General features: G+C 40.4%; 5 protein-coding genes across 10 annotated transcripts; 2 read left to right on the top strand and 3 right to left on the bottom strand.

The window, feature by feature from the left end:
• Positions 1 to 33,859: 33,859 nt before the first annotated feature.
• Positions 33,860 to 39,378, bottom strand: LOC129733299 (uncharacterized). Its single transcript, XM_055695069.1, has 2 exons — positions 33,965 to 39,378; positions 33,860 to 33,884 (listed from the first exon to the last, which is right to left on the bottom strand). The coding sequence occupies exons 1-2, from the start codon at positions 39,376 to 39,378 to the stop codon at positions 33,860 to 33,862; spliced, it is 5,439 nt and encodes a 1,812-aa protein (XP_055551044.1).
• Positions 39,379 to 55,073: 15,695 nt separating this feature from the next.
• Positions 55,074 to 134,786, top strand: LOC129727731 (myosin-VIIa). 6 transcript variants are annotated; one of them, XM_055685839.1, is made up of 11 exons: positions 55,074 to 55,170; positions 56,589 to 56,889; positions 110,902 to 110,948; positions 126,909 to 127,169; positions 127,228 to 131,357; positions 131,426 to 131,689; positions 131,751 to 131,890; positions 131,949 to 133,167; positions 133,226 to 133,372; positions 133,435 to 133,555; positions 133,618 to 134,786. In XM_055685839.1, exons 3-11 carry the CDS (start codon positions 110,931 to 110,933, stop codon positions 133,822 to 133,824), a joined length of 6,507 nt encoding a protein of 2,168 aa, XP_055541814.1. In that variant the 5' UTR covers positions 55,074 to 55,170; positions 56,589 to 56,889; positions 110,902 to 110,930; the 3' UTR covers positions 133,825 to 134,786. The 6 variants fall into 6 exon arrangements, with proteins under 6 accessions (XP_055541814.1, XP_055541812.1, XP_055541815.1 ...); XM_055685837.1 differs by having other exon boundaries at positions 55,077 to 55,170; positions 56,349 to 56,889; XM_055685840.1 differs by lacking the exon at positions 55,074 to 55,170 and adding an exon at positions 55,191 to 55,412.
• Positions 85,761 to 91,862, bottom strand: LOC129733298 (uncharacterized). Its single transcript, XM_055695067.1, has 5 exons — positions 91,743 to 91,862; positions 87,035 to 87,295; positions 86,720 to 86,954; positions 85,832 to 86,652; positions 85,761 to 85,790 (listed from the first exon to the last, which is right to left on the bottom strand). The coding sequence occupies exons 1-5, from the start codon at positions 91,860 to 91,862 to the stop codon at positions 85,761 to 85,763; spliced, it is 1,467 nt and encodes a 488-aa protein (XP_055551042.1).
• LOC129727732 (uncharacterized) lies at positions 122,982 to 124,199 on the top strand. Its single transcript, XM_055685842.1, has 2 exons — positions 122,982 to 123,155; positions 123,220 to 124,199. The coding sequence occupies exons 1-2, from the start codon at positions 123,031 to 123,033 to the stop codon at positions 124,103 to 124,105; spliced, it is 1,011 nt and encodes a 336-aa protein (XP_055541817.1). The 5' UTR covers positions 122,982 to 123,030; the 3' UTR covers positions 124,106 to 124,199.
• On the bottom strand, positions 124,599 to 126,879 carry LOC129727733 (uncharacterized). Its single transcript, XM_055685843.1, has 3 exons — positions 126,249 to 126,879; positions 125,920 to 126,178; positions 124,599 to 125,858 (listed from the first exon to the last, which is right to left on the bottom strand). Exons 1-3 carry the CDS (start codon positions 126,381 to 126,383, stop codon positions 125,683 to 125,685), a joined length of 570 nt encoding a protein of 189 aa, XP_055541818.1. The 5' UTR covers positions 126,384 to 126,879; the 3' UTR covers positions 124,599 to 125,682.
• Positions 134,787 to 135,757: the final 971 nt, after the last annotated feature.

Genomic DNA, 135,757 nt, shown 5'->3' with positions numbered 1-135,757 from the left:
CCTCGCCCCAGGCTTTACCCAGACGGAGCCCAGGGCAGCTATACTGTTTATTTTCGGCCAAAGGCAGGACCGAAATCGAAAAAGTTGAACCTCTTGCAGATTTCTAAAGACCTGACGAAGGAGTACAAGGGCGTGACCGAAATTTCCAAGGTCCGGCCTAACAAGCTCCGTGTCGTGGTCGGTAACCTGAAAGAGGCCAACGATATAGCTTGCTCTGAGCTCTTCACACGCGAGTATCGCGTTTACATACCCGCACGAGACGTGGAGATCGACGGTGTCATAACCGATTCGAGTCTGTCCGTCGAGTGTATACTACAAAGTGCCAAAGGGTGCTTTAAGAACAAAACGTGTCCCGAAGTAAAGGTGCTCGACTGCAAGCAATTGCGGTCAGCATCGATCATCGGTGGCAAAACAGTATACACTCCGTCAGACTCGTTTCGAGTTACGTTCGCCGGGTCTGCACTACCAAGCCACGTCTCGATCCACCGGGTTCGTCTCCCTGTGAGGCTCTACGTGCCCCGCGTCATGAACTGCCTGAATTGCAAGCAGTTAGGCCATACAGCCGCCTACTGCTGCAATAAGGCACGTTGTGGCAAGTGTGGGGAGTCTCATGCGGAAGATTCTTGCAGTGTTAACGCTGAAAAGTGTATTCACTGCGGAGAAAATCTGCATGAGCTCTCGACATGTGCGGTGTACATGCAGCGCAGGGATAAAATAAAACGGTCTCTCAAAGAGCGTTCAAAGCGTTCCTACGCTGACATGCTGAAGAAGACCGTTACCACTTCTCCCGTTACTTCGAACCCCTTCGATCTGTTGCCCTCTGAGGAAACCGATTCTGACGATTCACCAGCGGGAGCATCTTACGCCAATCCTGGGGAGTCTAGAAAGAGGAAAAGTGTTTCCTCCCCTAAACTTCCCAGAAAAGGTCCTAAGATTTCTCAAAGTGAAATGAAGGTTACAAACAAACCAAACAGTGCTGCGGAAAAACCGAAGCAAACTCCTCCTGGGCTGGCAAATTTAAAGTCCCAGAAGGAGTTCCCAGCACTGCCAGGAACATCTAAAACCCCAGTTGCTCCTTTTACACTCCCAGTTGATGAAACAAACTCTGGATTAGTGAAATTTTCTGACATTGTGGACTGGATTTTTGAAACTTTCAATGTACCCGATCCAATTAAAATTTTTCTTACAGCATTCCTCCCAACAGTTAGATCATTTTTGAAGCAGTTGACTGCCCAATGGCCTCTCCTTGCAGCGATTGTATCCTTCGATGCCTAATTCAACTGCGTATATGAAGGATTCTATCTCTGTCTTACAGTGGAATTGTAGAAGTATTTTACCAAAAATTGATTCGTTTAAAGTTTTGATAAATAAAAACAAATGCGATGCATTTTCCCTTTGTGAAACTTGGCTTACTTCAAATATTGATCTCAACTTCCATGATTTCAATATTATTCGCCTTGATCGAGACACCCCATATGGAGGAGTACTTTTAGGGATTAAAAAGTGCTATTCTTTCTATCGTATTAACCTCCCCTCGATTCCAGGCATCGAAGTTGTCGCATGTCAAATGACAATACAAGGTAAAGAGCTTTGTATTGCCTCAATATATATTCCCCCCAGAGCACAGGTTGGGCAACGGCTGCTCTTTGATTTAATAGAACTTCTTCCCTCGCCACGTTTGATTTTGGGAGACTTCAACTCTCATGGCGTGGCTTGGGGTTCCCCATACAATGATAACCGCTCCTCTTTAATCTATAACCTTTGCGATGACTTCGACATGACTATTTTAAACAACGGTGAAATGACACGTATCCCGAAACCTCCAGCGCGCCCAAGCGCTTTGGATCTATCCTTATGTTCGACGTCGCTACGGTTGGATTGCACATGGAAGGTAATCCTCGATCCTCACGGTAGCGACCATCTGCCTATTCTTATTTCAATTACTAACGGGTTAACTCGCATGCGACCAATTGACATTCCGTATGACCTCACACGAAATGTCGATTGGAAGTTATACGAGGAAATGATTTCAAAAGCGGTCGAGTCGATTCAACATCATTCACCACTTGAAGAATACAACCTCCTCGCGGGCTTGATTCTCGACGCCGCGTTGCAAGCCCAAACGAAGAAATATCCCGGCGTAACGATCAAAGAACGGCCTCCCACTCCGTGGTGGGACCAAGAGTGCTCCGATGTCTACACGCAAAGATCCGACGCGTTTAAGGCCTACCAGACGGGAGGTATACCTGGCGACTATTTACGGTATTCGGAGCTTGATACCAAGCTTAAAAGCTTGGCTAAAGCAAAGAAACGTGGATATTGGCGTCGGTTCGTGAACGAGACGTCGAGGGAGACATCGATGAGCACTCTTTGGAACACAGCCCGAAGAATGCGGAATCGCGTAACGGTCAACGAAAGCGAGGAGTCTTCAAGTAGGTGGATATTTGATTTTGCCAGGAAAGTATGTCCGGACTCTGTTCCTGAGCAAAATATTGTTCGCGATGCGTCTCCGGGCCACGACGCGATAGAATCACCTTTTACGATGGCAGAACTTTCAGTTGCCCTCCTGTCCTGTAACAATAACGCGCCTGGATTAGATAGAATCAAATTCAACTTGTTGAAGAATCTACCCGGCAATGCCAAGAGGCGCTTGTTGAACTTGTTCAATAAGTTCCTGGAGCAAAACATTGTACCGCAGGATTGGAGGCAAGTGAAGGTGATCGCCATCCAAAAACCAGGGAAACCAGCTTCTGATCACAACTCTTATAGGCCGATTGCAATGCTATCCTGTATCCGGAAATTGATGGAAAAAATGATACTCCGTCGTTTAGACCACTGGGTCGAATCAAATGGTCTACTATCAGAAACTCAATTTGGCTTCCGCCGTGCCAAAGGGACGAATGATTGTCTTGCGTTGCTTTCAACAGATATTCAGCTGGCGTATGCTCGTAAAGAACAAATGGCGTCTGCGTTCTTGGACATTAAGGGGGCTTTTGATTCCGTTTCTATTGACATTCTTTCGGGTAAACTTCACCGACAAGGATTTTCTCCAATTTTAAACAATTTTTTGCACAACTTGTTGTCCGAAAAGCACATGCATTTTACGCATGGCGATTTGGCAACTTTTCGCATTAGCTACATGGGTCTTCCCCAGGGCTCATGTTTAAGCCCCCTTCTTTACAACTTTTATGTAAATGACATCGACGAATGTCTGGCAAATTCATGCACGATAAGACAACTTGCAGACGACAGTGTAATCTCTGTTACAGGAGCCAAAGCTGCCGATTTGCAAGGACCATTGCAAGATACCTTGGACAATTTGTCTGCTTGGGCTTTACAGCTAGGTATCGAATTCTCTCCGGAGAAGACTGAGATAGTAGTTTTTTCTAGGAAGCATGAACCTGCTCAGCTTCAAACACAATTAATGGGTAAAACGATTTCTCAGGTTTTGGTACACAAATATCTTGGTGTCTGGTTCGACTCTAAAGGCACCTGGGGTTGTCACGTGAGGTATCTGATGAAAAAATGTCAACAAAGAGTGAATTTTCTTCGTACAATAACCGGACAATGGTGGGGAGCCCATCCAGGAGACCTTATAAGGCTTTACCAAACAACGATATTGTCTGTTATTGAATACGGGTGTTTCTGCTTCCGCTCCGCAGCAAACACACATTTGATCAAACTGGAGCGAATACAATATCGTTGTTTGCGTATCGCCTTAGGTTGCATGCAGTCGACCCATACGATGAGTTTGGAGGTTTTAGCTGGAGTACTACCATTGAAAAACCGCTTCTGGAGCCTGTCTTCTCGTATTCTAATCAAATGTGAGGTCTTGAACCGTCCCGTGATTGAAAATTTTGAAAGGTTAATCGAACTTAATTCTCAAACCCGTTTTATGACATTGTATTTCAATCACATGTCCCAAAATATTAACCCTTCTTCGAATATTCCAAATCGTGTCGACTTATCAAATACTTCTGATTCTACTGTGTTTTTCGATACATCCATGATAGAAGAAACTCGTGGAATCCCGGATCATTTACGCGTGCAGCAGATCCCTAAAATTTTTTCCAATAAATATCGAAACATCAACTGCGACAATATGTACTACACTGACGGATCACTTCTTGATGGGTCCACTGGCTTCGGTATCTTCAATAACAATTTAACCGTCTCCCATAAGCTCGATAATCCTGCTTCTGTTTACGTCGCAGAATTAGCTGCAATTCAGTACACCCTAGGGATTATCGAAAAAATGCCCACGGACCATTATTTCATCTTTACGGACAGTCTCAGTTCCATTGAGGCTCTCCGATCGATGAAAGATGTTAAGCACTCTCCGTATTTCCTGGGGAAAATACGGGAACATCTGAGTGCTTTATCCGAAAAATCTACTCAGATTACCTTAGCGTGGGTCCCTTCTCACTGCTCGATACCGGGTAATGAGAAAGCGGACTTTTTGGCTAAGGTGGGCGCAACAAACGGTGATATTTATGAAAGACCAATTGCCTTTAATGAATTTTTCGCACTTGTACGTCAGAATACGATCATCAGTTGGCAAAATGCTTGGACCAGAGGGGAATTGGGAAGGTGGTTACATTCCATAATCCCCAAAGTATCGACGAACCCGTGGTTCAAGGGGTTGGATGTAGGTCGGGATTTCATTTGCGTGATGTCCCGGCTTATGTCCAATCACTATAGATTTGACGCGCTCCTCCGTCGTGTTGGGCTCGGGGAAAGTGGTATCTGTGCCTGTGGTGAAGGTTATCACGACATAGAGCATGTGGTTTGGTCATGCCCTGTACACCGTGACGCCAGGTCTAAATTAATAGCTTCCTTGCAGGCCGAGGGTAGACAGCCGGCTGTTCCTGTTCGTGATGTCTTGGCGAGCCGTGACCTATCCTACATGTCCCTTATATACGTTTTCCTGAAATCCATCCACGCCCCAGTCTAGTCCCGTTCCCCTCCGTCTACACCCAACAAAACGACAAGAACACGTTTGAACCTTAAGCACAAAACCAGCAACCAGACCCCGCACAACAGAACCAGGACCCAAGGACTACGAGCCTCTGTCCCAACTCAAGACATCGTGGCTCAGCAGAACGAATCCATACATGCCATTCGACGATTATCAGACGACCATTGAACAACAAAACACTGATTGGAAATCCCATGCTAGTTTTAAGTTAGACTTAATCTCAGCTCGTAGTCGGCAGCGAGGATAAAAAATTTGCTTTAGTTTTTAAGTCATCAGATATAATTGGCGCCGTTAAACATTAAATTGTATTTGTGCCGTGTCAAATAAATGTTATGTGAAGAAAAAAAAAAAAAAACATTTTGGAGCCATGAATGCGTTTTTCTTTTCATACACGACGTTTTTCTTTTCATACATGACACGTTAATGATTTCATTGTCATACACTTTCAGTTGTGATCGTCATTGAAAAGGCCAAAAAAGAAAATGATCCCAAATTAATCTCAGAATGGCCAAAATCGCCTTCAAAAGGCCAGAAAAGGCCAAAAAAGAAAATGATCCAAAATTAAGCTCAGAATGGCCGAAATCTCCTTTTAAAGGCCAAAAACGAAAATGATCCCAAATTAAGCTCAGAATGGCCAAAATCGCCTTCTAAAGGCCAGAAAAGGCCAAAAAAAAAATAATCCCAAATTAAGCTCTGAATGGCCGAAATCGCCTTCTAAAGGCCAGAAAAGGCAAAAAAGAAAATGATCCCAAATTGAGCTCAGAATGGCCAAAATCGCCTTCTAAAGGCCAGAAAAGAAAATGATCCAAAATTAAGCTCAGAATGGCCGAAATCGCCTTTTAAAGGCCAAAAACGAAAATGATCCCAAATTAAGCTAAGAATGGCCAAAATCGCCTTCTAAAGGCCAGAAAAGGCCAAAAAAAAATAATCCCAAATTAAGCTCTGAATGGCCGAAATCGCCTTCTAAAGGCCAGAAAAGGCAAAAAAGAAAATGATCCCAAATTGAGCTCAGAATGGCCAAAATCGCCTTCTAAAGGCCAGAAAAGAAAATGATCCTAAATTAAGCTCAGAATGGCCAAAATCGCCTTCTAAAGGCCAGAAAGGAACAAAAAAGAAAATGATCCCAAATTAAGCTCAGAATGGCCACAATCGCCTTCTAAAGGCCAGACGGCCAAAATAGAAAATGATCCCATATTAAGCTCAGATTGGCCAAAATCGCCTTCTAAAGGCCAAAAAAGAAAATGATCCCAAATTAAGCTCAGAATGGCCACAATCGCCTTCTAAAGGCCAGACGGCCAAAATAGAAAATGATCCCATATTAAGCTCAGATTGGCCAAAATCGCCTTCTAAAGGCCAAAAAAGAAAATGATCCCAAATTAAGCTCAGAATGGCCAAAATCGCCTTCAAAAGGCCAGAAAAGGCCAAAAAAGAAAATGATCCCAAATTAAGCTCAGAATGGCCGAAATCGCCTTTTAAAGGCCAAAAACGAAAATGATCCCAAATTAAGCTCAGAATGGCCAAAATCGCCTTCTAAAGGCCAGAAAAGGCCAAAAAAAAAATAATCCCAAATTAAGCTCTGAATGGCCGAAATCGCCTTCTAAAGGCCAGAAAAGGCAAAAAAGAAAATGATCCCAAATTGAGCTCAGAATGGCCAAAATCGCCTTCTAAAGGCCAGAAAAGAAAATGATCCTAAAATTAAGCTCAGAATGGCCAAAATCGCCTTCTAAAGGCCAGAAAGGAACAAAAAAGAAAATGATCCCAAATTAAGCTCAGAATGGCCACAATCGCCTTCTAAAGGCCAGACGGCCAAAATAGAAAATGATCCCATATTAAGCTCAGATTGGCCAAAATCGCCTTCTAAAGGCCAAAAAAGAAAATGATCCCAAATTAAGCTCAGAATGGCCAAAATCGCCTTCTAAAGGCCAAAAAAGCAAATGATCCCAGATTAAGCACAGAATGGCCGAAATCGCCTTCTAAAGGCCAGAAAAGGCCAAAAAAGAAAATGATCCCAAATTAAGCTCAGAATGGCCGAAATCGCCTTCTAAAGGCCAAAAAAGAAAATGATCCCAAATTAAGCTCAGAATGGCCAAAATCGCCTTCTAAAGGCCAGAAAAGGCCAAAAATGAAAATGATCCCAAATTAAGCTCAGAATGGCCAAAATCGCCTTCTAAAGGCCAGAAAAGGCCAAAAAAGAAAATGATCCCAAATTAAGCTCAGAATGGCCAAAATCGCCTTCTAAAGGCCAGAAAAGGCCAAAAAAGAAAATGATCCCAAATTAAGCTCAGAATGGCCGAAATCGCCTTCTAAAGGCCAAAAAAGAAAATGATCCCAAATTAAGCTCAGAATGGCCAAAATCGCCTTCTAAAGGCCAGAAAAAGCCAAAAAAGAAAATGATCCCAAATTAAGCTCAGAATGGCCAAAATCGCCTTCTAAAGGCCAGAAAAGGCCAAAAAAGAAAATGATCCCAAATTAAGCTCAGAATGGCCGAAATCGCCTTCTAAAGGCCAGAAAAGGCAAAAAAGAAAATGATCCCAAATTAAGCTCAGAATGGCCGAAATCGCCTTCTAAAGGCCAAAAACGAAAATGATCCCAAATTAAGCTCAGAATGGCCAAAATCGCCTTCTAAAGGCCAGAAAAGGCCAAAAAAGAAAATGATCCCAAATTAAGCTCAGAATGGCCAAAATCGCCTTCTAAAGGCCAAAAAAGAAAATAATCCAAAATTAAGCTCAGATTGGCCGAAATCGCCTCCTAAAGGCCAGAAAAGGCCAAAAAAGAAAATGATCCCAAATTAAGCTCAGAATGGCCGAAATCGCCTTCTAAAGGCCAAAAACGAAAATGATCCCAAATTAAGCTCAGAATGGCCAAAATCGCCTTCTAAAGGCCAGAAAAGGCCAAAAAAGAAAATGATCCCAAATTAAGCTCAGAATGGCCGAAATCGCCTTCTAAAGGCCAGAAAAGGCAAAAAAGAAAATGATCCCAAATTAAGCTCAGAATGGCCGAAATCGCCTTCTAAAGGCCAGAAAAGGCCACAAAAGAAAATGATCCCAAATTAAGCTCAGAATGGCCAAAATCGCCTTCTAAAGGCCAGAAAAGGCCAAAAAAGAAAATGATCCCAAATTAAGCTCAGAATGACCAAAATCGCCTTCTAAAGGCCAGAAAAGGCCAAAAAAGAAAATGATCCCAAATTAAGCTCAGAATGGCCAAAATCGCCTTCTAAAGGCCAGAAAAGGCCAAAAAAGAAAATGATCCCAAATTAAGCTCAGAATGGCCAAAATCGCCTTCTAAAGGCCAAAAAAGAAAATAATCCAAAATTAAGCTCAGATTGGCCGAAATCGCCTCCTAAAGGCCAGAAAAGGCCAAAAAAGAAAATGATCCCAAATTAAGCTCAGAATGGCCGAAATCGCCTTCTAAAGGCCAGAAAAGGCAAAAAAGAAAATGATCCCAAATTAAGCTCAGAATGGCCGAAATCGCCTTCTAAAGGCCAGAAAAGGCCACAAAAGAAAATGATCCCAAATTAAGCTCAGAATGGCCAAAATCGCCTTCTAAAGGCCAGAAAAGGCCAAAAAAGAAAATGATCCCAAATTAAGCTCAGAATGACCAAAATCGCCTTCTAAAGGCCAGAAAAGGCCAAAAAAGAAAATGATCCCAAATTAAGCTCAGATTGGCCGAAATCGCCTTCTAAAGGCCAGAAAATGCCAAAAAAGAAAATGATCCCAAATTAAGCTCAGAATGGCCGAAATCGCCTTCTAAAGGCCAGAAAAGGCCAAAAAAGAAAATGATCCCAAATTAAGCTCAGAATGGCCGAAATCGCCTTCTAAAGGCCAGAAAAGGCCAAAAAAGAAAATGATCCCAAATTAAGCTCAGAATGGCCAAAATCGCCTTCTAAAGGCCAGAAAAGGCCAAAAAAGAAAATGATCCCAAATTAAGCTCAGAATGACCAAAATCGCCTTCTAAAGGCCAGAAAATGCCAAAAATGAAAATGATCCCAAATTAAGCTCAGAATGGCCAAAATCGCCTTCTAAAGGCCAGAAAAGACCAAAAAAGAAAATGATCCCAAATTAAGCTCAGAATGGCCAAAATCGCCTTCTAAAGGCCAGAAAAGGCCAAAAAAGAAAATGATCCCAAATTAAGCTCAGAATGGCCGAAATTGCTTTCTGAAGGCCAGAAAAGGCCAAAAAAGAAAATGATCCCAAATTAAGCTCAGAATGGCCGAAATCGCCTTCTAAAGGCCAGAAAAGGCCAAAAATGAAAATGATCCCAAATTAAGCTCAGAATGGCCAAAATCGCCTTCTAAAGGCCAGAAAAGGCCAAAAAAGAAAATGATCCCAAATTAAGCTCAGAATGGCCAAAATCGCCTTCTAAAGGCCAGAAAAGGCCAAAAATGAAAATGATCCCAAATTAAGCTCAGAATGGCCAAAATCGCCTTCTAAAGGCCAGAAAAGGCCAAAAAAGAAAATGATCCCAAATTAAGCTCAGAATGGCCGAAATCGCCTTCTAAAGGCCAAAAACGAAAATGATCTCAAATTAAGCTCAGAATGGCCGAAATCGCCTTCTAAAGGCCAGAAAAGGCCACAAAAGAAAATGATCCCAAATTAAGCTCAGAATGGCCAAAATCGCCTTCTAAAGGCCAGAAAAGGCCAAAAAAGAAAATGATCCCAAATTAAGCTCAGAATGACCAAAATCGCCTTCTAAAGGCCAGAAAAGGCCAAAAAAGAAAATGATCCCAAATTAAGCTCAGATTGGCCGAAATCGCCTTCTAAAGGCCAGAAAATGCCAAAAAAGAAAATGATCCCAAATTAAGCTCAGAATGGCCGAAATCGCCTTCTAAAGGCCAGAAAAGGCCAAAAAAGAAAATGATCCCAAATTAAGCTCAGAATGGCCGAAATCGCCTTCTAAAGGCCAGAAAAGGCCAAAAAAGAAAATGATCCCAAATTAAGCTCAGAATGGCCAAAATCGCCTTCTAAAGGCCAGAAAAGGCCAAAAAAGAAAATGATCCCAAATTAAGCTCAGAATGACCAAAATCGCCTTCTAAAGGCCAGAAAATGCCAAAAATGAAAATGATCCCAAATTAAGCTCAGAATGGCCAAAATCGCCTTCTAAAGGCCAGAAAAGACCAAAAAAGAAAATGATCCCAAATTAAGCTCAGAATGGCCAAAATCGCCTTCTAAAGGCCAGAAAAGGCCAAAAAAGAAAATGATCCCAAATTAAGCTCAGAATGGCCGAAATTGCTTTCTGAAGGCCAGAAAAGGCCAAAAAAGAAAATGATCCCAAATTAAGCTCAGAATGGCCGAAATCGCCTTCTAAAGGCCAAAAAAGAAAATGATCCCAAATTAAGCTCAGAATGGCCGAAATCGCCTTCTAAAGGCCAGAAAAGGCCAAAAATGAAAATGATCCCAAATTAAGCTCAGAATGGCCAAAATCGCCTTCTAAAGGCCAGAAAAGGCCAAAAAAGAAAATGATCCCAAATTAAGCTCAGAATGGCCAAAATCGCCTTCTAAAGGCCAGAAAAGGCCAAAAATGAAAATGATCCCAAATTAAGCTCAGAATGGCCAAAATCGCCTTCTAAAGGCCAGAAAAGGCCAAAAAAGAAAATGATCCCAAATTAAGCTCAGAATGGCCGAAATCGCCTTCTAAAGGCCAAAAACGAAAATGATCTCAAATTAAGCTCAGAATGGCCGAAATCGCCTTCTAAAGGCCAGAAAATGCCAAAAATGAAAATGATCCCAAATTAAGCTCAGAATGGCCAAAATCGCCTTCTAAAGGCCAGAAAAGGCCAAAAAAGAAAATGATCCCAAATTAAGCTCAGATTGACCAAAATCGCCTTCTAAAGGCCAGAAAAGGCCAAAAAAGAAAATGATCCCAAATTAAGCAAAGAATGGCCAAAATCGCCTTCTAAAGGCCAGAAAAGGCAAAAAAGAAACTGATCCCAAATTAAGCTCAGAATGGCCGAAATCGCCTTCTAAAGCCAAAAACGAAAATGATCCCAAATTAAGCTCAGAATGACCAAAATCGCCTTCTAAAGGCCAGAAAAGGCCAAAAAAGAAAATGATCCAAAATTAAGCTCAGATTGGCCGAAATCGCCTTCTAAAGGCCAGAAAAGGCCAAAAAAGAAAATGATCCCAAATTAAGCTCAGAATGGCCGAAATCGCCTTCTGAAGGCCAGAAAAGGCCAAAAAAGAAAATGATCCCAAATTAAGCTAAGAATGGCCAAAATCGCCTTCTAAAGGCCAGAAAAGGCCAAAAAAGAAAATGATCCCAAATTAAGCTCAGAATGACCAAAATCGCCTTCTAAAGGCCAGAAAAGGCCAAAAAAGAAAATGATCCCAAATTAAGCTCAGAATGGCCAAAATCGCCTTCTAAAGGCCAGAAAAGGCAAAAAAGAAAATGATCCCAAATTAAGCTCAGAATGGCCGAAATCGCCTTCTAAAGCCAAAAACGAAAATGATCCCAAATTAAGCTCAGAATGGCCAAAATCGCCTTCTAAAGGCCAGAAAAGGCCAAAAAAGAAAATGATCCCAAATTAAGCTCAGAATGGCCAAAATCGCCTTCTAAAGGCCAGAAAAGGCCAAAAAAGAAAATGATCCAAAATTAAGCTCAGATTGGCCGAAATCGCCTTCTAAAGGCCAGAAAAGGCCAAAAAAGAAAATGATCCCAAATTAAGCTCAGAATGGCCAAAATCGCCTTCTAAAGGCCAGAAAAGGCAAAAAAGAAAATGATCCCAAATTAAGCTCAGAATGGCCGAAATCGCCTTCTAAAGGCCAAAAACGAAAATGATCCCAAATTAAGCTCAGAATGGCCAAAATCGCCTTCTAAAGGCCAGAAAAGGCCAAAAAAGAAAATGATCCCAAATTAAGCTCAGAATGGCCAAAATCGCCTTCTAAAGGCCAGAAAAGGCCAAAAAAGAAAATGATCCCAAATTAAGCTCAGAATGGCCAAAATCGCCTTCTAAAGGCCAGAAAAGGCCAAAAAAGAAAAAGATCCCAAATTAAGCTCAGAATGGCCGAAATCGCCTTCTAAAGGCCAAAAACGAAAATGATCCCAAATCAAGCTCAGAATGGCCGAAATCGCCTTCTAAAGGCCAGAAAAGGCCAAAAATGAAAATGATCCCAAATTAAGCTCAGAATGGCCAAAATCGCCTTCTAAAGGCCAGAAAAGGCCAAAAAAGAAAATGATCCCAAATTAAGCTCAGAATGGCCAAAATCGCCTTCTAAAGGCCAGAAAAGGCCAAAAAAGAAAATGATCCCAAATTAAGCTCAGAATGGCCGAAATCGCCTTCTAAAGGCCAAAAAAGAAAATGATCCCAAATTAAGCTCAGAATGGCCGAAATCGCCTTCTAAAGGCCAAAAAAGAAAATGATCCAAAATTAAGCTCAGAATGGCCAAAATCGCCTTCTAAAGGCCAGAAAAGGCCAAAAAAGAAAATGATCCCAAATTAAGCTCAGAATGGCCAAAATCGCCTTCTAAAGGCCAGAAAAGGCCAAAAAAGAAAATGAGGGAAATGTTACTTTTGCTCATTTCATTTAAAGAAAATGGCGGCTGCAGCGCATGGGGTGTTAAAGAAGTTTACGGGAGATACTGCTCCAAGTGAAACACAGAACAACGTGATTGGTAGTCAAGTTGTTAAAAACTATAGGCATAGCCAAAAGGGGAGGAAAGGTCCGTTCATTGTTCGCGTAAATTTGTCCTTGAAACTTCTTAGCTAGTTTTACCGCTTAGCAATGAAATAATGATGATAACTAGAGCATTACAAAATTGTCTAAGATTTTATCTATCCAACAACATATGGTAATTGTTATCCATCATGTGAATATGATATTGTTATCGTGTGACGGAACATTTGCCAGTTCAATTTCCAATTTTACAGAATGCATCCCAGCATAGAAAACAAACACGTAGTTCCAAGTCAAAATTTTCTTTTTCGCGGTGTAGGGGACCAGTTATAGCAATACATAAAAGCTATGGCAACAAAAAACCTATATGGCTCTAAAAATAGTTGTAGTCATCAATACCATTTTGGCAAAAACCTTTTTCGCAAATAGGCCGAGATTCGAAAAAAGTACTAATAGCACAAAACGATATCCTTAGTCCATAGGAACGTCTGTGCAAAGTTTTAACCTGATCAAAAATGACAATTAAAAAAATAATAAAATAGGAACATTTTTATAAAATTACTGTCTAATTTATTCATTTCAGATGTAGTTCTTTTATCGAGTTTAATGAAATTTTTATTGATATTTTTCATTGGGATTTTTTTCATCTTTCCTCAAGAGTCGTTTTTTTCCTGTGAGTTTTTCATCAAACTTAGCTGAGCTTAGTTCTGACTATACATAACAATGGTTTCTTCTACTGCGTGATGGGTCCGAGCCACACAAGATGCACAATGAATCCACTGGAAGAACGACTGTCGGTTTTCCTTCTTACTGTGCATCATCCAATAACCCGAATTTTTGTAGACCAATAACGCGCGTATCTGATCACCTGATCAGCTTCCGTGATCTAGTCCACATACCGATTTTTCATCCGATGCTGTACAACCCGCCAACGAGACACTGGGATGCACTAACTCATGTACTATGGAAGTCTCCGACCCCCCTTCCCGCCGTAGTCGAGCCTTTCCTGCCTGCGTTATTCACGGCAAGTATAATTCTGTAACATCTGTTCCCACCGCTGATCCGTGCTGCACTTCCAGCCTTGGCAACCTGACGTCCCGTCGCCAGTGTTTACAAAACGAAGCCTTCCGGCTGATTCCCCTGGACTCCAGGTTTACTACCAGAACGTGCGTGGACTTCGGACCAAAATTGACGACTTTTTCTTGACGGCTACCGAATGTGACTACGATTTTATTGTTTTAACCGAGAGCTGGCTCGACAATCGTATTGACTCCGCACAACTTTTCGGGAGTTTATTCACTGTCTATCGATGCGATCGCAATCGTCACAACAGTTGTAAGACGCGTGGTGGTGGTGTCCTAATAGTTGTTTCTAAACGCTACTATAAGTGACACCATTGAACAACTCTGGATTAAAAAATGATGCCATAGAGTATTCAACTCTGCTATCAATTCTTCAACCGGTCGTATTGTTCCTCCACGAAGACCAATAAGAAAACCCGCCTGGTCCAATTTTCGGCTTCGTCATCTCAAGACGTAGCGCTCTGCGGCGGTGTTGCGAAACTATTGCAAAGCGCGCTGCCCGGCTTCGAAGCTGCGATTCAACCGAATCAGTAACTTATATAGAACATACAACCGCTACCTCTGCAAACTGTACACCTCCAGAATGCAGGGCAACCTCTGACGAAATCCGCGTTTATTTTGGTCATTCGTGAATTCTAAGCGCAAAGAAGAAGGGTTGCCAATGGATATGTTATTTGGCGATTGTCACGGCAGGACCCTGTTTGATAAATGCATTCTGTTTGCCCGTAGTTTTCAGCGCAACTTTCATGAGCATACTGCTTCCGATGCTCAAGTTGATACTGCTTTGAGTGGCTTTTCTAGAGATGTTTTTGATTTCAACCTACTTAAAATAATAAGTCGTCACGTCATCGCTGCCATAGATAAACTGAAATCATCCTAGTTGGCCCAGATGGAATTCCGTCGTGCGTTCTTAAACGTTGTGCCTCCGTCCTTATTCACCCGTTATGCCTGTTGTTCAACTTATCTATTCGGCAATGCGTATTTCCATCCAGTTGGATGCGCATGCTCTAAGGTGATGGAAATGATTGTTAACGACGCTCTTTTTGCCAGCTGCAAACAATACATCACGTCGGATCAACATGTTTTTTACCCGAAACGATCGATAACAACCAACTTAGTTGAGTTTTCATCGACTTGCTTGCGAAACATGAGTAACGGTGCCCAGATCGACGCAGTATACACTGATCTGAAAGCGGCGTTCGATCGAGTAGACCACAGAGTATTCCTAGCCAAACTCGAGAAAATTGGAGTTTCATCTGCTCTTGTGCAATGGTTCGGGTCTTATTTGATAAACCGAACACTTTGTGTGAAGATAGAAGTTCTGTTTTCTGCACAGTTCGCAAATGTCTGTGGAGTGCCACAAGGCAGTAATCTTGGACCGTTACTATTCATGTTGTTTATATCATACTTCTTCCGCATGGCTGTCGTAAATTGTACGCCGATGACGTGAAACTTTTTAAAATTATGAGAAACATTGCGGATTGCGCTGAGCTTTAGCGACTAGTGAATATTTTCAGCCAATGGTGTTCCAGGAACTTGCTCTCAGTAAGCATTCAGATAAGTAGTATCATCTCTTTCTATAGGATAAAGAAGCCAATCCTGTTTGAATACACTTTGTCCGGTCAGCTTCTATCAAGAGTGACACAGATTAGAGATCTGGGAGTAATTTTTGATAGCGCACTTTCTTTCAAATTACACTACAATGAAATTATCTGTAAAGCTAATCGACAGTCCGGATCTATGTTTAAGATAGCAAACGAGTTTCGCGGTACGTTTTGTCTTAGATCGCTGTATTTCTCTCTGGTGCGGTCTATCCTTGAATTCTGCTCTGTAGTATGGTGCCCATTCCACAGTTCCTGGATTGCTACAATTGAATCCGTGCAACGAAAATTTGTAAGATATGCTCTAAGATTCTTCCCTTGGTGCAACCCTTCCAATCTGCCAGCCTACACTGAACGCTATTGGCTTCTAGGAATGCGAACTCTTGAGCAGAGACGATCTGAGGCTCAAGCCACATTTATCGGTAAAATGCTTCTAGGCAATGATGGTGATCGGCGATAAACATTCGACCTTTTTCAGCGCGTGAGTCAATTTCATCTTTCAGTCAATTGTAACAAATATCGTAAATTCGGAGATTCGCTGAAATAATTTATTTTCACTCAGAGATTGAATTCCCAACAGCTCTACAAAACGATGATTCACTCCTCGCTGATGGAATCGAAGTGTCAAAATAAAAGAGAACAATCGCGAGACGATAATTATCGGAAGATAGAAAAGATTGCGGCCGGCTCGGACTGCCGAAACTACGGCGGCTTAGTGCCTCTTCGCCGCAAAAAAAATGTTGCTCAACCTAAATTCTTTAGGAATTTATTTACACTACATACGCAGAGTAAAAAATATCTGAGTTTAATATATAATTCTTTGTATGACGCTTTATGTTAATCATCAAGCGTGCGACATATTTTTCAGTAGAAATTCTGATGCGAAATGGTTGTTGCAAATCTGGGACACATAGTCACGATTATTGGATCTCATGCGATCATACAACATCGTATTCGACCTCTCGCTTATTCAGCCTCTCGTACATTTGGCCTCACGTCTATTCGACCTCGCGTCCATCATGACTCGTGTCTGTATGCCTAGCATACTATGCCTAACATCCATATGCCTAGCGTCCATATGCCTCGTGTCCCGCCCCCCTTTGAGGCACCCCTATATCATGTCTGATTAAGCTGAAATTTTGCACAGGTTATTATGTTGGGCAAATAAACGAAACGTACATGGTCGGTTCTTTAAATTTGATTTTTCCATACATCGTATCGCCATCCTAATCAACATCAGCACGTAAAGTGGTCTATACACGTGTATGTACGGGAAATATCACTTATCTTTATAAGCAAATGCATAAATAATGTATGATGAAGATAAAAAAAAATACCAGAAAAAAACTGACATTGCAATTCACACATGCGACATTTTCCTGCACTTTCAAAGCGGCCGTAAGATAGGGTGTCGAATATGTTTTACTGGGAATGAGGTCGAATATCAACGCAACCACTAACATAAAACACACTAGTTTCAGCAATGAAACTGATGAAAAAACACATGAAATGTAAACATTTACCAAGCAGACAATTCAACTCTGCTCTCAATAGCTCTGCTGCCAGTACTGCTGCCAGAGGTTCGAAAAATAATTCTACTGCATGACAACGCTTGCTCTCATACTGTCAATATCGTTAAAACTTATAAAAAAACGTTTTAGCGGAGTCCTACTTCACTAGCCACATTCCGCAGAAATTGCGCCGTCTGTGTATTACTTGTCCCATTCAATGACGCATGGTTTGGCTGATCAGCAGTGCTGTTCAGATAAAGACATTGAAAAATGGCTCGATTCGTGGCTAACCTTAAAAGATAAATACTTTCAACGTAACCCCAGAAAGATGGAACAAAGTTGTAGCTAGTGTGATGGGTGAAACTTGAAATAATTCATAGGTAACCATTTTGCAAACTTGAAGTTGCATTTTTAATTAGAAAAATCGCAAGGACCTAGTTTCGCAACCCCGAACAATCTAATTGAGATTTTATCTGCCAGATTCTTGAGTACGGTTCGCATCTACCCCAATGCCTTATAGAACGAAAAATAATTAACTTTAGAATACGTTTCTCTAAATACTCTATAGATACGTCAAAAGAAATATTTAGGTAAAGGAATTGTATAACTATTTCGTTGGGAAGCTCATAGCCTCAAGGTTACAGAGTCCACTTTGACAAGCAATTGGTCATGAACTCGAATTTTTGTAGAATCAGACCGTTCGGTGTCAGAGGCACTTTTACGCAGGGGTATATGTTTAGGCTGCCTCCCATCTCCACTTTAACCCTTTCCCCACGCAAATTGAGACTGAAATTACATGTAATCAATATGGCATTTTATAATTTACAGGAGTAATAGTAACGTTTCAAAAAGTAAACAAGCAAATTATTCGATGCATCATATTTTAATGGCATTTTAATAAAAATACGGATGGTGATATCAAGTAGTTAGTAAACAATTTTCGTAAAAGGAGTGAACCCATTCTATTGTCTACTCATCTTAAATTGAGCATGAGCATGAGCATGAGCATGATTGACCGCCCGCGGTTGCTACTCCGTTATTGCCAGATCAGCTGTAATTACACAAAGAACCAACAGATGATGTTTGGGACCAACATGGATCCTCAATGTGTAAAAACAGGTGATCTAAATCTTTATATTAGGCAATACCAGCGCCGGCCGCATCCGAATGCAGGTCAAAGAAGGAGTTTATATAGGAATATGTTGACGTGATACTCGCTTTATTGGAAGCCGAGAACACCTCTGCACTTCCACGAGAAATCACTGGGATGTTGGAGAAAGGGAAAGGTATACAGCAGGGTTCGTTTTGGTAAACGATGCGCTGATTTCGAATGTCGGGTTCTCCAGAACAAGTGTCGCGCCTACAAGTTTATTACATCCGCCACGATATTCATAATGTGATTCGAACTTATTTAGTTTGATAATGTAATACCGCAACAATAAAACGTACGCGAGGATACAGGACCTTTGACTAAACCGAGACAACTTTAAACTACCGTATATCTCCTCGTAAGGTGATGCTCTTTATACCTAAAACTATTGCGCGTTGTTGATCTATCTGTAGATAATACGACCTCATGGAAGGTATCGACGCGGAGGTTGAAATGATATTTATCGACTGAACGAAATCTACTTCGATTTGCGATGTAATAATTTAGATGCAACGCGCGAGCAGTCTCCGGCTTGACGTTGATGAAGATGAGAAAGATATGATGAAATATCTAGTTTCACTTCGCGAAATCACCACACGCCGGAAGTCCATATATCAGCAAAACTCTCCCGGGCTGAATACGCGTTTACACCGAAGCGTTACGAACAACCGCTTTAATCCCCCCGGCCGACACATACGCGCAGGAACTCGACGTTTACGTCGATTATCTCTTAACGATGTACGCCTAATACGCCTAATAAATATGAAAATTGGCAATGTTCCATGCATCCAAAGCCTCAACAATTTAAAAAAAAAAAACAAATATACATATTAGCCAGAATATATTTTTGAATTTGTTGACAAAGTGCCGAACTAGTCATAAATATAAGATTTTATGTAAAACAACTGGTCAAATAAAAGGCAAGAACAATCAAAAAATCAAAGCATATGATTCCTGGGAAACACATGTGGAGCAGCTGCTCGAAAAACACTCTCCTTATTGTATGCAATAACACCACACACTCCACACTTTCAAACCGTCGCCAAGACAGCGATAGAAAAAAAAACAAGAAAAAATAAACACTTTGGTGAATCTAAAAAGCAACGCAATAATATTCAATTTTTACAATTAAATTCACTTTTTTTTGTGGAACTTCACACTTTTCGCACTCAGCACATTGCAATAAAACACCTGTATATATGTTTAACAATTCTTAAAGTGTAAAATAACCGAAAATCACCAAATAATGTGATAATTTCAAAGCAGGAACCAGCTGGCCAATCTTGATCACGGCCTCGCACAACCATCCGCGAACTTTTTCAAAAATTAAAACAATTGTAAATTTAGAAAATAAACTCACTCCGCGATAACATCTATAACGCACATGCACAACTAAATTAAACAATTTTTCTTCGGATATAACATGCGAGCGAAAAATTTGTGCGTCCGATTTCGGTCATGGCTTGCTTCCTCTCTCTATTGTCTACTCATCTTAAATTGATTTGAAAAAGACAAATTTTGAGCATCATGCCGGGACTCATTTGAACAATGTTTAAGTTGCCTTGAAGTAAATAATTGAATGCGATATCAAAGTAACTTATCGTAATATTTCGATTACGTTATTGTAATTTTATCCTAGTGTGACTCATTAGTCGGTAAAAATTGTTAAATTCAGCTAAATTTGAAACCATTGCTTAATGTTTCATGAACAGAGAATACAGCAGTGTTTTCATAGCCCAACCAATTTCGTCACTTGCGGTTGCCTATCGTTTTTCACACCGCTCGGCAGGATCCCCCCCCAAAAACGGTTGCGCGCGTTCGCGATGGGGAGAGAACATCTATTAACTTGTTTGGCGGCGTGGTTTACGACGGGTATCGATTTCGCCCGTTCACGTCGTTAGGCTTCTGGTATCATGTCACCGTGTTTGTTGACCATCTGCAGAAGAAGTCGGAAACTGTATTCAAATGAAAATTTCAATGCGCGCGACGCACATTAATGCGATCGTTAGACACCTGAAGCGCGACAGTAGCCTGCTAGTTTTTGGCAATTTATTTCTATGATCTCACCGGTAGCTGTTTATTTCACTCGTAAATTATTATAAAAGAGTATTTTCCTTCGCAACAGTAAAAAAATATATTCAAAGTCTGCAATTTTCGCATCAACCTAGCCATAATGACAGTTGACTCACTTGTTTCAAATATGCAAATGGGGCAGGTCATACCACTTGTTTGTCAGTAATTCTTGATCCGGGTGTACTGATTTGTCAGCAGTCCAAAGATAAAATATGTGTTAATGTGTGATTGAACCAAAAACAACTAGAACGTCGAGCGTACTAATGAGGACATTATCCTAAACGGCGTACTGTAAACATGAGTCATCCAAATAAAATAACATTAACCTAGAATACGCGAATTCGAATAAAAAGTTATTTTTACTGTGGTTCAGTTCCTCAATATGTTGACGCCTGGCAATCCGATTTATGACCATCCGGCAAAAAATTAACCGGTTGGTTATGTTTGACGTAAACACTTCGCGCTTTAAGAGTACATAAATAAACATAACCTTGTAGAAAGTACAAAAACAAATCAATCGTTCATTCACCTTACGATGTAAGAATGACTAGTACTTGGCTATTTACAAAGAATTTTAAATTCATGTATCAACATTTGAGAAAAGTTACTAAAATTGCCAAAAAATGGAAAGTTAAGCGAACCCGACTCACCGCTTGCTATTTTTTTCAACTCTCCGTGTAACCCCAGAATCACGTCAAATCAATAAATGTCATTGAGAAACGTGATATACCGACGCATGGCCCGATAATCGCGAAACTGTCCACGGTATGGTGTTTATGGCGATTTGATGAGAACCGATTGGTGCGGATGAGTCATGCCAGCCCACCTGGCATCCGGCGGAGACTTACTGGCTGCGATGGAGATTCTTTCGCCTTTTTTAATGCGAAATTATTCTAGGTTTCAAATTGCTCAAAAGGCTTCGCCGAATGAGGTCCTTGAACCACATATACCGCTGCGACACGCTGGCTAACAAGTTGATGGTGGTGCCGGGTAATCGATACGCTATCTTTTCACGGATCATAGCAGACAACCAAGCGTCAAAATAAAAAACGCGTAACAATAAAAAGGAAAGATAGGCATTAGTGGTTGAAACTGAAATGAAAAGATTATTGTCATGTTTCGGACATAAGTGGTTTATGGGGGATTGATTGATTAGATGTCGTTGAGGACGAAGTAGTGTTGAGACAATTAAGTTTGGTCAATTTTCTCGATGACTCAACATATGATCAGTAGCGTGGGACAAAAAATAAATGTTAGCTCCCATGCACTTTTCGTGTTCCTTATGGGTCTCATAAAAACTGTGTAACTTTTCAGATCGATCGGTGAAACGCCCGATTTGCGCCCGATTTTTAAAGTTTTCATACGATTTTATATGGGAAAATTCACTTTTTCAATACTTATTCTATATAAATTCCCAGTTGGGTCCTAAAAATAAATCAATACATGATATTTGTAGGAAATTTTCCTGGGAAAAACTCTTCTGAAGACCGTAAGGCGCTACGACGCTTGTGGAAACAGCTATTCACCCCAAACTGATTGAATGTCTGACGAACGGCTCACAATTGAAATTTTCCAGCAACATTGCTACAGCGTGCTGCTATTGCAGACTTGCTTAAGTATGAGAAATAATTTCGCGTGGAATTAATTTTCAAAGTGTGATTTTTGCTCATAGTATTTTCGGGGAAGCCTCCAAGATAAATTTAAGCGATATCCTTTCTCATCACATGGTTGAATTTGCAACAGCAGCATGCTGCATCAGTATTGCTAGTAAAATTCAATGGTGAGCCGCTTGTCAGACATTCAATCAGTTTGGGGTGAATAGCTGTTTCTACAAGCATCGTAGCGCCTGACGGTCTTTAAAAGAGTTTTTCCCAGGAAAATTTCCTACAAATATCATGTATCGATTTATTTTTAGGACCCAACTGGGAATTTATAGAGAATGAGTTTTGAAAAAGTGAATTTTCCCATATAAAATCGTATGGAAACTTTAAAAATCGGGCGCAAATCGGGCGTTTCACCGATCGATCTGAGAAGTTACACAGTTGTTATGGGACTCATAAGGAACACGAAAAGTGCATTGGAGCGAAAAAATAACACCATCGCTTTTTCCCATATAACCGTGTCCCAGTCTAATGATCAGCTTACTAGATGAATCCATTATTGTACAATTATACAGGGAGTAACCGCGAAAGTGATATATGCATGTGAGTGCCCCCCGATACGAACTATGCATATATCCGCCTTATCGGCTATGTTTGCTTTAATTGCGACGTATAGGGAACCTGTATATTAGAGAAATGACAAGACACTCACCGTTAAGGCAACTGTCAACATCAAAACGGGCGAGCTGTATAATTTTGCATTGCCGTTATCCGTTTTGATGTTGACAGTTGCCTTAACGGTAAGTGTCTTGTCATTTCTCTAATATACAGGTTCCCTAGCGACGTATGTTGATAATTGATAAGTTATCTATATGTTGTTGATATGTATGTTGATATGTTGATAATTTATCTATAAGCTTTTTCGGAAGAAAATTTTGAATACATTCAGGTTGAGAATAAGTGTTCGAAATTCGATGCAGTACGCTATATCACTTTCACAGCGACACTATACTGCCTATAATCGCATATCGGCTGTGATTTTGCAGACCACATATCCTTGCCAGTGTCGCGCCACTGCGAGTAATGGTGACAAATTCCTAGCAGCTTAGAAACTTATTTTCTAATAGTCCTAAATCTCAGGTCCTAAATAGCTTTAGGACCCAAATACAAAATGTGAATATGAAGTTGCAGCCATCCAAGAAGTGCAGTCACCGAAGACGAGTGAACGTGAGTTCCGAGCGGTAGATCCTATAGTGGAAACCACAAAAACTACAGAGGCTGCGACAGAGGTAAACGAAGTGTCGATTTCGTGATACAATGAAAACAGATCAAGCGGGTCATAGGTGGAGGCCCGTTGGTGACCGTTTTGGGTGTCCAGAAACAAGGGTAGATTCTACAACAAACGACAAACCCGATGTCGTGAAGGAGGAGTTCTATGGGCTTCTCGATAAAATATATAAAAAGCGTTCAAAACATGATATAAAGATCTTCAATGGGGACTCAAACGTATAGTTTGGATAAGAATAGTTTTTCCGTCCGATACCAACACAGCCGCTGCCAGTGATAAGAATGTCCTGAAGTTGGTGAATTTCGCCGCAGCCAGAAGAAAATCCTGTGGCACATATTTTGCACGGAAAGATATCCGGAAACTGCCATGGCAATACCTTAATGGCGATACCTGCTCTGCCGCTCATGGCAAGTCCGTCCCAATTGCATTTTCTTCAATTTTGAGTTTATTTATGGAATCAATTCCTTTTTATGTCTACTTCCGATAAAACAAATATATTTGAATACTTCGTTCTGAGGAACTATGAAAAAAATAGCAAGTCGGTTTGTCCCATAGCAAAAGTGATCGCTATCGGTCCCATTGAAAAAATCTTCGCAATTCAACCCCACAGCCAATAATGATTATGAAACCTAAATTAATCCACCTATCGGTCAGACTCAGCTTTTCTCATTCAAACTTATTATTTGTAAAAATAGATTTACATAAATGCTTAAATCCAAAAAGGTATATTCACTCTTTGGGTTCTAAAATATTGATGTTGTAATTAAAGTATAAAATATGAAATTTGACGTAATGTTAGTGCTTCAGAAATAGCGAAATATAAGAAATGACTCTTAATTTCGAACAATTTAATCACGAGCGATACCGGGAACGTTCAAATAGTACGATACCACATTTAAATCATGTTGAGGCCATTTATATTGATCAAAGCAGCTATAGTATTGAATAGTCTTTGAATTTCTTTTCTTTACAAAACTTTTGAACAGTATATCAATTTTTTATGAAGTTTGTTATTTGTAAGTTTGAGAGATGACTCGTTTGTATGACACTAGTTATGTTCAAATAAGTCGTGTAATTCTTGAGATAATAGACTTTCGTTGTTTTACAAATTAAAACAAACGGTTGCTTAAGTTTGATTACAATCAAATGAACAGGGAACGTATGGGAAGCCAAACTTTGAAACCAAGTGTTCAATCATAATTCATCAGTTAACCCTTAACTATCCCGTTCATTCGATATCAATATTGTTCAAATCTGTTGTGTAGTTTCTAAGATAATGAAGTTTAGTGATTTGTTTATGATTGATATGTTTCTTTTCATAGCTGGATTTCACATTTTTAAACATAACAGGAAAAGTAATAATCCGTTCGAAACAAGACTTTCCTTATGACACTGATTTTATGAAAATCGGTCCAGCCATCTCAGAGAAACATGAGTGAGATTAAACAGTCTCTAGAACACGTTTCTTTCTGTAACTTCTGAACCATATATTCAATCTTCATAAAATTCAAAAGTTGAGGGTTTTTAGGTAGCCCGCTCATTTGGAACCAATTTTGTTCAAATCGGTTGTGTAGTTTTTGAGATATTGATGTTTCGTGATTTTTACATTTTGATACATAACCTCTAAACTAGAAATCAGATTACAATAAAATTCAATAGAGTCTTATAGGGCAACTAGACCTTTCATTTGCAATTGATTTCATTGAAATCGATTCAGCCATCTCTGAGAAAATCGAGTGAGATTGGGAGAGCGTTACACCCACACACACATACAGAAAATGCTCAGCTCGTCGAACTGAGTCGAGTGGTATACGACATTCGGCCCTTTTGAGCACTTTTATACCTTTAGTTTTTGCAGTGATTGCTATACCTTCTAGGAGAAAGGCAAAAAGTGAAATGATAGAAATGACTTTTAATTTCAACTTCAATCCCGAGTAAGGCCGCAAACATTGAAATAGTACAATATTAAATTTGAATGATGTTGAGGCCACATATTTTGATCGTAGCTATAGTTTTAAACAGTCTGCGGATTTCGTTTCTTTCTATAACTTTCAAATCACATGTTTAAACATTATGAAATTCATTGTTTAAGGGTTTGAAAGCCCATTTATTTGAATTCGACTATGTTCATAGCTTCTGAGATATAAGGGCGTTTTTCACATTCTGACGCAGCGCCAAAACTAAAAGTTTGATTACAATGAAATTCAATAGCAACCTAAGCGGCAAATAGACCCTTCATTTGACACCAAGATAGAAAGAATAGGTCAGACCATCTCTGAGAAAAGTGAGTGCGAAAGAAAGGTGCACATACACACGTAGACACCCACACACAAACATATACACCTATACATGCATATATGCAGAAAATGCTCGATTCGTCGAACTGAGTTGAGTAGTATATGACATTCGGCCATTTCAATCATTTTTCTACCTTTTAATTAGCCAGTGATCGTTAGGAGAAAGTCAATATATTTACTTTCATTATGTGATTTCACATTTTTATGAACAACGGACACAGTTGCAATCCGATTGTAATGAAATTCAATAGCAACCTATGGGGCAACTAGACCTTTCATTTGACACTAATTTTGTGAAAATCGGTTCAGCCATCACTGAGAAAAATGAGTGAGTTTAAACAACCTCAGGGTAACTTTTCTTTACATAACTTTTGAACCATATGTTCAATCATAACGAAATTCAAAAGTTAAGGATTCTGGAGACAGCCCAATCATTTGAAACCAGTTTTATTGAAATCGGCTGTGTGGTTTCTGAGATATTGGTGTTTCGTGATTTTTACATTTTGATACATAGCCTCTAAACTAAAAATCCGATTACAATGAAATTCAATAGCAACCTATGGCGCAACTAGACCTTTCATTTGCAATTAATTATATGGAAATCGGTCCAGCCATCTCTGAGAAAAGTGAGTGAGAAAAAAAAGTTGCACATACACACACACACACATACACACATACATACATACATACAGAAAATGCTCAGTTCGTCGAAAGGGGTCGAGTGGTATATGACATTCGGCCATTGGGACCACTTTTATACCTTCGGTTTTTCCAGTGATTGCTATACCTTTCTAGGAGAAAGGCGAAAATGTAATATTTACTACAACTTATGGTCTTCAGGTTTAGAATTGGATGTATGAAGTGATATTCAATAGGAGGTTTGATTAAATTTCATGCGTTCTACATCGTGGGGCTCTAGCTGATAGTACTATGTTTTTTCAAGACAAAGTTTCCACCAGTAGCTTCTTTCAGCTGTTGTTTGTTGACAGTAAACGCTTTAGGTGTGTCACTGTATTATCAGTTAAAGCATTATTTAGTAAATACTACTTTTCGTATTTTATCCGTATTTTATGTAAAGACGTGGGTGAGAATTGTTCAATTATTGTCGTGAATTTCGTTTTGATGAATTGGTCAGTCATATTAAATACTTCGGTACGCTACTTAGCTGTTTTTAATGGAGCAAACATTTTTCTAAGCTGTAGGTGTTCTTTCATATTTGCTTTCACTGCTACGTGGAAGCTGTCCGGAGTCACGAACGTGTGACTCCTCTCAGGAAAATTTAGAACAAGTTCCTACACCTAAACTGATTTTGAATTTATCAGTAGTAGGTATCAAATGTAAAACCAAAATCTAATTTTATTTTTAAACTTATTTAATGAAGCACGAGCGAAGGTCATTTATGAATTGACCAGCGATGGATTCATTCTAAACGCAAGCTATAGCACCGCCATCGATTTGCAGTAGTTCGTTTTTCATCACCGGTCGTAGCTGGCTATGGGACTGACTTGCTATCATTCTGGCTACGTACCGTAAAAGTAATCGCATGTGAGTCCCAGCTTATGATTTTCAACAAATTTTAATCAAATTTCGGTGTTTATGCAAGTGTTATGATGTAAAAGGGTTAGATTGTCATTTCAGTACTAAATTCTGTTGATGATCTTGATTGAAAAAGCATTTGAGTGCAAAATTTCACCTAAAGCGTTACGATTTTTAATTGCTGTTTTCTCATCAGCACCAAAACGCAAATGGGACGGACTTGTTATGAGCGGCAGTGCTCTCAGACCGACCATTAGTGTTAACGGATGACATTTCTCCGACGTCCTCGGTGTGCGATCCCTTCGAGACCCAAATGTCGACACAGACTCGCCGAGGAAAGGACGGCATTGCAGCCGAACTATTCAGAGTCGGGAGTGAGCAGCTTTTGCATTACCACAAAAAGAGACTCATTGATTCAAAAATGAAGGTGTTCCACCAAATATTTTAATTTGAACAAGTGTTCCTCCGAGTGAAGACGTGGAAGACTAACTAGCGACTGGTTTTTATTTTTGTCGAAAATACCCCACCATGATTTGGGAGCTCCAGCGTTAGATTAATCACGATATTTATCGATCGAACAAACCTACTCCGATTCGCGGCGTGATTATATAATAATAAGTTCGAATACACTTGAAAAATCTAGATAAACATTTAAGAAGGGCCTATTTGCTTTTATCGTTTTTCCGGAGCGTCTTTTCATTTTGGTAATGGTTCATCTTTAGTAACTTTTCCAAGCGTGGTTTTCGTTACGAAGGCTAGAGTGATCTCTCCACTATCAACTCGTGCAAATAACGTGGCATAACAGGTGTTTAATAAGTTGTGGTGATTGAATGGAAGTGTTCGATCAAAAAATCGATCACAGCAGATAGGACCTTTTGAAATGTTTCTCTAGAAATGTTTTCGAGAAATGAAAATACAAGATAGTATTTCCTGTGTCAATTTTTATTGAGGCAATGTTTATTGAGAATTTTAACGACATTTTAACTAGGAGCCCCCCCCCCCCCTTTATACTACAGTGATGGCGAAAATAATAAATACACTTGCAATGTTGGATAATTTTCCATATTTGCGCACTGATTGCAATTGTTTTATGCTGTTGTGTTACATCATTACGATCTGCAGACACTCTTTTTAAAAGAGGAGAGGAAATATACCTAACTGGATTTTTCCAGAATCGGGGATTTGAAAAGTTTTTTGCGTGAGTTAGTGTTTAGTGTTTTAGGTGGCGAAAAAAATAAATAAGCTATCAGAACATATATACAAAACATTTCAAATAAACATTATTTCTCTACATAACGTTAGAAAAGTGACTTTTAACGTTACCAAACTCAATTTCAATACACTAAGGTCGCTTTCAACGCGTTTTTTTACGCGAGTTAAACACTTGGGTGTTGTTCGGATTTTTTAAAAAAGCTACTGACACATTTCACTGCTCAATTAAGACTGACTTTATTAATTCTAACGATTACATTTGTGCCCGCCGTTCGATTCACGTTGGTCAGAATATGAACCGCTGACTCCGCATCGCTCGGTGGTGGCTCCGATCGTTCGATTGTCGTCAACCTGCTCGTCGATGGCATTGTCTGAATTGTCAGCAAATTCCTTTGGTAGCTCGGTTGTTAACTCGCGGATTCCGGAATTTACGCAGATTCTGAAATTTACGCGTTTTTTTTTTAATTTTTTTCTACGCAGATTCCGGAATTCACGCTTTTTTTTTACGCGAGTTCCGGAAATTACGCGGATTCCGGAATTTACGCGTTTTTTTGCGCAGTTTCTTTTTACGCGGCACGTAACTCCCGCGTAAAAAGCGATTTTAGTGTATTTTGTGGCATGTCCTTTGTTTCGTAAGATCATATTCAATCTTCGTGGTTTTCACGAGTAGAAACTGGAATACCATACCACGCTGCCTGTACGACGTTCCATAAATCTGTTTTAATCTTTGGATACCTAGACCTTCACTATCTTCTATAGATTTTCTAAAGGATTGGAAGGTACCCGGGAAACTCTTCTCTACCTCAAAAGCTACACATTTTGGCAAGAGCTGAATTTTCTAAAAAGTTCTTAGATTAGGGTGCAACTAAATGGCACATCGTGTTTTGGTTGGATGAGTCGAAATTTGAACTTTTCGGTCCAAATGGTCAGCAGCTGGTGAGAAGACGGGCAAATACTGCCTTCAACGCACAATTCACCAAGAAAGCAGTAAAATTTGGAAGTGACCACAAAAGGGTATGGTTCATTTCTCTGGAACCAATTCATTTTATAGCATAGACGATGAATACTAACGACTATGTAGATATTTTACGTAGTGTGATGCCAAAGAAAACATGTCTCTTAGTTGGATCTTTATACAGGATAACGATCCTAAAAATACAGCACTGAAAACATGAAAGTGATTTTTAAACGAAAATGTAAAATTATTGGATTGGCCAGCACAGATTCAAATCCTTTAGAAAATCTATGGAAGATTTCAAAGGTCTAGATTGCAACGCATTATCCAAAGAATAAAACAGACTTATAGAACGCCGTACGGGCAGCGTATTCCAGCTTCTACTCGTGAAAACCTGGTGGTAAACATACCACGAAGATTGGATGTGATCTTACGAAACAAAGGACATGCAACAAAAAACTGAAAGTGAGTTTTGTAACGTTAAAAGCCACTATTCTAACGATATGTAGAGAAATAAAGCTTATTTGGAATGTTTCGTATATACTAAAGTCGCTTTTTACGCGGGGGATACATGCATCAGTGGTGGGCACCATTCCGCTAATACGCTAATTCGCTAATTAGCGACGCTAAAATTCAGTTAGCGATTTAGCGATTTCGTTAATTTTTGAGCTGGTTAGCGAAACTGTTATCGTCGCTAAAATTTTGGCCTTCGAAACGCTAATCGCTAATTCGCTAAATTCTGTAGAGAAGCGACAATAGAAATATTTAGAAAACCTAAATTAATCCACCTTAGCGGTCAGACCCAGCCTTTCTCATTCAAACTTTTATTTGTAAAAATAGGTTTACATGAACGCTTCAAACCAATAAATGTATATTCACTCTTTGGGTTCTAAAATATTGATGTTGTAATCTATACATATAAAAATGCAGTCCGGTCTGTCTGATCCATATAGGCTCGAATACAAGGTTGTTAATCGATAATTTATTGTAAACGTCGATAACGATACCTGTTATTGTTTATTTTTCTGATGAGACGCGAAACATAAACAAATATGGAAAAGTGACTTCCTGTTGCCTAGTGATGTTTCGTCTCCAACCCTCCGAAGTGAAAAAAAAAAACGTTTCCTCACCGAGAACGTCTAGTGACTATCGTCATCGCCGATATCGTTAATGTTTGAAGACGTTATCGTCATCGTAAATAACGATACCATACGTTATCGGTAACGGCGATGACGACTATCGGCGATAATCTATCGTATTAACGACCTTGCTCGAAAACTAACATAACAAACAAACATAAAACAAAAATTTCTACACAACTCAAGAACAAACCAAGCAAATGAAACCGAATTTGGCATGTGGATTTTTAAGGGGTAACAAATATGTCCATAATAGTTGGATTAAACACCAATTTCTGCACATCTCGCGAACTAATCAACTAAATGGAACCATATTTGGCAGGTGAATGTTTTTAGTGGTAGCAAATATGTTCCATAATCGACCTCAGGGGGATTGTAAGATGGATTGTAAGATTTGGGATTGTAAGATGGCAACTTCTGGTTTCTGGAAAACAGCCTGAAATGGACGATTCCTATTAAATATGAGTATCTCTGAAACCAGATAGATGCAGAAGATAAAAAATGATCACAGATACAGTCCTGAATTTTAAGATGGTGACTTCCGGTGTCTGGCAAACAGCCGGAAATGACCAAATACCATTCAATATTAATGTTTTCGGAACCAGAATTACGCCCAGATGGCAGAAATTGATTTCACAGGCAATTTTAAAGTCCAAAATGACAACTTTCGGCTTCTGAAAAACAGCCTAAAGTGACCAAATACCACCCAATAGGAGTATCTCCGGAGCCAGAATGTTGCAAGAAGCTAAAAATTGACCTCAGACACCATTATGAATTGTAGGATGGCAACTTCTGGTTTCTGGAAAACAGCCAAAAATGGCCGATTTCCGTCTAACATGAGTATCTCCTGATCTAAAATGATACACAGCAGCTGTAATCGACCACAGACCCCATTTTGGATTATAGGTTGGCGACTTCCGGTTCCTGGGAAACAGCCGAAAATGATCAAATAACACCCAAAATGGGTATTTCTTCAACCAGAATGACACTCAGAGGCTAGAAATTATTTTAAATACCATTTTGAAATCCAAGATGGCGACTTCCGGTTTGTTAAAAAACAGCCTAAAATAACCAAATACCATCCAATATGAGTATCTCCGGAACCAGAATGATCAACGAGCTAACAATTGACCTCAGACACTATTTTGAATTGCTAAATGGCAACTTCTAGGTCGAAAATTTCCGAATGATACTCAATATTGATATTTCCGTAATCGGGATGATGCATAGAAACCAAATATTAACCCTGGACACCATTTTGAATCTGAAGACGACCACTTTAAGTTTTTGGTATTTCCGGTGTCAGATTGATGCCAGAAAATCTGCTGAAAATGACCGAATACCACCCAATATGAATATATTCAGAATTGAGGCGATGTCCACAAGCCAAAAGTCGAGGATGTTGTCATTTCGATTAAAACCAATCATTTCAAACGATTTGTTATTTGACTTTGATCATATCCTATGGCCGATTCGTCGTGCATTTGCAGTTTTTAAACACTTCGCAAGGAATTGATGAATTTGGAACGTTCAATTAGTACGATACCACATTTAATTTATGTTGTTGCCACATTTATCGATCAAAGCAGGTAAAGTTTTGAATAGTCTTTGAATTTCTTTTCTTTCCATAACTTTTGAGCCACATATCAAATTGCTATGAAGTTTTTTATTTGTGATTTTGAGACAGTTCAATGTTCAAATGTCAGTCATGTTCATTGACAGTCATTGAATTGACAGTCATGTTCAAATGAGTCATATAATCTTTGAGATAATAGACTTTCGTTGTTTTGTTAACAATTTAATACATAACGGTTGCTTAAGTTTGATTGCAATCGAATGAAATGGGAACGTATAGGGCAGCCAAACTTTGGAACCACGTGTTTAATCATAATTCTTCAGTTAACCCTCAAATATCCCGCTCATCAGATAATAGTATTGATCAAATCGGTTGTGTAGTTTCTGAGATAATGAAGTTTCGTGATTTTCACATTTCGGTACATTACAGATGAAGTTACAGTTTGATTACAGTAAAATTCAATAGGGTTTTATGAGGCAGCTAGACCTTTCATTTGACACTAATTTTGTGGGAATCGGGTCAGCCATCTCTGAGAAAAGTGAGTGACTTTAAGTAGTCTTGTAAATATTTTACTTTTCATAGCTGGATTTCACATTTTTAAACATAACAGTCAAAGTAATAGTCCAATTGCAAAACAAATCAATAGGGTCTTATGGGGCAACTAGACCTTCCATTTGAAACTAGTTTTATGAAAATCAGTCCAGCCATCTCAGAGAAACATGAGTGAGATTAAACAGTCTTCAGAACACGTTTCTTTTCTTAACTTTTGAACCACAAGTTCAATCTTTATAAAATTCGAAACTTAAGGGTTTTTCAGGTAGCCTATTCTTTTGAGACCAATTTTGTTCAAATCGGTTGTGTATTTTTTGAGATAATGATGTTTCATGATTTTTACATTTTGATACATAACCTGTAAACTAAAAATCCGATTACAATAAAATTCTTATGGGACAACAAGACCTTTCATTTGCAATTAATTTCATGAAAATCGGACCAGCCATCTCTGAGAAAAGTGAGTGAGAATAAAAATCTGCACATACACACACACATACATACAGAAAATGCTCAGCTCGTCGAGCTGAGTCCAGTGATATATGCCATTCGGCCCTTTGAAGCACTTTTATACTTTCGGTTTTGCAAGTGATTACTATACCTGTCTAGGAGAAAGGCAAAACTGTGAATTGCTGATGGCGTACGTGAATTGATTCCAAAGATGAACATACTTTACTGCGAAAGTTACTGTTTGGAACAAGAAACCAGCCGTGAATCCACTTTTAGTTCTAAGTAGATCAAAGCTACAATTTTATTAATAATTTTAGTAACTTAACAAACAAAAATATTTTACAAACTCACATTTAGTTTCTTCCTTCCTCCTGCGGATTTCTTCACCTTATCTTTCCCTAGCCGACTCTCTGTCTCAAATCAACTCCAGATTTTCTATATTTTAAATTTTAAGATTTCAATGTTTTATTTTTCTTTAGGTTAACGTTTTAGCTATCGACTTACTTTTACTCGTCAATCCTTCAAATTCTCCCCCGCAAGGTTTTTAACTCGGTTTGTCCTGTCGTGCTGTTTTATGTAACGTTATTTCAGTATTATATTTTAATTTGTTTTAATTTTAATACCTGATTAAGTCCCACTTAATTTTCGCAACTAACACCGATCCGAAATCCAAGAACTTGTAGAAAAACTTTTTTTTCAACTTTATTTGACTTTCACCTTTTAACCTCTAACTATTACCTTCCTTCGTGATTAAGCAATTTTATCTAATTGACGTTTTTGATTGCCATCTCACTTGCTATCTGTCTGATCCCGTGACGCTTCGCTACCAACCTTGATCCCGTGACGCTTCGCTACCAACCCGTGACGCTATCATCCCTGTGGTAAACCCTACGGGTGGTCCAACGGTGTTGTCCCGAACATCCCCCGGCCCGTAACTCTGGTCCGGTCTATATCCGGCCCAGTGTTGCTGTCACTAATTTCCAACACCGCCAATGTTGTGGTTCCTCTTTTTATCAATCCCGTCTTGGTGCGAACCCACGCTTGTCGAATCCTTCCATCACTCGAGACAATTGGCTCCTCTACAATCCCCCTAACCCATGATTTCCTTGCGTTTCCGTCGGTAACATATACCAAATCTCCTGCCTTGAGAGGTCGTGATTCTTCGAACCATTTCGTTCTCTGGTTTACTGATGGGATATATTCTTTTATCCAACGTGTCCACATTTTGTCCGCTATTTGTTGCGTTCGTTTATATGAGTCGCGCAGAGCTTCTGCTGGACGCGGGGAAGGGGGAACGCTACATGGTTCGTTGGGTGAAACCCCTCGCAAAAAATGATTCGGTGTCAACGCATACGTTTCTCCAGATTGTTGCGACACATACGTGAGCGGGCGGGAGTTTATTATATCCTCTGCCTCAACGATACTGGTCTGCAAAATTTCGTCCGTGAGCCGCTTCCTTTCGTTAAGTACCGTCAACGCCTCCTTGACCGAACGCACCAGCCGCTCCCAAACACCACCCATATGTGGGGTCGCGGGTGGATTGAACGACCATCTGGTTTGTGCGTTCGTTAGCTCCTCTGCGCAATCTTTTGCGACATCATGAATGGTCTTTACCACTTCCTTACTAGCTCCTCGCAGATTTGTCCCGTTGTCCGAAAAGAACTCGGTTGGTGGACCTCGTCTACCCATAAATCGCCTAATCGCCATCAAGCAAGACTGGGTCGTCAGCCCATACGTGACTTCCACGTGTACAGCCCGCATCACTAGGCAAGTGAACAACGCGATCCATCTTTTTTCCACGTGGCGATTTACTGTCACCTCGAATGGACCCAGATAGTCGACGCCGACGTGGCTAAACGGCCGAAGATACGGCGTAAGTCTCTGCACCGGTAGCGGTGCCATTCTGGGACATTGTGGTTTGTTTCGCTGAACTTTACACCACATGCATGACGAAGACACTCTTCGGACCAATGCATCAACCTTCGGTATTAAATATTTTTGCTTCAACTCATTTTTTACCGTTTCACGGTATCCATGGCCAAATTTTGAGTGATAATGATGGGCCAGCAATTTCGTTACTGCATTTTCAGCCGGCAAAATGATTGGGAACCGCAAATCAAATGGTAGATATTCCGCTCGTTCTGTTCGTCCCTCCATTCGGACCACATTGGTTTCATCCAAAAACGGCGATAACTTATATAGACAGCTCGATTTTTCCAGGAAAAGCCACTCGGTGACTGGGCGGTCTTTGTTATGCATTAGCACCTTTAATTCAGGTCCGTATGAGTCCGCCTGTGCCATTCTAAGCAAATGCGATTCAGCTCTCTTGTACTCTTCTTGCTGGAAAGGAACACGTACACTCAAAACGCTTGCCATCCGTTCCAATATTTTCTTCTGACGATCTGTGGCTCTTAAAGTTTCGATCGGCTGCTTTCTCACCTTTCGTCTACAATTAGACGCAAATCTAATCACTGAAGCAACGGTTCTCACCAGCACGGTCCATTTCGAGAATCTTAAAGGATCTATGATCTGGCCTGGCAAATATATGTCATGTAACAAAAGATGAACGCGTAGTTCCTCCGTAGTATTCGCTGGTGGCATGCATTTTCGTGGCCACTTTTCTTCCGATTGATACAAAAATGCGGGCCCTCGAACCCACGAGCTGTTTGAGCTTAAATCCAACTCATTTCCCAACTTTGTCAATTGATCCGCTATATTAAGCTTTGTCGGTACCCAATACCAATCGGTCAGCTTGGTTAAGCTGAGTATTTCTCCAATCCGAAATCCGACATATTGCTTATAGTTCCGCTGATCGGATCGAATCCAGGACAAAACTGTTTGCGCATCTGTCCAAATACATTGCTTGCCGATTGTGAGACTGTGATTTTCGCGTACTGTGCGTGTTAAACGTGCTCCCAGAACTGCTGCCTGGAGTTCCAATCGAGGAATAGATACCAGCTTCAAAGGTGCAACTTTAGCTCTACTCATTATTAGTGTGCACATAATTTCGCCTCGAACTACCGCACGTAAAAACGCCACGCATCCATAAGCCGTTTCGCTAGCATCCGTGAACACGTGGAGCTGGATATCATGTACCTCATCAGACCGCGCGTTTCCAAAGTAACTTCGGGAGATACGGAACGTCTCAATTTCTGGCAGCAGCTTTGCCCATTTAATCCATTTTCTGAAAGATTCCCTATCTATCTTCTCATCCCAATCACAGCCCATCCGCCATATATCTTGGAGTAACATCCGCCCAAGAACTGTAAACGGTGACAAGAGACCCAGTGGATCAAACAACGACATGACAAAGCTAAGAACCATTCTTTTTGTCGGGCATAATTCATCTTGAAGGATCTTGCGAAACTCTGCTCTCGACGAGGTGGAAAATAAAAATTGATCCTGAAGAGGTTCCCAAACTATTCCCAAAACACGCTCAAACTCTGTGTTTTTATTTTTGTTGAAATGCACTGCTGCATTCTCACTTCGCTCTCCCATTTCCTCCAAAATGGTGTTAGAATTCGACACCCAGTTTCTAATGTTGAATCCTCCCTCAGAATGAATAAATTTCACCGCCTTAGCCCGAGCGATCGCTTCAGCTACGGTGTCCGCACTATCATAATAGTCATCAACATAATGTCGATCGACAATAGCTGCTGCTGCTTCCGGAAATTGTTCTGCGAACCGCCCTGCGTTCACATTTTTGACGTATTGCGCTGAGCTCGGGGAGCACGTTGCGCCGAACGTGAGTACGTCCATCACGTACACTTGCAGCTCGTCATCGCTTGTCGAACGAAAAAGAAAACGTTGTGCAGATTTATCTTCATTTCTAACGCGAACCTGGTGATACATCTCCTCGATGTCTCCTCCAAACGCAACCGGCTTCTCTCTAAAGCGGCAAATTACTTTCGGGAGGGATACAAGCATGTCTGGCCCTTTGAGGAGCTGTGTATTCAATGACACTCCCCGTACGCACGCTGCAGCATCCCAAACTAGGCGTACCTTTCCCGGTTTTCGCGGATTAACTACCACATTTAGTGGCAAATACCAAACTGCTGACGATGGCGTTCCGGACAGTTCTTCCTTTGTGGCTTTGTGGGCATACCCTTTCGCCTGATAATCGTCTATCTGCTTGCATACGATGTTTTTTAACACCTCATCTTGCTCCAACCTTCTTTCAAGAGCCTTTGCCCTTCGCACAGCCATTGGATAGCTGTCTGGAAACCGTCGTTCGTCCTTTCGCCAAAGTAACCCCGTTACGAAACGATCTCCCACTTGTTTTGTAGTTTTTAGTTGTATCGCTTTTGCTCTTTGGTCTTCCAGTGATTCTGGAACAGCGAAGGTTGCAACTCCCGCCTCATCAAGGACATATTGCGCTCGCATCATATCGTGCAGTTCCTGATTGCTAACCGATTCTGTGACATGTAAATTGAGGAAAGTGGCCGCATTTTCCTTTTGCCTTTTTTCTGGCCCGTAGACCGTCCATCCCAGTCTAGACCGTACTGCGATTGGTTCACCAGGTTGACCAATCCTTGACTCCTGCGGCGCGAACAAATGCAGATTATCCAGCCCTATTAAGATGGCTGGCTCTTCTCCTACGTGGTCGGCTACTGGCAAACCTGCTAAATGCGGAAATCGTGTCGCTATTTCAGCAAACCGGAGACTCTGTTTCGGCAAAACCAGCTTGGAGACTGTGCGGACATTTTCTAAAGCAAACTTATCGCTCGATCCCTGTGCAGAGAGCATTAAAGTAATTCTGCGCGAATCGTTCTCATACCGCTTAATGTCTCCCGTCCAGGTGACGATCAATGGTTCTGGTGCACCTCTTACCTTCAACTGATTGGCTACTGATTGTTCTATCAGCGTACTAGAGGATCCTTCATCCAAGAAAGCCAATGTTTTGACAACTATATTTCCTGCGTAGAGGGTCACAGGAACCATCCGAAAAATCACTGATCGACGAAAATTTTCGTGTGCGTTACAGTTGACTTCCATTAGTCGAACCGATTCTTCCCTTCGATGCAGCAGCGTGTGGTGATTACCGTTGCACCCACCGACTGTACAGCGTAGCTTAAAATTGCATCGACTGGTTCCATGATTATTTAAACAGAGAACGCAGAGCTTCAGCCTTTCTACAGCCCTCATCCGGTCTGTCAGGTTCATTCGTTTGAATTCATCACAAAACCTGAGTTTATGGTCGGTTCGTTTGCAAATCCAACACGGCTTGCCACCACAATCCGTTTGTGGTTGAGCCAGTGCCTTCTGCGCCGCCCCATGCATATGCACGAATTCATTTTTCTTTGCACCCGCGCTCCTACTGAGTTTAACTGGTTGAGCTTGTGGTAAATCCATGCAGTCGGAAACCTCTGATACATCCGATACCACTTCAGTCATAAAGTCGGTGAACAACCTTAACGGAGTACCGTGTCGTCCCCGCTTATACCGGACCCAATCCAGTTTGTAGTTAGTCGGTAGTTTTTCTACCAATTCCTGCACTAACATGGGGTTGTTTAAATGATCCGTTAATTGAGCAGCTTCTAAATGATCGCAAAGTTGCTTAATATTGATTCCAAAATGGATAAATGTTTTCAAATTGTCCGAGTCAGGGGCTTGTGTTTTCCGTACTTTCAATAACAATGCCCTCAGCAACTTTTCCGGCCTTCCGAAAAGTTTACGAAGGTCTTCTACGACATCTGGGACCGAGTCCGGGAGCACTAATCTACTTCTAACCGCTTCTAACGCATCCCCTTGCAGGCTGTCCTGCAACCTTTTAAGGTTATCTAAATTTGTAAACCCGCACGCTCTTGTTGTATGTTCAAAACTACTAATGAACAAGGGCCAAACTTCAGGCTCCCCCCTAAATGTTGGCAAATGTTTCGACACCACCTGCCGTGCCGCTAACTGATCTTTCGTTACTCTCGACTGCCCCGGCCCGTCTTGCCTTCTGCTCTGGGATCTCGGATCACTCAGCTCAGAACCACTCTCAAGTGAATCATGTTCCAATTTATCATCTGGCCTATCCTTGTAACTCACCGTCGATCGCCTTTCTTCATCTTGGCGAATCGAATTTAAATCTTCATATTTATTTATTTCTTGTCTATCTACCCAACTTCTTATTCTATCTCTATTAGCTTTATCGGATCCCGCTTTCGATCCACCAGCTGCGCCTTCATTCATCAGCTGTTGTAGATGTGCAGCGCTGGCATTCATACGCTCCCGTAATAGATCCCTCTTTCTCAGAAACTCTTCTTCGGCTGCTAGCTGGCGGTCCATTAATTCCCGCTCCTGCATCAGCTGAAGATCTTGCAACTCTCTTTCTTGCTGTAGTTCCTGCTCACGCATTTCTCTTTCGCGTTGTATCTGTTTTCTCTTCCAGGCTCTCTCTAACTCCAATCGTTTCGCCCGAAGTATCATCTCTTTCTCCCATGCTCGCTCTTTATCTCTCTGCTCTTCTTCGAGTTGCAATAGTTCAGTGTCTAGAATAGAACTGGCACTGCGAGCAGATTCCGCATCGCTACGAGCACTACCAGTCTTCTTACCGGGTTTCCTATTTCCTTTCGGAACCTTCAGCTGGCTGTCGGACTTTTTACACTTGGGGCAGAACCAATCTACATCACGTATATCTTCACCGACACCAGCGCAGGAAAAATGCGCCCATAAGTTGCAATGATTACAGCTTACCATATGGTAGTCGTCCTCTTCCGGACCGTTGCACATCAAACAATAGGCAGGAGCCTCGTCCATACCTTTTAGAGAACCGGTTGCCATCCTTTGAGCTTATTCCTGATAAATCTTTGATTTTGTTTGGAACAAGAAACCAGCCGTGAATCCACTTTTAGTTCTAAGTAGATCAAAGCTACAATTTTATTAATAATTTTAGTAACTTAACAAACAAAAATATTTTACAAACTCACATTTAGTTTCTTCCTTCCTCCTGCGGATTTCTTCACCTTATCTTTCCCTAGCCGACTCTCTGTCTCAAATCAACTCCAGATTTTCTATATTTTAAATTTTAAGATTTCAATGTTTTATTTTTCTTTAGGTTAACGTTTTAGCTATCGACTTACTTTTACTCGTCAATCCTTCAAATTCTCCCCCGCAAGGTTTTTAACTCGGTTTGTCCTGTCGTGCTGTTTTATGTAACGTTATTTCAGTATTATATTTTAATTTGTTTTAATTTTAATACCTGATTAAGTCCCACTTAATTTTCGCAACTAACACCGATCCGAAATCCAAGAACTTGTAGAAAAACTTTTTTTTCAACTTTATTTGACTTTCACCTTTTAACCTCTAACTATTACCTTCCTTCGTGATTAAGCAATTTTATCTAATTGACGTTTTTGATTGCCATCTCACTTGCTATCTGTCTGATCCCGTGACGCTTCGCTACCAACCTTGATCCCGTGACGCTTCGCTACCAACCCGTGACGCTATCATCCCTGTGGTAAACCCTACGGGTGGTCCAACGGTGTTGTCCCGAACAGTTACTTTTGTCAGTTTTTTACCCTAGAATGGAGTTCCAGTTATCGTACAAGCCACAGGAGCATTTTGAAGAACAAGCACAAGGTCTAGATTGAATTTTTGGCACACCAAGAACTTTGGTAAATTGCAATGCGCTTGAAATTCTGACAACTTTGGTTCTCCTTTTTTGATTCAGATAATAATTGAATTTTTATGAAAACATTCCTAAGAGTATCTATTTTCAATGTAAGCTAAATAACTTTTGTTATTCTTGTTTTTACAAAATCAAATATGAATACCGTTTCGCGAACCTCCTATTGTAAATACTTAGCTTTGATAAGTAATTGTTTTCGTTTGTTTAACCAAAAAAATCAAAGTGGTCCAAATCTTACAAAACACGAGCAATAAATATAGCGATATGACTATTTACATATTAAAAAGTTAGCGATTAGCGATTAGCGAAAGTTCCGCTAATGTGGGTTTAGCTTTAGCGTTTAGCGATTATCGAGCTAAATTTTCCGGTTAGCTGCTTAGCGATTAGCGTCGCTAAATTTTCGATTAGCGGTACCCACCACTGGAAATCATGAAGACGCATTGAAAAGGACAGAAGAGCTAGTCACCTTTTCGACCGCCACCACTTCTGATTTTTTATTTGTGAATATTTTATAAAAATATATGAGGCAATACATGGGTGACGTTTACGGTTTGTACGTTTGTTGTTGTTATTTTTTTGCAACCTTGAACTCAAAACAGAACCGAACACAAAATCCTAATCAAGAGTGGTATTTTATTGTTGTGTTAAGGATGACTATTCTCGCGATACTGGAGCAACCGAATTTAGTATTTGTTTTTTGCGCTTCCCAGATCGGGGTTCTATCCAGATAGCGACCGTTTGAACATACCAATGGCTGTCAAAAGTTGTGAACAAACTGAAATCAGCTGATCGCAACTGTCTCGTGGATTTTCTTATCATCGTGAGCTTGAGCTTGATTGATCACCACCGGTTTCCCCTTCGTTACTGATCAGGATCGATTTGAGTTGTAAATCGAATTTAGTGATTCCTGCTTGGGATTTAGCTTTTCGATGTGCATCTCCAATAACCCCTGCATGCTGATCAGTACCGACGCCTGCCGGTCCAGAACGTAGATCAAAGGAAGGAAGGAAAGGGGTGTTAGTTCGATACTTGTTGTTACTAGAGGCCGGATATACTCCTGCACACTCCACAAGCACCACGGGTATAGGAATTTTGTGTTAGTCGTCTGTCGCGTTTCTTCTCTACATACGATAAAACTCTTGGCGGTATTAATGGGCCCTCGTCCACTAAGATATTTTTCGCGAACCTATCTTCTATGTATCTAAGACGTTTTGTTTCATTGATTGTAGGAGTACGACGGGAATAACGAGCTTTGTACTAATAGAGGAACTGACCGACCCTTCCAATTTTGAACCCGACGTGCACGCACTTTCCCGAGGTTAGTGGTGCGATCTTCGATATATGAACTCACGAAAGCGCGCAGGTGCCAACATGTTTGAAACCTCATCATATTTGCAGTGACGGGATACAAGCGAATCGTGGAAGTTAAGTAATTTCGGTTACCTTACGTATCGTACGACTCTACGCGTTTCTGCTCATGAACACCTTAATTTACCCATTCACGAATCAATGAGTAGCTTTATTTCGTAAGACGTTAAACTTTATTCGGAAACTGTAAGCCGACCGCAATTTTAGAGAATATAAGATCTACAACGCGTTTTTCTCTTGTAATATAATTTGGAATGAGCTAAGTATCCTAATGAATTCAAAAACTGGCAAATTTACATGCATCCAAAGCCCTTAAAATTCAAAAACAAAAAATTGTATTGATTTAAACATTATTGGATAAAAAAAAAATCAAGTGTATCAACATTTGTCCAAAAGCTAGGAAAATCATAAAAATAATAGGGTTAAATATGGTTGAATGACCGTAACCGATCAGAACTCTTCATGACAGACGAAGCACTTAGATATTTGTCGCGTGTGAATGATAGATGATCAAACTCTATTGTAAAACTATCAATTCGATCTTGTGAAAGTTAGCGTGTTCAAAGATTTATATTAGCATATGAATATAGTAAAACCTACGACACGCTGAACCGCATCCGAGCCAATCTCCGCTTTTCAACCACATCAAGAAGTTCAATTTACTACCCCATGAAAACTAAAAAAATCTGTATTATTTCCAGAAAATCTGCAATCTGCATGCAGATATCTGTATGAAAAATACGCAAGAAATCTGTATAAAAGCAGACAAATCTATATATGTGGCATCACTGGTCACAACTGAAATGATCTGCTATAATTTAGAACCAAACTGCATCGCCCGAAGGCAAACAAAGCCACCAATAGCTGTCAAACGCAAGTGCGCGACGTCACCGTGCGATGGTCTATTTGCTGAACACACATTCTCATGTCAGCCTACTGCAACTTGCAAGTTGATGCAACGTAAAAAAAATCATGAACACATGAACGCGCTACCCAACACACACAGCAAGTGATCGAGAGAGAAAGAATCAGAAAATCGGCATCTTCGAAGGTGCCTCTGCGGTCGTAAGCAGCACAAAAGGCAGAAAAAAAAACAAATTCTCTCTCGCTCACATGCCGTTCAAATCGAATGGAAGAAAAGCTGTGTGCGTTAACATAGGTAGTCACAATTTCACTCTGATCCCGTTTCAAACACGACGTGAAATATCACCAAAACCAATACTTAGCTTCTGTTTCCTGTCTCTCCAGTTGCATTTTGCGAGCCAGCAGCAGGAACCACAAATGCGAGAAAGCTTTGCACTTCGCTGCGCGCAAAGCTCAGCGGAAGATAAAAAAAACACACAAACCCAATCGATGTCAGTGGAGAGGACGTGTTGAACCTCATTCCTTCTTTACGGTTTCCACTCTCTTTTCACTAACACTACCGTTCACTTGGTAAAAATCAAAACGTACACGAATGGCGAACTATATCTTCTGTGCCAATTTACACTGCATAATCACTTCCATTTTTGATCTTCTAATTTTCACTCCACTCTAACTAATTTGTATCTTACACACGCGACACTCGATATACTTGAAAATTTACAACCTTTCATGACCTCTAGTGCAAAAATACACGTGAATTTTATTAGAAATTTACGGACCGATTCAATGTACGTTTGTTTTATTGGCCATGTTGCCAGTCCTCCTCTCGTGGATTTTCTTATCATCGTGGAGTTAAACCAAGTGGCCTTTTTTAATGACAAAACAGGTGACATGTACATTTTATCTGTTCTACATGCAAAGTGAATATAATTATCATTTGAAAAAAGTGTAACTCGAATGGGTAGATTTCAAATTGTGAGTATGGAAGATTTATCATAAATCTATTCTTTTTATTTTAGGAATTTTAAAATTAAAAAAAAATATATCGCATTATTAGTTCACGCCATGAAAAAAAGTGTGGAAACAAGGAATTTACGTGAGAAAGTTTCTCACGACTTTAAAAAAGCAATTATGGTCGGGATACAACCATATACTAAACACATACGTAACATTGACGATTATTTGCTGGTACACACTTTTCAAACTGTTCAGCAAAAAAAAATCTTTAAAATTAAAATCCTTTAAGGAGCACTGGAAATATATGCAACAATATTTAAACACGCAGGAAAAAGCATGCAGGTATATTGTTCACATAAAGTACTCAAAGTTCATCCACTTTTGTCGTACTTGACACAAGCTTGTCGCACATTACTCGATGGTTTGTCGTTTTGCAGTTTGCGACAACGTAACGGAGTTCGCAACTTCAGGAACCGAATTCTTGACCTTATTTACACTTCTGATTCTGTTACTACTGTCAGCACTGCTGAAGAGGCTTTCGAATCCGTTGTTCGCCCAGATCCTGATCATCCGGCTCTTTCGCTAATCGTTAAGTTTCCTCCTGCAGTTGCTCATTACGACGACGATGTCGGTTCGGAATTGGATTTTCGGAAAACTGATTTCGATGCCCTAAATAGATTGCTCTCCCAGATTGATTGGTCGGACATATACTCAAGTGTGAATGTTGATGCAGCTGTTAGTGCCTTCGCAGCCAAATTGCATAGCTGCTTTTCTGAGGTGGTGCCTCCGTTCAGACCTCAAAAAAAAACCACCTTGGTCCAATGCGCGATTGAGAAATCTGAAGCGACACCGTTCGAAAATGCTCAAACTATACTGTCGACAGAAAAACCAATTTTCAAAACATCAATTTGAGGAAGCGAGCCGTGTATACCGATGCTACAATCGACTGCTCTACAGGCGACATGTAAATCGAACAGAAAACAATTTACGCAGGAATCCGAAACAGTTCTGGTCATTTGTAAACACGAAGCGGAAGGATTATGGTCTACCTACATGTATGAAGCTGGGAGATTTGACCGCTTCTACAGCTGATGAAAAGTGCGAACTTTTCGCATCACATTTCAGAGATGTTTTCAACTCTGCTACAACACGCCTTGATCCTGATACTAGTAACGCCACTTCTAATGTTCCTGTAGATGCTGTTGACTTCGATGTTTTCACTATCAATGCTGATAGGGTTGTAACGGCCTTAGCGAAGTTAAAGTCTGCATCCATTGCTGGGCAGACGGCATTCCATCATGCGTGCTAAAAAAGTGCGCTAGTGTTCTAGTTGAACCTCTGCGAGCAATTTTCAATCTTTCCTTGCAAAGTCGAACGTTCCCTACAATCTGAAAAAGCTTATGCATGACGCCAGTATACAAAAAAAGGAGACAAAACGGATATTACCAATTATCGTGGGATAACTTCATTGTCTGCTGGATCGAAATGCTTTGAGGTCATTCTTAACAAAGCGATTCTTGAAGCATGTAAATGCTATATCACGCCATCTCAACATGGATTTTTCCCCAAGCGTTCTGTTAAATCAAACCTATGTGAGTTTACCTCCTTCTGCATAAACAATATGGACAGTGGTGCGCAAATTGACACGATATATACGAACATTAAAGCTGCTTTTGACACGGCAGATCATGAAATATTGGATGCCAAATTTCGACGTCTCGGCTTCTCGGGTATGTGACTGGTTGAAATCCTACTTGACAAACCGAAAGCTATACGTAAAGATAGGATCGGCTGAATCGACAACGTTCAGTTCGCAGTGTGGTGTTCCTCAAGGTAGTAATCTGGGACCAGTTTTATTCGCTCTTTTTTTCAACGATGTCTCCCTGGCTCTACCGAGCGGATGTGTGCTGATCTATGCGGATGATTTGAAAATTTACCTCGCCGTTCGCAAGTTGGACGACTGTTACTATCTACAAGACATGCTCAACAGCTTTACCAAAAGGTGCCAACTAAACCATCTTGTGAATAGCATAACGAAATGCTGTGTAATATCATATCGGCGAGTAAAAAATCCTGTTCTGTTCAATTACTCCATCGACGGAATAATTTTGAATCGAGTCGAGCAAATCAAGGACTTAGGTGTTCTGTTGGATTATCAACTTACCTTCAAAATGCACTATTCCTCAATAGTAGAGAAAGCCAACCGCCAACTCGGCTTCATTTCCAAAATTGCTGCTGACTTCACCGATCCACTATGCCTACGCGCATTGTACTGCTCTTTGGTTCGGTCCATTCTTGAATTCGCTTCTATTGTATGGTCGCCCTATGAGGAGGTGTGGATTGCCAGAATTGAGACAGTGCAGCATAAGTTTGTCCGATACGCGTTACGAAATCTTCCCTGGAGGCGCCCTCACGACTTGCCTTCCTATGAAGATCGATGTGCATTAATTGGCATCGAAACATTAGCCAATCGTCGGAACGCCAACCAAGCAGTTTTTGGAGCCTAAATTTTACAATCTGAGATCGACAGTCCCGTGTTGCTTAGTCAACTTCAAATTTACGCACCTCAACGCATTCTAAGGTCCAGGCAATGGCTACGACAATTATCTAGGAACACTGTATATGGCGACAACGACCCTATGATTAGTATAAGCCGACGATTCCAAGATGTTTACCATTTGTATGATTTCAACGTGTCAACAAAAACCTTCCATCGGCGTATTCGAGGCAGAATGTGCTATTTTATGTGTTTTACATTAGATCATTAAGACCATGTGTAGTCAGATGATTTTATACAAATAAACAACAATAAACAACAATTATTGAGGTTAAGAAAGTTCTAGTAATTCATTTGAAATTATTAGTTTTACAAGTTTTCTTCGATTATGGTTTTTTTGGGTATTTGACATTTGATGTTTAACCAAGCACAAATAGTCCTGAATTACGTACGAAATCAGCAATCAGCAATTTTTTCACATGATTTGACATTTTTTGTGAAAGTATGAAATTGAGTTAGTTAAGTCTAAAATAGAGAATTTTAAGTTTCATGTGTAAGAATATCGGTCACACGCTCACGGCAATTTAACAACAATGCACAGTGATTTTCGATGCAATTTGTGGTTTTAGAGTCAAAGTTTATTCTAAGCAGTTGTTTCTTATAGTTTTTTTTTTCTCTGTATGCCTCAAGGGCACTGGATACTGAAATGCCACTGCGACATTCTTGCTAATTGTGTTTTGTGGCGGGACCCGATTGCTGCGCACAGGTTACGGATTGCTCGTACTCTTTGATGGAGTAAAACTGTTTTGTTGTAAACCTGTACCCCAATTAGGTACAAATAAAATATAATAAGGGGATAAAAGCTCCACACATTGTATGGAGTTAAAAGGTAGCTTCCTAAGAAGTTGTACCTAGAGGAAGCAAGAGCTTCGCAAGAGCAAAGCAAATATTCTGAACTCTCTGGTTCAGATTTGCAGAATCGGCAGGTGTTGGTCAACACTACGCCGATTTTCTTTAAATGATAAAAAGTGGGACAGTTTCCGGTAAGAAGTCCCGTGATTATCCGTAGGTCACTACGATTTAGACTAAGTAGCTTTCTGGCGGTTCCAGGGTTCGGATAGATAAACTGTTTAGCTTGTCTACAACCCTGTGCCTGTTGCCGTTGGGATACTATTTCTAGCCTTTCCCAAGTTAGTAGTTCGCTTTTGATAGCGGAAATGGACGTACCCAGAAACGGCTCGGGGCCAATAAACCGCTGAGCCGATCCCTGTCTTGCTAGATGGTCAGCGTGTTCATTACCCTCGACTCCGCAGTGTCCGGGCACCCAAAACAGAAAAACTGAATTCTGTCGGGAAAGTTCCCGTAGAGTTTCAATTCATTCCCAAACAAGGTTGGAAGCGCATTTGACGGACTAAGGTGCTAGTAGTGCTGCTTGACTGTCCGAGAATATACCGATTTTCGCATGTCTGTAGTTGCGTTGCAGACATATTTTTGCGCAGATATATATGGCATATACCTCTGCTTGAAAAACGGTGGACCATTTTCCCAGGGAAAACGTTTCCCTGATACCGGGTCCGTATATACCAGATCCCGTTTTCAAGCCATCCGTATAAAAATTGACGATGCCAGGTGAAAGATTAGGCCCTCCATTGTCCCACATAGAGCAGTTTGTTGCCATCACTCTATACGGAATATCCATGTTGGTCCTAACGTCCATCCAGTCGGAGACTGTGGATAATAGCGGAGTTAGTTTGAACTCCCTAAGTATGCGAAGGTGGCCGATTTGGTCCCCTTCAAGAATTTCCTCCTTTGTAACCTTAGAGCGCCAAGCTCTGATTCCTTTTTCACATGAAGATGTAGAGGTAGTAGGCAAAGCATAGCTTCCATGGCTGCAGTTGGAGTTGTTCGCATAGCGCTGGTAACCGAAAGACATGCAAGTCTTTGAACTTTTTTGAGTTTGGCTTGCGCAGTCACTTCCTTCACCTTAGGCCACCACACTAGGGCAGCATAGGTGATTCTTGGTCGGGCAATGGTCTTGTAAGACCAGAGTGCCAAGTCTGGTTTCAGTCCCCAGGTCTTACCGAACAGATTTCTGCAGACCCAGATCGCTGAGATCGCTTTCTTAGCGGCATGATCCAGTTGTGCAGACCAGTTCAGTTTCTTGTCCGGAATAATTCCGAGCTATTTGACTTCATTGCTGAAGCCCAGTCTAACTCCATTCCGTATTTGAGGAGTGATGAAGATCTTTCTTCGTCTGCCGAATGAAATTAGGACTGTTTTTAAGGGGTTTATGTTTAGACCCTCCTGTAAACACCATGACATGGTGGTATTCAGAGCCGTTTGCATTCGGCTCGACAGAGTTGCGTCATCTTTACCTCTGACAATGAGGACGATGTCATCGGTGTATCCAATGACCTCGTAACCAAGCTGTAAAAGCTTGTTGAGAAGTGCGTCGACAACTAGTGACCATAACAAGGGCGAGAGAACTCCTCCTTGCGGGCACCCCTTGACCACTGACATTGTTACAGACGAATCTCCCAAGGTTGCTGTGATCACTCTGCTAGAGAGCATTGCGTGTATCCAGTTCCTTGAAGTTTGGTCGATTCCCTTATTAGAAAGAGCCGTATCGATTGATGCAAAGGACGTGTTATCGAAGGCCCCTTCAATATCAAGAAGGGCACATAGCGCCGTCTCCTGATAACTTAGGGACTTTTCAATCAACGTCACTAAGCTGTGAAGAGCAGTTTCTGTTGACTTGCCGCTTTGATAGGCATGTTGGTTCCTGTTCAGCGGGGAGTCTTTAAGAAACTCGTCACGGATATATTTATCCATTATTTTCTCCATCAACTTGAGAAGCGATGAAGTCAGACTTATGGGTCTGAAAGTTTTAGGTAGGGTTTTGTCCTTTCTTTCAACTTTGGGGATAAACACTACCTTCACCTTCAGCCAGTTATCCGGAATATGGCCCAGGATAAAGCTGGCTCTGAGTAGGTTGATGAGTTCGGACATGATAACTGCGGCCGATTTTTGTAGAAAGATGGGTAGTATGCCGTCTGGACCAGGAGACTTCATAGGGTCGAATGAGCTTAGAGCCCAACCTATTGAAGCTTCCGTGAACAGTCGACGGGCCAGCAAGATGGACTCCCGAGACGCCATATGTCTCGAATTGTACTGCCGCGACCCATCACTATTCAGTTCTTCGGTCTCTGTCGATCCAGGAAAGTGGGTGTTCATAAGAACCTCCAGCGTTTCCTTGGTAGTGACAGTAAGGCATCCGTCCTCTTTCCTCACTTGTCCTAAACCATTAGTATGGTCTTTGGACATCGCCTTTTGGAGCCGCGTAGCTTCCGGCAGAGTTCGGATTCTTTCACAGAAACTAACTCTGCATTTCCGTTTAGCCTTGCGTAGCTCGGCGTTGTACTTCGTGAGGGACGCCCTGTAGTCGTCCCAGTTAGACGTGACTTTTGCCCTGTTGAACAACCGCCTAGTTTCCCGACGAAGGTCACTAAGTTGATCATTCCACCAGGGTACGTCACAGCATACTGACCGCTGTGTTAGTGGACAGTTAGCGTCGAAAGCATCCATGATTCTGTTTTGTAGAACATTTGCTGCCGAATTCAGGTCAACTGAATTTCTGTAACTGAAAGTTCGTGAATCGATCTGAAAGTTCGTGAATCGATCAGGTGTTCCTAAAAGGATTCCCAATCTGTACTCTTAGGATTTCTGAACAGCTTTTTTTTTTTCAGATATTAAAAACAAAACAAACTAGGTTCATCGGAGACATGCCAATTTTTAATCCTTTCAGAAATAGTTAGTTCTTATAGTTAGTCCTTTATTTTTGTGTAAATGAAAATTAGGGTGGTGCTAAAATCGGCGAAATTAAAAAAGTAGCTGTATACATTCTAGGGCACAATTGTAGATTAACTAATTTCAAGAAACTTTGTGAAAAACACTTTTTTGTAGCTATTAAATTGACTGAAATTCTGCAAGATTTCCGAACCTGTCGTTAATGGCCAGAGACGTCCTGCGTGTTTCTGCGTCGAGTGTTCCACTAGAAAACAAATTTTCTTCGGGACGGGACGTCGTCACATCACGCAGAAACAGACTAAGCAGTTACTTTTACTAAAATATTGGCTCAAATCAATATTCCAAAACTAGGAAAATTGTTACTACACTCCAAATTTTTCAATTAGAAAAAATATAATAAAAAAATAGAAAAACAAATTGCAAAATTTAGTTTGTATTGTTCTGATTTAGTCAAACACTTTCCAACATGCATAAAAGTCTTCATGATAATTTTTTCACCAAAATAACAATCTCAAAAAAACTGGCAACTTTTGTTCCCGGACTTCGGACCGGACTCCGGACCGGAACCGGAACGAAGCCAATCGGACCGGACCCAAATCGGACCGGAACGAGCTAGTTCCGATTTTTTACCGGACCGGACCGGAACGCGGACCCAACGTTTTCGTTCCGATGTCGAACACCAGTTTTGACAGTGTATTTATTTTTTTCGGCACCTAAAAAACACAAACTCACGCAAAAAACTTTCGAAATCACCGACTCTGAAAAATTCCAGTTATATCTCCGTTCCCCTTTTAAATAGAATGCCTGGAGATCGTAATGACATAACAGCATAAAACAATTGAAATCAGTGTGCAAATATGGAAAGTTATCCAACACTGTAATTGTATTTATTATTTTCACCATCACTGTATATGACAAGCTTGAGACAATTCTCAAAAGAATCACACGCGGTAAACACAGCTGATTAACAAGATAGGCCTCCCGATGCGTAGAGGCACTCAAATGTGTGTATCACTTTCACGGTTACACTTGGAAGAAAAGTTTTTTCTACATTGGCGTCACTGAAAAAAAATCTATCGATATGTTCTAGAGGGGATTCAAAAATCGATAAAACGTTTAAAATGAAAGTGTCTTAAGAGTAGAAAAAAAATCTTGGTTGAATCTACCAACTGATGATTTAAAAATCTCAACCACAGCGTCAACGTCAACATCAACATCTTGCATGAGAATCAATCCTGCGTGTTGACCTTACAAAGCTACCTTTTTATTAGCCTTGAGAAAAGTATATTGGGTATATATCGAATACAATCATTCTGTGGGAAGTTCTAAGGAGCCTAGTAGACTTTTAGGAGGAATATTGACCCCATAGCCCCTCGTTGTTACGTAGTCGGAATAAATCCTCTCTCCATCCCGTTATGTATTTCAGAATCGTTAAATGCGGTTTTCTCGGAACAATATTTTATCAAACGGTGTGCAGGATTACCACTTTTTAATTTTATCAGATTGTCACCAATCTTTTTTGAGCTTTGTTGTTACACAATGAAAGAACGTAAGGCGTCGTACACAAATTACGTAACGCATGGAGGGGGGGATGGGGGTTAAGTCTGCGTTACTTATTGTTACATAGGGGGGAGGGGAGGTAGTTGAGATTGCAAATTTTGAGGGGGGGACAGGTTGTCCAGCGTTACGTAATTTTAGGGGGGGGGGGAGTCATATCGAACGTTCTTTATCGTTACATAGGGGGGAGGGGGTCTGAAATCTAGGTTTTTAGCGTTACGTAATTTGTTCGTTTTATTGTTTTGTTCTAGTCGATTTTCCCCCGTTTGAAAAATATATATTTTTATAAGCTATCGAAATCGATTTTTGATTTTTGTACCTTTTTTGACGTAGGACTACGTCTAACCGCACTATATCGAGATACATTCTGCGGAAACTAAAACCAAAGTGTAACGTTGGAATGAAAGATTTCAAACGGTGATACTGATGTAACCACATGATGGATTACAATAATCAATATGTCGTTGGATTGATAAAATGATGGACAATTTTGTGATTCTTCAGTTATCATTATCATTTAATTGTTTAACAGTGAAAATTGAATAAAAGTTTCAAGGTCGAATTTTCACGAACAATGTACCAATCACATGCGAGCACCCCTCGCACAGACTTCACGAATAGACACCAACTGGTTGCTGTGATATCCCGTATGGCAGTGGCATAAAAAAAATTGACAGAATCTCCCCGTCCCAATAGGTCAACTAACGTTTGCTTCTATGAGCCTAGACTATATTGATGTCTTGAAGGTGAAGCTTTTTCGGAAAGTTCGTAACCACCTCCACTATCAGACAGTTTCACGTTCTGCTGTCAGAATGTTATTAAAACTGATGTCTTGATGGAAAACATGCTGGCACAGGCAACAGTACTGCATCGAGCAATGTATGAATAGAGCACTGGTCACTCGTCGTCTATCAGTACAGTAGAACTCGATATCCATTTGTGTGCAGCCAAGCCAAGTTTAGACTACATTGCGGTTGTCGACGCACAATGGGGCGTGTTGGGTTAGCGCGTAGGTATCGTTTGGCGATCTGGAATACAATCGAATTGCCGTTTAAATTGTCTTCTTCTTGTTTCGTATATGTAGTAGCAAATATCAGAATTCAATATGATTATTCGCAAAATACGCTGCGCCACCGGGGACAGCAAAATTCTGTACGTGTCGGTAGAGGCAGATAGCAGGGTATATAAATAAGGTTCGTTGTACAGATAAAATGCGTTGTTTATTTTTAAACTCTACATTCTGTTTTTCTCATGTCCATTTTAAATTTTCTGTGAATAACATTTTTGTTCAAAAACTGTAATTATTCATCGTTATTTTTTCCACGAACTTGTAATTGCAGTAAAATTTTATTATGTGACATCTTTGCCGCTTGGTGATTAGAGAGTGAGCTATAACAACAAATATATATTGTTTAATTTCTACTAAATCGTACTCAATTTAGGTCTGTATAGAAGCTTGCCTTTTCGCGTATTGAAGAAAATTGACTGTATTAGAATGAAAGATATTCATCAATGTTGAAGAGAATATTTTTTCTTCTAAAATAGAGTGCTGCAAATAATCAAAATACAGACGCCGTTTGATTTTGCCAAACACGACATGGCAGAAATTGCCAAAAATGAACGGTTCTCTTTTCAAAACGTTTTTCATAGATATTTCCACCAATGAACTAGTTTTAGTTCCAAGCTCGATGAATTGAGGCTGATAACCTAGATACTTGATATTACTACCCGAGTAATTAGAGGCTTAGTATTGTCATGTTCCAGGAACCGTTCTACCAATTCCGGTCATTCGCTTTGGCAACATAAAGAACCAAAATACCTTTCTTTTGGAGGATGTTGAGCTTAAATTTGTTGAAATAATCAAGAAGACTAAGAAATGTGTTTAGACATAATCGCTCGTTTTGGCACATGTGTGCCAAAATCGAACCGTGCTAGAAGTAAAACGAGCTCAAATCAAACAGAGCCTCAAAGCGAAATATTAAACTATTGTAGTCCTACGTCAACTATGCGGTCGTATCACGGATACCACCCTCCCACTATTTTATATAAAAAACACAGGAGGGTTGTGTACAAAGCCACGACCGCGAAATTGAAGTGGAATACTTTTACAAGAAAGATAGCTTTGGAAATACACTCGATTATGTTGCAGTGTACAACGCAGCAAGCAATGCAAATCGAAGTAATTGCTACATATAGCAAAGAGTTAAAAATCATTTAGTTCGAATCAAACAACCGTTGAATAAAGACATACTTTTAAATGGTTCTTCAATATATTTTAAGTCCAGTCCGATTATTCCACTTTGTCAGCCAATAGATTAGGGTTATTAATTTAATGGTGTCAAGCGGTATAATTTTTCGTATACTTTTCGTATATTATTACATGTGTATGAAGGTCGAAACTCTGTTGTAATGTCAAACTTTAACCGTCTTCTTGAAAACGTTACATCCTTGTTAATTAAGTGTTATGAATTTTCTAAAACAGATTCAGCATCGTGAGCAGAACGTGCCAAACTTTTCTGTTTGAAATCGGATTTGTTTCGTATATACCGCTTGTTAACAACAGTATCAACAAATCGTTATAAACATCACACTGCTGTGCATTTGCAGCAGCATCAAACTTTAGTTGCAGTTTATTAAAAACAATTCATTATGCTCTACCAAAAATATTTAGTAGCCTTGAAAAAGGCCAATTGCTGCAATTGCATTTTCCATTCAATCATTGCATAAATGCTTCATGGTCAGATATACTCGCTGCAACTGCTACGCTATCCGTAGCCATACCACAGTTGTGGCCGCTATACGCTACCATTGGTAACGCTGCTTCTGCATCAGCAGGCCCAGCTGCTTTCGATGCTGAGATCCACTGCAACTAGTGCGCTATCCATTGCTGTACCCCAGCTGTGGCCGCTATTCGCTATCGCTGGTATCCACTGCACTGCTACTGCTGCTGCTAAGAAATGACTGCTGTTGTCGCTGTCTCGAACTATTATGAGCGGCTTCGGCTGAAACAGGCCAAATAGCATGTTTTCAATTGCAAGGTATATGATTCTGTCGACCGTGCTTGGGAAGCAATCATATAACGACCAGAGGTCGAATTTTTCGTTTTTACAAGGCTTGACTATTTTTAATAGTACAATAGTGTGAATAATAAAATTACAATTATCTTCATTTGGGAACAATCTTAGAAGATTTTCCAATCTATTGCGGTAATAATGAAGGAAATCCATCGAATACTAACCGATTTATTAGCATTTGAAATTGGACATATTTTTCCCTCTTTTCGGTTTTAGATTTTCATTTCACATCCCTATGTAGCCGAACTTCCTGAAAGAAGTATTCTACTTCAAAATCCGGGACCCTTTTACAAATAACCCTTCAATATGTAATTTATACTAAATTTGTGCTCGAGCGTGTAGACGTGCTCTTTTCTTAGTGATTTATAAAGGGTTCGCGATTCTGAGAATCAAAAATATATCCATATTTTTGATTATTAGAATTTTTTTTATTCTTTTGTGAATTATATTTTTTATGCTCGAGCGCATACCACAGTGTATTCATGCCAGATATGTAGACAAGTAAACCTTCATTGCCTGTGCTCAACAACAGACTGCGCTTTTCTGTGCTTTTCGCTCAGGTGTTCTAGCATGCAACAGGTGCGCAAACCTTGATGGCTGCCGGTATGCGTTCATACCTGGCCGGAAAGCTCACTGCCCCTCGCACGAATACTGCCATAGCGGTGAACTCACGCTGCTGTTGAACGTCTTTATCGCGTATTCGCCCCCGTTAGTTTAATCCAGCCGTTCGTAGACGCAGGTAGCCACAACCGGTCTGTCCGTCGGATAGTTGTTTCCCGTGTGCTTCCGCTCCGTTTGTTGCTTGACCTTTCACCGCAAAGGTAATCGTGGGAGTTATACCATTTCTATCGTGTATCGTTGAACAAACTTCCCGGAGGTTTCGGAAGTGTTTAATTTGGTCACTAAATTCTGGCTATTCACCGCATAATTAGGCCGGATGTGAATGACAAGTGGCACCGAAGCGTGAAGCAAAAAGAGCATTTCGTATTATTATTGTCTGGCTGAGTGAAGTTTTGAGCACGGGATAATAGATTGTGAGTTACAGTAACTGTGTAATCTACAGGTAAACACCTGCACTTAGCCAGAAAATATATGGTTGCACTGCTCGTCGTGTATACTTTTGCATGGCAATTATCGGGCTTCTGTTCCCGATCACTCAGGGGGTGTATGAATGTGTGGGAGTGTAGATATGTTGTTTTTCGAGTTCGAGAAAACTTGTGGGTTCAAGACAAGCTTTTTCTTCTATTTCCTATCTTCAAGTCACCACCACTGTGCTCTTAGGTGTTAGTGTATTCAGAGATACCTGCATCTCTGAGTTGCGCAGTGAGTTCCGGCAGCGGAGTACAGAATGCCGGTCTAGCCGTTCACAAGGTGTTTTATTATAGGAAACTGACGGTTTTTACGATAGTTACTCTTTATCTTTCACAAAAGACATAAAAAGGGTATGGAACTCAAATTAAATTAGTGAATAGTAAAATGAAGGTAACGATTGCACTGAGAAATAGATCATCAAATAACGTCATCTAAACCTGTGACGGTTTCTCAAGACAACGGTTACCACTATTTAAAACAATCATTGGGTGTATCATCTGCCAAAGCAAACCTGTCACATCTGAACCTGAAAGCTCTCAGCTTGAACCATACACCGATCAGAAAGCTCCACTCGAGTGTTACTAGTAGTGGTGTTTCCCCCGTCTGCCTCCCCCAGCCGAAAAGGCGATCCACTTTAGACTGTTGCCTGCTGTTGGGGCCTACGCTAGAGTTCAGTGGCTGCCAGTGCAACCAGTTCGAGTTTAACTTTGCTGCGTTGCGTACACGTAAGCCGTCAGCGCAAGTCTAGGCTTCCGATTGAGGTCGGCTCTCGTTGAAGAGGGAGCTTTTCAGTTAGTTGTTTTTCTGCTACACATATGCGAAGAAGGTTTTCCCGTACCGCTGCTGCGGCTGCAGTTCGTTATTGTTTGATTTTCATCCATTTTCTTTTTCTGGTTGAGTGAAAAAGTTGTTCCAGGTTCTGATGGCCGAACGAAAAGTGCTCCCTGGTGCGGAATTCTAATTAGAAAGTGGGTGCGGTGGACAGTTTATGCTGCTTTTTGGCATGGATATGAGATGAGTGATAGTGTGGTAGGCCATAGTGGAAGAAAGAAGAAATTTTATTCAAATTAGGAGAAAAATATTTCTACACATTTTTTTCTTGTTCGATGTGTGAGTGTATGTGAAATTAACGGCATTTTATCTTCAGAAAAAAAGTTTAGCAGTGCACTTCAAGAGGTGAAAAAGAATACGGAAAAGTTTGTGCTGAAGAAATCAAGATATCCTCTAATTATAGTAAGTTGTTGTAAATGTTCAGTGCATGTGATGCTTACAGAATTCGTCTGTACTTGAATCGAAATTAAGGGCTTAGCCAGAAAATAGGAGTACCACTACTACATTTCCCTGAGAAACCAATACGAGCTCGAGCAATATTTTGGATTGGTGATTCAGCAGAGATTTAATAATCAGAACGAAACTTCTGAGCTGTGCTCAATTCGACTACACAATCGGTAAGTTTTGAAGGAATACAATCAAGCGGTATTGCGCAACGTTGCTTTCGTGCATTTTGTGACTCGAATGAGTATTGAAAAAAAAATCATTTGTTCTTGCGCAAAGAGGAACGTCTTCGTTCCATTCCTGCAAACCAATTTAAACCACCCATTCGAACACAGCAGCAGCCTAGCCACATAGCTATCATATCGTTCACAGGAGGGCTTGTTCCATCGGCCATGCAGACCGAACCTCGCGACGAGGCAACGCGAGTCCAGAGCCCCAGCCAGACACATACGTGGAACATTCCTCTGTTATTATATTTTCCGCTCATCATTATTCGCTCGGTCAACGTCGGGACGGTAAGGAACATCGGGAAGCTCATTATTTCATACGCTACCTTGATTCTGCTGTTTCGTACCGGGTGCCGGAATAGAACACCGCGTAGGGCGTTGATGCGTGGCTATTTTGTCACCGTTTGTCGGAGTAATCCCCTCGTGAATATGAGTGTTTTTATTTTGACTGACGAAGACGTTTAATACCCTACCTGTTTCATCATATGCATTTTTAATAACAATGTCACGTGGTTCATGTTCATTTATGGTTCCCGGTAGAGTCTCTTTCCAATCGTCCGTCTGCGTTGTGTCTGCACTGTCACTTTTCTCGCAAAGCTTTTTGAAAGAAAGCCTTTGACGTTTGGTAAGTCCGTTTAACACACCAGACAAAGGAAGCTTTCTAGCTTCTAGCTTCGCTTACGAATACTTCCAGGCAACGCTCTAGTCTAGGATCTCCTACTTTCCGTTGGTAGGTACATTTATTCTTAACAGACTTTTGGTGGAAGCGATTTATCATTGTCTTTGATTATAGTCGACACAGTGCTTTAAGCAATACAGAATATTTTCGTGATTTTGCCGCCCTGCTTCACGTACCTCAATCATCTTTAGGCTTTGTCAATAGTTAAAACATGCTGCTTTCGTTTACTCCCGTTCGACAATAAAAACTAAATGGAACACTATAAAATATCAAGAGAATAATTAAACAAAAACTTGTTACGTTTTTTCGACATAAGTGAAATCCAAGACATCGAAATATCGAGATACAAGATTGTGAGTGCATTAACATTTAAAGAGACCATTGGAATTATTTAAAATTGGGGGTGAAATATCGAATATTGAGTTACGGGGAGTTGATTGTTCATATCTCCTGTTTAAAATTAAGTTCTTCATTTGATCCTACCGCGGAAACTGAAGAGCCCAGCAATGTACGGCCTTCGATTCCGTGGAATCGAGGTCGAGTTATTCTACTAGCTTCTACCAGTATTCGAGTTACTCTATTAGTTTCGACCAGTTTTCAAATATGTATACTAGTATTTAAGGTTGAGTTTCCAAAATCAAACTCTTGCAAATTTTCTGTTTGTGCACTTTTTTTCCTTGAGTCTTGATTCGTGGTTGAAAATAACACTGCTTCTAGTCTTTGTTAAAAATATTTAGCAGACATAATAAAAACCATTCTTCGATCGAAATTTTTTTACGCGGATTTCAGTATATTCATACCTGCATCTGATTTCGAACACTTAAGCTATGATGCCACTTCTTGCACCTAAAAATCATCGAAAAATTAACTTTCTCATCGATCTCAAAGATTAAGCATGTTAGTCATTTTATTGTTGTTGCAATTAAGTGCTATTTAAAAAGATTTAAACACGTTTTGTACATGAAAACAAGGAATATTTAGAAATCTGTTTCGATTCAAACTCCGAACTCTTCAATGTAATCGCTAAGAGATAGGTAGGCTAACCGTCTGAATATTGACTGTCACTTTTTCCAACGCCTGCTGATTCCCCGGAATTAGCCCTACAGTGAAGAGCTATACATCACTGGGTGAAGGACATTCCAAGAAACGAAATAGCATATAATAATCACAGAGGCTGATTTCGTCACATGTGCACCAAACATTAGTTCAAGTTCTCTTGCCTTAAATGAAAGAAGAAAATCAAAACCTAAGTGTATAATGCTTCAAAATGGAAGGTTTCGCTAGTATGTTATCATACTTCGATAATTGCATATGCCCGGATATTAGGGAATCAGGTACTAGTGCAGTGCACATGTTGCACAGGTGGACCAGACGCCACTGAATAATCATTCTTTCAATTACACTAGCCATAATAATTCGATTTTTATTGTAAAGTGTTCGTAGTTTGAGACAGTTCGAAGTTTAAATCAAAACGGTATATTATATAGTATATTTTTATATCAATCTAGTTGACCCGGCAAAAATCGTCCCGTCAATTTTTTGCTCTATTTAAATAATTCCTAAATTGACATACATCAAAAGATTGACCTTGCAGTTTGTTTACAGTTTGCAAACCCATGACGAATCGGATATTGGATATGTTCAAACTCAAAGGCCAAATCATTCGAAATGATTGGTGTTATTGTTATGAAAACATTCTCGCTTTTTGGCTTCTGTAGTACATAACCTCGATTCTCTAAATATTCATATTTAGTGGTATTTCCACCTGTTTTCCAGAAACTGGTTGTCGCTATCTAAGAATCCATAATGGTGTCTGTGTTCGATATTTTGGTTCTGTCCAGAAACCGGAAATTTGCAGCTTGTATTTAAAAATGGCGTCTGTAGTCAATGTTTGGCTGCTGTGCTTCATCCCGATCATTTAGCTGGAATTATTTAATTTAATTGTGTGGGAGTGGTTCCATTCAATTGATTATTTCTTGAGTTGTGCACACATTTGTGTTTCATTTGTATGAGACCCCTTCCTTCCAGAAGGAGGTTTCTCGAACTATACTAATAACATTTCCCGGCCCCAAAACCCCTACATACAAATTTTCATGCCGATCGATTCAGTAGTTTCCAAATCCGTATGGATCAGACAGACAGACAGACAGAACTGCATTTATGCTTAGACTAACTGACCCGGCCGTCGAAAGGTGTATGGACACGCGGCCAAGAGTGGCGGCGCTGTCTGAACAACTCGATGCCATAATCGAGTTCTTGGCGAACAGGCGAAACATCGCTGGCGACCTGAAGCAGAGCCTCCTCCTGCTTCGGAGCACCATTGATGAAGCCAGAAAGGAGCACGAAGAACTCGTAGCTCGGGTGAAGGCGGCCGAGAAAGCGGCCAGGACCGGGAGGGCGACTGCATCTAAAGAGGTGCAGACAGACGCCCCCTCGTTCGCGTCGGTCTGCTCCACGGGGCAGGTCGCTAAGCAAACGAGGCAGTCCCCGGGGGAAACGGCCCCCGGGAACACCAAGAAACGATTGGTCGTGCTACTCTCACGGGAACACACGCCAACCGGTTCAAGGTCCACCGCGGAAAAGGCACAGGTGGAGGCTACGGGCAACCCTTGGACTACCGTAGAGGGTAGGAAGCGTCGGGAAGGTGCGACGCGACATGATGGCGGAGCGGCCAGAGGACCAAAAAAGGTCAAAAAGGCGCGGAGTAGGGGTGATGCCCTCATACTCAAGACGGATGGGTCGAAGTACTCAGAAGTCTTGAAGAAGATGAGGGGGGAAACCCAGCTCAAGGATCTGGGGGCGGATGTGCGGAGTATCCGCCGATCTCGCACTGGCGAGATGATACTTGAGCTCCGGAAGGACGCCAAGAACAAGGGGGCTACCTACAAAACGGTAGCTGAAAAGGTCCTAGGGAAGGAGGTGCAAGTGCGGGCACTCACCTCAGAAGTGACTCTTCAGCCTAAAAACCTGGACGAAATCACTGAGGGGTGCGACATTGCACAAGCCCTAAAAGCGAAGTGCGGGGTGGAGGTGGCTAAGGAGTCAATCCGCCTCCGCAAAGGTCCGGCGGGGACCCAGATAGCTACCTTCCGACTACCGTCGGCGGACGCTAACCTGGCCCTGAAAGAGGGCAAGTTGAAGGTCGGCTGGTCTGTATGTCCTCTGGGCATACTACAGCAACCAGACATTTGCTTCCGGTGCTTTGAGGACGGACATAAGTCCTGGACCTGCAAGGGGCCCGATAGGAGCCAGCTGTGCAGGCGTTGTGGAGATGCAGGCTATAAAGCAAAGGACTGTGTGGAGTCTCCCAAGTGCATGGTATGTTCCGGGAAACGGGACGCCAAACACTTTATGGGAGGCCCCAGGTGCCCAGCCGGTAAGCCGGCTGCGAAACCACGGGCGTAAGGGTGACGCAACTGAACCTGAACCATTGCTTCGCGGCTCAGCAGCTGCTACACCAAGCAGCCACTGAGTCGTTGTCGGACATCGCTGTCATATCGGATCCCTACTGCATCCCTCCCGGAAACGGTAATTGGGTTGCGGATAAGTCCAGTTTGGCGGCCATATGTACGACGAGCAAGTTCCCGGTTCAGGAGGTTGTCTCAACCTCAGAAGAAGGGTACGTAGTTGCTAAGGTAAACGGAGTGTTCTACTGCAGTTGCTATGCTCCGCCACGTTGGTCTACCGAAAGGTTCACCCAGATGGTCGACCTCCTATCCATGGAGCTAACGGGCCTAACGCCGTTGGTGGTGGCGGGCGACTTCAACGCTTGGGCTGTTGAGTGGGGAAGTCGCTTCACGAACCAGAGGGGCCAGATCCTGTTGGGGGCTTTTGCAAAGCTCAACCTAGATCTGGCCAACGTTGGGAACAAAAGTACATTTAGCAGAAATGGTGCGGATTCGATCATCGACGTGACGTTCTCCAGCCCAGGACTGATCAAGAACTGGAGGGTAGACGATGGCTACACTAATAGCGACCACCAGGCGGTCTGTTATAGTGTAGACAACAACGAGAGGCGGCAAGCGACGGGTAGAGCCAACACTCCGACCGTTCGCTGGTGGAAGACATCGCACTTTGATGCCGAGGTATTCGAAGAGGCAATGAGAAGGGAGCGCGAGGGGGGCAGTTGGCTCCGCCCGACTGCTGACCAACTAGTTGCTATGCTATCGCGGGCGTGCGACGCCACCATGCCTAGGACTCGCCAACCTAGGAATGGAAAGCCACCGGTTTACTGGTGGACGGACGCGATAGCCGACCTTCGCAGTGCGTGCCTCCGTGCAAGACGGAGGATGCAGCGTGCGCGAAACAAAGAAGAGAGGACAGAGCGCCGCGCAGCATTCAGTTCGGCAAGATCGATGCTAAAGAGTGCGATAAAGGCCAGCAAGAGGGCCTGCTTCGATAGGCTATGTGCGAGTGCCAATACAAATCCGTGGGGTGACGCCTACAGGATCGTAATGGCCAAGACTAAAGGCGCGCTGGCGCCTGCAGAGCGATCACCAGCGATGCTGAGCGTATCATCGAGGGACTCTTTCCACGCCACGAGCCAAGTCCTTGGCCTCCGGCAGTCGAGTCTCACGTCCGACGTTCCAGTATCTCAGACATAGACCAGAGATGGTCGGCCAACCTGCCGAGCATCCAATCCGTGAGCGACGACAGCCGTGTCGAGGCAGGGGAGGAGGCAAGGGTTACGAATGAGGAACTCATCGTGATCGCCAAATCCCTAAAGGTGAGCAAGGCACCGGGACCGGATGGTATCCCTAACCTGGCGATCAGGCTGGCGATAAAAACGGCCCCCGGGCTGTTCAGGGCAGTCATGCAGAGGTGCCTGGATGACTGTCTCTTTCCGGACAGGTGGAAGCGGCAGAGACTGGTCTTATTGCCGAAGGCTGGGAAACCGCCAGGGGACCCATCGGCATATAGGCCTATCTGCCTGCTGGACACCGCGGGCAAGGTGCTTGAGAGGATCATCCTCAACAGACTGGTGAGGTACACGGAGGGTGTACACGGTCTGGCAAGTAACCAGTTCGGCTTCCGGAAGGGCAGGTCCACGCTGGGCGCAATCTCTTCCGTCATCAAGACGGCGGAGGTAGCAATCCAGCGCAAGAGAAGGGGAATACGCTACTGCGCAATCGTCACGCTCGACGTGAAGAATGCGTTCAATAGTGCCAGTTGGGACTCCATAGCGCTCGCGCTCAGGAGCATCCATGTACCGGTGTCGCTGTACAAGATTCTGGAAAATTATTTCCAGAATCGAGTACTTGTTTACGACACGGAGGAGGGTCAGAAGTGCGTCCCAATTACCGCAGGAGTTCCGCAAGGTTCTATCCTGGGCCCGGTGTTGTGGAATGTCATGTATGACGGAGCGTTGAAACTCAAGTTTCCTGTAGGGGTTGTGATCGTCGGCTTTGCAGACGACATAACGCTGGAGGTTTACGGCGAGTCTATCGAGGAGGTCGAGTTGACGGCCGCGCACTGTATACGCAAGGTCGAGGACTGGATGCGCTCCAGGAATCTGGAGCTCGCGCATCATAAGACGGAGGTCACGGTTGTGAACAACCGTAAATCGGAGCAACAGGCGGTGGTCAGAGTCGGAGACTGCACCATCACCTCGAAGCGATCCCTGAAGCTCTTGGGGGTTATGGTGGACGACAAGCTCACGTTCGGGAGTCACGTCGACTATGCCTGTAAGAGGGCCTCATCGGCTATTGCAGCACTATCTCGTATGATGTCCAATAGCTCAGCGGTTTATGGCAGCAAGCGAAGACTTCTTGCCAGCGTGGTTTCGTCCATACTTAGGTATGGTGGGCCAGTGTGGTCCAGAGCGCTAGGTACTAACAGTTACCGTGGTAAACTGGAAAGTACCTACAGGCTCATGTGCCTGAGAGTTGCGAGTGCGTATCGTACGGTGTCATACGATGCAATCTGTGTCTTGTCCGGCATGATGCCTATCAGCATCGCCATCAAGGAGGACAGAGAGTGTTTCGACCAACGTGACACAAGGGGCATACGAGGTACCAGAAGGTCATTCTCGATGCTCCGCTGGCAGCGGGAATGGTCCAACTCCACAAAGGGCAGATGGACGCACCGACTCATACCGGAGATATCCGGCTGGGTCGGGAGACGACATGGTGAAGTGAACTTCCACCTGACACAAATCCTGTCAGGCCATGGTTGTTTCAGGCAATATCTGCACAGGTTCGGACACGCGGTGTCCCCCATGTGTCCCGAGTGCGTGGAGGAGGAGGAGACTGCTGAGCATGTCTTCTTCGTATGCCCCCGTTTCGCAAGAGCGAGATGCAACATGATGGCTGTGAGCGGGCCTGGCACTACTCCGGACAATCTAGTCCGGAGGATGTGCGACGACCCGGACATCTGGAACGCGGTCTGTGCGGCCGCCTCTCAGATTGTTCTGGAGCTGCAACGTGTGTGGCGGGTCAACCACCAACACGCCAGTGGTAGCTAATTACCAGTCTCCAGGTAGTTAGCTAGGAGGTTATAAGAGTAAAGAGGGTGCATAACGCACAAAAGCCACTCCCCGACGTAATACTTAACCGTCGTTCCGGGAAGACCAAATATGTTTTTGAAAATAAATTACATGAAAAACATTTATCACTCAGAGGTACTATGAGCAAAACTTGAGTAACAGCATTTTTATTCTAATTCTGCAGTATTTTTTGCAATTAAATTGATCAAAACCAAAATTTTATATCTGGCAACACTGCCACTCGAAATTGATTTTTTTTTTGGATTCCTTGGGTTATTTTTCTCAATCATATTTCATTAATCAATTTCTAGACATTACGAATTTAGCCATTATTAAAAGAAATAAAAGAAATAAGAATTTTATAAAAAGTGGAGGGTCCTATGGAGCGAGGGCAGTCCAATCGGTACCAAATATGGGATTTTTGCGTAGGGAGCTTATATGAACAATTTTCTAACGTTCGAGTCAAGTCTGAAAAGTTTCAAGAAAAAAAGACCAGTTAGGTCATAACTTTGGCTCCCTCAGATATTTTTGCTGCAGGTAAAACACAGTAAATTCCACTTGTCTGTCGAAAAGTGCATTCCAAAAGCCTAAACTGGAAAAAGGAACGATTATAGCATGGCCCAGATTTAAGGGGGGCAAATGCCCCGGGCTTCCCGATTCAAGAGCCCCCCTAGTTCTGGGGCAGGCGTGAAGCCAGAGTGGAGACTTTTTTTTCTGCCCGTCACCTTCCAGCGAAATGTTACCTCTAAATGTTTCAAGAAAAGAGGGCCCCACAAAAATATCTGCCCCGGGCCCCCTAGCACCTGAATCCGGCCCTGATTATAGCTATTCAGCCTATTCAATCGTAGCTATAATCTTTCTTTTTTTTCCGGTTCTAGCTTTTGGAGTGCACCTGTGTTGACTAGTGCTAGGGGTACTTGGGGTAATACGCACCGTTGAGACGAGAAGCAGTACAATGTCAAATTCCATACATTTTCCATCTACCACTCATTGATTCTGGTACCAGCGTTTCTTGTACCTACTTTTTGGTTGGTTTGCCCTAAAACAAGTGAAATAGAGTAAACGTCCCATTTTGTCGGTAGACTTATCCTCGAGTAAATGTCGTTTTAGATGGAAAAAACAAGAGCTCAACATTTGTTTTCAGTACAATGTGCACTTTCAATGAATAAAATAAGTTTTGTAAGCATTTGAAATGAAATATTAACGCTGTGATGAATTTATGATTGGTAGGCAAAATGTTGACGTTTATAGGCCCCTGATGTTTTCCATAGTCACCCTGTCAATTTGGCAGCACTGTAATGTAAATAAAGGAAATGTAAATAACTACAAAAAAAGTTTTCGTTGCATACGGTCTAATTTTTTTCTCAGCTGAATTCAGTGTTTTTAGCTCTTCAATTGTTGTTTTCCACCAGCGAAAAGTGTTATTGCAGCGAATATACCTATGACGAGCAACATATTTCTGATTAAATATCGGTAAATTTCAATGAGAATTATCGTTATGTAACCAGAAACATTCTCTTGTTACGTTCGAGGCATAACGCTTCCCGTAACTCAGGACAAAAGAACTCTTTGTAAATAAATTTTTTGCTTACATTTCATCTTGTCTCCAGCATTGTCCGGAAGTCCAATCGGCGATCATAGAGCGTTGAACAGCTACGATCGGTGCTAGATGCAATAAAAAACGGTGTTTCCAAAAACCCTGCCGCTCGAATGTATGAAGTTCCAAAGAAAACCATTTTGCCATTATTTATTAGATTACAAAATGAGCCGTACTGCCCCAATATTGTGGTGCATTTTACCTCATTTGCATGGTGCTTCTCACCTCTTTGTCTCGGTGCATTTTTCCTCGAATGACGACTTTTATAAATTATTTTATCACTGAAAAAATGTGTGTTATGCATTTTCTATAATGTTTTAGCATCAGATGCGAGTTTAAACGACTAAATGAGGGTTTTTTATATTGTTTGGTATATAACGTTGGTTTTATCTCTCAGTTTTAATAGGAATACTTAACTGGTGCGTTTTATCCCAGGAATCCCTATACAGCATATTTGTAAGGGTAGCCAATATAATGTATGAGGCTTGTAAGCGTCTTTTTACACTAATAAAAATAAATGTTTTACAACATGCTGAACATTGGCAGAAACTCGAAATCATTTAAAAATCTCATTTCGGGCTTTATCACAAAAACAATCATCAATAGAATCAATCATCAAAAAGAAGATCGTTTCAAGTTATCTCAATAATTTCATAGGATATCTTTGTTTTGAATTAGTCAGAACTCTAATTTTTCTTGTCACTTTCGCGATTTGACGGTAGATTCCCTCTACTTTTTCCAACATGCACCACAAAAAAGTAAATTTACAGTCAACATGCTTCCCTATCCAGCTTTCCACGAGCGGTAATGGCGGACAGTGCACGCAGCCCTTTTTGACGTTTTCTGTAGGTCAGGGAATTTTCAATTGCAGTAACGGAGTAGAAAATATAACAACATCGTAACGTAGCGTAGCAATTTCAACAAATAATGAGCGTTTTGTTATTTAGATTTCGTCGTGCGCATGCGCGAATCATAATAAACAAAACTGTTTATTAAAGTTGCTATGCTACGTTGCAGAAATTTTATGTTTTTCACTCCTTTACTGCGATTGAAAATTCCCTAACCTACATAAAACGTCAAAAAGGGCTGCGTGCACTGTCCGCCATTGCCGCTCGTGGAAAGCTGGATACATTCGCACTCATGTGTATAAGATTGCGAGCCAATGATAGCGCGATTAACTGCGAAGTTTTTTGATCAATGTCAAACTTCCGATAAACCGTTTCCATTTTAAAATCGAGTGAGAAAAAGCGACCTTAGGTGAACAAAAAGCCGTCAGTCTGACAAACAAACAATCGCCAGTCGCAAAAGCATTACGAAACGGGCATTGTTTCCGCGACATATTTTATCAGGGGATTACGAAATAATTATTACCCGTTGGTCAGTCTGCGAAACCGTGTAACATCTTACGCTACGCATTTTTTAATAATCAATTGAACGAAAAACCGTTTCTGTGCGCCCGTATTGCTCGCTCGCTCGGACGATGTTCGCCATACTCGACACCTAACGTGTACCTATTTTGTTATTATTTTTGAACGGTTCTACTCTCTTCTATACATATTAAATAAAAACCCCTCGTTTAGAGTGATATATGCGAGTGCGCCGCATGCTTTGTTGTTGTTGTTGTTATTGTAGCTTTTTCCAGTTGGAAACGTCGAGGCTTTTCATTCTTTCCCATTTGCAGGTTTGCTTTTGCACCTTTTTGTTACTTTTGTTTGTACTTTTTTGTTCATATTCATGAAATTTCCTCTACCGTGACGCGCTGTCGGACGATTCGGATATGACTGGAGAGACCAATCTGGAAAGCTATATTGGCATTGCCAGTCTATGGCTCTGCAGTACGATGTTTGCGAACCACGGACTTACGTGGAACGTTTTGGACTTGTCAGCAGTCTCACTTATTCATAGGTGGTAAGTTAATTGTCACGATTCACGATCTTGATTTGCGCTTCGATACTGTCACGAAGGAAAGTCAAGTGAGCTGATTTTTTCGTCGATTTAAAAAAAGTATCGTTAAGTTAAGCACACATAAATGTTACCAATTTGTCATAACATTTCGCTGGTTGGTACCTGCAGAAACGATATAATGGACTAATTTCCGAACAACTTACTGCAGGCCGCTGGAGTTTCTTCCGAAAAATCGCGCTATTGTTGGACAACATCAATTTCCGGACTAACGCAGCACACTTACCCATTCCCTCACCGGTTGCCGAATGCCATCAGCATCGGCCGTTAAGCATTTTCCGCTGATGTCATCTGCGCTGTGGGTCGTTGTGTAATGGCGACATCATCGTAGAATCAAGTGATTTGCTTCGTTGGCGATTCGGTTAGCTCATCTTCTCCGTGAGACGAGAAAAATAATGCAACGTAATTGCTCTCAGCATCTCCTCTTTGCCGCGTCGTCGCCATGAGCCGCCATCAAAACTCGATTGGTTCGCGGCCCAGTATGCGCTTTTCCCGTCCATGGACGTTACGACTCGAATCTGCTCTCGGCGCGTTTATTTTGATTCCAGTTTGAATGCAAACCCTCGAAAAGAATCCAGAAAACCGTTATCACAACCACCGGTGAGATTTTGTTTTCTCTTCTCGCTGGTGAAGAATCGCTATTAAAGACTATCAACCATAGTTGGAAGTAGTCAGCACGACCAGAAGAAACATCCAAGACAGAAAGTGAAAAATAAAGCAAGCAGAGATTTGCAAACGTGACAATTTCTGCCGACCAAGCGATGATGGCTGCACAAACCGAGCTTGCATTCGCCAAGCCGTGGTTCGACCTTATTTCCCTCGGGATATCTCTTCCCGTTTGCTGTGATCCCAACCGGTTTTCGGATCACAAACTAGTGTGCCAAAAGTACTGCTATAGGCTGCTGCCATACAACGGCAATTGTTGCATGTGTGACACAATTTACACCACAATCACCCAGTTTCATGGGGGCTGAAGTTTCAGTCTTCGGTGGGGCGTTTCTGGAAGTTCTGTCGAAGTTTTAGCTATTGACTTGGGCTTCAAACTACGTTTTTCGAGGATCTTTGAACGAGTTCTTTTTCTCAGAGTCAGCATGATGTCCAGAAAGTGGTTCACGGTAAAATGGCAGCGTCTTTTCAGTGGAAAAAATTGACGGTGGAAGAAAACTACATTGTAAGGTCTGAAAAATAGAACTAGGATGATGAAAATTTTTGAAAACATTTTTTTTTCTGCCAATCTTTCAGTTATAGACGGAGTTTTCGTTTAGTTTCGGGCATCACTCGGGAACAAAATCAAGTTTATCTTGACAATGTTACCATTTTTTAGGTAATAGGGTAATCGCTCTATTATTCATCTCAACAGCTAGGTGCACCTACATTCATCTTATTTCTATCATTTCTCCAACTTGCCGTCAAATTTCTAATAATTTTGAAAGTAAATCTATTTGCTTCTCGATTTTGTCAAGTGGTTGAAAGCAGTGATGGCATGAACTTGTGCAAAGTTGAACTGAGTAACACTTTTCCAGATTTGAATCCAACTGAATCTGCTTCCTCTCGATAGTTTGAGTTTTTTTGCACCGCACACTCTGACTAGTGATGGGAAACTTATCGATACTTATCGATAATATCAATAAATGATGGTCATCGATATTATCGTTAATTTTTTGACGTTAGCGATAATTATCGATATTATAAGGGTAAGCAAAAGTCAGTGCGGCTGGTTACTGGAGGAGACTCAAAAGAAGGAGACCTCACCTACCCTACCCCAGGAGTTGCTTCTGCCGCTAGGTATTTGTTGGGTGCTGCTATTCGACAAGATTTAGCATTGTTGGGGGTGGTGCGGGCGAACCTTTAGCCCCGGGTGTCTCTGAGTTTCTGAGAAATAATGGTAACTAATAAGGTATTTATAGATTTTTGTTTCCTAAGAACAGATGAATTCGACATCTTAGTACTGGAGAACTTTAAAAAAATATCCAAACTTTTTGCACCATCTCATAAAAAGCAATGATACGAAATTGTAATAAAATGCATTTTCTTTGGCTTGCCAACTCTTATAATATGATGGACAGGCATAGCGGCTATTGTCTATTGGTAATTCTCTGGTAATTGTTTAGCTACCTTGGAACTGTTTAAGTTTAAAGTATCTGTTACCCAACAAACAATTTTTGGTTCCACTAAAAATCCAAATCAATGAAATTGTTGCGCCAAAAAATATCCTGGGGTAGACAAAATAATTGAGATAAATAAAATTCTCTCGAATTTTAAATGACCAGAACTTTACGAAAAATGAATCAATTTTGATAACCGGTTTCATTTCACTATAAAACAGTATTATATTAGTATTACTTGGGAACTTGGTGTGACCAGAGTCTATGTGTATATAGAGTCGCGCGAAGAGAAAATCTATCTATCACAGTTTCTATGCCGTTTGTTGCCAAAAACTATACAGTTCTGTTTTTCACCATGCATAAGCGAATATCATTTTTTGAAATTCTTCACAAGGTACACAGTTTTGAAAGATTACACCGGTAATGTTTTGTTAAATTTGAGTGAACCAGTGTACAGGTTTAATGTTCGATTGAAATGTGTAAGTGAAACTTCGGAAAAACACATATTCTTTATTACGCTCAATTACAACACTTTTCATCCTCTCCTAACATTATCACCTTGTTTATTTACATTGCTCGATTGGTACCCTCGTTTGACACTGATTTGGTTCTTTTGGTTTCATCTTTGCGGGACTCTTATTATAAACATAGACTCTGGGTGTGACCAACCTACATCGAAAATGTTTCGGATTTCAAGAGTGTGTGTCAAAGTGTACATTTTTGCAACACATAGAATGTTTTGGGCAACGAAATTGTCTATCTAAAATACTTCATTTAAAAAAATCTGAGATCACCGATATTTTCTAAGATAATTTTTTGTTTTTAAAATTATATTTTTTTCAGAGTAGGATCTTTAACTCAATTTTTTATATTTTTGAAGGAAAGTTCAGATAATTTTTACTAAAATATATTGATTAATTGAAAAGGTTCAAATACAGTTGGGGTTTCTTACGCGGGGGATACATGCCTCGTGAAAAAACCATGTTAATTCAGAAATCCGCTTGATAAACTGCTTTAATTCAGAAATTCGCGTAAAAAACCACGTTAATTTGAAAATCTGCATAAATAACCTTTTAGAGAAAATCCGCGTGAAAATAATCTGACCTATTTAAATATTAATCCAGATAAATGTTCAAACGCAAGTTTGCAAAGTTGCTTGATTTAACAAGACCTACACACCCACAATGTTCGATTGAATTCTGCTAGAGTGCTGCAAGCTCAAAGAAAATTAGTACCCAACAGGGAAAAAACCGCCAAAATCAACACCCATACTTGATTAATACCTCGTTGATTCCTTGGCGAATTTTCAATCTTTGGCTACCAATGAACCCGAAATAAATTCTGATTTATTGACAACATATAAACCTAAGTGAAACAGAATGTCAGAAAAAGTTCTACGCGTTGCAAAAATGTACACTCAGTGTTGTTAGTCTCGCTCGTAAGCGGCATGCAACATCTCATGTGAGGTTCTCGGTGATGCCGCTTTCACACAGTAGAGAATTCTCTATTCAAGCTATTTCTCGTTCTTTCTTGCTCGCATTTACTCCCGAGATCATATGCACACACTCCCGTCTACTCTCCTCATGTGTACTCGTGTGTATCTATTGCCCAACTCGCGAGAACTACTAGCAGAAGAAAATTGTTTCAAAATGCTTTGCGATGGTTGCATAGGGAAAAAAATGATAGGGTATCGGACTACTTCGGCAGCGGTTCGCTTCGGCTGGTTTTGCATTAGACTGCTGTAAAAAACTTACCGAAGCAGTCCGATACCCTACACGTTACCCCACTGTCGGTGCATGAGGCTAAACCGGGAAGAAAGCATTTTCGTTTTCGAGCACAGTTTTTCAAGCACTCCTAGTCGAGCAATTTTAGTCGAGTACTCCTACTCACGTACTCTTTTACGGTAGCTGAGTAGCAATACGAAAGAGTTTGTTCGTGTCGGTGCGTGCTTGCTGCTACTCAAGGGAATGCATGAAGAAGAAAGAGTATCTCCAAAGCGTGTGTACAAAAGACTCGAGAAGCGTAACATATGTTTCGTTCTCAAGCAGAAAGGAGAAGAAAGGTTTTACTTCTCGCTCGATTTGCAACGCTCTGTACACTTTGGCGCACACTCCGGAAATCCGAAACATTTCCAGTGACCTTTGGTCACGTCCAGTTCTCAAGTAATACTAGGAAACTAGGACAGTTTTCCAGTAAAATGAAACCTGTTTTGTCAGAATTGATTCATTTTTCGTGAAGTTTTGGCCATTTAAAAATTGACAGAATTTTGCCTGCTTCAATTATTTCCCTAATTATACAACCTTCAAAATGAACTTCGGTTTGAAACTACTCCGTAGAAAGCACTCCCGGCGTAAAACCCGAAGACTTATCAAAACAAACTGTTTAACTCGTCCGGTAGTTTGAATTTTCATTCGCAGTATCGTAAAATTTGTCATTCAAGGCCTTAACACAATGGATACGTTGCGGCTGCGTTTGCGGCAATTTGACAGTTAGCCCATTCATTTACTGTCACATTGACGTCAACGCAACGCAAACGTATCCATTCTGTTTGGGCCATCTCTGTCTCTGTTTTTAACAAATTTATATAGCAAAATTGCATTTGTCGAATAACGTTTGCGGTAAAAAAATGGACAAAAATTGCCGATTTTTCATGGGTTTACCTTTAATCGCACTGACGAAACTACTCATGCATCATCAATCATAGTAACCCATGAGTTAGCAAAAAACATTTGACAGCTCTATCAGTCAAACTCTAACTGTGATGGCGAAAAAAGTTAAACTACTCCGTTCAGAAGTGTGCGCGTTCAAAGAACGGTACCCCGCCGCGTCAAAAATGGACATCGGGTGGCACACTGCGCGACAAGAAGCTTCAAAGGGTGCTGAAGAGGAAGACCGAGAAAAAGTGGCTCGCACTTGGCCGAGAGGTTGGTGTATGCTCTAAAACAGTGAAAAAGCATCTAGAGAACATGGGCATACATGCAGGAAGCGGCAGTCCCGTCCACTGGTCTCGGAGCTGCAGGCAATGACGCAGCGACAGCGGTTGAATAAGATGGTAAAGTCGATTTTCCCGGCGAATCGCGACGCGGCAGTGGTATTGGACGACTAGACCTATCTCACCCTGGATGGCAACGACTTGCTGGGCTCTTCGTATTTTACCTCCCCCACGAAGGAAGTAAGCACCGAGGTAAAGTTTATTTCACAGACCAAGTTCCCAAAGAAGGTGCGGCTGTGGCTGACAATCAGCAAGAAAGGGATGTTAAAGTTGCTCTTCTTTCGCTCCGGGCTGGCCGTGAACGGGGAAATTTATAGTACGAAGTGCCTGACAGAAGTTGCGACGTTCATCAAGAAACACCATAGGCGCGAAGACACGGTGTTCTGGCCAGATTTGACGTCGGCGATCGTTGGAGAAGATGGAGCGGCTGAATATCGATGTGGTACCGAAGTCGGCGAATCCGCCCAATGTCCCCCACCTGCTTCCCATCGAGAATTTCTGGACAAACTTGAAGCGCAAGACCTATTCCAACAATTTTGTCGCGAAAACGGAGGATGAATTAATAAAGAAACGAAGAAAGAGCTTAAAAACATGGCTACACGCATGTTTTCGTCCGCCATGGCGAATGTTCCGGTTCACTGCCGGAAGGCTGCACACAAGGACGTAATATTTTCTTGTGAGGAAGCTAACATGATGACCTTCCATGGGAAATTTATCCAACTCAATTATCTGGCATAGTTTTTTTCATCACCATCTGAAATAGTTTTTTTTTCATCGCCATCTGAACAATTTTTTTTTACCGCAAACGTTAGCTATCAAATTATCGATACTTATCGATTATATCGATAAAAACCCCGGAATTATCGATTGTTATCGATGTCCGTTTTGGGCGATATTTCCCATCACTAACTCTGACCGATTGAGTTCAAATGCGTGCAATGCATGCAGTGCATGATGTATCCAACGATGTAGGCGATGATGTGACGCGATGAGTTTTGTTTTTAGATCGAATTTATGCTTTCAAAGGACGATGCAACAAACTGTTGCAACAGACGCGGCGCGAATTTCATCGCAATTCGATTTTTATGCAATTGTTGTTATGCAGGATTCAAACTCAAATCTAACTCAAGTGTAATGCACTGTTAGTAGGGTTTACGTGCAAACCGAAAATAAATGTGCAAGCTAGATTTAAAACTCACCTGGATACGAGTGCAATGTCACACTGCCTACACGGGTAGAAATAAAATCTCGAAAACGGGCAAAATGACTCATGATTTCATGATTTTGGATGTATTTTCATTTGGCTTTGGAAGCATGATTTTGATTTATAAATTCTTGCTTTGGCTACTGGAACCATTATTTTGATTTATGAAATCATGAGTTGCGAGTCAGGACATATAGCATTTGACTCATGAAATCGGGTGTTCGATTTATAAAACCTTGCTTTGATTTAGGAAACCATGAATTGAACTCATGATTAATTGGGCTAGTTTCATGAAATCGTGATTTGTGCGATCCGATTCACGAAATTGCCCAATCCGCACGAGAGTCACAAATAAAATAAGACTTTTTTCTTACAGTTGTCCCCCGAATGTTTTAAAAATAATATGGAAATAATTTGTGTACGCGAGTAACCATTACTTTTTATAGAAAAACTTGTGTTAGTTTTCTTACAAAAGACACTAGCGCTATGATTATAAAACAAATTTTTCTTTTATTTTGTCTCTGTGATAATTGAACTAAAATTTATTTATTCTTCTCTGAAGGGTCACAGGCGAAATTATTCCACTCGTGAAACGAAATTATTTTTTCCATTAAGTAGTCACGGTGATAATTTGAAGTACAAATGGTATGTTGTCTTAGAATAGTCACTAAGTCACTAAAAGGTACATTTAATTTTTTCTGATATCTTCATGGTTACCTTCATAGGAATAGTTTCCCCCGTGAGTCACTGTGACTTCTGTGAGAGAATATTTGTTAAAAGTTTTGTTCAATAGAATTTGTGACCTTTTGAAAAAAAACTTATATGTTATTAACATTGTCGCAGTGATTTTGGTAATCATCTCTTCTAGTTTAAATAAATATCAGAAAAAGTAAACATCGGGCTTCAATCAACAAATGTTACTTTTTAGTCACCGTGACTTTTGTAAAGAATATGTCAAATGTTGTTATGAATATGTGATCTTTTCAAAAATTTTGCGGAATTTTAGTAACTATCCTTTTCAATCAAGTAGCTTCGAAAAGATTAGTTGAAATTAATAAGGTCACATATTTCTTGAAACTAACGTTCGATTAGTCTCAAAAGAGTCCCCGTATTAATTGATGTTTATTGAAGAATAAAGAAATGATCCATTACCGTTATTAAGAGGAATGCATCTTTTTTACGAAAGTTTTTGGGCTCACTAAAATGGAGGCAATGCTTGACAAAAGTAGTACATATATTATAAAATTAAACCATCATATGATTTAGAAGTTTTCCTTGATAATTTTCATATATTTTGTAACAAAATTACAACAAGAGTTATCCATTAACAGACAGACGCTTAAAAAAAAACAATAAATGTCATTTTTAGCGTTTCTAAAATATTTATAATTTTACGAATACTATCTAAAACATAATTTTTGGGATGGCGCGCGAAAATTTTAAGGGGTAAGCGACATACTTTCTCCATGGAAATGGGATTGCATTTGAAAATAGCTTTTGGCATTCATCGCAAATTCAACTTGTTCTATGTTATTGCTAATATGTACACGTTCAATCATTTCTAAATTTTTTCGGCGAAATAAAAAAAAAATTAAATAGCAATGTTTGGGAGTTGGTCATGAACAGTATATTCTATTTTAGAACTTTGTCACGAAAAATATTCATGAATGTGTTGATAAAAATACGACTCGCGATGACAACTCAAAACAAAATTAGAAACGTTTCTGGTTTCTCCTATAAATATCACACAGTTGAAAACATGTAAATGCAGAAAATTGTATAAGGCTCTAAGCCCCGCCATTTCGACGCTTTTTCAGCATTCCTGACCATTTACAGAACATATTCCTAATACGAATATTAATCTTCTCTTGAAGGTCACCAACATGTCATTTGTGCGGACTGGGTGTACATTTAATTTATGAAACTTCACTTTGGTTCATTAAATCTTAATGTCATGATTTATCGATCACGAAACTGAAAATATAATGCATGTGATCTAGCGTTCCACGAATGAAATTAAACATTATATTTGAATTCGTGTTTTGGTTTATGAAGTCAGTAATTTATTTCATGAAACTACAATAAAAATTCATTAAACTCAGGATAAAGTTCATAAACTTTGAATTGGATTCATCACTCTGATAAGTTGGAACTTGATTCATGATTATGAATTACTGAATTACTTTTCCAACTTAAAACTAAAAATCGCAAAAGATCAGATTTTGTTCACGGTCTTAGATGCCAAACCGTTACGGGTTTGAGGATTTGTACAAGTTCGACAGTCAGTATTATTTATGATTTGCACGGCAAAACAAAGTAAAACACAAATTAATAAGTTTTCTTTGGCAGCTTTTCTGCAGCAGTATTATGTAAAAACCTGCCAAAGACGTTCGATACCCTAATCAATTTATAATAACATTTCAACCATTTTTGATCGTTTTTCCTAACGGATTTTATTTTTTCTGAAAAAAGTACTGTAAATTTTTATCGCTGACATTAGAGAACACAAAATGCTTCTCATCTATTTTTTTTAAATGTCATTTGCATAGCATTGCATTTGCACTTTGCATAGATGTTCTTATGGGCTGAAGATGTCATTTTGTGCTATTATTACTTTTTGTTTTTGGTCACGAATAATTTGGCGGCATCCATAAATTACGTAATACCTATAGGAGGGAGAGGGGATATATTTTTTGGCATAACGATTTGTTATATAGGGGAGGGGGAGGTAAGATCAGCGTTACGTAACAAAAACCCATGGGGAGACTTTCCAAATATGAGCATTGTTATTTGGCATATTCTTCTACAGTGTTACGTAATTTTTATGGGGCGTAGGTTTTGGCGTTACTTTTCGTTACATATGGGAGGGTGGAGGTCCAAAAATTGGGTTTTAGTGTTACGTAATTTATGGATGTTGCTAAGGCAATCGACGAGACAGGTGCGGTCAGCTGATTTCAGTTAGTTTGCAACTTTTGAAAGCCTTAGGTATGTTCGAACGGTCGCAACTTGGATGCAACCCGGATCGAAAAGCACGAAAAACAAACGATCGGTTGCTCCAGTATGGTTAGTGACAATCCTTTACCCAATAATAAAATATCACTTTAGATTTTTTTTTCGGCTTTAAAGATTTTCTGTTTGTTGTGTTTTGGTTTTGCAACTTGAAAAAACAATTACAAACGTACAAGCAGTGAAACGTCACCCGTGGATTGCCTTATGGATGGTTAAAAAATATTTTTAGAGACAGAACGGTTTGTTTAATCGGTGTGACTTCTTCAGAAAAGTTGCAGATAACAGTTTTATCTTACCGATAAAAGTATACACAAAAAAAATTATTTTACAACACACAACAAGGAGAACAACTTGTTTTGAAGTTTTTTTTTTAACTACAAATGATTTATGGTTGTATGCTCCAGTGTTGCTAAACTCGCTCTAAACAAGCATGCGATACTCCAAATAGTGTTCTCGCCGCTACTGAAATCACACACACAATGGAGTGCCTCCACCATTCGAACTGTCTCTCGTTCTTTAACTTTTCCTTCATTTCACACCACCGAGTGTTGACGCTTGCGAGTTTCCTTCGCTTCCGAAACCATGGACACACACTCCTATTTATGGTCTTATTCGCGTGCACTCCCCTACTCGCGAGCACGATCAGCCAAAAATAATTGTTTCAAGACGCATCGGAATGGCGTGGCGTGATGCAGCGGATCGATTATAGTTAGGTAAACTGTGTGAATGTAGTACAAGCTGTTCCTATCAGATGCTTAAATGTTTATAAGTTGTTAAGCTAATGTTTGACGTTGATGGGTACTCTAAACTGGGCTCCTTCGCATTATTGTGGAAAACATCAACAGGGTCTACTTATAAAAAAGTTGGTCACTCAGTGATTTGTTCCTTAATGCACATTTAAATTTCGAACTCATACTGAGACATGAAGATCTTATCGAATTTACAATCGTCTATATCAAGGCACACCAACATTTTGATTAAGGTGTAATGAATGAACGACAAAATTTTAACTCTTCAATTGACTATTTAGTTCATCCTTAAAAGGACAATTAGTTTTTTAATTCAAATTAGGATATGATGCTGATCCCATCTCTGTGCTATTCCTGACATTAAAAACTGTTTTCGGACTAAAAATTTGACGACAGACAGATTTTGATTGCCAACACCCCCGTTTTTGTGTTGCCAAAATACGGCAGTTTTTCACTGGAGGAATTGTCGCTACCGCACATAAGCAGCTTTTTACTAGAAAAGGTAATACCGTTACACTTACCGCTGACGCTGCTACTACTACCGCTACTGGTACTCGCTATCGCTGCTGCCCGCTGCTACATAGTTAGCACCCATCCTTCGCTAGTAAACTGATTGCTTTTTCAAGACTTTTTAATAAATTTTGTTTTATTTCTTGTTATTTTAACACTTTTCAATAACAATTTTAAATAGTAGGGTAGCGAGAGGCTTCGGCAGGTTTTCTACAGCAATCTTAACCACTGCCGAAGCCGTTCGCTACACACAATCGTTAAAATAATCAAATTACAATTGTCTGTATTTGGGGGCTCATGCGTGGATAGTTTCCAATTGATTGCCACTAAAACGACGGGAATGCGTTGGAAACTAAGCGGCTTATAAGCATTAAAAAACACAAATTTTGTCCCCTTTTCCGTTTTTATATTTTCATTTTCACCCCGATGTAGCCGATCTTCCTGAGAAATGTAGTTCTACGTAAAAAAAAGTTCTTATTATGCTCAAATTCAGTGATGTGTCAAGATAGTTTACAGTTCCAAATTTCCGCTAGCGAATTTTGTCTGAAAACCTGGTTGGAGAACACACAAGTATTTCACCAATCTGCAGTTTACAGTTCATGCGAAGCAAATACAACCACCACCACCTAACTGATTGGGGAGCGGGGGTGATAGATGCAACGGAAAGATCATTCAAATCGATCGAGTTACTGCCGCGGCTTGCATAATTACGTACACACACAGCTGTTTGAGTTGAACAGCATTCGTTGGCACAGCCGGCACATTATTTAGTTTTTCGCCAAAATAGGCACGAATTCTTCATCCGCCTAATTTATCTTTACAGGCGGGACAAATAAGCATTGCCGACCGTTAATTTCGCAACAGTGCTAGCCGATGTGACAAAAGGCATCGCAGAAACCGCGGGGCACTGGTTTCAAATCATTAATAGGCAGATGACACTCGCCGCACAGCTTCTTATCCATCAATTCTAGCAGCAATCGTATGTTCTCTGCCACAGTTTTGTTGTTTCAGTTTCAACCGCACTTGGTAATACTGTGTTGAGTGAATTTATGCAACCGGACACTCGTCTTATGTTTCATCAACACGTTCACTCGCGAAAACCTTGTTTTGCACATGAAATACGCTAGTCCACCTACGGTATTAATCACGGTTTCTAAACTTGCAATCACTGAATATACCGGCGCACAGTTTGACAGATATGTGTTACGTTTTTAGCAGTCATGAGTCGTATTTATAAAAACGCTCTGAGTAGCTCATGATATTCAGAGTCCAACGCATGCACAGTGGTCCAATAAGGCAAAAAGTGGAACTTAATTCCATAGCCCCTTTCAACTTCATCCTAGCTTAATAGTGTCTTCGGAGCATTTTTTTGTATAAATGACCCACATAATCGCAAATTATCAAAAAATATGAAAAGTTTACCATACTAAAAATAAAAAAATTAACTTTTTTGTGTTAAGAGATAGAAGAATAGTTAATTCAGCAAAGTTGTAGAAATATCAAAAATATGAAACTTTGTTGAACAAATGAAAATCCTATCTCTTTTCGGTACAAAGTTATAAAGTACACTACATGGAACTTATTTAAAAGTTAGTTTTTTGTACTTAACTTTTGTTAGATGCATTTTACACGAAAGTGTAGTTCGGAGGAATTGTTATGGCATACAAAACACACATTTTTGCCGAAGACTATATATCTCCAGGACTTTTCCTTACAAAGTTATATCATATTTTAGCTTATTTTTCCGATAACTTCAAGAACGTATAGGTTAAAAAGGAGCAAGTGGAATCATGATGTCAATACTTTTCCTTGAAGTTAAGCTGAAGTACTATAAACTTCTTTAAGTTCCATTTGTCCCAATCCACCCATTTTAGAGTACGGCGAGCATATGTCACAGTAGGTTTTCATATATTAAAAATACTAACTTTTTTGTGTTAAGAGATAGAGGAGTAGTTTATTCGGCAAAGTTTTAGAACGTACAAAAATATGAAACTTTGTTGAACAAACAAAATTCCTATCTTCATTGGGAACAGAGTTACAGAATATTTCATGTAAAAGTTACTTAAAAGTTAGTTTTTTGTATTTAACTTTTGTTAGTTAGATTTTACAAGAAAACGTTGTTCTAAAGAAGCATTTGGGCATACAAAACACACGTTTTTGTTGAAGGCCACACATCTTCACGACTTTTCCTTACAAAGTTATAGCGCATTTCAGCATATTTTTTCGATAACTTCAACAACGTATAGAATAAAGATTAGGTGGATTGGGACGGATGAAACTTATAGTAGTTTTGAGCACTTGAGCTAAACTTTGAGAAAAAGAATTGACATCATGATTCCACTTGCCCCTTTTTCCTTTATACGTTCTTAAAATTATCGAAAAAATATGCTGCAATGTGCTATATCTTTGTAAGGATAAGTCTTGGAGATGTGTGGCCTTCAACAAAAACGTGTGTTTTGTATGCCCAAATGCTTCTTTAGAACAACGTTTTCTTGTGAAATGTAACTAACCAAAGTTAAATACAAAAAAACTAACTATTAAGTAACTTTTACATGAAATATTCTGTAACTCTGTTCCCAATGAAGATAGAAATTTTGTTTGTTCAACAAAGTTTCATATTTTTGTACGTTCTAAAACTTTGCCGAATAAATCATTCCTCTATCTCCTAACACAAAAAAGTTAGTATTTTTGATATATGAAAACCTACTGTGACATATGCTCGCCGTACTCTAAAATGGGTGGATTGGGACAAATGGAACCTAAAGAAGTTTATAGTACTTCAGCTTAACTTCAAGGAAAAGTATTGACATCATGATTCCACTTGCCCCTTTTTAACCTTTACGTTCTTGAATTTATCGAAAAAATAAGCTAAAATATGATATAACTTTGTAAGGAAAAGTCCTGGAGATATATGGTCTTCGGCAAAAATGTGTGTTTTGTGTGCCATAACAATTCCTCCGAACTACACTTTCGTGTAAAATGCATCTAACAAAAGTTAAGTACAAAAAACTAACTTTTAAATAAGTTCCATGTAGTGTACTTTATAACTTTGTACCGAAAAGAGATAGGTTTTTCATTTGTTCAACAAAGTTTCATATTTTTGAATTTTCTACAACTTTGCTGAATTAACTATTCTTCTATCTCTTAACACAAAAAAGTTAATTTTTTATTTTTAGTATAGTAAACTTTTCATATTTTTTGATAATTTGCAATTATGCGGGTCATTCATACAAACAATTGCTCCGAAGACACTATTAAGCTAGGATGAAGTTGAAAGGCGCTATGGAATTAAGTTCCACTTTTTGCCTTATTGGACCACTGTGGCATGGTATCATGAGTCATAACTCATGATTCTATTAGTCCATGCGACAGCGATGTGTTACGCTTATAATAGCCATGAGTCACATTCTTGAAAACGCTTTTCATAGCTCATGATATTCGGGGTTGACATCATGGTATCATGAGTCATAGGTCATGATTCTGTCGGAAAACAACGTTCATGATTTCATGACCTGAAAGGTCATGAAAACGGGAAAATATTTTTACCCGTGATACTCTGGTTGAAAGTTTTACGTTGAAAATATGGTAAAATTTGACGATACATTGATCAAAAAGGCGTGATAAGAAGAATACATGTACTGAGATGAATATAGGAGCGATTACCCTACAAAGTATTAAGTTTCATTACAGTTTTGCTCTTGTTTAGAACACAGGAGAGGTACGAGGCTTTTTGAGTGACAAGCACAGAAAGTAAAACAGAATCAGTTCAAGTCATGCGATAAGAACAACATTATTTTATCGTTTGATTTGAGCATGCGTAAAACAAAAATAGATATGTGATCCCTGTGTGATGGTAAATATTTTTATATTTATAACTTTCTTTATTATATTCAGATCATTGGCAGAAAGTCAACTTGCTGAAATGTAATTCCAAGGAGCGCTGTCTATAAAAGTGCGAGTAGACAGTTTTTATAATGGTCAATTTTACTGTCGAAGTAGAACGGGATTTTTCCGGGCCTCAGAAGCCCGTTCCGCAACGCTCCGTTACCCGCTAATCTAAGACATTTTTTTCGTCATTTGAATTCATTTACCGCCAACGCAAACGACCTTGTCCAAGGAAATCATGCGCTTGATTCCACCACGCCTGGCCGTGATGATGGTAGACCCCGTTATCAAATATAATTCTCTATCTTTATCATCAACCTCGTGTGTGGAAACCTCAGCCACAGCTTCGATAATAACAATTAAGGATAATAGATTCATTCCGAGGCGTGACAACCATTCGCAGTTTTGATCTCACAACTACCGAACAAATTGTAATTATAATACGATTCGAATCTAATTAGCTTAAGCTAGCTTGAAAAATCACAATCAAAAATAAAAATATAAAATTGTTCCGCATGTGATAAATCTCTTTTATCTCACATCATTGCATATGTTTTTTGTTTCTGTTTCACTCCCTGTGTACGCAGCATTTTTAAGCTGGTACGGAAATGCACATACCATGCCTCGGATGTAAAGGCACTTCGGTATTTAACCGTATACAGCCGGGGCCGCATTAATCTCCTATTCTTTGCGTGCTCCTCGTGAGGAGCTACATAACTCGCGTAACAAGGTATCTAAATGAATTAATTTACTTCAAAATGCGGATGACTGCTTCGCGCGCTGTCGATGGAGAGCAGAGTACCCTCTTCATTTCTCAAAACATGCACGTTTAATTCGATTTTAGCTTTAACTATCGAAGCGGGTACAAACCTGCACAATTTTCGCGAACGATTGAGCAACGTGCTTCATCTTCCGCCAGGAACTGGCATCATGTTAAATATCACCAGAGCTTTTTCGGATCCGTACAAGCCATTGATTCTGCCGGACACTTCGCGCGGTAGTAAGTGCTTATCTTTAGTTCGTCGAATAGACGTTCAATCATATCACAGGAAAAATAAAATATAACTCTAAGAGCCGTCAATAGCAATCGATGGAGTACTTCGATAATGAGAGCTTTATCACAAGGTGTCATCTTTGCGACGCACAAATATGTGCATACCACAAGCCACCGGAACGGCAGTTGAAGGTGAAATGCCGTGTAAAACAATGGCATAAATTAGCATATTCTAACAACCGTACCGCCACCAGCATTAAGCTGTGTTACTAATGGCTCTCCTAGGCACTTCATCATCATTTTGACTGCAGACATTAAATACTAATCTCTAGTCCCTCCGGTAGTGCAGTCATTACCGCCTCAGCCGCTGGTGCTTTATTACCCATTGTCGCACTCTACTGTGTTTGTTGGTTACATTTTGATAACCTTCAATTCGCGTCACACGATGTGTGTGGATATTAAGTTTTGCGGATTTTCACTTTTTTATCAAAAACAATCTATTTGAATCTATGTAATTCTTCGAATATGCTAAGGTACAGCGCGTGAAGGCTAGATGAGCCTTTAAGAGGCTGTGAAGCCATTAGAATCATCATAATTGCAGACTCGTGATTGTTCCGTACTCTTGGCAAGTTCAGTCGAAAGGGAATCCACCCTAACGTATCTGTATTTACAGATGTGTAAGGGCATCTTCAGCGGTGATCCAAATCGTTGTTTTGTTATATTTTTTTGGAACAAACTTAAATTCACTGCTGCACCGGTGGTGCAAATTTTGTTTTATACCAGATCTAAATTGAAAAAATTTGAAACTGGTATACGTTTTGGTCTATTTTGGTCACTTTTTGGAACAAGAAATAGATCGTTCTAAAACCCTTTGTACGCTACCAATAGGTGGGTAAAATGTCATATTTTAATTGAATACCGTGCTGGAGCGAAATCCGTACACCTAAGCACATGATAATCTTCGACGGTCAATATACAATCAATAAATTACATATTGCTTTAAACTGACATGTTTACTTATAGGTCTACTTATGTTTTATCACTATTTCCAAGCTAAATGATTAAAATCACTCTGAAACTCGAAAAATCATGTTCTATTTACATGTTTTGAATCGAAATCCGTACACAGTTTTTTGTCTGAATCAAAACCCGTACAATTTTGACTCGAAATCCGCACACTGCGATATAGGCTGAATCAAAATCCGTACAGCAATGAATCAAAATCCGTACAGATATAAAAGTACAATAATGAACATCTTTCCATCTAATAAATATATTTTGAGGGTCAATTGAATAATTCTACAGAAGAAAAAATTAAGTTTCTCTTAACTGTCAGCTACGAGACGCCTTCTGCTTAACTCTCTGCCAGTGCTAATGGTTTATAAGCAAAGAAAGGATTTAAGTGGAATGATTTACTGAGATGAATGAGTGAGTTCTAAGCAATTTAAGCAATTCATAGCGAAAGTGTTGATGAACTACTTATAAAATTAGCCTAGGGAACAGCGTTTTTCAATAATTTATATTAGAAAATGCATGAGATCTTTATTAAATACAAAGCAGAAAGCTAATATGTTTAATGCTTTTAATGCCCCCGATAATTCATTTATATGTTTTATTTAAAATATAAAAATAATCGAGTAGGTACATACGATTCGGATATGTACGTTAAAGAGACCAATTGCATGCAATTTTTTGCTCTGATGATAAGGAACTAATGTGATAATAAGGAACTAAGAAGGAACTTAAATAATTTTTCAACTTTTTCAAATAAATAATAATACATAAATATGTTACTAAGTCTAGATTTTATTTAACAAGCATAATGGTGATATCTTTAGGAAAAAATATTATTTTAAACTCATGAAAATTAGTCAACATTAAATTTGTTAATTTTTGTACCTTTCTTCGTTTTGTCTTTCTTTGCTGACTTTTCAGTTTTCAGTCTTCAATGTTCGATTTCGCTTTTTGGCTTCCATCTTCCTGATGCGCAACCCTTTTTATTTCACGTTCTTGCATCTTTCTCTCCTGCTCTTCCTGACGCGCAACCTTTCTTTTTTCCGCTCTTGCGTTTTATTGTCCTTGTCTTCCTGTCGTGAGATCCTATTCTTTTCTCGTACTTCAATTCTTCTTTTTCTGGCATTTTCCTTTTCAATTTTTGCTTGTTGTTCCTTTATATACATGTCTTCCCATTGCTTGCTTGTGGCTACAGAAGGAAATGCTCGTTTTACCCGCTTCTGTTCGGTAATCTTGTACTTGTTGGTTTCGTTTGGCAGGAAATTTGCTTTGTTGTTCTCTTGGTATAAATTTGAAAGATCTTGAATCGATGCTATTGATGATAACGTATTAAAAGTTGATTTATTGAATATAAACATCAATTTCTTGAGATTTACCATTTTGATCAGTACTTTGGTCTTGATTATCGTCTTGGTCAGCATGTTGCTTTTGATCGTAATTTGGATCTTGGTTGAGAATTTCTCCGTCGTTTGCAGTATCCATTCTAGAGTATGTCTCTGTTAATAAAATAAGGAAAGAAAATTATGTTCAAAAGTTAATTTTAAATTAACAAATCTAACCTTCCTCAGCGTTGTTCGGTTCGAAATCCTCGGCATAACAAACATCGTTTCTCTCAATCGTAAGAAAAGGCGCATCAATCACCATGAATTTGGGTGGCCCTTCGCTTTCGTTCACAGCATTTCTCCACAGGTAGAATAGACTCACATCTTCTACGGGTCCAGACCAGACGAGATTGTTTCGATTTGCTCGAAAAGCGTCCAGTTTCTCGGAAGACAATCTAGAATTTAATGATTCAAGGAAACCTCTATTCTCTGGAATTGGAGCATCGTTGGCGTCTGATAAGTCTTCTTCTGATCCAATTTTTGCTGAAGACGTGGCTGGAGCTGCCGATGGGTTTTCCAGGGGTTTGGGAAACGATTTGTAGTCAATGGCATCTGCATCGAATGGGTATAACCCACATTTTCTGAATCCGTTGGTCAGCGTTGTGTCCTTGTTTTCCAAGCTATCTATTGCTTTCTCCAATAATGGAGCAAAATTTGCTCTAGATATCATTGCACCATCGTTTTCGAACCTCCACTGCTTAACCACTTCTTGCCAAGCGTTTTTCAAAGGAGCGAAAAATGATACATCAAGTGGTTGCATTACGTGGGTGGCGTTCGGGATATGCGACACTAATATTATTCCGTTCTTCTTACAGAACTCAATTGTCTCAAAAGAAGTGTGGGAGGAGTGTCCGTCCACAAACAGAATTAAAGGGAATTTCACCTTTTCCTTCAATGCCCATGGATAAAACACATTCGCGATATACTCAAAAAACGCTTCTGAGTTCATCCAACCTGATTCGGATCGCCCAACTGCCCACCCTTTCGGCACGCTGCTTACAATATGGGCTGGTAATCTTGATTTGTACGGAAACAGTATCAACGGTGGTGCTAGCTTACCAGCAGCTGAAGCCGAAATCAGGACAGTATAGTTTTCCTTGTCACTGTTGGAGGACAGAGCCTGAACGTTCTTTGATTCCTTTGCTGCGAAAACTTTTTGTTTGCGCGGGACCAAAAAAAGCTGACTCGTCCATGTTGAAAATCCTTGAACGATCCGCCAAAACATTTTCAACGTTGTTAGCGGCCGCATACGCGAGGATCTCAGCGAACCACCCTCGCACATCTGCTTCGGTAATGGCTCTCTTTTTCGCCACATTGTTGGCCGTCCTCTTCACCAATTCGGGGTGCCGTTTCATAAAACGCTTCACCCAGCCGCGAGTTGGACCGTTATCTTTAAACGCATCTTTCTTGAGCTTCTCAGCCAATTTAGCAACGTAGAGGATTAGCTGCAAAACCAACGTATTCACATAAGATACGATCATATTCAGAACGCGTAATAAAGTAAAGCTACTTCCAAATTACGTACCTGCTTTTCCCCCACCGGAAAACCTGCCGCGGCCATGGATAGCACCCACTTCACGATCATGTCTTCCTCTCCAGCAGTGAAGATTGGTGGAGCTCCCTTTGACTGGGAGTCGTAGCGATTTGTTACGGCATCCCTTATCGTAGTCACCGGCACGCCGGAACCCCTCGAGGCTTCCCGGTACGACTTTCCCTCGCGCACCTCAGTCACAGCTCTCTCTAAATCGTTACCCGTATATTTACACTTATTTTCCTCCATAATATGCTGAAAACATAAGTGAAAGTTCAACAATATATTCATGATACACATGCTGTACGGATTTCGATTCAAGCGATTAACGAGGATCGAAACCCGTACGGCACAGTTTTTGATAAATAAATTCAACTCACACCATTTTCAGCTCGAAATACAGTTCGAAAATGATAAGCACTTACCTTTTCCATCGATTTCAAAAAGATTCACTGAATAGAGCATTTATTTTACACTTGAAAAACGTTTTTAGTTGAAAAATGTTTCCTTAGTTATATCGCTAACGATGAGACGAAATGACAACTGAAACTGATACACGATTGCTTTTTTATTTAATATTTTTATTTCATGGCCTACTGGCGCCTAATTCACTTTGACAGAAGGACAACAGTTTAACGAACATGTACATGTAACAATCATATGGATTTCCATTATTATAATGCTTAAAACTGAAGAAAAACATCAAGGTGTACGGATTTCGACACTGTACGGGTTTCGATCCAGCACGGTACCTCATATTTAGCTTTTTTCATATAAACGTTTTGCGAGTGTTGGGAAATAAACAAAACAAATATTTTTTATGTCAATTCACAATTCATTCTTGTTGATTTTCTGAAGAAGAAAATAAACAGGTTTGTCGTTTTTGGCTTCAAGGAAACCGACCAGCAAATGGGGGAATTCTGGAAGTCCATAACCGTAGGTTCAACTACTTGGTTTGCAACCATCAGCCACCAGGTTGACAAATATGTTAGGTATTTGTTAATCGCCTTAATTGTAGTGGGACTAGAGGAGACCTTAAGAACCCAGAAAAATGTTCCTCGAAGACACTAACCTGAAAATGTTCAATATGCAGGCTTGTTTCAATATCCTCAAAACCCAACCCAAGTTTGAAGAACTGCAAGATTTTGAAATATTGATGAGATGAAAACGGAAGACGAACATTTACGCGATCAATTATTTTTCGCTGTCCTCTGAAGCCCAACTTGTAGCAGAAATTTTTCGATCATACTCAAGGATGGAAAAAATCACCCACTCGGAGAATCACTTCCGATTTTTTATCACATGGAATCGTTTTATTAATTTTCATTTATCAACAATTATACGGCTGCTTGGTTACAGGAATGAAAAAAAAAACGTTAATGACAATTTCAGGAGAATCAATACTGAAAATTTTTGTTTCCCGAAGACGAAAATTCTCTCACCGATTTTTTTCTGTTCAATAGTTTTAAGCTGCAATTTTTGCAATACATTCAACATTGAATCAACGACATGAAATGATGCCATACTCTGAAGATTTGTCTCACAATGATGTAAAGTATAAAGTATAGAAAGTACCAAACTAGTCTCTCGATAATTCAATAATGTATTTCTTGGTTGTAACCTCCAAACTATAAGACAATTCAAATCTCAATCTTGCATGTACTTCATGTAGGGTAGCTAACGGCTTCGTCAGTGGTTTTCTTCGACAGGTTTTCTACAGCGATCTTATGCAGGAACCTGCCGAAGAAAACCACTGCCGAAGCCGTTTACCACTCTATATTACATGAAAGCTTGCATGTAATATACTTGAATACATGCTTTCTGGGAATATGTTTGATGCGCCCTGGCCACAATACCAGTATCTAAATTCTTATTTCTAGAAGACAACAACCCGTAGAACATCCAGCTCTCATTCTTGTTCAATTATTTCGAAAGAAGAAAATTAGCTTCTCGGTTTGCGCGTGCTGTATACCGACACGTGTGAAAAAAAAATCGAAAGAGCGAAACGAAACAAACAAATCAAAGTAATCGCAAGTGAAAATTTTTCACCACATATCCTTTTGAAATTATCGGAAGCGATAGAGAATCAGTTTGGACTACTGATTAATTATCCCTAAAACGATTTTTCCCATCCTTGATCATACTAATCCATCCTGAGAAATGTCACTGACGCTCAGGTCAAACCGTCAAATCCATAAAGTCTTTTGGATATAAAGTGTCTTGCCAAAGTAATCGTTTAATGTGCGTAAAATCATCGAATTTCTGTTTGTTAAATATTGAGTGCTTTTTATTATAACAAGTCTCATAAACTGATAGCGTGGGATTTTGAATTGTTGACAGTGTGACAGATGTCAGAGGTTTAAAACAACAAGATATACAACACCGGTGCGGAGAACGAAAAGTTGGTCTATATTAGCTGGTTCTATTCTGGTTTCGCTGGTGTTAAACCGCATAAAGTTGTTTCAAAAATAGACCACCGCTGAAGATGCCCTAAGCTGATAGAATGAGATGTGATAAAAGTGTATTGGATTTTACTGAGACCCTCATATTAATTTTAACGTAGAACTATGTTTTGTGATAGACAGCAGTGCGAAATATTATGCAGTACCGTTATGTTGAACGATCGAAATGGATCTAAGAGAACAAAATGTTTTTTTTTGTGTGGACCCCACTGCGACCAGTAGTTGTTTGATCTATTGTGGCATTGTCCGGACGTTTTTGCTGTTTGCACATTTCTGTTTTTTTTACCATTTTGCAGTGCTACTTATTGAGAAGTAACCTGCTCCGTGTTAAAGTGCTTTTTGTCTTCTCCTTCAGACTTAGTAACCTACTACCTTCCTTATCGACCTTATCATATCCTCCTGCAGGCTATCACTCTAAAAGCATATAACGTGCTATAGTCTATGATATTATTGAAGCTTTAGATCAGTGGTTAATAAGTCTGGAGGGAAGTTATAGTACTTTTTTTTTTGTCTTCTCCAACTTTCTTCCTTATCGATTCTATCATATCCGCCTGCAAGCTATCACTCTAAAAGCATATAACGTGCTATAGTCTATGATATTATCGAAGCTTTAGACGAGAGGTTATTAAATCTGGAGAGAAGATTTTGTGTGGAAGAGCCTGAGAATAAACCCATACTTAAAGTCCTTTTTGCGAACGAATGGTTTGGTTCTACTAAGATTCGAATCTATCACCATTCGCTTGTCAAAGCGGACTCTGTAACCTTGCGGCTACGAAGCTCGACGAACAAAATGTTACTGTCTAAGCAATTGAGGCCTTTTTAGAGGTCAGATATATATTGTAGCTAAACTCAAACGGTGTTTCTCAGCGATTTTAAGATTGAAGTAGCTAAACATTCTCTTTACAACCCTGTGATAAAAGGCTTGAAGCTACAAAAGTTATCGCTAAATCCACACAAATATACAAATCGGGTTGTCTACGCCATGTCAGACATCAGAGTCATTTGCAACTCACCGTAAACTGCACTGACGAATCACAACTTATTTCAAAAAGATAGTTCCTGTTCCCGTCTATATCCAAAACATAAATGCGTCATGGCTAAACCGCGTGCGTCATCTGAAAATGATATTTTATGCCCATGTAAGATGAGTGCGACCGCCCATTTTCAAATTCTTTCATTCTTTTAGTTGCGAGGTATAACGTAATGATATTTTATTTGCTATATGGAAAATAAAATAGTGTGGGTAAGAAGCAAATACATTTCGTGTTAACGCCGTGAGGTGTAGAGCGTTCGCACCGATGCTATCGAACAAATGTGTCTCTAAATCCCAGTCCTGTTTTTGAATATCCGTCATCGGCTAAAGGCGCCATCACCAATTGTATTTTTGAAAAATGTACCGTCTCTCATCTGAAATCTTCACCAAATTACAGCCTTTTTCGGTTGAAATATAATTTTGTAAATAAAGCTTCAGTTTTTGATTTTGACGCTTGTTGAATAGCTCTACTGCGTCAATTGTTCGGATACTTGCTTCAATAAGAACAGGCGCTATCGTTATGTACCGTTCACCTGGTAAGGCAAACTTATGCATATAAGTCGGTTTGTTTTCAAGCAATTTTCTTCAGTATTTACACCAAAATTTGTGAATTTTTTTGATATCGGATATATGATTACCTTTGGCCTAAAACGAAAAACGTGATTGAAATGAAGTCGATATCTTGTTTCGTTTTTGAGTAATTAAGAAAAGCAACCCGCGTAAAAAAACGTGTAAAAAAAAACCTTGCTGTACCTAGTTAGTCGGGAATGCACTTTCTGGGCTATAAAAGAGCCTGCTTCTGTTCGAACTAATAGCAGCAGGTTGTGCCAGTATCAGCTGGATTTCAGGATTTGCTTTCGGCTTAAACAAATCACTTGCCGTTTGGTCACATATCTCAGCGGGTTTCGTTTGCACGAAAATTCGAAAATATATCGCGGATAATTCGACTTTACAGCTATAGTTTGATCTCGATCTACCAAACCAATATGCTGTAACACGCAACAGCGAGAAGAATAGTCGCTTGTCGTTCCAAGCCGCAATACGATACGGGTTATATTTTGTTGCATGTGTAAGAGCACTATCGGTCTTCGATTTTCTGAATCTTTCGCCTAGTGAAGATGAGAGAATGTGGAACTTGACCAAAAGGCGGAGCCTATCAAAAAGTACTCTTCGACTATAAAAGAGTGCTTCTGGTGGAACTAGTTACATTATTGTGGCGGAAGGTGAGACAGACGTAGTGGGTTGTGGCAGGAGCAGTCGCGGATTGCGGCTGTAGCACCTGCCGATCGGTCACACTTCTCAGCTGCAGCGCGAGGGCTTGGGCCATCCTCTCCGCGGTAATGCTTTGCCTTATTTTGGTAACAACACAAGCAAGCATTCTGTGTTGGATCCTAGCAATGGAAATCTGCCGCGGCCGTCTAATTTATGAAACAGCTTTTACAGTATGTCGTTAGAATGCTTTATTTCACATTGTCGGGACAGCACAAAGATTGCTAAACAAGTAATTGAACGTTATCCATTTTTTCGTATGGTCCCAAGCGCTAGATTTTAAAAGTAAATGCTTTCTAATACAGTTCAGTCGAATGCGAATAAAAGCCGATAAAAGGCATGGCATGTGAAAAGTTTGACCCCCAGCGTTATTTAATAAAGAGTTCCTCGATTTGAGCAAACAACAGAAGATTTAATGACTCATTTGCGAAACACTCTCAACAATGTGTTGATAGTGTGCGTAATTCTACGTCGGCTATGCGGTCGTGTCTTGGATACAATCTCCTACTTTTTTTTAATGAAAATCCAACTTTATTTTGAGAAAATAGTTACAATAAATCAAATATTGCCCATTGCCTGCCTTGGGAACCATTCCGCTAATTCGCTAATCGCTAATTAGCGGCGTCGTACCAGCCGCAGGAGCATTCTGAAGAACAAGCTCAAAGGGAATTTGTTCAAATTTTTGACGCGCCAACAATTTAATTGTAATGCGCTTGGAATTATGGCAACTTCAGTTCTACTCTTTCGATTCAGATAATAATTGAGTTGTTATAAAAAACTTTTCTAAAAGTATATATTTTACATACAAGTAGAACCATTTTTGTTGCTCCTTGTTTTCATTAAAATCTAAGTATGAAAACCATTTTGTGAATTTCGATCTTATCGTAAATAACACTCAATGTAAGAATATTTTATTATAAATAACACTCAAAAGTAATTATTTTTGTTTGTTTTCATGAGCAATAAGAACATAGTCATAGCCATTAGCTTGAATACCGTTTGATAACAACTCACAATAAATAACAGCGACTTGGTCCCATCAAATGCTTCATAACGTGTATATCCGGCTGTGTCGACGATGTAGCGGTATGACCGGGAATTCCCCATGTTTTTTTTCTTTGGGTTGTTGTAATGAATCAAATTTTTATCACGATGCGATGAAGAAAACCCTTCTTTTTTCACCACTGGAGCAGTAGTGAAAAAACGATGCTCAATGTTTTTTCCAGCGTTGCAAAGCGAGCGAGAAGCAAATCTTCTCCTTTCTGCTTGAGAACGAGACATATGCTACGCTTTCAAGTCTCTTTCTTATTCTTACTCTTTCTTCTTCATGCATTCCCCTGAGTAGCAGCAAGCACGCACACACACGAACAATTTCTTTCGTATTGATACTCAGCTACCGTAAAAGAGTACGCAAGTTCCTGCTAGTGAGTAGGAGTACTCGACTAAAATTGCTCGACTAGTTGGAGCGCTTGAAAAACTGTACTCGAAAACGAAAATGCTTTCTTCCCGGTTTAGCTTCATGCACCGACAGCCGACAGTGGGGCAACGTCTAGGGTATCGGACTGCTTCGGTAAGTTTTCTACAGCAGTCTAACGCAAAACCAGCCGAAGCGAACCGCTGCCGAAGTAGTCCGATACTCTATCATTTTTTGTCCCTCTGCAATCATCGCAAAGCATCTTGAAACAATTGTCTTCGGCTGGCCGTTCTCGCGAGTTGGGGAGTAGGTATCCACTAGTACACACGAGGAGAGTAGACGTGAGAAGGCTTGCCAGATCTACGGATTTATCCGTAGATCTATGGATTTGTTCACTTCTACGGAAAAAAAAAAACATTTATATGGGAAATCCGTAAAAAAAGAGGGGAAATCAGGGGAAATCCGTAGAAATCCGTAGAATCTACGGATTCTAACGAGATAATTCTGGCGACGCTGGACGTGAGTGTGTACATATGATCTCGGGAGTAAATGCGAGAAAGAAAGACAGCGAGAAAGAACGAGAAATAGCTTGAACGGAGAACTCTCCACTGTGTGAAAGCGGCATCACCGAGAACCCCACATGAGGTGTTGCATGTTGCTTAAGAGCGAGACTAACAACACTGTTTTTCGCTGCAAACCATAAGGAACCAAAATCTCTAGTTTTAGAATAAATTACAAAGTACGTCACAACCGCTTGTAAATGGCTTGGCAGGTTACTTCTGATACCAAAACAAGCTGCTTCTACGTTTGACTTGGATTCTCATCGAGCATTTCCTTTCATTCAGCTCCTTTATTGGCATTTTTTCACAAGGAATATCGTCAATATTCGAAATTACCGTTTTCAAAGCTACGGAACCAACCACGGCACGTTGTTTCACTTAGAGCAGCATTGCCGTAAGCTTTTTTAACTCTCGACGTGCTTCAGCCATCGTTTCCTTTGAACGAAACGAGAAAAGTGACACTTCTCGTAAATGACGATCATTTGGCACAAAATTAGCTATTTTCACACGACTAGAAGTATATGACGCCACATAAAAATCACTAACGAGCCAAAGCGGTTTGTTTGCCGTATTTAGTCTGCGATGGTTAAAGAATGCCATGTATTTTTCTGGTGGACTCATCACTGCGACCAGAAACATTAGCTCTATTGTGAAATTAACCGGGTGATTTCTGTACTCCGCTTATCACATTATTGGCAGTATCACTGTTGAAGTTAGTGACACGCTTATCATTCTTATCCGTGCTTGTGTGTAAGTTTTACTCTTCCGTTTCAAGCTTATTGCTCTACTATACCAAGCCTCTGTCCAACCTAATAATATCGCCTAATTGCAATTCCCTGGAGAGAACTTTCAGCCGATACTCAGTTTTATTATAGGGTAAAAGCACCGGTTTTGGCCATAGTAAGTTATTAATGAGAGATATTTGGCCTGCTTTCTTCGAAAAATATGTAATTGAATCAGTTCTACGTGGAAATCGGATGAACTCGCCTATATTTTTCAATAACATTGAGTTTAAATAGTAAAATCATGTTATTTTGTTTATATATTTTCCAACTAATAATTGGTCACTCGGGGCTCCTATTTTGGCCCATTCGTGAAAAAGTTGAGTTAACACGAATTTATTTTATAATTTGACTTTACCATGTATATACATATTATCAGCAGAAAATCCTCGTTATTCAACTAACTAAAAGGCCAGTTTATCTATTAGTCAAACTGAATAATAATATTATATTAACACATAGCTAGCAGTGCAAAGTACTTCGAGCTAGAATTTCATTTAAATTGAGTAGGATATTTATTAACACTGACATCACATCATTGATCTATATTAATTTTTCTTCTGCCATTTATCTTTATTAATAAGCTTCCGCACTTTTCTTTTTTTCACATAGAAACTTATTCGTATTATTTACCAACTATAGTTAAAAGTCCGAAGCGTTAGTTTCGGTAAATACAATCCGCTATCTTATGACAGCCCGAAAAACTTTGCACTTTTCATGTTTTGCATCAATGTTAAGACGTTTACATGGATTTGTTTACATATGGCCAATATCAGGATTATGGTGAGTGAAATAGCTTTGATATGTGGCCAAGAATGGATCATTGATCGTTTTTGGAAGCTTTTGTTATTTTTGATATTGCAGAGAAAAATCAGACCATACCGTGCTGGATAGAAACCCGTACAGTATCGAAATCCGTACACCTTGATGTTTTTGCAGTTTTAAGCATTATAAAAATGAAAATTCATATGATAGTTACATGTACATTGTACATGTAATCATCATATGAATTTTCATTTTTATAATGCTTAAAACTGAAGAAAAACATCACGGTGCACGGATTTCGATACTGTACGGGTTTTGATACAGCACGGTAATGCCTATTTTTTTATCCATGTGCTGTAATAAGTTGTGCTTTATGCTTTATAGAAATGTATGCTCTATCAAAAAAAGCTTGCAAATTACCTAAACGTTAGACTGTACAGTAAACATGGGAGAGTATAATTAGTTCCTTTATTAAAAGTAAAATACGCATATTTGTTTGCTACAGTAAGTAATGTATTTGTCGAATAACATCAGAAGTTTCAATGGGAGACTTCGAAATAGGAGTAATTCAAGATACTTCTTCACAATCATCAATTTTATTCTATCATGGCCAAAACTGGTGCTGTGGCCAAAACCGGTACTTCTACCCTAATATGGATTTTGTTTTGTTAGGAGGAGAGTCAACAGAGGTACTGTAGATGGCCCCTAATTTTGGTGGGTTAAAGACCCAGGAGACCCTTGATTTTTTGATTTTAGATTTTTTTACGATTCCTCAGACAATTTTACATGATATATTAAATTGTTACGAAGGTACATGAATTATTTCGGAGATAGATTTTTTTATTCTCCAATATCCACCATGACCACCAAGCGTCTCTATTGTAAAAAAAAAACCGCTTTGAAATTGTTTAATAAAAACCAATTTTTAGGATGACCGGAGCAAAATTCTTAACTTTTTACGTTGTTCGTTACTGTAACTCAATCTTGGCCGAACGAATTTACATGATACAGGGTGAAAGTCGAAACTTGAATTACTTCTATCAGCTACTTTCTACTGCAGTTTTTTTGACAGTTTTCAAACAAGATCATGTCCAATTTAAAAATAAATCATAGCGTTTAAATTGATATTACAATTGAAAGAAATCCCACTATCTGTTTGAAGTAATCTGTACTAAGCCACAGATTTGTCGAAATTTATTATACATTCCAAAACGAAACTTTGTACCTATGTATCGAAAAAAGCAATCATTATTTGTGAATGTGTTGCAATTTAATCGAGTAGTAAATTTATTGCAATCACGCAATCCTTAGGCATTTCTGCCGGGTCGAAAACAAACCATTGAAATCGGAATCATGATACGTTCGAGTATGATTTTAACAACCAGCAGGAACAAAACGAAACCCCCTGTCCACCAAATAGTCGCAGCTCAATAAAGATTCCAATCACAGGCCGGCCGACACACCTAGCTTAGCATTTGTCTGTGAGTGAAAGTGCACGCATTGATGAGGCGCGACACGTTGGAGTTTGCTGAGACATTTTTTGTTGTATTCGGTGAGATTTCTAACACAGGTTTAGGGGCAAACACACCTGCTTCTGTAGCACTGCACGAAACCGACGAACGACAACTTTCTACTAAGAGTAGAAAAAAAAAATGGAAAAACGATGATGATGTTGTCCATCAAATCGCTTAAAAATGACAGATTTGCTTAAAAAGAGTTAAAGTGTAAAATACAGCTTACCGCATATTTTGCTTTGAATAAACTCGAGTGCAAACAACTGGATTTGAAGCTAAAATAATCTTTTTTTATCTTCATACATCAAAAGATAATTAATCGTGATAATTTAAAAAAAGACCAGCTTCGTAAGAATAGACAACTTATCTCACATTCCACCGGACTTCGATTTGATAAGGGCTTTCCTTCGGCGGTCCGCTTGTTTGGTACAAAGGCGCACGACAAATTGCGTCACTGATACCATCTTCTTCGAGCTAATCGCGCAAGTGGGTATATTGAATTATCTAGGGCAGCACTAAAATTGCCGGGTGAATTCGGTTTACCTACGTGGTATCGGGAATTTCTTATCACGCCCGCAAGTGTTGCGCGGACAGTGTTGCGCTAAGTTACTGTTTAGGCTCGTAAAGTAATAAAATTAAATTTCCCCTGAAATAAGATCAATATCTTATCGTAAGCGAATGTGCTTTTGTAATCCTATGCATAAGGTAGTAATTTTTGTTGGCGCTACAATTCGATGAAAGAGATGTGTTTTCCAACAATAATAAAAATTTACGAAAACACCGTTGGATCGTGAAACTGACAGTAGAGAGCAGAGCTGCGAAATTTCGAAACTACAAAATGAAAATGACACAACAGCTATTTCATTCTGTTAGGTTGAAACTGATATTGATAACCCGTGTCAGTTCTCTCTGAAAATCATTTCCGTAAAAATGATATTGTCTAGAAACATGTTGAATAAATTTGATCTGATTCAATCCAATGCACTCGTTCGTGCTGAAATTGAGCTGTCAATTTCAACTGATATTCTGTTGCTGACATTGAAAATTCGCAGCTCTGGTTGAGAGCGATTAAAATCAGATCTTCTAATCATTCAGTGTAGGATGTCTTTCATAGACCATAAAAGACGATTTCAAATTGTTGAACCATTCTCCGGAATCGTTGAAAAGCGTGCACACGTGCACGAGTGGCATTTTCAATCAACACCACAAAGTTTAATGCAATATTTCGATCACAATGTTAACATTACAAAGGGTTTGTCTCTACATTATTATATAGATAAAATATGAGACGGAACAACCGCAACGTGGTAAGTTAGCGAATATCTAGCGAAAAGCATTCAGCGTAAACAACCGCACACATGTTTTGAAGAAGGCGAGTTTCTGACTGATGGCGCAGCCAGCATATTAGCAGGTAGCATCGACAGTTTGAGTTATTTTTTCACACAGCTTTACATTTGTGCTTTCTTTCCCTCTGGTTTCCCTATTACATGATGATGGTTCAGCCAACAATCGAACGCATAATATGTTTTTTATGCTGCTGCATACCGACTAACGGGAAATTTGAATCAATATCTTTGAGTTATTTTATGTTTGGATATATCGTCGGCTTCGTGCAACACTGGCACAACTCCAAATTTTGCATTTTTGAGTTTTTGATGGCAAACGGTGTGAAATATAGTGAAGTTTTATCCCACGGAACCCCGTTTCAAAATTCCCAAAAAATCCAGAGTTATGAGTAGAAGTGCCTTTGCTGCACAAAACGAAATTTCTCTATAAAGTTTGTATAAATGGGATTTTAACTTGTACAATGTGTTCATAATTTGTGCATAATAGGCCTAAAGGTGTTGGATAAGGATTGGATATCTTAAACTTTAAAGTTTTCTTGAAAATTGAAAATTAAATTTTCGGCGTAAATTTTCAAACGCGTTTTTCTCGAAACTATGATTTTTGAGTTGTGCCAGTGTTGCACGAAACCGACGATATAGATGTTTGAGTTTTTTTAAAAGTGGGTTGTATTTCGTCAATTTATTTTACTATTGGCTAGATAAAAAATATGTTCTAGCTTCTAGTAAGATTTGTAACCAAAAGGAAGATGAAGGAAAGTCAAGGAAAACAGCGAAAATCGGCCGAATTTACGCAATATCTATTATTTCCGGAAGCAGAATAAAGCCCAGAGACCAAATTCCAAAATGACAGTTTCTGAAAAACAGTTGAAAATAACCGATTTTTTTTTGTAAGGGAATTAGAATTACGTTGTCCATTGATGTGAACTTTTGTAATATATCCCAATAACCGAATAGCCAGTATGGATCTTTTCGTAATTGGGATGATGCTCAGAGTTGCATCCAGATGCAATTTGAAATTAGAGATTATTTCATTCGTTTTAGATAAAAGATATTGACGTATAGCATTCGTCTACATATTGTTACAAGATAATGTATCGTATTGTTAGCGTCCGTAATTTAAAAAAAAAATATTGAAGAGGAGCAGCTCATTTCGAAGTTTCGAAAGTTTCAATTACGATCACTCTCGAATGCATTTAACGTAACAAGCAGCCTTATGTTGTTCTACGTCAATTTTGTTGATTTTTTAGTCAAATGAAGGAAAACATTGGAAAAAAACCTTCGATCATTGCAAAAAGGTATAAAGAATAATTAAAGTAATGGTGAGTTGTATTAACGTTTGTGGTAAAAAAATGGACAAAAATTGCCGATTTTTCATGGGTTTACCTTTAATCGCACTGACGAAACTACTCATGCATCATCAATCATAGTAACCCATGAGTTAGAAAAAAAAATTTCACAGCTCTATAAGTCAAACTCTAACTGTGATGGCGAAAACAGTGAAGCTACTCCGTTCGGAAGTGTGCGCGTTCGAAGAACGGTACCCCGCCGCGTCGAAAACAAACATCGTGCGGCACTCTGTGGACGCCGGGTATGCCCGTTCCGGCATCTAAAACATCTTGACATTATTGGACAACGATCAGAGCATCGAAAGAAAGCCCGGTTTCGGACGGCCAACGACCCTGAGCGACAAGAAGCTTCAAAGGATGCTGAAGAGGAAGACCGAGGGAAAAGTGGCTAAATCGCTGCGTGCACTCGGCCGGGAGGTTGGTGCATGCGGTAAAATAGTGAAACAATATCTGGAGAACATGGACATACATGTCAGGAAGCGGCAGTCCCGTCCACTGGTATCGGAGCTGCAGGAAATGAAAGAATAAGATAGTCAAGTCGATTTTCCCGGTTAATCGCGACGTGGCAGTGGTGATGGACGACGAGACCTGTCTCACCCTGGATGGCAACGATTAGCAGAGCACTTCACTCCGGGCTGGCCGTGAACGGGAAAATTTATTACGAAGATCCTGCCAGAAATTGCGTCGTTCATCAAGAAATACAATAAGGGCGAAGACACGATATTCTGGACAGATTTGGCATCGGCCCACTACTCGAAGCGATCGTTAGAGGAGATGGAGGGGCTAAATATCGAAGTCGTCGTTTCCAACCGACGTCCCCCAGCTGCATCCCATCGAGAATTTCTGTGCAAACTTGAAGCGCAAGATCTATTCCAACAATTTTGCCGCGAAAACGGAGGAGGAAATTATGAAAAAAAAAAACGAAGAAAGAGCTTAAAAACATGCCTACACGCAAGTTTTCGTCCGCCATGGTGAATGTTCCGGTTAACTGCCGGAAGGCCGCTCGCAAGGGTGTAGATTTTTTTTGCAAATAAGATAATGTAATTACCATTAATGGGAAATTTATCCAACTCAATTATCTATCTTAGTTATTTTTTTCATCACCATCTGAAAAAAGTCTATTTTTTTACCGCAAACGTTATTCTATTATCACAGTTTTATGGCTCGCTAAAGTAGCACATCCGTTCCAAAACTTTGGAAGTATTCCTTGAAACCACTCTTTGAGTTCTCCCATGTTTGCAGCTAAGTGAACATCCTCTGTTGGGTGAAGTGGATCTAAATTTAACATGCTGATGCTGCCAATAATATGAAGTGCGGAGTACAGCGCAATATCACAATAGATCTAATCTCTGGTCGCAGTGATGGGTCCACACAGAAAAAAAGGCAAGCAAGAAAAGGAAAAAAACTGCCAAGAAACCAAATCAAAAGACTTCGTTCTTTCAGAGAATTGACTCTTCTGATCAACTCGCGAGCGAATTGCCTACATCTGTATAGATTCAGTAGTTAGATCAGTGAACCAGTTCTTTCGCTCTTTTCGTTCCACCTTTGCCATCCATTCGTGTGCGTACTCGGCGTTAGCCAGTCCGTGTGCTTGTGACAAGTTCATTTTTTTCTTGTTCTCGCGACTGGTGGATGGGTTTTGCGTAGCAGAACAGAAAGCCGGTGACAGCTGGTTGCTTGAAGTTCTATTGCAGTTTCGCGCGCGGTTCTGGCTTGATAACAGAGGTGTAAAGCTTTCACATGGCTGTTTGCAGTGTTTGCTTTAAAAAAGAGCGGGGAATCACTCACTCACTTTTAATAACCAGCTCTAGGGATCAGTTCGTGAGTGGATTATCCACCTCTGATACAAATGCTGCAAGCTTGTCATGGCACACTGTTTCCAAAGCTGCAAAAATGTAATCGAAATTATTTTGATCCAGAAAATTATTACCCATTTTATAAAATTTGCAATTTTGTGATAATCCAATTATATTTTTTCGACATTTTTCTTATTTTTGCATATAAAAATCGCTTATTTTTCGCTCTCCCTACTTCACATACTGTCTGCTTAATGAACTTGCGTGTTAACGGGTGAAAGCCGTTATTAAAAATAAAAATTTAGTTCAAAAAATTATGAGCCTTTCGAGGAAAACTTTCAAACTGTACTTTCAAAACTGTGTAAAATTTATGATACAAACCATATTTTGCCGTTTTGGAGTGTTCGAGACCCAGGAGACCATGTCAGTTGTTATTTTTTGGATTCCTTAGAGATTTAAACAAAATGTCATATTTTCTTGAAAGTATATGGTGTCTCCCAGATGGTCTCGAGGTACGATGCTGGCTTAACAAGCGAGTCGTCGTAGGTTCGAGTCTCGGTTTGGGAGAGACTGTTACTGTCAGTAGGATCGTAGCGCTAGCCCCGCAATTGTCATGTACACTTAACAGTTGGCTGCGAAGTCTGTGTATAAAAAACAGAAGGTCAAGTTCCGAATCGGAATATAGCACCAAGGCTTTGCTTTCCTTTTTTATTGTGTCTCCATTGAAATAAAATGTAACTATAATGCTTGATGTTGTAACATGGTGATATAGTTGCTTGTACCGATGAAATTGCGTGTACACCCAACGCAAACGGGGAACTTTTTATTACTTTAGGGCAATTTTTTATTACTTATTGTGTCTTATGACTGCGCATTATACACAAATAGTAATAACCGAAAAGTAACAAAAATTATGACGGGCACACGCTTGTATGTGTTTCTGCAGGAGAACATACAGCCAAGCACCGCAGTGCATGTGTTAGCAAGACTTCACTCGCTGCATTTGTATTGATGCAACGATCAGATTCATTTTTGCTCCATTCATCCACACATAATGAGAATCTCACCCGTCAACCTCAAATGTCTAATTAGAAACACTTTCGTTTCGTCCCCCAGTGTTTACATGAAATGAATATATGTTATACTGTCTGAACAGAGTTGCCGAAGTTGCGAATATTGTTCTGGATGGGCACGAGTTTTGTATTTTCAAACAGGTGCAAATGAGTTTCCATGAACCAATGAGTATGTGTTTTGGATAGCTTGCAAGAAAGCGAATGTTTTTGTTTTTCTCTAACGCAGTTTACAGATCGTGATGTCATTTAAAGACGCATTTCAAGACTTTGAAATCATCAACGTTTGCATACTCTATGACGGGGAAAATGCTGCTTGGCAGCTCTTGTCATATTCTTCCTCTACTCCGTATGCATACAACGAGCGAACTAATACACGCTCACCGGATGAATTGGAGATTGAAGAAACTTGTAACATGTGCAACATATGCGACGGTGTGTGATTTTTTTTTACTTGAGATGGAAAAGGAGCAGTTTTTGACAGAAAAAATCTTGCATGTGGTTGAAACGACCATTATTAGCTAGTCGTACTCCCGTAACACGTGCTAAATATATGACAGTATGCGTTGTTACTTGACTGGGAAAGAATTTTATTGCCTCTTTAGTAATAGGTTTGTTACCTAAGAAGCAATTTTGCGCTATTGCTTCTAAGGTAATAAGGAAAAGTTTTGCGTGTACGTATAAACGAATCAAAAAGTCATCTGACAGGTTTTGTTATTATTACAACATTGCGTGTAGATTGAGTAATATTGAAAAATCGAAAGTTACGAATTGCGACGATGCAGGGAAATGGAGAATGTCATAAGGCTTTAAAGGCTAATTAAAACCATTAACTGTAATCAATCTCTTTGCCGTCAAATGTTAGCATAAATGTTGATGGTGAGAAGATGTGATAGAAGTTTCTCTGAAAAACAGAACAGCTGTAGAACAGCTCGAAAATATCTCGGTGCTCAAGTTTGAAATTCAGGATTTTTGGATCACTTTCTATGAGAGAAGATTTTTACCTTTACCCTTTCTTTATGCTGAATTATATAATACTTTGGTGTGACTTCATCTTAATGAAAAAGTCCCTCTTATGAAAAACTGTCTAGAAGGACGCATGACGAAACCTTTCTAGGGAATTATAATTGGCGCTTTTTGGCAGGAGGAAGAAGGCTCGGTAGAGTAGATCCGATAGCGTGTAAAAGGAAGGGTATAATCGCATTACGCACTCACCACCACACCAATCAGACGAGAGCCGTGGTGGCTCGTGCTGTATCAAGAATTTGTCGCCATGTTGCTCGGTTTTGGGCTGTCTGCTGTTCCCCAGGCGTCTCATCACCCGCAAGTCTCCTTCGATCTGGTCGAGCCATCGTGCACGCTGCGCCACTCTATTTCTGGTGCCGGCAGGGTTGCTGAAGAGAAGTTATTTCACAGGGTTGCCGTCCGGCATCCTTACGACATGACCGGCCCACCGCAACCTATTAACTTTCGCTAGGTGTGCAATGGGATTCTCTCCAAGCAGCGCGTGCAGTTCGTGGTTCATGCGCCGTCGCCATTCTCCGTCGTCCGTCTGTACTCCACCGTAGATAGTCCGTAGCACCTTCCGTTCAAAAACTCCAAGAGCGTTAAGGTCCTCCGCGAGAAGCGTTGTTGTCTCGATCCCGTAGAGGACTACCGGTCTTATCAGGGTTTTGTACAGCGTCAACTTCGTGCGTCGTCGCACTCGATTCGATCGAAGTGTCTTCCGGAGTGAAAAGTAGGCACGATTTCCTGCCTGGATGCGTCTCTGGATCTCTTTGCTGGTGTTATTGTCGGCGGTCACCAGTGACCCCAAATACACGAACTCATCGACCACCTCAAGCTCATCACCGTCTACAGAGACTTGAGTTGGGAGGCTGATGTTGTTCTCCTTGGAGCCTTTCGCTCGCATGTATTTTGTTTTCGTAAGTTTCCTCCGCCGTCGCAAAGTTATGTGATATGATGTCGAAGTCATCCGCGAAGCCCAGAAGCTGGACAGACCTTGTGAAAATTGAGCCCCTCGTGTCGATGCCCGCCCTCCGGATCACACCCTCAAGGGCGATGTTAAACAGCAAACAGGAAAGTCCATCACCTTGTCTCAACCCTCTGCGTGATTCAAAGGGACTCGAGAGTATCCCCGAAACACGCACGTAACACATCACTTGCGCCATGGTAGCTCTGATCAATCGAGTCAGTTTATCCGGAAATCCGTTGTCGTGCATGATCTGCCATAGCTGTTCTCGATCGACTGTATCATAGGCCGCCGTGAAGTGTGATGAAGATGTGATGTGTGGGTACGTTGTACTCGCGACATTTCTGTAAGATCTGTCGGATTGAGAAGATCTGGTCCGTGGTGGCACGGGCTCCCACGGAACCCGCTTGGTACTGACCCACGAACCCCCTGGTTAAAGGTGATAGACGACGGAACAGGATATGTGAGAGTATTTTGTAGGCGACATTGATAAGCGAGATGCCGCGGTAGTTGCGACACTCCAGCTTGTCGCCCTTCTTGTAGATGGGACAGACGACTCCCTTTATCCACTCGTCTGGCAGTTTTATCTCCTCCCAAATCCTGGACATGACCCAGTGCAGCGCTCTAGCCAGCGCCTCTCTTCCATGTTTCAAGAGCTCGCTCGGCAATCCGTCTTTGCCTGCGGCTTTATTGTTTTTCAGCTTCCCGATTACACGAAGAACTTCATGAATATCGGGGGCTGGTACTCGGTCATCCGCTGCTGGTGCTCCTAGGTCAGTTCCTGCTCCGCTTCTGTTTACTCTTTCGCCATTCAAGTGTTCATCGAAGTACTCCTTCCACCTGTCGACCACCTCGCTGGCATCCGTGAGAAGGTGCCCATCCGCGTCGTTGCACATGTCGGCTTGCGGCACATAGCCTGTGCGGGACTGGTTTACCTTCTCATAAAATTTCCGCGTTTCACTGGCACGGTATAGCTGCTCCAGCTCCTCATGCTCACGATCCTCTTGCTGGCGCTTCTTTCGTCTGAGAATCGTGGTCTTGTCGTTCCGTGCCCGTTTGTAATTGGCCTTGTTCTCTCTCGTTGACCTGCCCAGATATATCGCCCAGGTCCGGTTCTTCTCAATCACCGCTGCCTCGCACTCCCCGTCATACCAGTCGTTTCTGCCACTCGGTGCTTCCACTCCTAGTTTCGCCGTTGCGGTCTCCACGATAGCTGTGCGAATGCTGCACCAGCCGTCTTCGAAGGCAATGCGCCCAGCCCCTCTGCTGTGGGTAGCACCGCTTCAAGCTGTTGCGCGTATTCCTTCGCCGCCTGGGAGTTCCGGAGCTGCCTAATGTTGAGCCGCGGGGTTCGGCGATGTCGCGCGTGGTATACGCTCGACAGTTTTGAGCGCAATGATACCGCAACTAGGTAGTGGTCCGAGCCAATATCCGCATCGCGATAGGTACGTACGTTTGTAATGTCAGAGAAGAACCGGCCGTCGATGAGAACATGGTCAATTTGATTTGCTATACGTTGGTCAGGTGATCTCCAGGTGGTTTTGTGGATGTCCTTACGGGGAAAGAAGGTACTTCGGACTGCCAGTCCTCGGGAAGCTGCGAAGTTGACGCATCTCTGGCCGTTGTCGTTCGTCACGGTGTGCAGGCGATGTTGGCCGATCACCGGCTTGTACATTTCTTCCCTACCGATCTGCGCGTTCATGTCCCCGATGACGATCTTGATGTCTCTACGCGAGCAGCTATCGTAGAGTTTCTCCAGCTGTGCGTAGAACTCTTCTTTCTCTACATCGGGTCTTCCTTCGTGAGGGCAGAGCACATTGAGGATAGTGTAGTTGTAGAACCGGCCTTTTATTCTCAACAAACACAACCTGTCGCTGATCGCCTGCCACTTGATCACACGACTCTGCATCCTGCCCAGCACTATAAAGCCGGTATCCAGCTCATTGGTTGTACCGCCGCTCTGGTAGTACTGTGCCTTGCGGCCACAAATCCTCCGTACCTTCTCTCCTTTCCGGCAAAGCTCCTGGAGCGCAACGATGTGCACACATGATGAATAAACGACGATTGCATCATATTCGTTTCGTTTCCACCTTGCGAGACGCCGCATTTCATAATTCAGCCGTCCGCTCCGGATCAGACGCTGTTTGAGCCGCCCCTAACATGGGGAACAGACGCTCGGACAAGCTGCCCTCCTAGGAGAGCAGCTCCCCCTTCCCTGTCAGCATACGACCAAGTTCCCACCGGTTCACCGATCTTCCCTTGGTTGCTCGTATCCCAGTCGGTACCACGGTCGCAATACACACAAGCAGGGATAAAACAATCATGGTTCTCGACTCATGACACAATAATAATAAGCATGCCACTTCTCAATGGAGGTATTGCTAATAGAAGTTCGGGGTACAGCAGACACCCGAGCATATCTCACAATAGATCAACGATTCTAGTCACAGTGAGGTAGTCCATACAGGAAAAATTAAATGAATTCCAAAAGCCTGTACACGTCTGTATTTCTAATACCATTTCTTATCAGCATGGCTCATTTCTCACTGATGTTTTTTTTTCATCTGATTCATCTGAAATCACTTCCAATTTCGAAATTAAAGCTTAAGATCAATCCGTATGTAAGAAGTAATGTTATTCGTTGGGAGTGACATAGCTATGAAAGCACACTCCTTTTTTTGAGTTTTCAACACTGTTAGAAATTCGTTATTTTAATTGTTGGGATTTATTTGCTTTCGCAATTAGGAGTTTAGGACTTATCTAAGCATACTTGTCAATGTACACTCCTTTGTTGACCAATCTATTGGGATGGAACATAGGTATTTCCTCCTTACGTTTGGGTTTTGAAACCAAGGATATAGCGCCTTTACTCGGTTCGACTGTTACGGTTGGAACTTGAGTACTAACTCTAGTCCTAGCATTTTAGCTTATGGTTATAGCGCCATTACTCGCTCACTTAAAGGAATATGGATTAGTAAATAATAATTAAGGTGATGTTTCTAGTTATTGAAAGAGGAAAAACTGTCACAGCAACATTCAAAGTGCTCGAGCGGCTGAGCATTTCATACACAGTTCTCCTACTTGTTGACGCCACAACTATATGCAAACGACGCAAAAACTAGCAGTATATGCGAGAACAAAAACAATTAAAGCAAGAATACTTAGCTTCTACTTGAAACTAAATTTGTCCTTAGAGTCTTATCTCGAACATCAATCCGAAACCTTTTTTCCACAATCGTATTCCCTCCAAATGGCCAGAGAAGTCAAAATGTTTCTGGCTTATTATCACAACAAATTTGGATTCCTCCGATATAATTTCACATTTGGCACTCACGATATAAATGACTTAATAAATTAATCTGTACATTGTCGATATTTAATCGCTTTGTCTTCCAGAATTTATTTTTTCTTATAAAACGCGAACGCGAAAAACAAATAGACGTCTACATGTGCCCACGCTTGCTTCGATTCTCTGCCAGCTTGATTTTTTCTGTTCACAAAAACTGATTTGGATTCTGTGGATTTATATTCGGATACAGAGGGTTATATCGCACAGGAATTGATCGTAAAATGTTAAGAATCAGAAATTGTTTTGTTAATTTTTTTCTTCAAAAGAAACTATTGCCTTTACTGATGAAATTCTTCGGTTTATTGAAAACAGTCATGATTGTAATATCGTAAACTGGAGCAAAAACCCCCTCCGGAAAGATGGATAAACAGAAGGCGATGTGGTGGCCTAAGGGGGCACAGCAAGTCGGAAGAAAACCAAAGTAAAAACACAACATGTAAAATGATAAACGAAGTACCGCTATGTTTAATGGTCTCTTCACCATAGCCATATTTCCCTTCTCGCATACTTGCGTCTGTGGTGATGTACGTTCTTCACCAGCCCGATCGTAACACATGAGCCGGCATGATGCTCCACAAACACATGCAGCTCAGTTGTGAAAAGTGCGCTACCCCGGCTGCAGCATATTTACTATATTTGTACCTCGAGAGCTTCCACAGAGCTTTGCTACAACTACACGGCAACAGCAGTGGTAGTGAAGCAAAACCTAGGTGCCGGTCGAACGCGAACGTGATCATGGTGGAGAAAAAGATCATTCGGAAGCAAAAGCTCGCGCTTACAAATACTATCTCAGATATGGAATGGTGACGTTGATCGACACGATGGAAGACTGCAGCAGCAGCAACAGTGGCCCCGGCCAATGTCGCCGAAGAAATCAAATAAGGTGAAGATAAAACTGGTTTGGGATGTGAAACCGCTGTTCGAAATTGGCGTAGCAGTGTGTAGCTTATCACATTCTATCTACCTGCTAGCAACCGGTTCCGACGGTTAAGCTGGCAGTAGTGTTATATGATGGTTTAACAATATTTCAAGAATTTAAATAACAAGAATAGAAACCAACTGACCAAATAATTTATTATGAATGTATAGCACAGCATAGCTGAGATTGCACAAAGAATTGTCAAAATGATGTTTGAGAGTAGCAAATCATTCTTGGTGTAATTTATTATAACTATGGGTTTTTCTCGGTATAGCGTAAGGTTTGGAATTGTTTGCTCTTCCTTTTGTAGCCTTTTAAAGGAAGTAGATTTTTTTAAACAGTGTTTTGATATCATTCAAGTCGGATCTAAAATACAAGAACTGCACGTAGAGCGAATAAATTACAGGAAAAAAACATAAGAAACAAGTCAACAATTTTTTTGCAACATTTTAGTGTACGTGAATTAAACAGACCTTCGATTTCCGTGGTTGTCAAACGTGCTGAGGAACAAAGTTCATTGCAAAAAATGATAAGTTAGAAGTTACAATGATAAATCATAATAACATAGTTTGACCTACGCGTGAAAAAACTCCAGCTTGGTATAAATGTATCCCATAACTACCGTCCACGTCCAAGTCTTTCGCAATTTCCTTCTCTAGATTGTTTGGCGAGACCAATTCTAAATACGGCCACCCTGACAAAAAATAAACCTTCGCGGTTCACTACCCAGTATCATTAGAAGAGACAATCATGGGGCCGACTAGCGGCTGTGTGCCTCAACATACGGCCAGTGTGAGGAGTGAAAAGATGGAAAAACCCCATTTAAATTTAAATGCCTTGGAAACTCTCGTTTCCTTCGAGAAATTGTGCAATTTAGCCGCCACTGTCATCATTTTTTTTTTGTCAGCATGAACTAAACAGTAGAAAAAACACGGTATCATTACGTGGGTAAATGCATATCGTTGCTGGCTTATACGGACGGTTAGTCTTGGTCGGTATTTTAATTAGCCATCGCGGTATTTGGTGCTTGGAATAATTAGGCGTATATAAAAGATTTGGCCGTGATCAGATCACGAACCGGCTTTCGGATAACCAAATTCATTCGAATCGAAATTTTATCTTTCTGATATTTTTAAAATTTCGCATTCATTTCTCAAGAATAATTTCGTATAACCGCAGTTTTTTAAAGCATAGACTGATAATTGACGAAAACAAAGAAAATTAGGGTTAAAAAAGAAATCTGCTTGCCACACAAATGTTGTGTGACAAGCAAATGAATGATTAGAATAATGATCTGTTCAATGACCCTTTTCGTGTTCACTAAAGTCCGTTAAGTCACGAAAAGTTGCGTAAAGCATTATGAAAAAGGTTGATAGAAATGTTCATAACCACTCATTTTTGTTTTATTTCTGCATATCAACGGTTGATACACACGGCATGATATAAAATTAGTTTTACACTGGATCCAAAAAACAACTTTCTCAAATACACTAGGCGCAAATAAAACCACGAAAACTTTTAATAAAAACATATATCTCCGCCGTTTGTACTCGTAAATCTCGGAGTGAATGGTGCCATCGTTTCGTGCATGCCACCTAAATTCGCTGCTTCGTACGTGTCCGGTGTCAGCTGTGGATCCGGCCGCGACCGCCGGCTGTGGGAGTAACCTAACCACCCTTCCGAGAGTGGACCGGCCCCAGCTGGTGAGAAGGCATTGTGCAATTGTTTGCCTTTTTCCCACTTGTTGTCGATGAGTGTCGACTCTGAGCCGGCTGCGGCGGCGGCACCAGTAGCTATTTTCCACTTCATTTTCTGTCGTGTGAAATTATGTTCTTGCCTCTTCTTTTGTTTTGATTACATAGTTTTTCGAGAAGTGATTTGTCTACCGGGTATACAACAGAAAGGCAACATAATCACAACAAAAGATATGTACACATGACAAAAACCCTGAAACATCTGGGTTCCCATTCAGCTTCTATTACTTCCATTCTTGTTTGGAGAACAACTTTCTCAAGGTTTCGATCTAAAAGTGTTTAAGTTAGTGGAATCTTTTGGGATGTCTTTCACAGTTTTTACCTCCTTAAATCAGTTGAGAAATGTCTTATTTGTAGGAGGATTAACTGTTTTTTCGCAGCATCAAATGGAATGTTTATCGGAGTTTGTTTATTCGATGGAAAGTTAATTATTTCGAATAGTTTTTGTAGCCCATTTACTTGCCGACATAATCTAATGTTTCTTTTTTATTTTCATTCTTTTTTTTTCAGCTTAAAACGAAAGTCAATGTGGCGACAAGATGGTTATAGTTACACGGGTGAGTTTGCCCTCGGTCTTAAGGTGTATTTGTTGGTGGAAATGATTTTTCTGGTTTAATATTCAAAATGTTTGACTAATTAATTGAGTTCGATTCATAATCTTTTGTGGCTCCGTAACTCGTACGTGGAAAATTAGTTCAGCTTATTGCCGAACCACGGGGCAGATTGAAGACGCAGGTAACAGTGAAAAATGCACAAAAATAAAACAAAACATTTCGTAATCAGAGCCCTGTTGAGCCGCTTTCGTACATGACCAATGTTCGCACTGACTTCCTTATTGATGATGTCGGTTCGGTATAGGCAGCTCCCTGCAGTGCATGAGGTTTCTTACCCTGTAAGCGCAAGTACAAGGCACAGAAACTTCCATGTACTACTGTCGGCTGGCTGGCTGGCTGGCTGGTTGGCACACTGGCGTAATTATGATTTGATTTTTTAGCACGTAATCAGTATATCGAGTTACTCGTCAAAGAAGACCTGCGCGGTACACGCCAGCCGTATCATACCTAATCACTCGTTCAGTGGCCATGAATTGTATGCTAGCATACGGTTTGCTATTTCGTGAGGATTTGTGTTATCGAAGAATGTGGTGTTTATGTTTAATTGGTGGTGCACGAAGGTTACTGGTATTCTAGATGGTGAGACATATTTTTTGGTTTCTGTATGTAATAAGTAGCTAGAAGCAATATGTACAGGCGGTCAAAGGGTTTCCGGGAGGTTTTGCGTAACTTATTTGGATGCCCCGAAGATATTACCGAGCACGTGTTCACTATCGGAACTTTATGTTACAGTAATGCATAGAGATAAAGTAAAATTGACAGTAATTGAAGGTGATGATAATTGATAATTGAAATTGATGTCATTCAAGTTGATAATTTTAAAATGATAATTTGGATAATTCGATTTCTCTCTTGATAATTTCTCAGTGTTTTTATATTGGGACCAAAACTCAATCCGTAAAAACCCTTAAGGCGGAACTTTTTTTTGAAAATGGTTATTTTCCAAACTGCCACGGGCGATTTGGGAAAACTTGGAATATCATTCAAAGGGAACAGTTGTTCTAAGTTCTGGTAAAGGCGCCACTTGTCTTGACTCTAATCTAATTTTTCAAACAGATTGAGCAAACACTGGGAGTTTTCATATGTATCCACTTCTCCATGTATTATGAAACCATGTCAGGTAGATGGAATATGGTATGTGAGAGTGAATTTCGTAGATTCCAAATTATTTTATTACAAAATCACAAAAAAAGGTATTTTTATAAAAATTCAAATAACATATTCGTGCTTCAAGTTTTTAGCTCTACATTTTTGTAATAACGTATCCTGAATCCATCCATGAAAAAAAATGTTCCGTCTCGGGTCTTTATGTTATAGAACAGTTGAGATAACTCCTCTAATACAACCTTCAGTTATAGATTTCAGTTGACATTCCATGACATCTGTATCACCAGAAAAGCGCAAAAATTGTAGGCTACTATAACAAGTACTGATGCTATATGAAGTATTATATAACTTCATGAAAGCAAGCCAACTTGTTAGACTGAAGCTGAAAAAATACATCTCAAGTACCAATACGGTGAGAAAACGTTCAGAACAGGTTATTTTCAAGTTGTAATTGCTAACTTATTAAAACATCGTTGCCGTAAGCAATAAACTTCAAAATAAAAATATTGGGGAACGGCGCTGAACAATTGAAAAATAGTGATTATGGCGTTTCGAATCATCACCGAAAAAAAAAAGTAGGAGGGTGGTATTCAAGACACGACCGCATGTGTTGACTACCGTATTCTTAAAAAAAATATTCCATTGAAGCAAATAGTAGAGGGAATTGCAACGCTTCTTTTACAAAACTTCTGTAACAAAATTTCGAGGCTCCAAAAGGTACCAGTTTCTGATTATTCTCGTCCAGAATTCCAGCCATTTTAGTATTTATTACTAACAGCCACCAGCATAACGGGTGAAACCGGCACGAGATGACCGGTACTATTTTGTCTTTCCTCCTTTCAGCTGCTAACACCTAGCGCTGTCGTGAAATTAACATCAACATAAACATGCATTTTTGCAAGGTTTTTTTTCCGCTAGTAACAGCAATTGTAAAACATAAAATTCAACTAACCGCTTCTATTATAAAACTGCGAGGCACCAAAAGGTGCCAGTTGCCGATTTCTTGTTTACTGGTTTCCGTCCAGAATTCCAGCCATTTTAGTACTTTGCAGTAGCCACCAGCATCACGGGTCAAACCGGCACGAGATGAACGGTACTATTTTGTTTTTCCTCCTTTTAGCTGCTAACACCGAGCGTCCGTATGTACCCGGTACGGTTTAATAATGAAACTGATGGGGTGAAATGTTCTAACGATACGTTTTATACCAAGGCTTCGTCAGATAAATAGAAAGAGGGATGGGCTACATAGCTGATGGAATGGTAGAGACAAATGTTTCTTGAAAGCTGCGCCGGCCGCTGTCATAATATTAACACCAACACAAACATGCATTTTTGCAAGGTTTTTTCCGCTATCAGCAGCATTTGGTAAAACAGAAAATTCAATTTGCCGCTTCTGTAACAAAATTTAGAGGCACCAAAAGGTGCCAGTTGCCGATTACATTGTTGTTTTCTGGTTAATCTACTAAAAGCCACCAGCATAACGGGTGAAACCGGTACGAGATGACCGGTACTATTTTGTATTTCCTCCTTTCAGCTGCTATCACCTAGCGTCCGCATGTCACTGGTGCGGTTTTGGAATCAGAATGATGGGGCGCCGGCCGCTGTCGTAAAGTTAACACCAACAAAAAGATGCATATTTGCAAGGTTTTTTCCGCTAGCAGCAGCATAAACATCGGAAACAGAAAGTGACAACAACAATAACAACAAAGTCAGATCGATTGTATCCGTTAGTGTCGACTGTGCTTGGGAAGAGAGGTAGTGATTGGCTGCGCGGTATGATTTAGACAATCGATATTAATTACCAATTTTTCAATAGTGTATCTCAAACAATAGTTTGTTTTTGTTACATAAATTTAACCGTAAAAGAATTTCTGATCGATTGATGCCAAAACCTCGAAAACCTGATTATAGATGACTGCAAAATAAGCGCTCAAAACCTGACCACTTTTCTCTGGTTTTCCCTGGTTGAATTACTAGATTTTTAAATTCAGGGGCCTAACTTCGATATAGACGTTAGTCAACGTCAAAACAATATTAGATCAACGTTTCGATGCCTGTAATACAAAGTTCTACATGCGCGTCAAATTTCATGTTGAAACATTGTGTTCCACTTCTGAAAAAATCATACGCCATTCATTGGATACCGTTTTTTATTTATCGATCAGTGGAAAAAATATTATGCATTACAGAATGTTCGCTGATTTATTAATTTGCGAAGAGTCAATTTAGCCCACCATCACATGGGCTTAATTATCCGTAAACAACTATCTGGCATCTTTTTCTTACGTGCGTAGTAAATCGCAATGTCGTTTTTTTTTCTTGGGTAGATCTGCACTGACCCAGGAAAATAAAGAAATTCGCGCATTCGTGGGTCAGAATCTGCCACAACAAAGCGCATGCGCAAATGCGTTGCTATGACAACATTTACCCAGCGCATACGCAAATGTGATGTTATGCGCAGTGCAACAAGATCGACAATCGTCTCGTCAATGGCACTTCCAGTTAATTTTAAATTGATTATAAAAAGCAATGTACAACCTTTTAAAATGGATTGTTTTTGTAGCTTAAATATTAAAATTGTTCTCGCATAGTTTCAACGTTATCTAGACTTAAGATATAACAAAACTCGTGGTCCCCGTGGTTCTGTGGTTAGCGATGTCGGTCGGCTAGCTCTCCCACACGGTTATGATATCGAGTTCGATTCCCGATCGAGTCGAAGATTTTTTTGAGCTGGAAATTTTCTCGACTCAGCACTGGGGCACGGTGTATCGTTGTACTTATCCTACACATGCAAAATGTGCCAAAAACAATATCGATAACGAATTCTCTCAACTAATCTAGTTGATCGGGACCGCTATTAGCCCCAAGGCTAAGCGTGCGATATTGTTTTGTTTTTTATATAACAAAACTAGAAAACATTATTGGATATACGGTAACAAAAAATGAAGTGATATTGGTTGCACTGCAAGCGTTTTGTTTATCTTTTCATGGCACATTTTTACCCACCTCGAAAAGTTTTATTGAAATCGTTCAAATATTTTAATAACAATTCGATCAAGTAATTTTGCGTTGGCTGCTGAATACTAAGATCATTCGTAAGAAAAGCACTTTGTGGGCACGTAGTATTATTATTAGGCATGTAATATTGAACAGGCGCGGCTTTATACACAGTTTTTCTAATAGTGCAAGCATCTGGAAGACAACTTGTGCTATTCATGTAATAGTTATTGTTCGTTTAACCCATGCTATTGAAAAACATCTCCAAAACCAGGAAAAAACGAGTTTGTTTTCGAAATGTGATTGAATCACTGATGGAAACCAACTTCTCGTAAGTGATGTATTTCAATTTGTTTTCTGTGCAGTTTTAATAACATCATAAACACAAGTTACGGACAAGCAGCGGCAGTTTATATTCAACAATCTATGAGACACAATTATGCAATGAAAGAACATCTCGAGAACAAGAATATAACAACACAAGTTTGCCATTGCGCTTATATGACTACTGTCATTGTGAATTCTTTTCTAACATGTTTTGTGTGTTACTTGGGCCGTGCTGTGGAGGGCTTCAGGTAAGTTTCGTCGCCCACAAGCAAGCAACCTTTGAACTTTTTCAGAATCTTCTCGTATAACTTTCGAACGCGTGTTTCAATCACTAGATTTTGCTCAAGTGTCCTGTAGGGTTGCTTACAGCAACGGAAAGAACAGTAGCCTCCTCGTGGACGAATCCTCCGGATAGTAGTATTATTGGCATCATATTTTTCTGTGATATCCCAATCCCAGGGCCTTTGGTTTACTATGATTACCCTTAATACCTTCCAGTTCAACTGCCGATCCACTACGATGATTGTTCTAAACCTTTCGGGTGATGGCCATCTGTTCTAATACACAGTTTAGTTGACGAATTTCAGTGTTTTTACGATTTTCCGAGCGGGTTCTCAACGTGATAGTTATTTTCCTTTTTACGTTTTTCATTTAGCACAATTTTTATCAGATTTCACATCTTGAGATGAATTTTTTGAACTGAAAAACTGCTGGTTTCTGAGCAAATAGCTGTCAAAACAAGCTTTATTGTGGATTATTGTATTCGACCCTCCCGCTGGTCTCGAGGTACGATGCTGGTCTAACGAGCCAGTCGTCGTAGGTTCGAGTCTCAACTCGGGAGAGACTGTTAGTGTCAGTAGGATCGTAGCACCAGCCCCACAATTGTCCTGTATACTTAACAGTTGGCTGCGAAGTTTGTGTATAATAAACAAAATGTCGAGTTCCAAATCTGAACGTAGCTTTGCTATGTTTTGCATTCGAAATGAAAACGCATTTCCAGGTTCTATTGAAAAGACGGATTCAACCACTTAGATGGAAACTTTTCTATGGAGACCTGCTCTGGGTCTACTAGAACGAAAAGTATTGTATTAGATGTTGCGGATTCTACATTGTCACAGCTCGGTTCCAATACTCCAAACTAGTTGATGCAGGCGGATTTGCCCGGTACTTTTTCCGCTGCAATATCCTTGGTGGATCAACTGAAAAACCTGTGCAATTCCACACAATATAACGCAAGCATTTCAATCAATTATTTTCATTCTCCTCAGTATGTGGAAGTATGTGGCTTGTCATTCTCCTCAGTATGTGGAAGGAGAGGAGAAAAAATTCACCGCGCACTTCCCTTCCAGTATGTGCCTGCGTGTAACAAATGCTTTCACCACACTGCTTCTTTCTCCACTCCAAAGTGTCTCAACCAGCTTACAGAGAGACAAACACACTTCCAGCTCACCTTACATCTGATAGAAACAAGAGGGGTGAATCACTCTACAGAGAAAACGCAGAAGTACACAACAGTGTCCACTGGCGAGTAGTATGGAAGGTGAAAACAAACCTACCGGGCAAAAGTGTAGTCCTCGTGTAGCTACACTGCGAAAACGAATTCCACCAGAGTAAATTCGACCGACACGAGCGGCACTATTTTTCTCCCAATCTCTTTTCCTCTTCTGCTATGCTCAAGAAACCAACTGTGAAACGCACCGCAGATAGCTCTGCAGTGTAATTATTGTGCGTGATGTCCACACGTGTGAGAAAGTACACCGAAGTTAATTGTCTCGCAAGAGAGAGATTGCAGATTTCAACGCAGTGCTTTCAGGAAGCTCAGCAGAGAAAAATCGTTTGTCGCTCTCTTCTAGCATCAGCGTTGATTTGCTCTTTAGTGTGGGAGCAGATGTTCTCCTGCACTCTAGAGGTTTTCTGAGGAGAAAAGACAAGCATGCAGGATGGTGCACCGGTCCATACGGCAAATAACGTCCAAGCGTGGTGTTGGGAGAATTTGACTGATTTTCTCGATAAGACCATGTGGCCTCCCAGCTCCGCTGACCTTAACCCTTAATTGGACTTTACGACAATACACATGCTGGCCAAGCAGAGCGAACATAAAGTGAGCACTATGGAGGAGGTGTGCTTCCCGCTAATTTGTAGTAAAGGTTCTCAATAAACACTGCTTCAAAAAAAAATATTCAGGGAAAAATATCTTGTATGTTTATTTATTATTATATTCATATATTACGGGGAAACTCATTTAAGTTTCTGTAAAAAGTAAAATTCACAGGAATGGAGGAAAACTATAAACTTTCATTATTTCCAGTTTGAGTTAATAAAAGCTAAAGCTAATGTTGTTTCAATGGTAAAAAATTTCGTACTCATTTCAATAAAATTCAACTGTTTGATTTTCATCTTTCTACTAGACAGATTTGTTTTTTTTGAAGTAGAATACTTCTATCAGGAAGTTCGGCTACATAGGGATGTGAAATGAAAATCTAAAACCAAAAAAAGTGAAAAATATGTCCAATTTCAAATGCTAATAAATCGGTTAGTATTCGATGGATTTCCTTCGTTCTTGCAGCAATAGATTGGAAAATCTTCTAAGATTCTTCCCAAATGAAGATAATTGTAATTTTGTTATTCGCACTATTGTACTATTGAAAATAGTCAAGCCTTGTCAAAACGAAAAATTCGACCTCTGATTGGTCGTTATATGATTGCTTTCCAAGCACGGTCGACAGAATCATATACCTTGCAATTGAAAACATGCTATTTGGCCTATATAAGAGCTTGTTTCAGCCGGAGCCGCTCATAATAGTTCTAGACAGCGACAACAGCAGTCGTTCTTCCTTAGCAGCAGCACTAGCCCTGTGGTTGGTCACCACGTCTCAGGAGCAGTTAATTCCCCCACTGTTAAGGCAGCTCAAAGGTTGTGATCAGCAACCGATTTTGAACCGCAAAATGCCTTTTTCAAGGCAAATAAAGAAATAATTGAAGGTTAATAATTTTCTGGCATCAACACAAGCAGACATTATGTGCGGGATGCAATCAAATTCTCTTGTAGTTGTCTAATTTTTACTTTATTTAGTAAACCCCCCACTGTAGGGGCAGCGCAAAGGCTGCGATCAGCATAACCGACTTTGAATAATAAACTGCCCTGTTAGAACGCATTTACAAAAGCACTTAGTTCGACTATGCAGAGGTAATATGAAGTCGATTCAATCAATCAGCATAAACAGAATTTCGTCGTCTCCCAGCTGCTAAGTTGCAACATGATGCAACACGCAACAGCGAGCAAACGAAATCGCTTGATGTTACAAACCGCAATAAGATACGGGTTAAAACCGTTGCGTGTATGAGAGCACCATCGGTGTTTATTCGCTGGATACAAAAATCATATGCGAATTGTGGAATAATTTGTCTGAAGAACATTAGGGAATGGAACAACTGAACTGAAAGGCGTGGCCTATTACGTAGCACCCTTCGGCTATAGAAGAGTGTTTCTGGGAAAACTAGCTACATTCATTAGTCGGAAGGTGAGCTGGATAGACCTCCACAACGTTGACAGCAGTAGCAGCAGATATCAGCACTCAGCAGTAACAGAATATAGCAGCGGGTCGCGCCTGTGGCTGCCTTCAAATTAAACAAAGCACTTGCCCTGTGGTTGGTCACCACGTCTCAGGCCTCTGCCTGAGTACGAACGCCAACGCGAGCGATCGGGCGAGATTTTTGCCGTACATCAGCCGGCAGTTCCTCCAATGGAAAAGTTGGATCATTATGTTCAGAAGAATATTACTGTCGGTAATATTACAGAGATGCGATTGCATTATATCCGATATGGAATTGAACAATTGTTCTTTTGAGGACAAATAAAACACTTAATTTGAAGAATTAATAGTTTTGGGTACCAGTAGCAGTATGGTAACAGCCTCAGCGGTAGGTAAAGTCGGTACTTCCATGAGGCGGATGTTATAAGCAAGTAAATGAAAGCGGCACGGCGAAACAGTTCGGGTGTGCTTAAACCTGTAGTACACTTTTCGTCTAATGGTCAAATATTTGACCTTCTGACATAATGGTCAAATTTATTTGACATCATGGTTGTTGTTTGCCCGTGTTTGCCTCATGTTAAAATTGGCGAGTGACAAACAATTATCTTTGACCAAATTTTTATCTGTCAAAAAGTGACAAATATTTGACGCTTGGTCAAAGAGTGTAATACAGGCTTTAGACGCGCGTCATTTTTCGTTGTTGATATTATTCCCCACATGAAACGACGCGCTTTCGTACGATTGCGGCGGTATTAGCGGTAGATGCAATTGCCAACACTTACTCCAGTAAAGCCGTGTTTAATTTTCAATGTGAAAACACCTTTCTATTGTGTTGGCCGTGCGCATAAGGCCTCTGCCAGGCTAAACGCGAAAAGCGGCCGGAACCGATTCGCCCGGCCGTGGGTTAATGTACATCCGTAAGTAGAGCTGTGTAAAAGTATTCTACTCCAACCTTGCGGTCGTGGCTTTGCACACAACCCTCCTGTGATTTTTTTATAACACTGTTTTACAAAGGTTTAGCCCTAGAGCTTAAACTGGAAAAAAAATGAAAGTTTTTAGCTTTTTAATAATTTCCATGAATTGTGGTGCCCTCAGAACAGATAAATTTTTCAGAGCCTTAAATGAGTTTCTTCGTAAACATAACGTTAACGCGTCGAAACCGGCGACAGTAACTATGCAACACTCTGACGCACTTCAGTAAAAGTACCACTCGTTTTTTCAAAGTTTTTATTGATTTACCTATTTTACATAAATTTCATCCCAATTTCGATACTTTAGTTACCTTCTTAATTTTACCTATCAAAAGAAACCTCATATTTAACAAAAGTAACAATAAATTATTGAGAAAAGCTGACCGTCTAACGACACACACAAATATGTCTTTTCAAATTTATGTTTCAAGTACCGTAAATTGGATGACTGTGATCACTTTTTTGAATATATAAACATTATTTAATAATTTTAAAATGAGCACAAGTATAGGTCCACTCACCACTTCAAAAGTTTAGTAACAATTTTGCTGTTTTTTAAATATGCTGGAAAATTTTCAATCATTAAGGCGTCGTACACAAATTACGTAACGCTTAAAACCTAGATTTCAGACCCCCTCCCCCCCCTATGTAACGATAAGTAACGTTCGATATGACTCCCCCCCCCCTAAAATTACGTAACGCTGGACAACCGGTCCCCCCTCCAAATTTGCAATTTTGAGCAAACATCACAGTTACGTAACGATCTCAACTACCCCCTCCCCCCTATGTAACAATAAGTAACGCAGACTAAACCCCCCCTCCCCCACCCTTCATGCGTTACGTAATTTATGTACGACACCTTTATTTCAATTATTATTTCATTATTTCGGGGTGGCTTCGTTTTGATGAATTTGGAATTGAACTTTGCTTTGCTTTAAGGGGGGACCCTACTCTGGAAAGTTGAAAAATAACGAATTTTTGTGATATTTTTTCGGATGTTTAGAGAAAGGTAAAGTGTTCGGGTATTTTGGCCATTGATTAAGGTATATTAGAAGATGTGTTTTGTTGAACGTGGCTGCAAATATAGTGAGTATTATGCTATTGGCAGCGTTTTCCTCGAAACCATGTTTTTCAACTGGTGGTAAGTTTTTCTCAGCATCTACTGAACCGACTCAGCTGAAACTTTTTATAAGCATGGTAAAATGGATTATCTAACTTGCTACATAGCCGTTTTTTGATAACTGAATTTTTCAAATGTTTGAAGAATTTTTAAATAGTGATTATTGATTTAAAAAAAAATGTTTTACTAAAATGTCCGACATTTGACAATTTTTGGAATTTGCCAAAACGGCTATGTAACAAGTTAGATAATCTATTCTTACAAGCTGTAAAAAAATTCAGTCGAATCGGTTCAGTAGATGCTGAGAAAAACTTACCACCAGTTGAAAAACATGGTTTCGAGAGAAACGCTGACAACAGCGTAATATTCATTATTTTTGTTTCAAGGAACTGCAAAATTATATTTCTAAAAATACCTTAACCAATACTTTACGAACTGATTTCATTTTTGTCTTATGACTTACATTTTAAGTTTAGTAAAGCGAGCAATGTATGTAGTTTTGCGAGGCGAAAATGAACGGGAATAGAATGTGTGACTTTAGGCTTAGAAAAAATTTTCCCCCGTCATTGCGCAATTGCGGGTTCGAGTCCCGTCTGGACGAGGGAAAAAATTTTCTAAGCCTAAAGTCACACCTTCTATTCCCGTTCATCGCCTCGCAAAACTACATACATTGCTCGCTTTACTAAGCTTAATCAATATCCAAAACACTCGAACACATTACTTTACTCTAAACATTTGTAAAAAAAATACGAAAATTTATTATTTTCGACCTTCCAGAGTAGGGTCCCTCGTTAACAAAGCTAAAACACTATATTAGCACGAAATGCATAAATAGTAGCAATGCAGACTTATCTAAACAGTGAAGATTTGACAAATTCCGAGCTCCACAAGCGCTTATAATCTCAAATTAAAAAAAGAGATTAAGTGATCAAAATTCCCTGTCACTTCGGTTTACGATATTAAGCACAAATCTTGATATTTTTCACTCAGACGAAACGGTACCATTTTTAGCTGAATAAAAGAAGCCGTAAACTTTTTATCACAGCTATTATGTTTCTGTCGAGTTTGAAAGTATACACAGATAATTTGTGTGATTTAGTGAATTTGAACTAAATTCTAGACAGCCAGCAGCAAATAAGATGCTCCCACAAATTTCATTTCGCTTTCGGTAATCTGAAATTGCAACATCTATTATCTAGGTGAACTGTTGACGATTGCTGACAGACAAAGTAAACGTGATTGTAACACAGAAGATGTTGATATTTAGTGCGTTCGACAATAAATATTACTGGTAATTATGTAAATGTGTATAAATTTTCAATGGCTTGTTTCTGTATCCAGCCTTTGCAGTCCATCTCTGCTATTCCGTTTCTGCGATTGATAATGCTGGTAAACACAGATTTCGCCTTTTAAAGTTAAAATTAAAAAATCTCTGTTTTCCCGTAAGCTGACGTAGAAACGTCGAACCCGGCGATCATTTACTGTGCGGCACTTTGACGCACTTTTGCATAGACTAGGGTAGACCTTAGAATGATTAAAACGCTATAATTTTTCTAGAGCAACTATTTTAGCATTAGGACTTTTTCCAATTTTGCCGATCAGTAGAATGGGGGACAAAAATGAAAGATAAAAATTTGCTTTCATTGATGAATTTGATGAAGCTGGTCTCTTCAAATACGATGGAACTTTCCTTCAACTCAGAAAATGCAGAGCTTTAAAAAAATCGAAAATAAAAAATATACCAATTGTTCTACTTTGACATAATTGTTCAATTTTGACGTTTGAAAATCATTGCCTTTGCCTTTCGGATTTCCCGCAACACTTCTGACTTTGACATCGATTGTGACAGTAACTTTGACAGTGAAGTAACAGATAGTTCGATGCATTTTGTTTTGCTTTTGGAAAAAATTGTGGCAGACAGGTGATTTTTCATTGCAACATTACCAATTAGAGTAAAAACTGTAGAGAAAATGCAGGCAGGATTTCCGAAAGCTGATATCAACACTCTTCCAAAAGTAGATTTTTTCATGGTCCAGGAGTTTTTATCGACCAACGATAAATTTCGAGATGCTCACAAACGTGGAAAAATTGAAAGGTACACTCATCAACGTGGCTCACGGTTCTCAAAGCAATACTACATATTTTTATCTAATGTCTAGGTCCAGTAATCCCGATTATCTCAACTCTGCTATCGGCAAAGTTCAGTACAAAATTAATAATGGTGTGTATACCGTTACAGCTCGAGTTGTTCCTGAGCATAAAGTTACAAAAAAACAATACACCGTAGTTGCAATTATCGATACTCAGCTCGATGAGATTCAAGACGTTTATTGCGAAAGCGAGAACGATGGCTGCAAAGCAGCAGCTGGTGGATGTAAGCATGCAATAGCATTCTTATGTTTCCTCTACGAGAAGTATTCGTCCCCGTCTCCAACGGATGGCACTCGTTTGTGGAAAGTGCCACAATTATCGCGGGTCAATGAGAACCTTGATAATTTTGATATCAGCAAGTATTCTAAGTCGGGTATTAAAAGAAAAAGCGAAAACGTAAGTGGAAGATTCGTCCAGGCGCTGTTAGAAAAGTATCCTAAAAAGCATACAAACACTGTCTTAAAATATATTAAACCAACTTCTCAAAGTGATCGTTGTTCGATGCATTACCTAATGTTGGAATACAAAAGGTCTCAAGGTATTTCCGATTGGAAGAAGTTCATTTCTTATTGCAAAAGGTCTATGACAGTACAAGCTTGTACTACAAATAAGATCAACACTAGGGGACAAGATTCTTCATTATGGTATAACTTAAAATTTTGTAAAATTACTGCATCAAAAGTGTATGAGTTGTCTCGATGTGGAATGTCTGACGGATCGTTGGTTAGAAGCGTTTTAGGACAGAGTAGTAAAACATCAGAAGCAATGAAACGAGGGCTTAATCTAGAAAGTAAGGTTATCGAAGTAATTAAGAAATATTATAAAAATGTGAAGCGATGTGGACTTTTCCTTCATCCGCGATATCCATCAATGCAACTACTGTGTTTGAAATAAAATGCCCGTTTAAGGAAGACAACATAAAGTATTACATTGATGAAGATGGAAAGCTCAAGCATAAAGTAAATTGCCAAATTCATTTGCAAATGATAATGACACACAGAACAAATGGTGTTTTAGTTTTTGTTGGACCAGGTTTTGAAAATAGTAGACATCCTGAACAATTTGTAGAATTTTACGACGTAGATTTTAATAACGACTATATTACTAACATCATGAAAACTAGTTATAAATTTTGGCAAGAGAACATTTTTCCCGAACTTTATGAAACCTTTGAGAGATATACTATGTTGCATAAATACTGTAAATAAACTTGTAGTGATTAAAGATTTAATTAATGATTAAATGATTTAATCGTTATTCATATCTGATATGGTCGTTCTTACTTTAATCATCTTGTATTGCATATTCAATAATCCAAATTATTACATAGTAACAGTATTACACATCCTATCATGAAATGTCGAAGATAGAACGGCGAATTGTATGTAAAATTACAATAAATACTTTGCAGTTTTTAGTTATCTTGAGTAACTAGTATTTCAAAACGTATATTGCTAACATAATCCACTACAAGTAAAATCTATTTCACCCTATCAGCTTGCCTTGCATGTTAACTGATCCACCTATGATTGTAACAATATCATCAACCTTATCAAACAACGTTGAAGGTAGTTCTGCATGTGGAGCGCATATTTTAAACTCCCTAAATCTTCTTATAAGGCGCTCAACGTGTATCCTGACACTCGCGATCTCTTTTGCTAACATTGAATCATCTCTAGATAACGGTTCATCATTAGATACACTGGGTGGTCTTATAAGAACTCCTCCAGAGTTGGCAACATCTGATGCCACATTTTTAAAACCGCGATCCGCAAGTACTCCTGCACCGGGCTGAATCATTTTCAAATATCCAGAACGTCGAACGATTTTTTGGTCACTCGCACGTCCAGGAAACGCTCTAGATAAAAATGTAACCAAACCACAAGGAGTACAAGATATCAAAAACTTCAACGTATTGCATGATTTATACGATGAGTAAGTTATTGATTGTAAAACAGGATCGAACGGTTTTTCAATTTGCACTTCAAAGCAGTCGATAATGCTTTGAACGCTAGAATTTTTGTTCAGAAAAGAAACTGGTAAAAATTTTTTAATCTCGCTGGCTGAAGGCCAGAAAATTATTTCGTTCATTTCTTTGGCGATTTTAGGAACACAGTCATTAAAAATTTGCCCAACGCGCGCGCAGTGTCACTCAAAATCTCATATGATTCATTCAATCTTATTTTTCGAAAAACTAACATTATATCTCTCTTACTTATGCCAGTAGTGACTGATAACGCATCTAAAATGAAAAGGTTTTCGTTTGAAATGCCTAAATAATTGGTAGATTTTGTCCTAACAAACGTTTCAATTTGACAAAAAACTTCTTTAAAAGAAACTTCAGCTTTAAACTCATTTAAGCTGTCTGCGCTAGGCAAATACTCGCTTTCACAGGATTTTTCACTTGACTGCACAGTGGATCCAGCTGAACTTTGGACATCTAAATATGGTGGAAGAGTTTTGGATGAGGTTTAATGAAATTTCGTCTGTGTTGCTTTAGTTTCCGTCAAAATGGCACATTGCACAGATACGGACGCTTGAAGCAAAGCCTCTGTTGCAACACTTCGATCAACCAAGCCCTGCTTGCAGATTCGCTGATCGTGAGGTTCGACGTTTTCCTTGGAACTGATCTCGTTTAACTTGGATCCTGTATTTTTAACCATTAAATATGATCACATACGGTTTTGATAACGCTAAGGTTAACCTACGTTTTGGGGGCTGTGAATAGTCAAACGGTTCAATATTGGCTGTAGACCTATCGAGAGATTTGCTATTATTTGCCGTGCATTCAAGACTTGAGACTGCTGATTCATCATATGCAAGTGGATCATTTTCTCTGTCCAAGTACGAATATCTGACGCCGCAAGATTCAACCGGCAAGTTTTTGTGAGGCAGAATGTCTGGATACAATTGAAAACGTTGTTTTATTTTCGCTGGTTTCACAATAACGCTTCGATAATCACCCGGCTAGAAAATAAAAGAAGATTCTGTGGTTTTACTATATTCTACTATATGTTTCAAAATTGAAAGCACCTACCTCAAAATGATTATCACAAACAAACATTCTTCTGGTTTTCATTAGCTTTGGCATGGGATTTTCGACGCATCGCCATTCTTCGGAACCGGGAAAAAATGTATATCCGGTGATAGTTTTTTTGTCCGCTTGCAGCATACTACTGCACAGGTCATTTTTCGACTTTTAACACTATTCTTCCACCAATGTAAACATGAAAAAGTTTCGGTAACATCAACATAAAGAAAAATAGACAGCAACAACAACGATGGTTGCTTGGTTTGCTTTTGAACAATTTTTCGATTTCCGATATTTTCACTGTGCAGGGTTGCCGTGAAATTGTGTTGAATTTTTGTAATATTTAAAAAATTGAAACTCGTTTTTTTTTTCGCAAATAACCCTTGAAAACATGAAATTAAAAATGCCTCATGTATTTATTAGACACGCTTTATCACTTAAGACCAAAAACAGAATAGGGCTTTAGTACCCTATTGAGAAAAAACAATCAGGTTCTATTCAAATATTAGAACTTTGAGGCAAAGAAAGCTTTTGAGCTGGAGATATTCAAAGAATTTGGATAATTTAAGCTTAGGCTTAGCCATGCATGCCGATTTATTTCCGTTTTTAGACAGGAAAACTTATCTGCATATTTAAATGATCGACCTTCCAACGCTTTTTTCGCAGGGTGACTACATATGGATCGAGCCCGTGTCCGGACGCGAATTCGATGTGGCCATCGGGGCCCGGGTCATTTCGGCCGAGGGCCGACGTATCCAGGTCCGCGATGACGATGGGAACGAATTATGGCTCACACCGGAACGTCGCATCAAAGCCATGCACGCTTCGTCCGTGCAGGGCGTCGAAGACATGATTTCGCTTGGCGATCTGCACGAGGCTGGTATACTGCGGAATTTACTGATCCGGTACAATGATAACTTGATCTATGTGAGTGCTTAATGTTCACTTTGCTCGGACCTGTATTAATTGTTTCTCCACATTTTAGACTTACACCGGATCGATCCTGGTAGCGGTGAACCCATACCAGATTCTTCCCATCTACACCGCCGATCAAATCAAGCTGTACAAGGAACGGAAAATCGGAGAACTGCCGCCGCACATCTTCGCCATCGGGGACAATTCGTACGCTCACATGCGTCGCTACGGTCAGGACCAGTGCATTGTTATTTCCGGCGAATCGGGAGCAGGTAAAACGGAGAGTACGAAGCTGATTCTTCAGTACCTGGCCGCCATCAGTGGGAAGCACTCGTGGATTGAGCAACAAATACTCGAAGCGAATCCGATCCTTGAAGCATTCGGCAACGCGAAAACCGTACGGAACGATAACTCGTCTCGCTTCGGAAAGTACATTGATATTCATTTCAACAGCTCGGGAGTGATCGAAGGCGCCAAGATCGAACAGTATCTGCTTGAAAAATCTCGAATAGTTTCACAGAATGCGGAAGAACGGAATTATCACATTTTCTACTGTTTGTTGGCTGGGCTGACGCACGAGGAAAAGCGAAAGCTAAGCTTAGGGCATGCCTCCGATTATCGCTATCTAACGGGGGGAGGGTGTATCAAGTGTGACGGAAGAAATGATGCAGCGGAATTTGCCGACATTCGGTCGGCAATGAAGGTGCTGTGTTTTTCGGATCATGAAATTTGGGAAATTCTCAAGCTGCTGGCAGCACTTCTGCACACCGGTAACATCAAGTACCGAGCGACGGTTATTGATAACTTGGACGCAACGGAAATTCCGGAGCATATCAATGTGGAAAGAGTTGCTCGTTTGCTGGAAGTTCCATTACAGCCTTTTATTGATGCACTCACGCGGAAGACACTTTTCGCCCATGGCGAAACGGTAGTTTCAACACTATCGCGGGACCAATCGATGGACGTACGTGACGCCTTCGTGAAAGGCATCTATGGACGGTTGTTTGTGCTGATTGTGAAAAAAATTAACCAGGCTATCTACAAACCGAAGTCGTCGACCAGAAGCGCAATCGGGGTGTTGGATATTTTCGGTTTCGAGAATTTCGACCACAACAGCTTTGAACAGTTTTGCATTAATTTTGCAAATGAAAATTTGCAGCAGTTCTTTGTGCAACACATCTTCAAACTAGAACAGGAGGAGTACAACCACGAAAGCATCAACTGGCAACACATAGAGTTTGTGGACAATCAGGATGCGTTAGATTTGATCGCTATTAAGCAGCTGAATATCATGGCATTGATCGATGAAGAGTCTAAATTCCCGAAAGGCACAGATCAAACGATGTTGGCGAAATTACACAAAACACACGGCACCCATCGAAACTATCTGAAACCGAAGTCGGACATCAATACCAGTTTCGGATTGAACCACTTCGCCGGAGTGGTGTTCTACGATACACGCGGCTTTCTGGAGAAAAATCGTGACACTTTTAGTGCGGACTTGCTGCAGCTCATCTCAAGCTCTTCCAACCGATTCCTACAGGCGGTGTTCGCCGAGGACATCGGAATGGGAGCGGAAACGCGAAAACGAACACCGACGCTGTCCACTCAGTTCAAGAAGAGTTTGGACTCACTTATGAAGACCCTCAGTCAGTGCCAGCCGTTTTTCATTCGCTGTATCAAACCAAACGAGTTGAAGAAACCGATGATGTTCGATCGGTCGCTGTGCTGTCGGCAGCTGCGGTACTCCGGTATGATGGAAACGATTCGGATTCGTCGCGCTGGGTATCCCATTAGGCATAACTTTAGAGATTTTGTAGAGCGGTACCGATTTCTCATCAATGGAGTTCCACCTGCGCATAGAACCGATTGCCGGATAGCGACGTCGAAAATTTGTGCTACTGTGCTGGGTCGCTCGGATTATCAGTTGGGGCACACGAAGGTCTTTCTAAAGGATGCGCATGATTTGTTTTTGGAACAGGAGCGGGATCGTGTTCTTACGCGTAAGATTTTGATCCTGCAGCGTTCGATTCGTGGCTGGGTGTACCGCAGAAGATTCCTGCGAATGCGACAGGCTGCTGTTACGATTCAGAAGTACTGGAAGGGATACGCACAGCGTCAGCGTTATAAGAAGATGAAGATCGGATACATGCGATTGCAGGCGTTGATTCGTTCGCGAGTGTTGAGCCATCGGTTCCGGCACCTTCGGGGTCATATTGTACGGCTGCAGGCAAGAATTCGAGGATATTTGGTGCGTCGAGAGTACGGCAATAAGCTGTGGGCGGTCATTAAAATTCAGTCTCATGTACGAAGAATGATTGCTGTGAATCGATATCAGAAGTTGAAACTGGAGTATCGAAGGCATCATGAAGCATTGAGACTCAGACGAATGGAGGAGGAAGAGTTGAAGCATCAAGGTAACAAGCGAGCTAAGGAAATTGCGGAGCAGCATTATCGCGATCGGTTGAATGAGATCGAACGGAAAGATATGGAACAAGAAATGGAAGAGCGCCGCCAGGTGGAGGTCAAGAAGAACATCATCAACGATGCTGCGAGGAAAGCTGACGAACCGGTGGATGATAGTAAGCTGGTGGAAGCGATGTTCGACTTCTTGCCGGATTCTAGTAGTGAAGCTCCAACGCCGCATGGCGGTCGTGAAACGTCCGTGTTCAACGATCTGCCGGTTAACCAAGATAACCATGAAGATATTATTGGTCCCATTCATACGATTTCCGAAGACGAAGAGGACCTCTCGGAATTCAAATTCCAGAAATTTGCTGCCACTTATTTTCAAGGCAACATCACTCATTATTATTCTCGAAAGCCTTTGAAACACCCCTTGTTGCCGTTGCACACGCAAGGTGATCAGCTGGCAGCACAAGCTTTGTGGATTACGATCCTAAGATTTACGGGCGACCTTCCTGAGCCACGCTATCACACCATGGATCGAGATAACACATCGGTCATGTCCAAGGTTACGGCCACGCTGGGTCGCAACTTCATCAGAAGTAAGGAGTTTCAGGAAGCGCAAATGATGGGCTTGGATCCGGAGGCGTTTCTGAAACAGAAGCCACGTTCCATCAGACATAAGCTTGTGTCGTTGACTTTGAAACGCAAAAATAAGCTGGGTGAAGATGTACGCAGACGTCTGCAAGATGAAGAATATACTGCCGATAGCTATCAATCGTGGCTAGAATCTCGACCAACGTCAAATCTGGAGAAACTTCACTTCATAATAGGCCATGGAATTTTACGGGCAGAACTGCGAGACGAAATTTACTGTCAAATTTGTAAACAGCTGACGAATAACCCTTCCAAGTCATCGCACGCCAGGGGATGGATTCTGTTATCGCTCTGTGTGGGATGCTTCGCTCCGTCGGAGAAGTTCGTCAATTACCTACGATCATTCATTAGAGAAGGTCCTCCGGGATATGCACCCTATTGTGAGGAACGGCTGAAGCGAACCTTCAACAACGGAACTCGCAATCAGCCTCCGTCCTGGTTGGAACTTCAGGCAACAAAGTCCAAAAAGCCAATCATGCTTCCGATCACTTTCATGGATGGTAACACGAAGACGCTACTGGCGGACTCAGCGACGACAGCTCGTGAATTGTGCAATCAACTATCGGACAAGATCGCTTTGAAGGATCAGTTTGGATTTTCGCTTTACATTGCGCTGTTCGATAAGGTTTCATCGCTTGGCAGTGGTGGGGATCACGTGATGGATGCTATCTCACAGTGTGAACAGTACGCCAAGGAACAGGGTGCCCAGGAAAGAAACGCGCCTTGGCGATTGTTCTTCCGGAAGGAAATTTTCGCCCCCTGGCACAATCCGATCGAAGATCAGGTCGCTACTAATTTGATATACCAGCAGGTTGTCCGGGGTGTTAAGTTTGGAGAGTACCGATGCGACAAGGAGGAAGATTTGGCCATGATCGCCGCTCAGCAGTACTATATCGAGTACAACACGGATATGTCTATGGATCGGCTGTACACGCTGCTGCCGAATTTTATTCCGGATTACTGTTTAACGGGAATCGAGAAGGCGATCGATCGATGGGCTGCACTTGTGTTGCAAGCTTACAAGAAGAGTTACTATTTGAAGGAAAAGGCACTACCGCTGAAGGTGAAGGAAGATGTGGTGGGCTATGCGAAGTACAAATGGCCATTGCTCTTTTCAAGGTTCTATGAAGCGTATAGGTAGAATATTCTAACATTAATAGCATTTTTCAGAACATCTTATGTCAGTTGTTACTTCTTATCCATAGAAATTCGGGACCCAACCTTCCCAAGAATGATGTCATCATAGCTGTCAATTGGACCGGCGTCTATGTGGTGGATGACCAGGAGCAGGTTCTGCTGGAGCTTTCGTTCCCGGAAATCACGGCCGTTTCGAGTCAGAAAACTAACAAAGTCTTTACGCAGACCTTCTCGCTATCCACAGTACGAAACGAGGAATTTACATTCCAAAGCCCCAATGCGGAAGATATCCGAGACCTGGTGGTATACTTTTTGGAGGGGTTGAAGAAACGGTAGGTTTATCCACCGAGAGAGTGGTTGTGATTTGGAATGACAAAACCGGTTTGATTTCAGCTCAAAATATGTGATAGCACTTCAAGATTATAAAGCACCAGGGGAAGGAACAAGCTTCCTATCGTTTTTGAAAGGTGACTTGATCATTTTAGAGGATGAAAGCACTGGAGAATCGGTTTTGAACTCGGGTTGGTGTATAGGTGAGTAGAAAATAACACGTTAGCTTCTAATTTTTTAACAATTGAATGGTGATTGCAGGCTGCTGTGAACGCACCCAGGAGCGAGGAGACTTTCCAGCGGAAATCGTTTACGTTTTACCTACACTGACCAAGCCTCCCCCGGATATCCTGGCGCTGTTTAGTGTAGAAGACGCACATCACGGTAAACGACTCAATTCGATCCACTCGAACGGCGGAACGGAAACTCGAGAACGACCGCACACTCTAGCGGATTATTCACTTGACCACTTTAGACCGCCGCCAAAACGTACGATGTCCAAGGCATTATCAACACTCAGTTCCAAGCGGGGTGGTGACGAACTGTGGCGTTATTCTAGGGAACCCCTCAAACAACCCCTGCTCAAGAAACTGCTAGCAAAGGAAGAACTTGCTGAAGAAGCTTGCCTTGCTTTCATCGCTATCATGAAGTACATGGGCGACTTGCCATCTAAGCGACCCCGTATAGGTAACGAAGTTACCGATCACATATACGACGGCCCGTTGAAGCACGAGATCTTGCGGGACGAAATTTACTGCCAGTTAATGAAACAACTCACCGACAACCGGAACCGCCTCTCGGAGGAACGTGGCTGGGAGCTTATGTGGCTCTCCACTGGGCTGTTTGCGTGTAGTCAACAATTGCTCAAGGAGTTAACGCTCTTCTTGCGAAGTCGCCGCCATCCGATTTCGCAGGATTCACTACATCGTTTGCAGAAAACAATCCGCAATGGTCAACGTAAATATCCACCCCACCAGGTCGAGGTCGAAGCAATTCAGCACAAAACAACACAAATTTTCCACAAAGTCTACTTCCCGGATGATACCGATGAAGCATTCGAAGTGGATTCCTCTACCAGAGCGAAAGATTTCTGCCAAAACATTTCACAGCGACTGAATCTGCGGTCCAGTGAAGGCTTTAGTTTGTTTGTAAAAATAGCCGACAAGGTGATATCAGTGCCAGAAGGAGACTTCTTCTTCGACTTTGTGCGTCATCTGACCGATTGGATCAAGAAGGCGCGACCGACGCGGGACGGTTCGAACCCACAGTTCACCTATCAGGTGTTCTTCATGAAGAAACTGTGGACAAATACGGTACCGGGCAAGGATAAGAACGCAGATTTGATTTTCCACTATCATCAGGAACTGCCGAAACTGTTGCGTGGCTATCACAAGTGCTCGAAGGAGGAAGCGGTGAAGCTGGCTGCCCTGGTGTACAGAGTGCGCTTCGGCGAGAGTAAACAAGAGCTGCAAGCGATACCGTAAGAATCTATCCGAAACACAAATAGTACAACCAATAAATCTGATTTCCATTTGCAGTCAAATGCTTCGCGAACTAGTTCCCTCGGATCTAATCAAACTGCAGACAACAAACGACTGGAAACGATCCATAGTCGCAGCTTACAACCAGGACGCCGGCATGTCTCCGGAGGATGCGAAAATTACGTTCCTCAAAATAGTTTACAGGTAATTGAATTCTCTTCGATCACATGAAGGTTAAGCTTGATGAACATTGTTCTTCGTTAAAGGTGGCCCACGTTCGGTTCCGCCTTCTTCGAGGTGAAACAGACGACAGAACCGAACTACCCGGAAATGCTGCTGATTGCCATCAACAAACATGGTGTCAGTTTAATTCACCCAAGCTCGAAGGTTTGATTCATGCCATATAAATTACCATCCAAATGAATAACCTCCCATCGAATCGATTTCAGGACATCCTGGTAACGCATCCATTCACGCGCATTTCCAACTGGTCCTCTGGCAACACGTACTTCCACATGACGATCGGCAATTTGGTGCGCGGTTCCAAGCTGCTCTGCGAAACGTCGCTCGGCTACAAGATGGACGATCTGTTGACCTCCTACATTTCACTTATGCTGACCAACATGAATAAACAGCGAACAATTAGAATTAAATAGGTTGGCCTTAAACACATTCGATTACTAGTTGCTAGCAATTAAGTAGCACAGCGTAGCACAGCTTTAAGGCAAATTCAGTTTTTCTTTGTTTTTTTTTTTCATCCTAGCAACATGCTTTCAAAAATTTATGTATTTATTTTGTTTGAGCTTCGCTTTTTTTTGTTTTAGCTGGTTGAAAGCATAACGCGTATTTAAGTAGAAATAATAGAACAAATTTGATCATGCTTGCGTAGGACTATTTATGGCGCTGATCTGATATTAAGACACCAAGCCGCTCGCGCGAGGTGCATTCAAGCTAACAGTAGTTTTTACTATAATCTTCACTTCCTAACAGTATTGAATCAATCAAGTAAAAGGAAAGGGACACTCAAGTGTCGAGAACAAACGTATGAGCTAGAGGAGGAGCTAAACAGTTTTGAAATTTTCAATAGTGTGCTGTTATCATTTTTACGTTCAAACGAACCCTTAAAGCCATTTTAGTTTATGTAACTAATTTTATCGAAACCCACAATTTGCACTGTCTAAAGTATGCTTTTATTTATTCGAGCCAATTCCTTATCCTGCTTTCAAATATGTCATTGGTCAGAGTCTAGTTTTTTTTTTTTCGTTGTATAGTTATCCTCAATTCGGAAATCAGTTAAGCAGCAGTTTACAGGACATACCCAGAGTGTTGCTAATATTACTCAATTGCGCCGCGAATGCTTGCATCTTGCCTGAATGAGACGATGCCTGTAGTTGTGATTGTGTCATTGATTGCATGCTTGAAATTACGTAAATGTACCGTAGCGATCCGGCCGGAAATGGCATATGTTGGCGATGCGGTACAACAAGGTGTACGGAATGCTCTACAAAGTTCAATATTTTTGTAGTTTTATTATTATAATGATTACCTTGTTATACATACCTTTATTGCTATTTACTGTAACTGGTCTATTATACAATAAACCCCACATAGAGAAATACAGGTCGCGTTTTGTTTTTCATTGTGAATTGAGTATTGGTTGTTGTTGAGAACACGACTAACCGATAATACGTGCCCCGAAAGCAATCCGTTAAAGTTATTGATTTATAAGTGAAATGAGAGGCCAAACTTGCTTAAAAGTGTACAGTTGTGATCTGTGATGCTTTGTTTAAGTGAGAAAAGTGGAGGTTTTGTGAAAAACACAGTGTTCTATGCGTGGAAGTTATAATTTATCCACGAAATCAAATTGAAAATTGTTAGGCCAGTTAGGTTGCGTGAGTGTGAGTGCCTACTTCGTGCGTCGCGCTAACAAGCGGTTCATTATTAACGTGCGATAATGGAATGCATATGGTGGTGTGAACGAAGAGAACGGCACTTCCTGGAGAGCGGAGAGAATAGCGTTGCGCTGTGCTAGTCGGCGTTTGTTTCGCTGGCATAGGCAGCGTTGCCAGGTCATTTTTTTAAAAATCTGGAAAAGGCAGAATAAAAATCTGGAAAAAATCTGGCAGTCATTTCGTGAGGTGAAAGGTTAGTTTTTCGGATAAAAGTCTTGGGGTACGCAAAATTTGAGGTGACAAAATTGCAAAATTTCGCGCCAAAATTGAAGTGATGACCTTTTTGCGGAACAGAGAAAATAAAATCTGGATAAAATCTGGATCACCCATGAAAAATCTGGATAATTGGACATCAAAGCTGTTTACCTGGATACATGTTCAAAAATCTGGATAATCCAGCTAAATCTTGATACCTGGCAACGCTGGGCATAGGCATAACCAAACTAAAACAGATGAGTATATGTTTTTTGTATCAAACATTTCATGAATGTAAGGCTATGTGTGTAGTGGTTTTTAGCGGGCTTTGGACTTTGGCAGAAGCGTGAATGTGTGATCTGTTGGATGCACGAGGTGTGGTAGCTTTTCGGCTGCGAGTAGGGTTTTTTTGTTTGCGCGACGAGTCTTGAAATGTTTTACT

Source organism: Wyeomyia smithii, chromosome 3 (genome assembly GCF_029784165.1).
Source record: "Wyeomyia smithii strain HCP4-BCI-WySm-NY-G18 chromosome 3, ASM2978416v1, whole genome shotgun sequence".
NCBI classification, from domain to species: Eukaryota; Metazoa; Arthropoda; class Insecta; order Diptera; family Culicidae; genus Wyeomyia; species Wyeomyia smithii.
The sequence above is the reverse complement of the archived record's forward strand: the minus strand, read 5'-3'. Positions and strand labels throughout refer to the sequence as shown.

What these genes read in the sequence shown, in the direction of transcription:
- LOC129733299 (XM_055695069.1), bottom strand. Translation starts at nt 39,378, where the DNA reads ATGGCAACCGGTTCTCTAAAAGGTATGGACGAGGCTCCTGCCTATTGT. An exon ending in TCGCAACAATCTGGAGAAAC is followed by an intron (nt 33,885 to 33,964) that starts GTATGCGTTGAC and finishes CCCCGCGTCCAG; the next exon opens with CAGAAGCTCTGCGCGACTCA.
- LOC129733298 (XM_055695067.1), bottom strand. Translation starts at nt 91,862, where the DNA reads ATGGCCCAAGCCCTCGCGCTGCAGCTGAGAAGTGTGACCGATCGGCAG. An exon ending in TCACCTTCCGCCACAATAAT is followed by an intron (nt 87,296 to 91,742) that starts GTAACTAGTTCC and finishes TTATGTTTTCAG; the next exon opens with CATATTATGGAGGAAAATAA. An exon ending in TGAAAATGTTTTGGCGGATC is followed by an intron (nt 86,653 to 86,719) that starts GTTCAAGGATTT and finishes AAGTTTTCGCAG; the next exon opens with CAAAGGAATCAAAGAACGTT.
- LOC129727731 (XM_055685839.1), top strand. An exon ending in ACAATGATAACTTGATCTAT is followed by an intron (nt 127,170 to 127,227) that starts GTGAGTGCTTAA and finishes TCCACATTTTAG; the next exon opens with ACTTACACCGGATCGATCCT. An exon ending in TTGGAGGGGTTGAAGAAACG is followed by an intron (nt 131,690 to 131,750) that starts GTAGGTTTATCC and finishes GTTTGATTTCAG; the next exon opens with CTCAAAATATGTGATAGCAC.
- LOC129727732 (XM_055685842.1), top strand. Translation starts at nt 123,031, where the DNA reads ATGCAGGCAGGATTTCCGAAAGCTGATATCAACACTCTTCCAAAAGTA. An exon ending in AAACGTGGAAAAATTGAAAG is followed by an intron (nt 123,156 to 123,219) that starts GTACACTCATCA and finishes TCTAATGTCTAG; the next exon opens with GTCCAGTAATCCCGATTATC.
- LOC129727733 (XM_055685843.1), bottom strand. Translation starts at nt 126,383, where the DNA reads ATGCTGCAAGCGGACAAAAAAACTATCACCGGATATACATTTTTTCCC. An exon ending in TTTGTGATAATCATTTTGAG is followed by an intron (nt 126,179 to 126,248) that starts GTAGGTGCTTTC and finishes TTTATTTTCTAG; the next exon opens with CCGGGTGATTATCGAAGCGT. An exon ending in CTATTCACAGCCCCCAAAAC is followed by an intron (nt 125,859 to 125,919) that starts GTAGGTTAACCT and finishes TTAAAAATACAG; the next exon opens with GATCCAAGTTAAACGAGATC.